Raw genomic sequence first — 112436 nt, forward strand, 5'->3', positions numbered from 1 at the left:
CCCAGCAGCTGCATGTGGAGGAGCGGAGACACGAACCCGGTTCCCCAGATTAGGAGTCTACCGCTCTTAACCACTACACCACACTGGCTCTCAAGGAGTATAAGACATCCCCTGAAAATAAGCCATAGTGTGTGTGTGTATTTAGGAAAAATAAGTATAAGACAGTGTCTTATTTCCGGAGAGACACGGTATATGAGTAGGGGAGGAACTGAAGGGCTAAAAAAATATTATAATAAGGATTGGACATGCTCAATGGCTGCAGAATGGTATGTGCACTGTGTGGGGATGGGTGGAAAACTTAGGGAAAAGAAGATGGAATGGAGTAGCCTGAAAAGCTGGCTGGTTCCCTGAACCAAACCACAATCTACAGTGGCCAAGTAGATGCCTTCGGGACCATAGAAGCATCCTGTGTTGCCTTGTCCCCTAGCAACAGGTGCAGTTATACTAGTAAGCAACTGGTATGCTGTAAATACTGGTCTGCTACATCAGAACACAGAAGCTCTATTTAACAATTATGCTTAACAGCCATTGAGAGACCTGTCCTAATAATGATATCTTCCTCAGTATGTGGAAAACAGGGAATGCTAAGCCGGATCATAGGTGGGGAAAACTCGCAGGATGGAGAATGGCCTTGGCAGGTCAGCATAAGGTTGGATGGAGCATACCACTGCGGAGGGTCTCTCATCACTGATCAGTGGGTCATCACAGCCTCACATTGTTTTAAACTGTAAGTACTGTATGCCTTCCCAATCCCATCCATTCCTCAAGTATCACTGAAATTAGATGTCACACACATTTTACAAATACCAATGACAAACTCAGTTGGTCTCTAAGGTGCTACTGGAAGGAATTTTTTTTTATTGTGTTCCGACATTTTACAAAGTCAGCTTTCAATGCTGAATGTTGAAATATTCATTTTTAAAGGCCTCTCTTCATGCTCACGGATTTCTCAGGACAATAATGTTAATCGTAACTGGGCTAATTCAGTTGGGGTTTTTTTGTCTACGGCGGCTTCACTGCATCGCTTTCAGCAAAAGCTGTGCGAAAATAGATGTGGAACAGCATAGCAGGAAGCCAAGAATGAACCTTCAGATCATGGCTTGTTTGGAACAAAATGAAGAACTTAAGCTACTTGCACTGGTCAATGGCTTGTGCACAGACAGCACTGGTGGACAGCACTGAGTCCCAAAATGCCCATTGATTCCAGTACTAGCTATAAATTTCTAACTTGGGTTGGGCCAGCCTAGTGCTTTACAGCAGGGATGGTGAACCAGTCTGAGGGTCTCATACTCTCATGGACAACCTCCTGTGGTGGGACACATGTCAGCAGGGAGAGGAGCAGAGGCAAAAGTATGCAAGGCAAAGGCTGTGATTCTTACCGTTATACACTAGGCACACTGAAGATGGAGGCTTATATGCATATAGACACATCTCCCTGTTGTTCATCCAGGTAAGTGAGAGTTTCATGATTCAAGGGCACATTCCAGCCATGCAAAAGCACTGAAGGAAAGCCAGTGAAAGTAGGGCCCCCTCCCCCCGGGCAAAGCCCGAGGTTCCCTGTGCCTACTTTATGCACCATTTTACACATTGGTGGTGTTTTTTTCTCTCTCCAAATCTCTAAACCCAACAGTAATTGAAGGGACTTGAAGGAGGTTGCAACGAAAAGAACTGAAGTGCTACATCCTTCCATTGGAATCTGCCTATACTCCAAGACGAGTCTCAGACACCCTTCACTGGGTGTCCCCACCCTCAGAACGTTGGTGGATGGTGATTGGAAAAGGGGCCTTTTCAATGGTGGCTCCCTGGTTCTAGAATATGCCTCCCTGGGCTGCTTGCCTGGCAACGAGCTTGAAAAGCTTTCAGCACCAGGCTAAAACTTTCTTATTTAAATAGTTTTTGAATAGATTTTAGCTGATTTTTACATTATTTTAAATCATTATTTTAAAATAACAGCATTGTTTGGACTGTTTACTTAATAGTTTTATTTATCTAGATATCTAGAGATCATCCTGAATTTTTCAGTTGATAAAAATCAAATTGTTTTTTTTAATGTTTAAAATCCACTTTATTTCTTATTAAAACATTCACAAATCATAATAAACAGACATAATCACAAATCGTAACAGGCACACACATTCATAAGTACTAATAGACAAACATTCATAAATCATAATAAACCTAGTAAATCATAATGAGCATAGCAAATCATGATAAACCAACTCATAATAGATAGTAAACCAACACATACACTTACATACCAAAACCGACAAAACATACAAATCATAAGAAAGAAAGAAAAAGAAAAAAAGAATACAAAAAATAATAATAAAAAGACAACATAGCAACAAGAGGGAGAAAAAAAACACAAAAAAGAAAGAAAGAAAAAGAAACTTCCCATCATTTCAATATCGCTTCCCTAAGTTAGTATATTATATTATTATGCTTCTTCCTCGATGCATTCTCTGCAGTTTATCATTATAGTTTATAATTACAATTACAATTGAATTCTTGTGGATCTTAGTCTAAGCAAATCACCAGTTTTGTATTAATACCTTCCTTTTGTAAGTACTCGTCCACATACCTCCATTCCTCTTTAAGTTTTTGTTTTGAGGTACCCCTTATCGCCACCGTCATTCTTGCTAAGTTCATAAATTCGGCCAACTTAACATGCCACTCCTGTATTGATGTATAAATACAGGATAAAAATCAAATTGATCGTTTTTAAAATTGGGGGTGCGAATTAAAAATGGGAAATATTGGGATTTGTCTCACACAAACCCACTCCTTATCCTGTTCCATCCACGTAACCCTAAGGATAAGAATTCTCTGGCATTCTCCCTGTCTCCTCAACCCCATCGTGTCTCTCTAGGCTCAGCACACCTTCCAACTTCACAGTGATGCTCGGAGCACTGAAACTCTCCAGTCCTGGTCCTCATTCCATCACCACAGCTGTGAAGCGCATCATCCCCAATCCTACATACGAGGGGGATCTGAAATCTGGAGACATTGCTCTGCTGCAGCTGGACAAGCCAGTGAATTTCTCTCAACGGATCGTCCCCATCTGTGTCCCTGATTCGGATGTCGTCTTCCCCCCAGGACACAAGTGCTGGGTCACGGGTTGGGGAGATGTGCAAGGCAGAGGTAGGTTCAAAAAGAGAGAGAGATAGAAGCTAATCTCTGGCAGACCAGCTCCCTCTGCTGAAACAAACAGGGTAGAACTCCTATCAGCCACCCCAGCATGGCCAATGGTGAGGAAATTATAGGATAACATCTGGAAGGTACCAGGTTGGAGAAGGCTGCATTAGAGGGGAATTTATGCTACACACTATAACAGCCATTCCCTCTTTCTTGGGAGTCCTGGGAATTGTAATTCTGGGTGTGGGAGGAGTTAAGAATCTTGAACATAGAATCATCACCAAACTCCGGTTCCCAAGATCTTCTGGAATAAAGTCAGGCAGTTCTAGTGTTATGAAACAGATATATACTTTATTGTACTGGTGTGCCCTTAGGCAGCGAGAGACTTTAGCTACGTATGCACACCTGAGTCTATAACGCTCCAGCTTCTCTCTCTCTCTCTCTGATTTCTCCAGTTAATCCCTAACAATAGCAGTTCACAGACACAAGGCAGCAGGACTAGTCTGGAGCTTGTAATTTTTGGCTACTGTGTCTCTAACACCTTTGTGACAGGCAGAAGTCCTGCAAGTGAAGAAATCCAGCTGTAACAGCATCCGCAGGTCAGGAAATACTCTACTTGCTGGATTTCTGTTTATTTATACAGCTCTTAAAGGCAAATTAAGTTGTGCCCAGGGGTAGAGGCAAGGAGAGAAGTTGTCAAGCTATTTAAAAAGTTTGGTTGGTAGCTACCATTTTTTTTCCCTCCTGAATGCCTGGTTCCAAAGCCAGTGGGGAGAGGAGCACACAATTATGCATACCTGCCAAGTCCTGGACTGCAGAATCCGGGACCGGCAGCCGCGTGACACTGGACGTTGCATAGGTGCAACTTCCGGTGTCGCTTTGCCCATCTATGGGCACCAAAAATGGCTGCCGACAACACCAGAAGTCGCATCTACGCACTTCCGGACATGCGTAGACACGACTTTCGGCGCCGGCCATTTTCAGTGCCCATAGATGGGCAAAGCAGGGGGGGAAATGGCCGCCCGCAGGAGAATGTAAGGGAGAATAACGGGAGATGAAGTAATACAGGGGACCGCCGGGAAAAGGTAAGAAAAAACGGGGGTTTCCCGGGGAAAACGGGGTACTTGGCAGCTATGCAATTATGGCTGCCACACAAGTGGGCTTTCATTTATGCAACATAGTGCAAAGGCTTCCCCCAAATAAGAGAAAGCCAAACAGGGAAACAAACTAGAGATAATTCCAGCTTAGTTCACAAGAGCATTCTATAATCAAAAAAATATTCTATATCACCTATAAAATGTTTGTAATTTTTATCATTGCTAGGTAGCAATGTGATTTTATGCAGAATTTTATACTATTGGTTTTTGTATCATACCTATTTATCTTATATGTGAATGGCCTATGGCCCAAGCATTAATAAACTACCACTACTACTGTTTTTTATTATTGTTACTATTAATACCACTATTGTGTAATGGGAATAGCAACTTACAAAAGATGAATTGTAAGATAATATAGATACAAAACAGAAATCCATTAGGGGAAAAGCCAGGGGAGGTACAGTAATCTCTACCCTAATGGCCTAACTCCCAACAACAGAATATAAGTTCTCATTAAAAACAGTGAACCAAATGGCACCTTAAACATTAACAATGCAATGAGTCTGTTCAGAAGGGAAAAAATCATGTAGCTTAATGTGACATGCCCTGGCAAGTGTGCAAATAGGATTCCATCTTAGCACAGCTATGGGGCCAGAAGCTTTCATGTGCCTTCTTCATCATATGCATGGTGTAGGACCCTCAAGGTGTGAATGGATAGATGATAAATAGATAGATAGATAGATAGATAGATAGATAGATAGATAGATAGATAGATGATTAGATAGATAAGATGATAGATGATAGATAGATAGATAGATAGATAGATAGATAGATAGATAGATAGATAGACAGACAGATACAGTGGTACCTCGACTTATGAATGCTGCGACTTCCAAAGGTTTCGACTTATGAAGTCCACAAACCCGGAAGTATTTTTGCCCCGCACGCGTTCTGTGCATGTGCAAAGCGCAAAATCGTGCTTTGAGCATGCGCAAAATGGACGCTTCGACTTACAAAGGATTCGACATCCGAAGAGCGCCGTGGAACGGATCGCCTTCGTAAGTCGAGGTACCACTGTAGATAGATAAATAGATAGATAGATAGATAGATAGATAGATAGATAGATAGATAGATAGATAGATAGATAGATAGATAGATGAGTGAGTGTTGGAATATCTTTAGAAAGTGAGGCCCGAAAGCTAAGCAATGTAAGAGACAGGTGTGCCACAATCGTATGCCAAGAAGAAATGAAAATGAGATCCCATCAAAAGAGGAAAAAGAGTGGGTGTGACATGCTCCCAACTGGTGATGAATTGGCCGAGCAAGATGAATAATGTACATTAACGCCTAAACAGAGACAATTACCTTTTGTGGTGAGTGAGCCACTCCTAATCCCCTATTGACTCCAAAGTCTGCTAGTGAGATCTGCAAATAAATTGCAGCTAACAATGGAGTCTCTTTTTTGAAATCTTTTTGGTGATATGTGACAACTTGTAAGCCAATTATACAAACAGGGATATATGTCTGTTCCTAGAACCTGTCACTCACATAATTTTAGCCATAATTCCATTTTGTAATTGAATTTGTTTTATGAAATCCTCTCAAAAAATGGATTTAAAGTGTATCTTCTCTCAAAATACATATTCAAGTGGAATAGGCTTTTGAAACTTAAATCTGTGAACTGCATAGCTCTAAATTTCTGATAAATGCAGTGACCATTCTGTGGCATGCAAAATCTGGTAGGTAGCTAAGACCTGATCCATGCATTAGGCCAAGAGCTATTGATCAAGTTCTTTTACACAGGGATTTGCAAGAATGCAGTCTGCAATCATTCCCAGCCTGTTCCAATAACTCCAGGGAGACAGAAACGAAATCCTTTTGGTTGCAGAGCATTATCATTTTTAATGTTTCATTATACAATACCACTGATTCTCTTATCTTGCTCCTGTTTCAGATAAACAACGAACCTCTGATATACTCCAAAAGCTAGAGGTCCCCATAATCAGCACAAACACATGCAATGCCCTCTATCAGCAAGACTCCGGAGAGCTCAGACTCACGCGGGACATTAAAAATGACATGATATGTGCTGGCTTTGCTGCTGGACATCGGGATGCCTGCCAGGTGAGACCCGGATCAGTTTTAGTCCATTATTAGTACATCCAGATCTTTGGTCCATCTAGTTCAATCTCGCCTACACTGAGAGGCAGCAGCTCGCCAGTGTTTCAGATAAGACTCCCTCCCAGTCCTACCTGAATCTGCTAGACCAGGCGTGTCCAACAGGTAGATCTTGATCTACCGGTAGATCACTGGATGTCTGTGGTAGATCCCTGGTAGATTGCTGGCTCCCCCAAAGAAGCTCAATAAGTTTTGTCCCTCCCCCCCCCAAAAAAAGCTCTACAACTTTTATCCGGAACCCCCCAAAACAGGGCTTTCCTTCCTTAAAAAAGCTCAACAACTTTAACCAAAAAAAGGGGGTAGGTCACTGCCAGTTTTTAACTTTGTGAGTAGATCGCAGTCTCTTGGGAGTTGGCCACCACTGTGCTAGACATTAAACTTGGGACCTGCGAATGCAAAGCAGATGTTCTGCTACTGAGCTACTGCCCTTGCCATAGCTCTTGGGCATCAGCTCCCCTCCCTGTGCCCAGGGGCGGAGGAAGGGGGATGCGGTGGGGGTGGAGGTGGTCCGCCCCAGGTGTCACCACTGAGGGGGTGACAAAATGTATGGTGGCACTCACCGTGAGACCTGCAGCGCACCCGAGCCATGCGTCTTTCCTGGGAGTGACATGGTGGCTTGGGCCCCCGCAGGCTCCGCACAACCCCAAATGGTCTGCTGCCGCCTCTGCCTCAGCTGTAGAGCAGGAGTGGGAGGAGGCAGGCAGACTCCTCAGAGGCCCCAAGGAGAGTCCTGCCCCAGCTTGCCCTGCCCCGCGGGCAGCTGGCCCCGCCCCTGGGCCTGCATTTCCCATAATCCATTTGGGTTTTCTCTGCACAGGGTGATTCAGGAGGACCACTAGCTTGCCGAATGGGGGACTCCTGGCTCCTCGCAGGTGTGGTGAGCTGGGGAGAAGGGTGTGCACAGAAGAATCGCCCTGGCGTTTATGCCCGTGTCACATCCTATCAGTCGTGGATCCACAGCCTAATACCAGAGCTGACATTCACAAGCGTGGAAACCAAGGGCCATGGGTCAACGGTGAACAACAGAAGCACCATCAGTGGAGCATCAGCTGGAAGTTTTAGCTTCATCTCCATCATCATAGCCACTGTTGTTTTGCTACTATCTTCTGAGTAGACTCTCTGGAAAAGGAGGGCTGCTCCTTTTTCCTGGAGAGACCTTTGTGCCAATCCTGCAGGCTTAGTTTGGAAGAGGATGGAGATCATCAGAACTGCCAGTAAGGCCATCAAGGAGACTTCTTGCTCTGCTGTTGTACAGTTTCAAGAAGTGACTGTCGGCTAAAGCAGTCCTTCTTGGCCTTTCTGATATAGAAATTTGTGGACATTCAGAAATTAAGGGGATATCCCATCCCCATTACCACTTCTGAAATTTATTTTGCGTTTGTTCTTCATGGACTCAGTCCTCCCTCCAGGAACAAGTTTTGCTGCAGGAGATTGGAGCAGAAAGATTTAACACCTGGATATATTCTTTTTTTCTCGGCCACTGAGCATGCCTACCGATAGCACTCAGTTGGCATCCTCAGCCATATCCATGCTAAAACATGTTGTGGCCCTGTTGGTCCTCCTTCAACCCAGGCTCAGGCTTACAAAACAGCTATCCGGTGGCTGGGAAGCTGCTGGTTTAAACTGCCTATAGTGCCTATGGAGTGGTGCTCTATTGGGACAATGTGGGTAGTTACAATTGTGGTCCACCCACCACAGATCACACTACTCCTGCTGCCCTCCACTACTAAGCTTGTTGCCGGGTTAATGTCAGGGGGCCCATCAGAAGGCACTTTGCCTGGGAACCCCTCAAATCTGGAAGTGGCTCTGGTCTTGTGGCTATCAGAGGCCTCTCTCCTTAAAATGTGAGGATATGCAGGCAGAATTCCAGTTCCCAAGAATGGTTCTTTTGATCTTCTTCTGCTGAACTAGGTGGGCCATTAGCCTAATATAGCTGACTATTCTTATGTTCATATCCATGCTCAGTTCTGTCTTAAGCTCCAGGAAAAGGTCATAGGGTTGCTGTCATTTAGCAGGTCAGTGCAAGAAGTGGCTTTATACCAAGTCAGATCATAGCTGCCAAGTTTTCCCTTTTCTCACGAGGAAGCCTATTCAGCATAAGGGAAAATCCCGTAAAAAAAGGGATAACTTGGCCGCTATGAGTCAGATCCATCTATTTCATTACTGACTGGCTGGCAGCAGCTCTCCAGGATTTCAGGTGGGAACATTCCCAATCTCTACCAATAAATTTCAGGTGTCAAACCAGGGACCTTCTGCATGCATGTGTTATATCTCACTGAGCAAACCAGGGTTCATCACCTCTAGCAGCTAGCAAGCTGGCTGAAATCAGCAGGTGGGCCTTCCTCCTAGCATAGAAGAGATGCAATGGACAGAAAATCACCTATTGTTGATTTCATAGAATCATAAATGGTAGAGCTTGAAGTGACCCTACGGGTCATCTAGTCCAAATCATGCAATGAAGTAATCTCAACTAGAGAATCCATGACAGATGGATTCCAACCTCTGCTTAAAAACCTCCAAGGAAGGAAAGTCCACCACCTTTGAGAAAGTCTGTTCCACTGTCAAACAGCTCTTACTGTCAGAAAGTTCTTCCAGATATTTAGTTGGAATCTCCTTTCTTGTAACCTGAAGGCATTGATCCATGCCCCACCCTCCAGATCAGGAGAAAACAAGCTCCATCTTCTATGTGACAGCCCTTGAGATATTTAAAGATGGCTATCATATCTCAGTCTCCTGTTTTCCAGGCTAAACATACCCAACTCCCTCAGCTGTTCCTCATAAGGCTTGGTTTCCAAATCCTTGATCATCTTGGTTGTCCTCCTCTAGACACGTTCTAGCTTGTCAATATCCTTCTTAAACTGTGGGAGTCAGAACTGGACACAGTATTCCAGTTGTGGTCTGATCAAGACAGAATAGAGTGGGTCGACTTCTTCCCTTGATCTGGACACTACACTTCTGTTGATGCAGCCTAGAATAGGATTAGCCTTTTTTGCTGCTGCATCACATGGTTGGTTCATGTCAACCGTGTGATGTAGCAGCAAAAAAAAAAAAGCCAGTGACTCATGTCAACCATGTGATCTCTGCCTGTCTCACAGCTACTAAAGCAGGGATGGGCAACCTTTTGCTGTTGCAGGTTGCATTCCCTTGGGGTAATCTTTCAACGCCTTCAGGCTCAGAGTCAAAGGGGTGCAGTGAGTCACAGCCAAACACAGATGGGACTACACACACTCTAGGCTTACCTTTTCCTCTGCTCTTTCCAGGCACAGTCTGTGATTTAAAATTGAGCACCATTTTATGCTCCTGAGCTTTCCCTGTGAAAACCCACTCTTTCCCTGTGAAAACCCTGTGAAAACCCACTCTTTAAAGCTCAATCAGAGCAAGCGTCAATCCACAGAAAACCCAAATTGATGTTTGCTCTCATTCAGCTTTAAGGGGTGGGTTTTCATGGGGAAAGCTTGCCGGGTAGGCAAGAGTTGCTTGAACACAGAGTGTTGTATAGAGCAGACCTCTTCCTGGAAAGAGCAGGGAACATGGAGAGGAGGAAAGGTTGCCCCTTATCTCTCCCGTGGCTGTGATCCAATTTAGGGGGGCTCTGAAGTTGCTGTAACTTTGAGAACCACAGAAATTAGACAGATCTCTTAACAACATGTGCGGTTTGATCCTCTGTGTCTTAAAAGATGGGAGTGGGTAGTCAAAAGCCCAAAATTGTTTCCTCCTCTGGGAATTATACTGCCTAAAGACGTAGCAGAGGAGGAAAGCTAGCCTCACACTCAGGATAAACTGGTTCTTTCTTGCTACTAAATAAAAAGTCTGTTATGACATACAACCACACCATACCTTTCAAACACTCTTATACCAGTCATTGAGAATCCTGGGAACTGTAGTTTCTTAAGGGTGCTGGGAACTGTAGGTCTGTGGGCTCAGGACACTTAATAAACTACAGTTCCCAGGATTCTTTGCGGGGGGAGCCATGATGACTGTTAAAGGGATAGAAGAGTGCTTCAAATTTATGGAGTGGGTGTTCAGGGGTGCACGGGATTCTTGAGTTTTTATTATTAATATTAATTGAATTTATATACCGTCCAGTACCCAAGGGCCTTTTCTTCCTTTCAACAACATATACATCGGATACACCAAACCTACCATTCGCTACCTCTGTTCATGGGGTTTTGCTATTCTCACCAATGCAAAATCTCAGCTGCTATAGACATTCTGGCCTGGTTTATTTCATGATATGAAGTTGACTTACTAGCATGGTGCCAAGTGTATATATTTATGACTTTATTTATTGTTTATACTGTGTATCATGTGACATATTTTTGTAACACGCACGTAACTCCGTGATGAAATCTTCTTCCCTGCCCATCATATGAGTAAAGGAGCCTCATCTGGTATGTGGGCTCCCGCATTTCCTTGTCTATCTCTTTCCTTCCCTTCACAATAAACTCTTTGAACCTTGACACCTGGATTGAGAAATACTTCTCTCTGACCTGAGGTGACTCTTAAATTGAGAGGAATTTGAGCAATGTTGCTCTGCTAGCCTTTATTAGGTGATAGCATCAAATGCAGAGGGGGAGGGGGTTAGGAGAGAAATAGTCTTGTGACACCCTCTTAGGAAATGTTATAAATATACAATTCTGCTCTTGAATACACAAAGCAGCCATTCACCTCTATCACCAGGTTCTTGACACCCCATAGGCAAGTATTTGTGTGAAAGAGTGTACAATTGCTAATACCATGTACAGCTCAACTATTTCCACCAGGCTAAGTCAGTGGGAGAAATGGGAAGTAGGACTTAGGGCTCATTCATACTTCCACTCATCCCGTGCCTAGAAAGCACTGTTATGAGCATTTTTCCCTTTGATCCACACTTTCAGGGTATGGATCCGAGCAGTTTTCCACTTATCCTGCTCCTTTCCCAGGGGAAACCCACTCTCTCTAGTGCTAAATTGGAGCAAATGGTCAATCCGGAGAAAACTATAATGGCTGTTTGCTCCAATAGGGCACCCTCTCCCTCTACTGCCACCCAGTGGTAGCCTTTCCATCAGGCTGCCTAAGTGGGAGAAATGAGAAGCAGGCCTCATTCCAGCAGCTTTGCTGAAAGAACAACTCTGTCGCGCACCTCCTTCCCCTGAACTATTCCTATGCCATCTGATCATTAGATGAGCTGCTGTTTAGGAATTGGCACCTGGGTTTGCTTTTTTCCTCTTCCCTCTCTGTCCCTTTTCCCTTGTATGTCTTTAAAGGGGTGGGGAGGGTTGTTCTAATGGGTGGGATATAAACCACTCAGAAAGCCTTTTTGGCTGAAGAGCTTAGTACAAAATCTCTAAAGAAATAAGGGTACACAGACAGTACACTAATTGAATGATACAGTGGTACCTCAGTTTAAGTACACAATTGGTTCCGGAAGTCTGTACTTAACCTGAAGCGAACTTTCCCACGGAAAGTAATAGAAAGTGGATTAATCAGTTCCAGACGGTCCGCGGAGTACTTAAACTGAAGCGTACTTAATCTGAAGCAAACTTTCCCATTGAAAGTAATGGAAAGTGGATTAGTCCGTTCCAGACGGGTCCGCAGAGTACTCAACCTGAAGCGTACTTAACCCGAGGTATGACTGTAATTGGTTCTGGAAGTGTACTTAACCTGAAGAGTACTTAACCTGAAGCGAACTTTCCCATTGAAAGTAATGGAAAGTGGATTAATCCGTTCCAGATGGTCCATGGAGTACTTAACCTGAAGCGTACTTAACCTGAAGTGAACTTTTCCACTGAAAGTAATGGAAAGTGGATTAGTCCGTTCCAGACAGGTCCGCGGAGTACTTAAACTGAAAATACTCAAACCGAGGCGTACTTAAACCAAGGTATGACTGTACATGCAAATAACCTACAGGTGCACAGTCCCACAAACTGACAAACGCAGGAAAGGAAAGGTTTAAGTTAGCCCTTCAGGCCACACAGCCCCTTGTCCAGCAGCCTCCACTTCTTCCTTCTTCTCAAACAGGAAAACTTGCACAACAACTTTAGTTTTACAAGCACACATGCTGGGAGTCATCTCACATCTCTCAGGCAATGCCTAGTTTGGGTGGCGGGCAAGAAGGTATCAGGTGCTTCAAAGAGACAATTCTCAGTACCTGAGCCAAACTACAGTTTTCAGAGAAGCCCCCCTCAAATGATATCAATATCAAACCAATATTTGTAGTGTAACATACTCTCTGTGGTATGGAAATCAAAATACATTTGGCCTGTTATCAAATCAAATCCACTGCAAAAACTCCCTCTTTCACTTGTAGATTTCATAGTTGGGGGCTGGGATGTGGAAGTTGTTGTTGCTGATGCAGCAGCAGGAGGAGGAGGAGGGCGGGTTACAACAATTAAAGCACAATATTTAAAAATAACTTAAAACAACTTACAATCACAGAATTAAGGTGTGTCCTAAAAACGTACAACTCAGGTGTCAAAAGGCAGGTGTGTTTTCAGTAACCACCAGAACTCCAACAAATTCCTGTCATACTTTAAACTGGGAAGAATGGTTGGAAACAACAAAGTGCCATGAGTCAGCTGTCAACCGCTATACATCTGTACTACCCAATGAGCAACAAACATCTTTTGCCGTGTGTTTCAGTGGGAAAGCAGCAATGCCTCTGCAATTGTGGAGAAATCACCTTTTACAATATTGTGCATTTGGGGGTCATGTGAACAGATAAGTTTAAAATGCTAAGTATCCATTGGTGGCCGGCGGTTGCTTAGGGCTTATCCACACTTCCTCTTCCCCCACCCCCACCCCCACCCCCAGGGAAAACTGCTCTTTAGTGCTTAGTCAGAGCAAACCGGGAATTCAGGTTTTCTCAAGATTGACATTTGCTCCAATTTAGCACTAAAGAGCGGGTTTTCCTTGATTGGCTTGAAGTCCTTGGTCACTCATTGGATGGGAAAAGTAGTCAGGTGATGGGAGAGAATTATGTGCCTCTGGATGAACTGTAGTGGGGCTGGAACATAAATAGGCTAGTTTTAACACTTCACAAAGAATCATTGTCTGAGACTGTGTTTGCCCTCCAGAAACTGAAACACTGGCTTAAACCAAAGATTAGCAGAGAGGCTTCTGAAGCTGACCAGAGAGAGAAGTGCCTGCATGCCTGGTTCATAGGAAACCAGCAGAAATCCTATCTGCCTGGCAATGGTGAGAGGAGAGACTAACTGGCATACAAATTTAATAGGAACTATGCATTACAAAATAGGGACGCGGGTGGCGCTGTGGATTAAACCACTGTGCCGCTTGGGCTTACCAATCGAAAGGTTGGCAGTTCGAATCCCCATGACGGGGTGAGCTCCCGTTGTTCGGTCCCAACTCCTGCCAACCTAGCAGTTCGAAAGCATGCAGTGCAAGTAGATAAATAGGTACCACTCCAGCAGGAAGGTAAACAGTGTTTCCGTGCGCTGCTCTGGTTTCACCAGAAGTGGCTTAGTCATGCTGGCCACATGGCCTGGAAAAACTGTCTGCGGAAGTGGACAAACGCCGGCTCTCTCGGCCTGTAAAGCGAGATGAGTGCCGCAGCCCCAGAATCGTTCACGACTGGACTTAATTGTCAGGGGTCCCTTTACCTTTACATGCATTACAAATTAATCATAAGTAAGTTTCTGTATTTGAAAGCAGCTGCCATTTGTAACAGTAAAGGTACCCCTGACCATTAGGTCCAATCACGGACAACTCTGGGGTTGCAGCGCTCATCTCACTCTATAGGCCAATGGAGCCGGCGTTTGTCCACAGACAGCTTCCAGGTCATGTGGCCAGCATGACTAAGCCGCTTCTGGCAAACCAGAGCAGTGCACGGAAATGTCGTTTACCTTCCCACTGGAGTGGTACCTATTTATCTACTTGCACTTGGATATGCTTTCAAACTGCTAGGTGGGCAGGAGCAGGGACCGAGCAACTGGAGCTCCCCCGTCACGGGGATTCGAACCGCTGACCTTCTGATCGGCAAGCCCTAGGCCAGGCATCCCCAAACTTCAGCGCTCCAGATGTTTTGGCCTACAACTCCCATGATCCCTTGCTAACAGGACCAGTGGTTGGGGAAGATGGGAATTGTAGTCCAAAACATCTGGAGGGCCGAAGTTTGGGGATGCCTGCCCTAGGCACAGTGGTTTAGACCACAGCGCCATCTGCATCCCTTTTATTTGTAACAGTAGTACCCTTATAAAAGAAAACACAAGTCTCAGAGAAACAGTAACCAATTTAGGTATAGTATTTGCCTTATTTTTATAGGCAAATTTTTATAGTTTACTTTTATAGTTCATAATAAATAAAGAACATCTTGTTATTTGTATTTAATAATAATAAAGTTGTTTGCTTGGATCACATCTAAAGTACCACAGCCACTGGATAATAGTGAAAGTTTTGGTAAACAGCATATTACAGATATAAGGTGGCAGTGGGTAACAGGTTTGAAAGATACATACCATGGTGGGAGCAAAATAGGAATCCCTCCACACACTTGGTCAATCAGCAGTGGGTGATCATTTTCTGGTTCCCCACAAATAAGAAGAGGTCATGCTACACAGCAATGCCCAGCTAAAAGCCGAACAATATGGTGCTGGTGGCAAGAAGCATCAATGCACCATGGGGACTAGCCTCTTTGGTCTGAATTACAAAGAAGGCTTTGTAATTGCCTTCTTGTTTAAATTCCTTCTTGTAAATATGCCATGTAAGGAAGTAGGGGTGGGTGTGTTTCTCCCTCGACTTTTAGGCACAAGTTGCAAAATGCTAAAATGACACCCTTCCCCACCCATCCCCAACTCTTCACACACCACAAAGCAGTGAATTCCGGAAGGAAGGAAGGAAGGAAGGAAGGAAGGAAGGAAGGAAGGAAGGAAGGAAGGAAGGAAGGAAGGAAGGAAGGAAGGAAGGAAGGAAGGGGGTAGCAAGGTGGTGTGCTGCTGAGTTTTGGACTCTGAGGCCTGCTTTGCCCTGGCCTGGAAAATGTAGGGAGGAGGGAGAGAGGCCAAACTAATCAAATGAGGCGGTTGTCATCTCTGTCCCTCACCACACCACACACCCTTGTACAAAGCTACCTTCCAGTCACTCCCCTGATTAGGACCACTTTATGGGGGTTCACATGATTCCCTCCACGTGTCAAAGGAAGGTGTGGTGGGGACTCAAAGGCTGTGCTGACAAGCCCTGCATACTCTACACAGCACCACCACACACCCTTAGCATCCATGCGCTCAAACTACAATAGGAGGAATGCTGTTTGTGTAGTGGTGCATGTGCATTTGGTTCTTCTATGTGAGGAGAGGCCCTGGCCCAATCAAGGCCCCTTTTGACAGAGAGGATCACTTTGGCCACATTCACGCCATACATTTTAAGCAGTATGATACCCTTTAAAACAGCCATGGCTTCCCCCTCCCAATGAATCCTGGGATCTGTAGTTTGTTAACGGTGCTGAGATTTGTTAGGAGACCCCTATTCCCCTCACAGAGGTAGACTGTTTAAAGTGGTATCCTATTGTTTCAAATTTATGGCGTGTCTTTTTATCACTATATGAATAAAACGTTTGATTAAGACGCAAAAATCAGGGAGCATGGAGGTGGCAGTGAGAGGTGTTCTGCTCATACAGCCCCACAACGTCCTCCTTTTAATGCATGGGCCACAGCTGAGTTCAATAGGAGAATTCAAATTCTACTCCATGAAGTAAGAAATGTTGTGCTCTGCATAGACTGTGCAAATGTGCATATGTATATTCAACAGTTCACATAAGTAGCACCTTTTAGGGCAGGATGCAAGAACCCCTGTTCCAATGTAAGGGATATTTTAAGCAGCGGGGAGGGGGAGAGCTTAGAGGGCAGTGTTCCAAGTGAAGAAGTCCTGCTCCCTCACCAGAAAATATCGCTCCCCACACCTCCAATGTTCTATAAGTCCATAAAGTCTGACATTGTTCCTCTTGTTGTTCTCTTCATCAAAACATGGAACTTTCCAGAACATTCCAGAATCCGTCCACTCAGAACTGCAGTCCTGATACATTCCCGAGGTATATGATAGAACAGCAGAAGCTACTGCGCTACCAGTAATCTTCAGACACATTTTTTTTTTGTGAAAATAACCTGGGTTTTTGTTTGTTTGTTTTCTATAACACTTCATTTGAGTGAGGGAAACATTGGGACACAATCATATCCCTCTATGTCAGAAGGATGGCAGTGAGGCAGGAGGCAGTGAGCAGTAGCAGGAACTCTTTGAGGACAAGGCTGGAGGCCAATGCAGATGAAGAGTCTCGGTAGTAAGTGACATTCACAAGGCCGAACTTAGCTCCAGCGTAGTGCCTCTTTATCCAGTCCTCGTAGAAGCCAACACGGGTGTAGACGCCTGGACGGTTGGCGATGGCACACATTTCACCCCAGCTCACAATGCCCACCACAAACCAAGCACCATCCGCTTGACAGACCAAGGGACCTCCGGAGTCACCCTAAGTTAAGGAAAGCAGATGGTGAGAGTCTGTAACATGCTCCTTGTTCCAGACCTTATCTGTTTTACGTTGAGCCTGGTGCTACAAGCCAACCACTGCCAGGACGTTCCATTTACACACATAACCATCTCCCTGGGTAAGATCTCTCTCACCTATGTCTTGAGCCTACTAAAGGTATAACTGGAATAAAAAGTCCTTTTTCCAGGCTGCCTCTGAGCATGGATAGAACACCCTCTCCTCCACTCTAGGAAGCAACAACAAGGCTTAACCTACCTTGGGAGTTAGGCTAAAGGACTTCCAGGTAGGTGTCACTAAAGCTGAGCTACTGGAACTTTATCCAGCAAATTTTAGGGAGGAGCAAAAGTTTCCCCAAATATCCCCCTACACACACAACTTTTTCGCTACTGGTCCCATGTGTTTTGTAGTTGTGACAACAACAGCAACAAAACTCAGTGGAGTCACAACAGTCAGTAACAGCATTTCCCTCCCCAGCGATTGAGATCTGGTTCCTCATATTTCTTCAGAATGTATGGAGGGAAATCCTATTTATTTGAATCAGGTTTTAATGAGCATTGTGTAATGTGTACAGTACATTTGTCGTGTAATATACATTGTAATCAGTTCTCTTTTTTTCTGGGTGTGCTCAAGGGTATGCAGTACTAGCACCTTTTTTTTCTAGAAGCAAAGCACTGATTGTAATGTATTTGAGGTGGGAAGTTTTCTGTCTGGTATGGCCAAAGTCAGTTTAACTGCCAACAGGAGCCTTAACTGACAACTGTGAGGAAAGGCTAGTGTTAGAATTCTCGGTATGCAAAAGAAGTATAGAATGCCTGCACATTTTGATTGGTGGGTGCAGGTTTAGAATTTTCAGTTGGACACTCTGATTGGCTGGGACTGGACTAGAGGGCCCAGAAGAAGTGTATATAAACCATGTGTTGGTCAGCAGAGGGACAGTTGGAGTTGTTGGTGCTTGGTGTTCAGCCAGAAGAAGACAGCAGAGGATGAGGATCATGGAATAAGAAAGCAGACCTAAGATGGAGGTAGAGCAGTTTGGTGGCCAAATACTTGTTGGGCTGAGTGAATTGCTTGGCTTAGGCTGAAGAGGCAAGGGGAGAATTGTCGGAAGGGGGAAAATGAGAAGCAACCTGGAATGTTGGTTTCTGATTAGTAGTAGGAATTCCAGAGGCGAAATTTCCAAGTAGTTCAGCAAGACAAACCTACACTTTGATAAGTCAGCAAGGGATTGGGAGAAGAGGTTTCCAACACAGTCCTCAAGTACAGTCGTACCTTGGAAGTCGAACGGAATCTGTTCCAGAAGTCCATTTGACTTCCAAAATGTTTGAAAACCAAAGCACGGCTTCTGATTGGCTGCAGGAAGATCCTACAGCCAATCAGAAGCCGCAGAAGCCACACCGGACTTTCGGGTTTAAAAAATAGTTTGCAACCAGAACAGTCACTTCCGGGTTTGGGGCGTTTGGGAGCCAAAACGTTCAGGAACTAAGCTGTTCGACTTCCAAGGTATGACTGTTGGTGAGACTTAACTGGGGTGCAGGGAGGGGGGGGAGGCAACTGCATTCTTAAAGGTGTCTCAGTTTAACATTAATGGATGGATACAATGTGTTGATATTTAAAGTGACAGTAACAAGCTAACAAAGTTTATACTCACTTAAAGATACAGTACTATTTTAAACCAGATAAGGTTGTTCACTTTCTAATCTTGATATAAATAAATGTAATCACTTTTGTTAAATATAATATCTTATTTGATTGGCTTTGTGCCACAGCTGTGGGCCACAGTTACAGGGTTATTAGTAAGTGGAGGGTGCAGAGGGAATAAGTGAGAGGGACTGGGTTTAGGAGAAATCCAACCACATCTGGAAGGACACAGTTTCCTCATCCTTGCCCTATGCCCTCACTGCTGCTCTGCCATTTGCATATCCACTGGTACTCCTTTCTTACCAAACATGCATCTTTCTCTCCTTTGACGAAGCCAGCGCAGATCATGTCATCCTGGATCTGTCGGATACTTGGGGGGATACCAGTGCCAATGTGGTACATGGCATCACAGGGTCCTGTGTCTATCAAGGGCAGCTGGAGCTGTTGCAGCGTCTTGGGAGCCCGGAGGGTAGCTTGAAGCAAACATAAGATGGCAAGGATGGAAGAAGAGGAGGAATGAGAAATCAAGCAATTCAGAATAAATTAAATACTGCAAGAGGAAAGGGATGCAAATCCACCTCAAAAACAACAGTGGGTGTTTCAAAAATATACCGGCAAATTCAGGTCACACGATATAGTTGATTGCAGGTCTTACACAACAAATCCACTTACCCAAAAGATCTGACTTGTTGTGATGTGGAAAGTGATAGGAAAATGCTCTGGAAAATGTGGGACACTTGCTTCTAACCTTGCCACAGATGAGAGATGGAGGATAACATCTAAAGGGCCACAAGTTGCCCATCTCTGATCTAACCAAGTAGCAATAGAATTTCAAATGTCTTCCCTCTAATTTCACCTTTTCTTTTCACCTCAGTCATGGCTAAGTACTCTGGTCTAAGCTGCTCTCTCTATCCCAGTCTTTGCCAACCTGATGTCCAGATGTTTTGGATTTTGCTGAAACAGCAGGGGCTGATGAGAGTTGTAGTCCAAAAACATCTAGATGGAACCATATTGGCACCCAGCTAAAGGTATCCCTCATGAAGTAATTCACATCTCAGTTCCCCTTGATTTGCACCTTCTAAGTATCCAGACCCTATCAAGCCCCTTCCTTATCTGCCCTTTTAACCACGTGAACTCCAATTTATTTGTTATTATTAACAATAATAATTTCTTTTGCATTTTTTTAATATCGCACCCTCAGAGACACAAATCTGGATTATTCCAAGCAGCTATATCTCACAACATCATACTTCTAGTCAAGTAGTAATATTGGTTACAGTGGCTATCTGCCCCCTTAAATCCCCAAGCTTTCTGTACCATGTGTTCTCTGTGCTCCTATTTATTTATTATTTATTCTAGACATTTCTATAATGCCCTTCAGTAGAAGGTTGCAGCGTGGTTTACGTACAAAGGGGTGGGGGAGAAAGACTATTAAAATACAGGTTAAAAGCAAACATGAACCTCACTGAGCACCTTAAACCACATCCATTCTAAAACTGCCATGCAGCTGAACCATTTTAGCCCACTTTGGAAAACATGCCCTACAGTGAGTCATACTAAACTTCAGCTCAGCACTAACCATCAGCAAGTCTTCAGGGTTTAGGTAAGGATCTTTGCCAGGGATTAAAACTGGAACCCTCTGCAATCAAAGCAGCTGCTCTGCCAATGAGCTACAGCACCTCACCTCCATATTGTGGAGCTCCCCATCCCGTCACCCAACAAAGAGTGCCATTTGGGATCTGGACCTTGGCATCTGGGAGACAGGCTGGGAGGATGCTTTGGGTGAAGCGTACGGGATGTTCTAACTGAACCAGAGCTATATCTCCACTGGTCCCATCTCCAGCATACTGCTTGTTCACGAACACTTGCGAGAGTTTCAACCACTTAGCATTGGGTTCTGGGTTCAAGAGCTGGTAGTTCCCCAAGTTTGCTTGGTAGTTAGATAGTTTTGATGTCCTGTTAGGAAAAACAAACAAGAGTCAGGACAAGGGGTGGGGTAGTTTCTGAATTAAATAGAGGGTGTATTGTATCATTTTCTCCACGTGTGGGGAAACTGTGGCCTCCAGATGTTTATGAACTAAAATCCCCGTCATCCCTAGACATTGACCATGCTTGATGGGGCTTATGGGAGTTGTAGCTCAGCAACATCTGGAAGCCAAAGGTTCCTCTGCCAGCTTTACTCAAATTATCAGTTACAACTGCTTTGAGTATTATCACAGTGCTTTAAATTTAAATTTAAATTTTCATTTCCTTAGGGTCTTGCGAAAGAACAAAGTTGGACAGCAACTGATTATTTCCTTCTATCGGTCCACGATAGAAAGTGTTCTCTCATACTGCATTACGGTGTGGTATTCTGGTTTGACAGCCATGGACAGAGAGTCCCTACGGAGGGTGGTGAAGACAGCACACGATATCGTAGGCTGTCCCCTGAATCCGCTAGATGTTATCGCAGGAGACCATTGCCTCAGAAGAGCGAGGAACATTCTTAGGGATGACTCACACCCTAGCCAGCACCCTTTAATCTCCTGCCTTCGAGCAGGAGATAGAGAAGCATGATCAGCCACACCAACAGGTTAAAGAGCAGTTTCTACCCATGTTCTACCCATGAGGCTGCTGAATGGAAGACAGCAACACTGTAGCTGACGTTCAGGGTTGGTGGTCATCCGACTCTACACAGAGTGTAACAAGGACTGAGAGATTGAGGGAGGGAGGGGGGCTCGTTTAATCTCATTGTAAACAGGTGGTACAGTGACAATAAAGTATTTCTATTTCTATGGATAGTGTGAATGTAGGGGACGCTGGTGGCGCTGTGGTCTAAATCACTGAGCCTCTTGGGTTTGCCAATCAGAAAGTCAGAGGTTCGAATCCCCACGACAGGGTTGCTCTGTTCCAGCTCCTGCCAACCTAGCAGTTCGAAAGCACGCCAGTCCAAGTAGATAAATAGGTTCCGCTGTGGCGGGAAGGAAAACGGCATTTCCATGCACTCTGGCTTCCATCGTGGTGTTCTGTTGCACCAGAAGTGGTTTAGTCATGCTGGCCACATGACCCAGAAAGCTGTCTGCGGACAAATGCCGGTTCCCTTGGCCTGAAAGCGAGATGAGCATCACAACCCTGTAGTCGCCTTTTTACCTAGTGAGAATGTGACCACAGTTGGTCACTTGCATGCACAAGTGAATACCTGGGCATAGGATTCAAATACACATTGTGAGCCTCCATGTGGGGGGAGAATCCCCATTTCAGAAGCAGCAGCCAAACACAAGAGCAGAACCGTGATAGAGGCAGAGTCCCTCCCCACAGCCCTGTTCTGTTTCACAGCAGTAACACATGAGGTATCGTATACGCAAACAGAGAGTTAGTCACCATGTTTGTTTACCTGAGGCAGCTACTTTGGTTTGCATTGTGCATGAACAATATCATACACACATCACTTTGCAATGTAGGGTGGGATAGAAATTTAATTAATGACGATGACAGACACTGCAACAAGAAGTACAAGAGAAAGCTTTGGGGGGATTATGTGTTTGGGGTGGGAGGGGGAATGGGGTAGAAGTTCAGCTGGCCTGACATATCAGGTAGGCTGTCTCTTGAAGCTCCTGGGTTTTCTTAAGGGGGAGAACAGAGAAAGACAAGATTGAAGACTTGTGAATAGGGATATCTGATGATTCCAACGGAAATTACATAATTTATGTAATTATGTAAATTAAATAATTTTGCCACAATGGGCAGAGGGACAAATAGCCTAGTTTTGAGTAAAGACGAACTGCAGTGCTTTTTGTTACAAATAAAGGGCAGAATGGAAAACATTGTTTTTTTACATCTGCACTTGTGAGCAGGCCTTTCTCCCCACAAAGTCTGCCTCGCACAGCTCCTTTTCGTGTGCTCTTCTAAAGTTGCTGAGGGCAAACTTTGTGGGGAGAGGACCTAACATGGCAGTGGATCCTTGACAAACAGCCAGAGTATAATTCCAGAGGCCTAATATTTTCAAATATCTGTTACTACATAGAGAACAAAGAGGGTGAATTCTTTGAAAATGCTAGGTCAGATCTTTAGCCTACTCGTTTTTCCCATTACACACTCAAAGGCCAGTTTCCCTGTTACTCACTTGGGGAAGCAGTGGGCTGCTGTCAACACCCAGTCAGCACTGATGAGGGTCCCTCCACAGGCATGCTGGCCATTATATTGGAGGCTGATTTGCCACGGCCAAGCCCCACGAGAAGCATCTCTTCCCCCCACAATACGGTTTTGGGGCATAATCCGGCCACACACTGGCAAAACAGAGAAAAAGAAAGTTGACAAAACATCTCGAGTTTGACCTCTTCCCCAAGATGTCCAGGCAAAGGGGGGAACTCCCAGGATGAAGGACAGAAGCCAAGGGCCAGGACCCTGTGATTTTCAGTGAGAGAACCTGTTTTTGCTGATCTCTTACCTGTCTGAGTGCCATTTTCCACAGCTCCTAAAAATTAATGAGGAAGAGAGGAAACAGGAGGTGTGAGTCTTCAGTAAAGAATAAGCAATATTTAAAAGCAAAACCAGTGACGAACAAAATAGTGAGCAAACAAGTACCCTATCTCGTTATTTTAGGTTGGAGGCTTCAACATTTGATTTTAAAAATGTAGATGCTGATTTCAAGCACTGAAAAATCAAGCAAGATTTGTTTTCTTGCTAATCTTTTTAATTAATTCTAGTACAACTGTGCAAGAATAAAATGAAGAGAAAATATGAGTAGCACAGTTGCATTAGGAAGAGTGAGGAATAAACAGATAGAAAATAAGATTAATATAAATGAGTTATAAGGAGCTATATTGTGTGCTAATTTGTCATTCCAGAATTCTCTAAGTGTAGACTGTATTTCAATGAAGTTGTTTTGATAATTATTATAAAGTGTTCTTCTATTATATATTTGCTTTATCGGCAGTATTATTTCCCAAGTGTTATTCAGCCATTCTGTAACAGTTGGGGTGGCGGTACATTTGCAAGTTTGGCAATCTACAGTACATGGTTTTGATATGGTCAGTAGAGTTTGTATTAATTGATGATCAATATCCTCAAAGGATTTTTTTAGAATTTGGGGACAAAGCATATCCTGCCATTTCCTGTATTGTGTCAAATATCATAGACCAGACTCTTTTTACAGTTCTTTGCTACAATTCCAGAAAATACATATGAAATCTGCTTTCATTCATTTACATCTCCAGCAGTACATGTTTGTTCTATTGTGAAAAGTTTGCTCCATTCAGAGGACAAATCTAAGTGTGATTTCTATGTGGCAGAAATGGTTCCCTCTGTAGCAACTACCACATTGAGGTGGAAGTTAGACCCCTTCATATAAGCACACAGAAAATCTAGTGTTCAATTATGAGTCTTCAAGCACACAGAAAATCAATTTTCTTTAATTAACACAACTTAATTGAGCACTACAGGAAATAAGATAAATGAAGTTAATATCATGAGAAACTTCGTAAAGTGCTAGCATTACAATTCTAAAATATAGATTACTGACGCAGAGCTGAGAAACCCAAATTAAATCATAGTTTCCTGAATCAGCAAGGCTGAAATTGGGCAGCAAGCAAAAGGTCATACGGATCTCCCAAAATGAAAAGCAGTGAGAAATGTTCAAATGAAGCAATACTTTTTACCCAATTTTTCTTTTGAATGTGATAAATTTTCCTACTCTTTCTCAATTATCAAAGAAAAACAAGACTGTGTTCCACAAAACCCCCAGCTTTAGGAAAGAATTTGATAAATCATATACCCTAAGTGCATACACTGCAACAATTTTGATGGCACATAGCTTATGGTGTGTACACACAGCCTTTACCTTAACCCCTGCCGTTACAACAACAGCAATGTTAAGAATTCTGCAGGGGAGAGGGGAGAACATTTCCTTGTAGATTATAGGATTACTGCCCGAGCGCACACATTGCTTAACATACCTATTGCACGGTTCAAAGTGAATACATTTGCACATGGTCCAGCTGAAAGAGATACTCACCGCTTTGAGTTTCATGTTTCAGGACACCTGATTGAAAAATGATTAAATGACATCATCAGAGGCAAAGCTTGGGAACCAGATTGTTTAGGTATAAACAAGAACCAGGAAGAGGAAACCAAATAAAATCATACCGTAACATTGAAAAAAGAAAAAGGTAAACAGATAGTGCCCTTGAAGGAACAAACCCAGGTGACAACTTGGGGCACGAGGTTTATGGGGGCATCTGTGGTCGTCCCTACCATAAGACAGCTCTGCCTCAGGTGGCTAGTCATCCGAAACGCATTGGAATGGAGTAGAACCCTGCAGTACCTGAAGAGAAGAAATGCCGTGGTGCAGCTGCAGCAGCACAACCAGACACCTTCATCTGCCCCAGCTACAACAAAACATGTCTCTCCCGCTTTGGTTTCTACAGCCACAGCAGGCGCTGTAACCTCCCAACAGTTTGACTTCACCCCCAAAGTTGCACCGTTTGTCTCCTGAGACAAATGGAAGCCAACCATATTTACTCCCATATTCACACACACACACACACACACACGGTTGTAATATTGTTGCCCACCCATCCAAAAACAACATAGAAGTGAGTGAGCTCTTTGACTGAGGTTGAAATCAAAGATGAGACTTAAAACTATGGAAGGTCTTGCTGCCTAGGAGTGTGTTGCTGAACTGAGCGACAAATCCCCTTCCCAAATCAACTGCTCCCGGTTTGGGGCTCAGCAGCCATTTCTGATATTTCGACTCATGATGAGTTTGTATTCAATTGCATTAGTTGCCTAATGAATTTGTCCTTTTGCCTTATTTATATGTTGTTGTGTTTTATATGCTGTTGTGTTTTTTATCATTCTATTTCCTTTCTTTTTTCAGTCATTACCTTTGCAGCAGCAATAAGGTTTGTTGTTGTTTAGTCGTTTAGTCGTGTCCGACTCTTCGTGACCCCATGGACCATAGCACGCCAGGCACTCCTGTCTTGCACTGCCTCCCGCAGTTTGGTCAAACTCATGTTCGTAGCTTCGAGAACACTGTCCAACCATCTCGTCCTCTGTCGTCCCCTTCTCCTAGTGCCCTCCATCTTTCCCAACATCAGGGTCTTTTCCAAGCAATAAGGTTACTTATTTAGTAACCTTACTTACTTAGGATCATTTTCTGACATAACATCTTTTTTAAAATCAAGTAAAAGTACCTCAGGTCCCAGAGGTATAGAGCATCCTAACTCTTCCAATATTGTTGTCTGTACAGGTATTCAACAAGTTTATATTTGAGGACAATTCCAGAAGTTAAGTATAAAATCTGCTTTATACATCTCCAACCATTATCAAATCCAAGTCTATGTATTAGGTTTAGCTTGCAGGGGATTAAATAGGGGGGGGGTAAAGAATCTTACGATACTTTTCCTTCAAATTTGCTGGTATTGATATGTTTCTGATATGGTTACAGTCAATGTAATTTTTACTAATTTTTAATTCTCTAGTTAGTATCATGAGCAGCTTTGAGCGTAACATGGTTGGAAAAGTGGAATGCTAATAGGACATCAAATCAAATCAAAATCAAGTAATGTCCTGCAAAAGTATATCTTTCTCTTTGGTGAGGTATGCCTTGAGATTCTTGGACCCAGGTGGCGCTGTGGGCTAAGCCACTGAGCCTAGGGCTTGCTGATCAGAAGGTCGGCGGTTCGAATCCCTGTGACGGGGTGAGCTCCCGTTGCTTGGTCCCAGCTCCTGCCAACCTAGCAGTTCGAAGGCACGTCAAAAAAAATGCAAGTAGATAAATAGGAACCGCTACAGCGGGAAGGTAAACGGCGTTTCCGTGTGCTGCTCTGGTTTGCCAGAAGCGGCTTTGTCATGCTGGCCACATGACCTGGAAGCTATACGCCGGCTCCCTCGGCCAATAATGCGAGATGAGCGCACAACCCCAGAGTCAGTCACGACTGGACCTAATAGTCAGGGGTCCCTTTACCTTTACCTTTTAATAGGACATCAAATCAAATCAAAATCAAGTAATGTCCTGCAAAAGTATATCTTTCTCTTTGGTGAGGTATGCCTTGAGATTCTTAGAACTGGCTGCGGCAGTATGGCAGGGGGGGGGGAGCTGAAAAATGATAACCATTGTGTAATACACTGATTGTTTTGTTTTCCCACACACACCCTGCCATTTTTTGGAGCCCAGGGGGAGCCTGGTAGTTGTTTGAGCATTCCAAGCCACAGCTTTTTATGGGCACAGCTTCTTAAAACACATAATTCCAACAGAACTCGCTTCAGTTATGAATGCTTGTTGTGTACTTAACATCTGCCCCACATAGGCTCTTGCAATTGCGGTTTCCTTATCTTAGGCCTCGTCCCCACAAACAGTGAGAGCATTCTTTCCGAATGGAAATAATAATAAAAAATGGTTTGCAAGGCTCCTGTTGAAATTGTTATTTAATTGCAGTTTCCTTCTTTCAGAGCTTTCTCTCCATTTTCCACCTCAGGCTGCTGTGGAGCCGAAGGCTGGCCAGCAAAAGATGTGTTTCAAATGTGCTTTAATGGTATAATAATAATAATAATAATAATAATAATAATAATAATAATAATAATAATAATTTATTATTTATACCCCGCCCATCTGGCTGGGTTTCCCCAGCCACTCTGGGCGGCTTCCAACAGATAAATGAAATAAAATAATCTATTAAACATTAAAAGCCTCCCTAAACAGGGCTGCCTTCAGATGTCTTCTAAAAATCTGGTAGTTGTTGTTCTCTTTGACATCCGATGGGAGGGCGTTCCACAGGGCGGGCGCCACTACTGAGAAGGCCCTCTGTCTGGTTCCCTGTAACCTCACTTCTCACAATGAGGGAACCGCCAGAAGGCCCTTGGTGCTGGATCTCAGTGTCCGGGCTGAATGATGGGGGTGGAGACGCTCCTTCAGGTATACTGGACCGAGGCCGTTTAGGGCTTTAAAGGTCAGCACCAACACTTTGAACTGTGCTTGGAAACGTACTGGGAGCTAATGTAGATCTTTCAAGACTGGTGTTATGTGTTCTCGGCAGCCACTCCCAGTCACCAGTCTAGCTGCCGCATTCTGGATTAGTTGTAGTTTCCAGGTCACCTTCAAAGGTAGCCCCACGTAGAGCGCATTGCAGTAGTCCAAGCGGGAGATAACTAGAGCATGCACCACTCTGGCTAGACAGTCTGCAGGCAGGTAGGGTCTAAGCTGCCCTGGACACAGAATTGACCTGCGCCTCCATGGACAGCTGTGAGTCCAAAATGATTCCCAGGCTGCGCACCTGGTCCTTCAGGGACACAGTTACCCCATTCAGGACCAGGGAGTCCTCCACACCTGCCCGTCTCCTGTCCCCCACAAACAGTACTTCTGTCTTGTCAGGATTCAACCTCAATCTGTTAGCCACCATCCATCCTCCAACGGCCTCCAGACACTCACACAGGACCTTCACCGCCTTCACAGGTTCTGATTTGAAAGAGAGGGAGATGTATTGCAGGAGTGCGATGACCAGGTTCTTCAGAAAGTGGAGTGTACTTCACAGAGACTACTTCTGATATGACTGAAGTAGTGGCACTGGGAGAGGGGCACATAGCATACACATTGTTACTCAATTGCCCCTGGAAAAAGGCGGCTGTATTTGTCTATCCTTCTAGGGATCCATTTGGAATTGGTGGGAGCCATTTAGATCATGACGATGACACAGTATAGAAAGGGTTAAACATCCCCTCCCTCTGTGCTGGTTCCCCAATCAAACAGCATGCAACTGCTTTGTCCTTTAAAAAAGTGAGTCTGGTTAGTTCCTGACTCATTGAACCTTCCAAGGAAACCAAGAATACCAGAGGAAAGTGCTTATGTATGCGACCACAGCTGACCGGATTTTGCTAGCTCATAGATGGAAAGAAGATCCAATCCCGACCAAGGAAGAGTGGCAGATAAAACTAATGATCTACCGGTATGGTGAAATGGCAAAACTTACAGGAAGAACCAGGAACCAGGAAGAATCAAATTATAATAAGTAATTGGTAAAGTATATAACGTATTTGAAAAACTATTGTAAACAAACAGTAGTAGGATTGACAGAAATCTTGTAGTAAAAATTGAATTATGGATTGATTAAGGCTTTATAATAATTGGATTTATTGAGAAGATGCAGAAGGAAAATAATAACATAACGGTCCACAAAAGGGGAGAGGGAAGTCAAAGGGGATACAGTCATACCTCAGTTTAAGTACGCCTCGGTTTGAGTATTTTCAGTTTAAGTACTCCGCAGACCTGTCTGGAATGGATTAATCCACTTTCCATTACTTTCAATGGGAAAGTTTGCTTCAGGTTAAGAACGCTTCAGGTTAAGTACAGACTTCTGAAACCAATTACACTCATACCTTGGGTTAAGTACGCTTCAGGTTGAGTACTCCGCAGACCTATCTGGAACAGATTAACCCACTTTCCATTACTTTCAATGGGAAAGTTCGCTTCAGGTTAAGTACACTTCAGGTTAAGTACAGACCTCCAGAACCAATTGTGTTTGTAAACCGAGGTACCACTGTACATTGTTTGTATTCTGTTTCATTTTATTTCTTTTTTGTTACTGTTTGTAAAACCGAAAATGCATTAAATATATATATGGGGTTTTTTCTCTCTCTCTCTCTCTCTCCCCTTTTTATATATGTAAACAAAAGGCTTTCCTCCACTTCAAGCAGGAACTTGGCTGCTCTTTGGAGCCTGCCCACGTTCCTGGAACAGAATGTCGCTAAGAATGATGCAATGTCATGACATACAAATTGTGCCCAGGGGCATTGTGGGGGGTGGGGTGGGGAGAGTCTGCCCATATGGCTCACTAGAACAGAACAATCTTCAAATATTGGCGGGACACTGGAAAAGTGGAATACAACATCTCCACATATTGGATGCCACCAGCAGGAAGACCTTTTCATGCACATGGCGCCTTCCAAGTGCACACACACTTCCAAAAAATTTCCAGGTGAACTTTCTTCTGTGCATCGTACCTGCATGTACAATGCAGGCATGTTGAAAATTGTTTTTGAATTAACGAATTAACCAACAAGCAGGGGAAGAAGCCAGAACTGGAAACAAACAAAACAAGAAAGCTTTTCTCTTTTTAGAGCTTCCCACTTGCAATCTGGCAGCCAGCCCAGATGCCTGACAAGCCAGCCAGGAAATGCTCAATTGGAAGCCATACTCATCTGCTCTTATGCAAACTGCACTCTAGTCTGCTTCCAGAAAGTTCTGGTTGCCCACCCCCAAGCCAGGAGTGCTGGCTTCTTGACAGCATCCCCCTTGCAAAGCTAGGGAATGAAACCAGGAATCCTGATCCTCTTCCCTAATTCCATATTTTTCCACATACACAAGCACACATCTCTATGCATTCCAGAAATGTTAACTTCACACAGACAAGGAGCCAGGTAACTGGGGGACGTGACCCACAGTCACTCACACACAAGTGAGAAGCCTGTGCAGGACTGTGCCCTGTAATAGTGCTGAAATGCCACCTCTTTTAGGGACACGGGTGGCACTGTGGGTTAAACCACAGAGCCTAAGGCTTGCCGATCAGAAGGTCGGTGGTTCGAATCCCCATGGCAGGGTGAGCTCCCGTTGTTCGGTCCCAGCTCCTGCCCACCTAGCAGTTCAAAAGCATGTCAAAGTGTAAGTAGATAAATAGGTACCGCTCCGGCGGGAAGGTAAACGGTGTTTCCGTGCACTGCTCTGATTCACCAGAAGCGGCTTAGTCATGCTGGCCATCTGACCCGGAAGCTGTCTGTGGACAAATGCCGGCTCCCTCAGCCTATAGAGCGAGATAAGCGCCGCAACCCCAGAGTCGTCCGCAACTGGACCTAAAGGTTAGGGGTACCATTACCTTTAGACCTGCTTTATCTCTACCACATAACAACTACATCAAGCATTCCCAAACTGCGTCCCTCCAGATGTTTGTAGTCCCTCCCATGATCCCTAGCTAACAGGACCAGTGGTCAGGGATGATGGGAATTGTAGCCCAAAACATCTGGAGGGCTGAAGTTTGGGGACTACATGAAGTCTGGAGAAGGAAACACACTTGCATTCAATTACATCAAACATCCATACAGCCTCCCACTCCCATTCCACCACTGGAGATGGTCCTGGGGGGAGCCCCCAATTTCCCCACCCATCTGCCCAAATCACTAGGCCCTACTCCCTCCCAAGAAGGTTAGCAATGGGAGCAATTAGCGAACAACACTGAGAGTGTGGAAGCAGTGGTTTAAAACAGCAGCAGAAGTTAGAGTAGAGCAGGAGTGGAAGGACATGGGGAAATGGCAGTTTTAAACAACACCAGAGGTTTGAATAAAGTAGGGATGGAGGAAACCGTGTGGGGAATTCATAGTTTCAAACAGTGGTCGAGAATTGAATAGAGTGAGCAGAGGGTGACACTGAGGTAGGGAGAGTGGCAGTTTAAAACTGCCTCTGAGTACAGAGGAAAGAGTTGGCAACAGCTCTGTGAGGTTAGCTTCTGTGTTGTTGTCCTAGCCCTCACTGAAGAATTCAAACTTAGGCTTCTGTTTCTCCCAAAATCTTTAATGAGGCAGGGCAATACAAGTTAAAGGGCACAGCAGGCAAATTACATGGCTGAGCAAAAGCTGAGATGCCGATCCAAGAAGCGGCACACCTTCTGTCTCGTCCAATTGAAGAGTGGAGTGGACACAACCCTCAGTGTGGCAAACAATAGCTCAAGTTTAGGAGATGCCTGAATAGAAGTGCTCAGTGACACAGGGTCAGAACACCTCTCTGTCAACCTGCTTGGACCCTCCCCAAGATTCAGCTCCTGACTCTCTTCATCCCTAGTCCCCTCCTCTGGCTCAGAGAGTTCTTGGGACCCCGATTTCACCACCACCTGCTTGGACCCTTCCCTATGTCATCTAGCTCCAAACCCTTGATCTCCTCCCACTCCTCAGGAACTAACCATCCCCTCCATGACATATCTACATCTCTTTACATAGTACACATCTCTGCTACTTCTCTTTGTTAAAACTGGGATTTTTTATTTTAAAAAAACCCTCTGTGTTACTCCATCCTTGTTTTAGTTAAACCTCTGCCATTGTTTAAAACCACAATTTTCATCTCAGATGGTCTCCACCACCATCCCCCTCACACTTCTGCCATTGTTTGAGTACAGTGAGAAGGAAAAGACGAGGAACAAAAACTAGCCCTTCCTCAGCTGCTTCATGTGACAGAATAAAGGATGAATAGCCCTCAAAAGTTTCACACAATGTATTTCACTCCTGATACCATGTGTTGTCTTCAACATGCCATTCCAGATTCAGTGTAGTAATTTCAAAGACATATTTTATTAACAAGAGGAAAAAAATGTTGGCATCTGTCTGTCTCAGGAGACAATGGAGGAATGAGCCTTTGGGGGTGAAGTCAAAGTAGACACCCATAGATAGATCCATAGGTAGGTAGGTAGGTAGGTAGGTAGGTAGGTAGGTAGGTAGGATGAATCAGAGGGGATTCTAAACCCAATAAATTAATAAATGTCAGAACCTTGTTAGTATTAAGATTCCAGGCCAGTGGAAAAATACAGGTTAAGCTTCCTTTCCAAGCCAACGCCTCACCAGGGACAGAGGTGTTAACATGACAAAAGGGGTTGATGGCCCATCTAGGAGGAATCATTGGGCCTGAGCAGACAGAGGTTGGCAATGTGACAGGGTGTGCATGTGAGGTGACAGGAAAAGAGTGCCTTTAGCAAGGTGTGCTGGGAATGAGAAGGGGGAAACAAAGACAGAGATCCATCTCTGGCAGGCTGGCTGAAGGGAGGCTGGGGGAGATGCAGGGAACAAGCCATTCTTGAGATGACCATCCTGTAAAACCTGAACTCCCTCCAAGCAAACACAGGTGTAAATATGTGAATAATATTTCCTAAAGCTACGACAGTCTCTTCCACTTCTTTATTCTCAAAGGAACACAGATCCCGGGTGAGCGTCTGGAACCCTCCTAGAATCTTGACACAGTTGAATAGAAATTGGGGGTGGCGCAACTTTTGTAGCGATAGATAGACAGACACAACATTGATCAACAGAATTTAGCCTTCTCTAGCAGAATAAGCCAACGTACTTGCTCTTAAGAACCTACAGTAACATATATCCACGTAAAGTGTTGGCATAAAAGAGGCTGCAGAATGGGGAAGATGAGGAGGCATGCAAATGGGGTTGATCTGTGTACAAGGGAGAGCTGAGAAAAGTAGGGAGAGTGGAAGAGAAAATGGAAAGTGCCTAGGGGGTTGCAAAAAAGGAGAGAGAAGGATGGCATGGAAATGGGGTTGAAACGGAATGCCAGGGCATGAAAGGGTCTAAAGAATAGGAGCTGGTGGTGGCTTCATAGTTGGACAAAAAATGAAAAGGGTGTTCAGTATTTGCAATGCGGGAGAGGTAGAAGATGCAGGAGATTAACCTGCAAGTGGATTGTGTGCTGGTGGGGTTGCACAAAAGAAAGAGGAAGATATGGATATGGGGTGAAGGTGAAAACGGGGTGCAAAGTGGGGCTGTAGAATAGAAGGGAGAAGTGGCTTGGGAATTGAGGCTGGGAAGTTCAAGAGCATGGGGTGTGAAGGGGAAGCTCTACGGGGTGAATCTGGAGGAATGACAAGGGGCTGGTTAGCGGAGTCAGCAAGGGCGCAGTATCTAGCATGGAACATCATTTGCACAGGGACATGATTCCACAGAATGGAAAACACAGTCCTATACAATCACTTGTCTTCAAAGCAGATGTGGGGGAGGAAAATTATCTACTTTCTAACCAACAAAGTCCTAGTCTCACCTCCTTTCTTATATTCTGAAGGAAAACTCTGGAGTAGTAGCTTCCCTGTTATCACCTATGTCTCTTCCCAAATAGCCCAGATACCCCAATGGAAACTACCATCCACATTAGTTTTTTCCAGAGAAAGAGAATCTTAGATACATTCGTGCGCACGCGCGCACACACACACACACACTAAATGGCTTACCGTGTATCAGGGGTAGCATAGAGAGGCAGAAAAGGGAGAGGAAGATTCTCATAGTGCAGAAAGGCCCTGCCTCACCTCCAGGGGAGCAGGGCAATCTGAAACCTACAGCCCTCCAGGTTTGCTTCTGCCTCTGCGAGAACTTAGGTGTGCACGAAACAGGCAGGCACTTCCTGGCAGCCTCCTGGGAGAATGTGACCCAACCTGTCTGCCCACCCACTACGCTTTCTGTCCCCTCCAGGTAACCACGCCTTACTGGCCTTTTGCCCCCTCCCAGCTTGGTCAGGTTTTGCTGTGATATTCATATGAGTTTGGTCAACTTAGATTCCTAGATATGAGGCCCTCTTCCAAGAAACAAGGTGCTTCTCCAAGCAGAGTGGCAGGGGCGAAGGCGAGGGAGGGAGGGAGGGAGAAATCCATCTTGTGCTATGTTGTCCTGAATAAACAAAACAGGATACCTGTTAGCGAGCCTTTTTCTGGATACAAGCTTGGTGCCAGTTCTTTGTGGAATAAATGAAAAACCTCAGCAACTTACATTGCGAGGAAATTCCATTTTCTCAATGGTAGAACTGCTAAACGGTGTTGTTGTGAACCAAGGAAGGCCTCCTCAAGAGGGAGCATGCAGGCCCTGATTCACAGGGGCAAATTTGCCAGAATTTAGGGCAAAACGACCCTCCAGGTGACCTTTTAATTGTGCATATTGTGCATTATATTCATGCCTGCCTAAGTGATCATGCTTTCAATAATATTTGCTCCTGCAAAACTTTTTTGGGGGGAAGGGGGACATTCTACTGTTTCATTTCCAATCAAGGTATATCCTGTAATTACCTGCTGAAATCCTGCAACATTTTGTAACATACATGTTCTCTGATGGGGGGGGTGAGTATTCCATTTTTGTTGCGCGATAGCACCACCAGGCAGCAATAATGTGGTAGCTTTGGGGAAGCATCCCAGAACTAATAAAGCAGAATAAATCTGCCATGAATGCACTTGTGTCAAGAACATGTTTTATTGCAGGTGCATTGCCTGCAATAAAGCCACAGCCACAGCCCTGCTCAGACCTGCTCTGCACCATCCTCAGGTGCTTTCTTTTGCCTGGTAGAGCATGAGACTCTTAATCTCAGGGTTTTGTGGGTTCAAGCCCCACAAAAGATTGGGCAAAAAGATTCCTGCATTGCTGGTGGTCGGACCAGATGACCCTCTGTGTCAAGGGGAACACACACTGCTTTCAGCCCCCTCGCAAAGATAAGGTGAAAGCTCAATCCCAAACTCACTGAAATATTAAGTAATTTGAAAGCAACCTGTGATGAGGCAAATAAACAGAGGCCTTTATTGCAACAAAGAAATATTTCCAAAAATTGGGTGACAGATTTCAGCGCAGTGTTAACACATATACACACAAACTTTCCATTATCCCTTCCGCTCCCCCCCCCCCCAAAAAAAGAAAACTTAGCTCTTTGGATTTCAAACCTCACAAGGAGAGGGTGGCAAGTGTGGCAGGAAGATTCAAGGACAATCAAAATTATGTTTTGAGAATGATTCCTGTTCCATTGGAAGATGCCCAGAGTGGTTGGGGCAACCCAGTCACATGAGCGGGGTACAAGTGATTTATTATTGTTATTATTATTCATTGTTTTGCATTTTCTGGATGTCCCATGATTATATTCTAAAGTAGTTGTGTTCTATGTTATAAATCAAGCACTGCTAGAAGTTGTCTTTTTTTGTTTTCCAATGTATTGCTTATCAATTTAAAAAATGGTGTGACATGAGAAAAATTTTATTCTGAAAGTGTGGCCCAGAGAAAAAAAGTTTGAGAACCACTAGCTTATCCAGACCAGCATTCTTTTACTCACAATAGCTAACCAGAAGCCCATGCAAGACCCACAAACAGGGGGTGAGTCCCCTTCCTGGCTTCTGAGATTTCCCCTGGGATAGTTTATCAATGACTTGGATGATGGGCTTGAGGGAATCCTGAGCAAGTTTACAGATGACACCAAATTGGGAGGGGTGGCTAACACTCCAGAGGACAGGATCACACTTCAGAATGACCTTAACAGATTAGACAACTGGGCCAAACTGGGCCCAGCAACTGGGCCAAAGCAAACAAGATGAATTTTAACAAGGAGAAATGTAAAGTACTACACTTGGGCAAAAAAATGAAAGGCACAAATACAGGATGGGAGACACCTGGCTTGAGAGCAGTACATGTGAAAAGGATCTAGGAGTTTTGGTTGACCACAAACTTGACATGAGTCAGCAGTGTGATGCAGCAGCTAAAAAAGCCAATGCAGTTCTGGGCTGCATCAATAGGAGTATAGCATCTAGATCAAGGGAAGTAATAGTACCACTGTATTCTGCTCTGGTCAGACCTCACCTGGAGTATTGTGTCCAGTTCTGGGCACCACAGTTCAAGAAGGATACTGATAAGCTGGAACGTGTCCAGAAGAGGGCAACCAAAATGGTCAAAGGCCTGGAAACGATGCCTTATGAGGAACGGCTTAGGGAGCTGGGTATGTTTAGCCTGGAGAAGAGAAGGTTAAGGGGTGATATGATAACCATGTTCAAATACATAAAAGGATGTCATATAAAGGAGGGAGAAAGGTTGTTTTCTGCTGCTCCAGAGAAGCGGACACGGAGCAACGGATTCAAACTACAAGAAAGAAAATTCCACCTAAACATTAGGAAGAACTTCCTGACAGTAAGAGCTGTTCGGCAGTGGAATTTGCTGCCAAGGAGTGTGGTGGAGTCTCCTTCTTTGGAGGTCTTTAAGCAGAGGCTTGACAGCCATCTGTCAGGAATGCTTTGATGGTGTTTCCTGCTTGGCAGGGGGTTGGACTGGATGGCCCTTGTGGTCTCTTCCAACTCTATGATTCTATGATTCTATTCTATGATTCTATGATTCTATGATAGACAACACATGCTTTCACATTTGTCTTCACTGCTATTTGGACTAGAAACCTGATTATATTATTACTTTTCAAATGAGAGGATCTTGTCACAATGCCAGAAGGCGGAAGGCGAAGAATTCTAGGGCGCTTTGGTAATCTCTTGTCCAGGAACCAGAAGAATTATGGCACCTACCCTTCACTTACTGTGGGACAGAAATGCTTTGCCCTTCTGATCTTCAAACTGCAACCCAAATCACCCTTCAAGCAGGAAACCAGGTGTGGGAAACATTTGGCCCTCCAGGTGCTACTGAACTACAACTCCCATCAGTCACAGTGAGTATGGCCAGCGGGAGTCATAATTCAGCAACATCTTTAGGCCCAAAGGTTCCCCACCACCTGGGGCTGCCTACAATGTGCCCAAATTCAGCACTGATTCTACAGCGGCAAGCTGGCAATGAACTCCTCACCTCAAAATTCCCACTGCAAGAAAGGCAGGAGGAGGGAAAGAGAGGAAGTGACAAGAGGAGTGGAAGTGAAAAGTCCGAAAGGGTTCCCTCCCCCCTCCAGAGCGATGGGCACAATTCCAAACTGCAGGCCAGGAATGTAACGCTGCAGCCAATCGCCATAGGACGTGACTCTGGTGTAGACACCGGGGCGGTACGGGAGTGCACAACCTTGTCCCCAGCTCACGATGCCAACCAGGAACCAGGAGTCATTTTGGGCACAGACCAAGGGCCCCCCGGAATCACCCTGGAAAGAAACAAGCAGAAGCAGGGAATAATAATGCCCCCGCGAAATCTGTCCCTAGGCAACCAGTATCTCAGTGCCTGCGCCTTGACCACATAGAGACCTTGTTGAGCATCTGTCTCTGAGAAATAGGCCAGGAACATCAGAAAACATCGAGAAACCATTCAATACAACTGTCAAATTGCTCACCTGGCAAGCATCCTTTCCTCCTTCTTTATATCCAGCGCAAATCATGTCGTCTGTGACAGGATTGGACCCAGTTGGGGGCACATTGAACATCTTGTTGCATCTGTCAACATCTATGAGGGAGACCTGGACTTGTTGCAGCGTCTGAGGGGATGGAAGTGGTTCTAAGAATGCAAAGGAGAAGAAAAGTGATTTGCTTTCAGGCACGGTGGGTGAATGAACTGTGCAACCCTGCCTCAAGACTGCCCTCTTCCTTTCTTCCTGTGGCCAAGGAGAAACTCTGCTGCAGGCCTGAATTAAGAACCTCTGTGTGACTCTGCTTAACAAACCTGTTGCACTATAAAGATCTGCAAGGTGACTGAATCAGTAGTCAAGGGTCAACAGGCAACACAAAAGGGATAAGCCTTACTGGAACATGGTGGTCTGGCTACTTTCTGGAGCCAGCCACAGGGAGAATACAATTCCAGTTTTCAAATGTCCTTACCAGCTACCTCCAAATAGTTATGGGGGCTAAGTTAAAGTATTTATGTTGACCTTTAAAGCTGTAAACAGCTTAGGACGCGAGTATCTAATCAGCATATCTTCCCATCCAAACCTTTCCCCCTCTGAAGAAGGCTTCTTCCAGGTACCATCATTCACAACAACTAAATTCACATCAGTTAGAGCAGGGCCTTATCAGTGGTGGCCACCAGGAGGGGGAGAGGAAAGGTGTGGGAAGGCTGACATTGCACAAACACCAGCAGATCCATTCCCTGCCACCTCAGTCTTCCTCCTCTCCCTACCAGTAAGCAACCGCTCTATCAAGAAGCTAAAATAGCCACGTGTGCTATCCGGTGAGCCACTTCTGGCTCAAGGGATCCCCATGACTAAAGGATAAACCCTCCCAAAACAATGCCACTCTTTCAGAATTCATTTCAGGTTGACCTCCAACCCCATGTTCGCACCAGGCTCTCACCATCAAATCCAATGTATCCCCATCCAGTCACAAAGCACGCCATGCCCTCAGGGAACACAGCCGAAGGAAATGGCACACACACAGGGAGGATGTATGGGGTATATTTCATGGGTCTTTGGAGCCTCAATAAGGCAATATCCCCTCTTGTCCCAGTCCCATCAAATGCTATGTTACGGATTACTTGGGCGACAGGAACGCTCTGGGATTTGGAGCTTCGATTTGCAAGTTGATGTGCTCCCAAGGTCACAGTGATGTCTGAGAAAAGATTCTGTCTGAGAAACAGAAATGAAACCAAGAAGAAAATGCATTGGGGTTTGATAATGCAGCAAGGGATGGAGTCACTGATTAACAGTCAAATAGCATTTAAAAAATGGGTTTCCCAGGGTCCAGCAACCTCCAGGCTGTGATTCAAAACCAACAGTGGTCCATGCTAGCCATGACACCTTCACACTACAGTGGTACCTCAGGTTAAGAACTTAATTCATTCTGGAGGTCCATTCTTAACCTGAAACTGTTCTTAACCTGAGGTACCACTTTAGCTAATGGGGCCTCCCGCTGCCGCTGCGCCGCCACTGCAAGATTTCTGTTCTCATCTTGAAGCAAAGTTCTTAACCCGAGGTACTATTTCTGGGTTAGCAGAGTCTGTAACCTGAAGCGTCTGTAACCTGAAGCGTCTGTAACCCGAGGTACCACTGTATTAGCCTTTGCACTGAATAAGCACCTTTTTAGCCTTATTAGCGGGTGTGAAGGGCCTGATTCAGACTGGGATGTCAGCAGGGGTTCAAAGGGTTAAACGCCAAAGAGTTAAATGCCACACACACCACCACCACCACCACCACCACCACCAGAGTCACAGTTCAAATCAGGGGACCCACCAGCTTTTCATTCTCACATGGTATTGATGCAACTGCTTGTGTTCCCATGCCTAGCTGGCCCCATCACGCAGAAGGACTGAAACATTTCTGGAGCACACCGGTGAAATGTGACTACAGTACCTCCTTGCTGGTACTTACGTGAAGCAGTGAGCGGCTGACACAACCCACTGTTGTGCCACGAGGGACCCACTGCAATAATGCCTCCCCTTCCAACCGACACTGACCTGCCATGGCCAGGCTCCAATCTGCGAGGCTTGGCCGCCCACAATTCGGTCAGACAACACTGGTTGACCACAGACTTGAAGAGGAAAGAAGAACACGGAAATGCAAAGATCACAACACAGCTGGATAAGTGCACTTTGATTGTTTCCTTGCCAAGGGTTGGTGATATTTTAGCTTCTGGGAGCTAAAGCAAACATGGCCAGATTATCTTATTTTCCTTTACTTCTTTGCTTAATAATACCAATGGGAGGCGCCATGTGTTTTAGCATCCTTTTTCATTTTCTAAACCTCCCTTCCTCCATCTCTCTCTCCCTCCCTCTCTCTCTCTCTCTCTCTCTCTCTCTCTCTCTCTCTCTCTCTCACACACACACACACACACACACACACACACACACACTGAAATTGCTCTTAGGTTTGATCCCAATGCCATTGCTCCTGTCAAAATCAGGGCTCCCCACACCAGCTTTAAAGGAGAGGATTGAGGAAAGCCAATCACAGATCTCCCACATCACATCTCTTTGGGTTCTAACTGCCTGAAAGTACTAGGTCACCCTACCTTTCTATGCTAGGATGCCCAACCTCTACTTTAGGAATTTGAGCCTGTGGTCCTCCAGATATTGTGGCAGGGATGAGTGTGAATATGTCAGTTTCAGTTTCTCTGTTTCCGAAATGGATGTTCACTTCTCCACATTTACACATCAGTTTGCAATTTAACAGAAAGAGGAAAGCACTCATGAAAATTCATCAGGCTTATAGTGCAAATGCCTCCTAATATATATGCTCATATGCAGTTTTGCATAATGCACACATTTTTGCAAACCAGTTTCCCGTAATCTGATACAGACACTTTACCCGCATGTATGTATTTTTTGCCCACATTGCACCACACTGCAAAATTTAGAGAAGTGCAAATGTTGAAAGATTCCTCTGCATATATTTTTGGAAAATGTGAATTGGGTAGGTTCTCCTTTAAATGAGAAATGAGTTGAATTTCTACCCAGTCCATAAGCTATTAGACTATAGTTCTCATCATCCTTGACCATTGGCCATGCAGACTTAGGTTGAGGGGAACTGAGGGCCAACAACATCCTGAGGGCCACATATCGCTGTATTAGAGGTACAGGTACAGATTTGGGACAGTCACTAGCTCACAGTCTAAGTCATCTAGTAGACATTGATAGCTGAGTCAAGATTTGAGAAGCTTTGTCTCCCTGGTCCAAGTCCAACAACATCCTAGCAGTAGATGCACCATGTGGTAACAGCATGTGGTGTTTCTGAGAAAGATCTCTAAAGCAAGCATGTGTATGAGAAATACTGACCTACCTTCCAGTCAGGATTACTGAGATAATATGGCAAAGCACTTTGCTTGGGCTTTGTCGCTGTCAAAAGCTCGCCACAGTTACGGCCCACTTCTCTCTGGAGCAGGGGTCAGCAAACTTTCTTTAGGAGGGGGCTGGTTCACTACCCCTCAGACCTTGTGGTGGGCTGGACTGCATGTGCACGCACACGCGGTAGAGGGGGGCTTCTCTCTCCCACCCTCTCCCCCCCAGCCCCTCCCTTCCCCCTGCTTTCCTACATCCTTCTCCGCTCTGCCTGCGGTTGGGAGCCGCTGCCGGCGCCTCTCCTTTCCGGGCCAGCTTATCAGGGTGCTAGGCGTGGGGCCAGCAGGCGGGACAAGCAACAGGCCCATCACGATGCCCACAGCGCAGCCATGGACGGAAAGCCCAGCAGCATAGCTGTCAAGTTCTCCCTTTTTTAAGGGAAATCCCCTTATGCTGAATAGGCTTCCTCGCGAGAAAAGGGAAAACTTGACAGCTATGCCCAGCAGGCGGGTGGTGAGTCTGGGCCTCAGCACATGGGCAGTGAGGCTTCAGATTGGCTGGCACCAATCAAAGCCCAGCTCCCTTCCTCCACAGGGTGGGGAGAAGCCAGGAGAAGGGAGGGAGGAGGCGCCGCCACGGTGGGGGGGGGGAATGGAGCCCTCCAAAAAAAATGCAAAAAAAATATGGTGCAGCCCGAACAATTATGCTGATCCAAACGGCGATTCCAGGACTGTCCACGGGCCAGATCCAGAGGACAATTGGGCCTGATCCGGCCCGTGGGCCTTAGTTTGCCAACCCATGCTCTGGAGAATCCACAGATCATAATTCCCTGGGCACCCCCCCCCCACCTTGCTTCCCCTCCAGTCAAACTGAGGAACCCACTGTGAAGCTGAACCTGAGGACAGAGCCCAGGTGGCTAGTTTGCTTTGTATTGCACAGGTGACATTCTTACCTGAAAACAATTCATCTGCCCCTGGGGAAAGAATTCAGGAAAGGGGGATGGAGGGAGAAAGAAGTAAATTATTATTAGCATTGGGAAGAGGATGTATCTTTTTATTTTTCAAAAATCCTCCAAACTCTGAGGCTGCAGTCCTGTGCACACTTGCATGGGTTGGGGAGTAAGCATAAATGAAGGCAGGGGGGTCCTGGAAACTGTAGCTTGCCCTTCACAGAGCTACAGTTCCCAGCACCCTTATCAAACTGCAGTCCCCATGATTCTTGGGAGGTGGGAAAGTGCTTTAAATGTATGGCGTGTGCATAGACTCAATGAGACCTGCATCTAAGTAAGCATGTATCCGATTGCACCGGAAGGCTTCAAAGGTCACCACTGCAACAAGCTGCTTCTGCTGGCTGTCTTATTTATGTGGCTTATAGCAATCCTGTCCACTTACTTGCTTGCCATTTGCTCGTGCCATTTCTGTGATGTCATGTAATACCTTTGCACTCTGTTTTGGGGAGCCTTGCACACACCCCTCAAAAAAAAAGTAGCATTAAAATGTAACGTCACCATAACACCCGTAACGCTCGTGGTGGCTACTGCAAATATCTCTTAAATTCTCCTTTCATAATGTTTAGATAATGAATTTGCATCCTAAAGTCACTGTGTTTGGAAAGAGGCTGTGAGAGGGGAAGGTGAGCTTTCGGGTCTGCCACACCCAGGCTCCGGCATGCAAACTATCCATCGGGGGGCAGCGCTGAACCAAATCTCATTCTTTCTCTCTCCAACTGCTTCATATACAGTCATACCTCGGTTTAAGTACGCTTTGGTTTGAGTACTTTCAGTTTAAGTACTCCGAGGACCCGTCTGGAATGGATTAATCCACTTTCCATTACTTTCAATGGGAAAGTTCGCTTCAGGTTAAGTACGCTTCAGGTTAAGTATGGACTTCCAGAACCAATTACACTCATACTTCGGGTTAAGTACGCTTCAGGTTGAGTACTCCGCAGACCCGTCTGCAACGGATTAATCCACTTTCCAGTACTTTCAATGGGAAAGTTCGCTTCAGGTTAAGTACCAGGGCGGGCTCGTCGTAGCCCCCCGGTGGCGCAGGGCACCATGGCGCCGTCCCGCCAGGAGGGCGGTGCGAGCTGCGCCCGCCCGCTGGCCGGCCGGTCCGCCGGTCCACTGCACGCGGCGCCCACCTGCCCACCGCGCTGGGAAACGGGGCGGGAGGGCGCCGGAGAGATCGCGCTGTGCCTGCCCGCCCGCCGCGCAGCAGCACCGTGCCCACCCGCCCACCGCGCCGGGAAACGGGGCGGAAGGGCGCCGGAGACATCCGGCGCACCACAGCGACAGGGGCGCCATAGGGCGCTGGAGAGATCCGGCGCACCATGGCGACAGGGGCGCTTAAGACGGCGCTGTTAAGTACGCTTCAGTTTAAGTACTCGTGGACCCGTCTGGAACGGATTAATCCACTTTCCATTACTTTCAATGGGAAAGTTCGCTTCAGGATAAGTACGCTTCAGGTTAAGTACAGACTTCTGGAACCAATTGTGTACTTAAACCGAGGTACCACTGTATTAACTGCAACTGCAGCTATCTTGTACAAACAAAGGTGATACTGTATTCTGTTTCATTTTCAAGAGTCCTGCCAGTAGAATTTTGAATGATATTTTTATGGGCCTGGACAATAATTTATTCCAGAAGGAGTCAGTTCTTATGCTTCCAGTCACTTCAAAACTGCAATATTAATATCTGCAAATAATCATCCAATGCAGTATCTAAGACAGCATCGGAAACATCGAAACAGAAAGTCTCTCACATGTACATCCATACAGAGTTTGCCATAATCAGTGCCAGGGATTTAGCAGAGCCGTCAGAAAGACAACTGTTCTCCTGACAACATGCAAAGTGCCTTTTCCTCACCACAGAGCAGCTGCCACCGAATTGCAGGCATAGCGACATTCAAGGAAATGGCATTTCAGCTCTGAGAGTGTAGCTTCCAGGCCATTTTTAGGCTTCAGCATCCTGCTTTAAAAAGAAAATCTGAACTCTTCATCCATGCATGGGTGCCCACAAAGAAGGGGAGGGAGCAGTTTCCTTCTCCCCCACCCCCATAAATATAACCCCAGATTCCAGCTTTCGTTTAAAAGAAAAAGAATAAAATTTCTAATGTTTATAGAACCAAGATATGAAACAAAATGTACCGGAGCTATTCTTTTTTCCAATTTTCTGGGAGATTGGCCTGCTCTCCTATTTCAGTGTTTCACTTCACCATGTACTCCCCACTCCACTGGAGGGGGGGGGAATCCTGCAGATGTACATGTATCTATTCATGGTCTCCTAATCACACAACACTCCTTCAATCACAACCGGGATTTGGGAAAACATAATGGCTGTAGATGCTGAAAAAGCTTTTGACAGGGTCTCCTGGAAATTTATAAAAGAACTAATGTATTATATGGAATTTGGAGAACAATATAACAACAATATTAAAGCAATATATACAAAGCAAACAGCCAAAATCATATTAAACGGAAGGGTGACACAAAATTGCGAAATTAATAAGGGAGTGAGGCAGGGGTGCCCACTATCTCCACTAATCTTTATATTAGCCCTGGAAGTACTATGCCAAAAAATAAGAAATGAAGAAGAAGTTAAAGGAGTACAATTAGGAAAGAACAAATACAAAATAAAATCGTTCGCAGACGATATCATAATCACCACCGAACAGCCAAAAGAAAGCTTACACAAGGTATTAGAAGTAATGAAAGAATATGGGAAAGTCTCGGGATTCAAATTAAATTTAGAAAAAACAAAGCTATTAGTTAAAAATTTATCAAAAGAAGAACAATTGGATATAGAAAAAGCAACAAATTTAAAAATACACTCGAAAATAAAATATCTTGGGATCTGGATCACTCCAAAAAACCTAGATTTATTTGAAAACAATTATCGAAAAATTTGGGGGAAAATCAAAAAAGATTTAGAATTGTGGAACAGACTTCACCTATCCTTTCTGGGGCGTATCTCAGCAATTAAATTAAATGTACTACCAAAATTACTTTTTTTATTTCAAACAATTCCAATCATACGAAAATTACAATGTATAGATAATTGGCAAAAAGAACTATCAAAATTTATTTGGGCAGGGAAAAGGCCCAGAGTAAAACACAAAGTATTAATTGATAACAAAGAAAAAGGGGGGTTTGGTCTTCCTGATTTAAAAATATATTTTGAGGCGGCTTGCTTTGTTTGGTTAAAAGAGTGGTTCACATTAAACAATCCAGAACTTTTAGATTTAGAAGGGCATGACACCCGATTCGGGTGGCATGCCTATTTGAATTATGAGAAACAAAAGGCCCACACAGCATTCAACAATCATATAATAAGATATCCGCTATTAAAAACATGGGGGAAATATAGGAGATATTTGGAACCAAAAACTCCAAAATGGATATCCCCAATAGAAGCAACAACGGTTAAGAAAAGGAACATGGACAGATGTTGGACACCATATAATAAGATATTAATGGAAAAAAATGGACAAACAACAATTAAGAAATATGAAGAAGTTAAAAAATATTTTACAACATGGTTGGAGTATCATCAAATTTATGATTTGTTTATTAAAGATAAGAAATTAGGATTTGAGAAAGACCCATCGAAATTAGAAATAAATTTGATAAATAATAATAACAAAATCCTATCAAAAATGTATAAATTACTCCTTGAATACCATGTAATGGAGGAGGCCGTGAAAAATTATATGATAAAATGGGCGCAAGACTTTGGGCGAACCATCATGCTAGCAGATTGGGAACAATTATGGAAGGTCAATATGAATTTCACGGCGAGTTATACTATCAGGGAAAATATGTATAAAATCCAACATCGGTGGTATTTAACACCCTATAGATTATCAAAAATATATATAAATGCATCGGGCGCTTGTTGGAGATGTGGGGCAAATAAGGGCGATCTCCTCCATATGTGGTGGAATTGCCAAAAAATTAAAATATTCTGGAACCAAATTTATGAAGAAATGAAGAAAATGTTAGGAATAACCTTTGCAAAGAAGCCGGAAGCACTTTTATTAAGTATGATTGGAAGTGAGATACCAACTGTAATGAAAGAAATTTTTCTATATGCTACTGCTGCTGCAAGGCTACTAATTGCGAAAAAGTGGAAGGAGGCTGAAGCCCCTACTTTAATAGAATGGCAAAATAAATTACAGGAATTGGCAGAAATGGCCCTATTAACCAACAACCTGAAAGGCAAATCGCAAAAAAACTTCTCGGAAAATTGGCAAAAATATAAATTATATATTCAAAAATATACTAAAGGTGCACTGGATTTGGTAATAATCGACTAAAAAATAAAGAAGGGGGAAAGAAAAAAGTAAATGTATACATAAGGTTTTGATGCAGGAAGACAAAGGGACGTATTAGATGTGTATAATAGAGAAATATACTGGGTGTAGTACGTTCGCATATGTTTAAAAAATATATTAGTGATTGGCAGGAAGGAGAACACGAAAGAAAAAGGGAAAACACATACAAACCCTTTGTTTTTCCTATAATATTTTTAGTTTTAATGATTTCTACTGAATGCTCTCCTTAAGCTCCAGAGTTGCTATATATAATAGATATATATAATGTACAATAGGAAAAAAGGAATGATGGTGACGGGAGGGAGGGAGAGGAGACGGTAGGGAAAATAGTAGGAAAGGAAAAGGGAAGGGGGGGAACAGGGAGGATGGGAGGGGGGAGGGGGTTCTTATTTATATAGATATAGGAAATGAGTATGACTTGCAAAATTGGAAATATTTGAGTTGTACCATTACTATATGTGCTTTTGTTTTATGTAAAGTTTTAAATTGATTAATAAACTTGTTTTTAAAACTCAAAAAAAAAAAAGTTTTCCACTGCAGCCTAGCTGTGCCCCCATGTACCATCCCACAACCCTGGTTAAAAACATCACTCCCCTGTTCTCATGGGGAAATGCTAGAGGCATGTCCCAGCACACGGAATGCCCTTTCAGTAGGATCATATTTGCTCGTTCATTGCTTAATCACTGCACAGTCCAGTGACCAGGGGCGGAGCAAGGGGGTGCAGTAGGTGCAGGCCGCCCCGGGTGTCACCACTGAGGGGGGTGATATAATACCGGGCGGCACTCACTGCGGGGCCTGCAGCGCATCCCGAGACACACTTCTCTCCTGGGTGGCTTGGGCGCCCACAGGCTCCACGCTGCCCAAACGGTCTGCCCGCTGCCTTCCCCCCCCCCCCAGCTGTAGGGCGGCTGAGTGGGAGGAGGTAGGCAGACTCCAGAGGCCCCACGGTGCGCCCCACCCCGCCCCTATGGAGGGCTTGCCCCACCTTCGTCCTCCCCTCACCCCACCCCTATGGGCTGCTCGGCTCGCCCCTCCCATTTGCTAATTAATTCATCCCTGAACCACCACCAGAGACAGGACTTTCATACCACCAAGTGTCACCTCATACGCAACAGTACATAACCGAATTAGGTTATATTTTCCAATTGGTACAACAGTATTTTAAAAGAGATAACACAAAACTTTAGGCTAAAGCATGGAAACCATTGCCGGTGTGTTTCAGTGATAATTTACCTTCTCTGGTGTTTAATTTGTACTAAGTGAGCGGTTTCCCTACACAACACACACATAATGTGTGTGTATATATAAAGATAAATTTTTAAAAAGTTCTGAATTGATGGTATTTTAACTCCTTACAATCTAGGTGCATGTTTATTTGCTTAATTTTTTTTTAAAAAAAATGGTCCCTTCCCCCCCGATCCTGAGAAAAATCCCTGTCCTGATGGCTCTGTAGGTGATATTCCACCACCACAGTTGGGCTTCTGCCAAATCATATTGTTCCTCAGCCAGCTGATCTTCACTACCAAACTGTGCCCGAAATATTTCCTTTCTGTTGACTTTATGAAGAGGGTATAGTATTTCGATATTTATTTGCACAAGAGATCTTCTCTACTGTAAATGTTGTTCTTAATAGTTATAACTATTTCTTTGGTTATAAATATTTACTTTAAAAAATAAATGGGATAGGTTTGAAATGTGTCCTACGCTTCTGTGCCACAATGGTTTTGTTCACCTATGCATTCAATATATTCAGATGCGCTGGACAAGAATTATGTGCATAGCTGAAAAACAAATACTGAATAAAATGTTAACAAACTCTTTTACCAAGGAGGATTCCACACACATATATAAACCGTTCTGAAAGTGCTTTTTTTTTATTAAAAAAAAGTTTTTCAAAAATACATTGAATTCTCCATAAGGCTCCCCATCACCATCTAGTGTCACATTGTATATTGCAATTAAAACACACTTTAAAAGTTTTATTTGCAGCTGTATAGCTCCAGAAAGGATATAACACCCTTGTCTTCTGGCAGGCATTTGGGTGACGTGGTGTGTTTCCCTAGGGTCTCATTTTCTTCTGACTTTTCTGTAATTGGGGTAATTTTGATTGTACTGCTTTGTTTTAAACGTCTTCATTATTTTGTCTTTAAAAAATGTTTACCTATTGACCACTTTTTGATGTGTTACAAATGCGGTCTACAAATATTTCATATTAATAAATGTATTTTCTTTAAATCCTACTGCATCCAGTTTGGCTTCATGTAAATAAAGTCAGAATGGGGATGAAGATGTGTGCAATAAACAAGCATACCTGCATAGAGAAAGGCAGGAACTATTTCTTATACTCACTGTTCATCAGGGGCAGCATCAGAAGAAACAAGAACCCCATTGTTTTTGTGGCCATGATGTAGACCTTGTCCCTCTTGTCTGGCGACCTCAATGTAGGGAAGGACAGGACGAGCAGATATCTCCAGGCAGACAATCAGGTTTACGAAGGAGCCTAAGAAGCTGTTATACGCAACAGAAAGGGAACTAATGTTCACAAAAAAACAACAACAGGAAGAACCCAGGAGTCCAACCAAGGGTAGAAAACTCCAGAGTATCAGCAAATTCACTCTTTCTGTTGCTTCTCCCTAAAAAACATGGCGAACCAGCTTGGAATATAGAGAGTCTAAAGTCCACTGGACAACATTGTTTTAACTCACTTGTGATCCCACCACAGATCTATGAAATTTTATGAGCTAAATCTCCTTCTGAGAATTCAGGCACGCTGGCTCTTAGCTTTTACAAACACTAGGCATCCGGGGGTCCTGCTGCAATCTAACCCACTAGAGGTCCCCTTCTAGGACTGGCTGCAGAACCAAATTCCCACTGTAACTGAGTGATAGCTGGAGAAAAAAGAACCCAGAAGTCCCGCCTGTTACCCAAAGCCCTCTAGATCCCACCCACATTGTACACCACATAACCACCACACGTGTTCTGCTCCCTAGACCTCTCCTCCACCTGTCATTCAGCCATATAAATATTGCAGTGGGGAACAGAACGAGAAGAGGTAACAATGAGTTTACAGAAGAAGAGCCTTGTCGCCACCTGGATTAGACTTAATAGCGGGGAGAATGATTCGGCGGCTCAAGAGGGAAAGTACACTTGAAAAGCCTGGGGGTTTGGGTGGATTCCCGTTGGCAGAATTATGAGTGGGGATTTGTGGGTGGCAGGGGGTGAGATGGTCTAAATATGAACCATGGGTGTGCTTGTTTTTATGGGCCTACATTGCTGTGCTCTGTGCCAGGGGCGGTGTGTACAATGATCCTTGCATCTCACATCAGGAGCCAGTTCTCACCAGTCTAAGCCCCCTCCTTGTATAAACATTAAACAATTCAGCGTCAGGATAAATGCTAACCTTTCTTCTGCTTAGCAGTCATTAAAAAGTTATTAGGTAAAGGAAAGGAACATCAACTAGCTGTTTCCACCTACTGCAGATTTCAGGGCTCGGGATACTCAATTTGATCAGGACCAGAAAGGGCAAAGGATTAAAGCAGCCCTCCCTGACTAGGAACTCTCCAAATGCCATGGACCACAATTCCCATTGGCTCCTGACACAATGACCAATGGTCAGAGATGATGGCAGCTCTAGTCGAAAACATCTGACGGGCACCAAGTTAAAGGCATAGCTGCCAAGTTATCCCTTTTTTTAAGGGAAATTCCCTTATGCTGAATAGGCTTCCTCATGAGAAAAGGGAAAACTTGGCAGCTATGGTTAAAGGTTGGATGAAAAGCTTCCCACACCACAGTCTCCATCCTGCTCAGACATACTCTGTCTTGTGACCCAAAGTTAATGTCTCTTTAAAATTGCCCAGTGCCTCTCATCCTCCACTCTGCCCAAGCTGGCCAACTTCTGGCCAACTTCCTACTGCACACTCTTTGTTAAGTTGTGGGTAAGCATAGCAGACGACACAGCAATCTCTCCAAAGCAGCTCTTTATTTGGAAGCTAGAACAGAACTGAACTGCATTGCCGAGCTAGCCTGCTTTTATAGAGGCTGGCTCAAACAATGTATCAAACATAATTCAAAGTTCCCTCCTAAAGTTCCCTCCTAAAACAACTGTCAAGGACCTGAGGACTTGAGGACCTGAGGGAAAACTATATACACTAATACATAACACCCCTCCCCACCGAGAAAAGGCATTAGTTACATTCGTAATGGTTTCAATTAGGTACAAGAGCATAACAGTTTCAAGGTACATAGCTTCTATTTACAATGCAACGTTTCAAATGCAGTTACTGACATAGTCCCATAAGTAGGATGGCCGCTTGGTGACCCTGGTGGAACGCCGAGGGCCAGTACCAGTGTCCAGGGGGTTGGCCGATTCCTGCTGAGACTGTGGCGCCACCGATGTTGGTGGTGAGTCCAAGTTTCCTGTCTCCGTAACTGCTGAAGGAACCGCCATGTGCGGACTGGGCGGATGGTCAGGCACAGCAGTGGCACTAGACTCTGGGGGGCCCTGCTGAACCTCTGACGTGGCTTGGCTAGGATCCACATCCGCCGCTTGTGAGGGTGGTGTAGATTGAACCTCGCCTTCTGTTAGAACTGGCTTCTTAGTGGAGTGTGGGCTGCTGGCCTTGCGGATCTCCTGGGCGGAGAGTTCAGCAGCTTCTGCAGCTGCGGCTGCGGCCTCCTCCATGGCCTTCTGTAGCGTGAGGTCCGGCTTGGCGAGGAGGCGCTGCTGCAGACGGATGTTCCGGATTCCGCAGACGACTCGATCCATCAGGGCGTCGTCAAGGTCCCGGAACTCACAATGTAGGGCGGCCTTCCTGAGAGCAGCGAGGTAATTGCTGATGGACTCCCTCTCGGCCTGGTTCCTGTGGTAGAAGGCATGGCGGGCAGCAATTTTAGACAGCTTGGGCGCGTAGTGGGTACGGAGCTTCTCTTGGAGCGTGTCCCATGGCGCTGCCTCAACGGCTAGAGGTGCAAATTCCTCCATAGCCAGAGACAGGAGGGGAGGGAGATAAGGTTCCTGCAACAGTAAGAGTAACAAATGTGTTACAAGATAAGGGAATCGTGAGAGCTGTGTGCAACGGGTGTATAATCTTGCTTATGCATGCATTTTGCTATAGCACTGATATATATGTTGTTTGTCACAATCTATAAAAAGGAGCGCCTGCCTATATTTGGGGCTCAGTCTTTGAGAAATATCTCACTGAAGCCGCAGCACAGCTTAATAAGCAAGACCTTCCTCAAAGAACTCATGTCTGTCTTCATTGACTAGAAGAAACTTGCAACAGGTATATTGGGCAAAATTGCATATAAACATGTATTTTAAGAGAAATTCTTACAAAAATGCTGGTGAATTTTCCTGAGGGCATTTTTTAAAAAAATGCAAGCTGATGTAAAAAATGTGGAGAACTGAACTTAATACTGGAAAAGTGAGAAACTGACAGAAACCAAAATGTACAGATTTGCCCAAACCTAGAGGACAAGGAAACTGGAGGTAAGTTCAATAAATTCCTTGAATTGGCCTCATTAAGGTGAGCGCGAGAAAGATGCTGCAGGTTTCTGAAAAACTGTCTCAACCAGAAGTTCCCAGGCATGACTTCTTTAAAAAAAATGAGTCACACCAGCGAGTGACACATCATGTTGTCACAATTTTTTAAAAAATAAAATAAAATACATATATCGCCTATTGAAGGGTTTTTTAAAAAAATAATAATACTGTACTCTTATTATCTTGACTCTACAGTAAGGCTCCTTACAACTGACTAAGAGGTAATACCATAAAAAGTAGGTCAGTGAAAATGAGGAGATTACAGGCACACCAGTTTAATCTCTGTGCTGGTATGTTTTATCAGCTGAACTGTACTAGCCATCGCACTTGACAATTTCAGTATTAAATTTCCATTAAACTATTCTTAAAGCACATTTAAGACATATGGCTTCCGTCAAAGAATTCTGGGACCTATCGTTTACTGCTCACAGAGCAACAATTCCCAGCTCCCATGATCCTTTGCAGGAGCTCCATGCTTTAAAAGTACAGTGTGGGCATGAGCTATGTGCCCCATATTTTCCATTTCTTTTGCCTGCAATTCCCTTGCAGTTGAGCCATACAGTGCTATCATAGGAGTCCCCCAAAAAGTGGGACTCTTAATAGAGGTTGGATTTTGGTTGGTTTTTTATTGGTGGTGGTTGTTGTTGTTATTGTTGTTGTTTTCCATTATCACTATTAAAAAAAGAAGAAGAACTCTCTGTACCAGGTCTCTTTGCTAATCCCCTCCAAATATTTCCAACTTTTAACTATCAGCATTTGTGCTGCAGCTAGAAGGTGTTGGACCAGAGTATTGTCGCAGCAGTCTTTATTCAGTCCGTCCCAGCCACCCCACAGAAAAGACTCACTGTTTTGTAATTAAATTAATTTCAGAAAAATCAGGTCCCAAAATTTGGCCCACCATAACTGGTAGTATAGGCTTTTCCTGGATCTACAGCACAAACATTGAGAAGAGAGATTCAGGATAAAACAGGAAATCTCAGTCGTGGTAAGGTGACCTTTAAACAGTGTTTGTAGTTTAATTATTTCACAACATTTATATTGCCCTTGGCTATAATAAACCCAAGGGCTACAAAAGGATTTACAAAAATAAAATAAAAATTAAGAAGTGTTTTTTTTTAATGGTTTCCTGTATATGAGCTTAGATAAAACAGAGAGAAGAATTTACCACATATTATTCCATCTGGCTAAATCATGCTTGGTATGTAGATCAACCTCCCAGCTTGTTTCCATCCTGACAAAGTCTCTGTCTAAGGCTATTAATTTTTTTATATTACTGTGACACCCGGACCCTTGCTATGTTCAAAGGCTGACAAGGACCTAACAGCTTGTTGTTTGATTGTATCTTTAGTTATACAGTCATACCTCAGTTTAAGTACGCCTCGGCTTGAGTACTTTCAGTTTAAGTACTCCGTGGACCCGTCTGGAACGGATTAATCCACTTTCCATTACTTTCAATGGGAAAGTTCGCTTCAGGTTAAGTACAGACTTCTGGAACCAATTGTGTACTTAAACCGAGGTACCACTGTACAGTAAAAGCCTCCCAAATCTCTTGGGCTTTTACGTTGGGTTTTGTTGTTGTTGTTGTTGTTGTTGTTGTTGTTGTTAAAAAGCATTAAGGCAAATATGGAATTTTCTACCTCTGGTGCTAAAATAATTTGACCAGCTCTGGGCACTATGCACATTGATGTGGGGCAGCCGTTAACCCATCTATGTTTGCCTCTTAATTGAATGATTGTAAGTCAATAAGCACAACTGAGAACTTTGAGAACCTCAAGCAATAAAAACTGTAGAAAATCTGCTGATTTCTTTTCATATGAAGACTTAGGAACCTCTGGCCTTCATTACCCCTAGCTTCAATGGAGAGTATGTCAATCTATTTCAGCCAGAGCAGGAACAAAATAATAAGGAATAATGTTTGTTTATAAAATATCCCAATACATATTTTACGAAATAGAGTATTTTCCCATATTAGTATTTATAGAAACTGTTCAATTTGGGGTTTTGTTGGGGTAAACAGTATTGAATCTAGCAGGTTAGTACTAGATGCATTATATAACATGCATTATTACTCAGAATAGGCAGGAAATTTGATTCCGTTCACATTTAAAATCTACATTCTGTAGACACCATTCAACTCTCAGGTGGTTATTTAACCTACTTTTGGGGCTCTTTTTTTAAAAAGTCTTTTCCTTCAGGGAAGGGAGGCATGGTGTATACACAGAGGCATTCCGCCTTAGTTTCTCTTCTTCTTTTTCAAATCCTACCTTCGCAAAAACATCACTCTGTGCAAGTTGAGTCACAGCCTTCACAGACAGCTGTTTTAAACAATTTAAAAATCAAAAGATGGTATCGAACCTTTGATGAAACCAGGAAGCTAATGTGTTTATTTTGAGTGATTAAGACATAATGCTATCTCACAGAAAGAATGCACTGGGGAGATTTGTGTAGAGGATTTTTTTTCTCTTTAAAAGCAGGAGCAAATTGTCAAATACACGGCTCTTATTGAACGGACCCAGAAAGAACCAGGTAGGAACAGCAATGGATGCTTGTATATTTGAAGATGAGAGATGGGTAGAGCTCTGAGATGGTACCAAGGGCCAAAGTAAGAGTTGTTCCGCAGCTGAGCTGACAGAGGAACAGACTCCCTCAGAAGGCGGTGTACTCTCCTGCATTTGAGGTTTTTAAGCAGAGGTTGGATGGCCCTCTTACGCTGAGATTCCTGCAATGGAGGAGGTTGGACTGGATGACGCTTGGGGCGCCTTGCAACTCTACAATTCTATGATTCTAATATTACATGGGAGGTCTATGCTTGGATCTCCCCACATCATTTTCTTCTTCTAAAAGCAGTTGCTGCATGGGTGGGAAGGTGGAGCCCAACCGTTTCCCCCTCCACCAGTTCTAGAACAGGTGCCCAGAGGAGAACAACGAGGATAGTGAGATGTTTGGAAACCAAATCCTGAGGAATGGTTGACAGTGCTTGGTATGTTTAGCCTGGAGAAGAGAAGATTCAGGGGAGCCATGGTGGTGTTCTTCAAATGTCTGAAGGGTTATCGTGCAGAAGTTGGACCAGATTTGTTCTCTGCTGAGGAGGAGGACAAGCCTAGAACCAATGGGTGGAAATTGCAACTTCTTAAGAGTAAGATCTGTTCTACAGTGGAGCAGAATTCCTCGGGAGGGATCGGGCTCCTCTTTGCTGGAGGTTTCATACAGGAATGAGTGACAGCCTTTATGCTTTGGAGTAGGGGGTTAGACTACATGACCATCACGGTCCCTTCCGACACTAACATTCTGTGGTACCCCTTTGTAAATCACTCCTCCCTTCCTAAGCTGCTCTTAGCTGGAGAGGGTCAAATGTATCTCTGCTATATAGATTTATTAAATATACACAAGGGTATCCAATCCCATGTTTCCCAGGTAATGTCTGCTTAGGTCCTAGAACAGGAGTTGAGAGTCTTTGGCCCTCCAGATGTTGCTGAACTACAACTCCCATCAGTCAATGGCCAGGGATGGTGGAAGTTGTTATTCAGCATCATCTGGTTGGCCAAAGCTTCAGCACTCCTGCCCTAGCAGGACATTCAGAGGAATGGGAGGGTAGTCTAAGAGGTTCCAACAGGGTTGTGCTTAACAGATGTGTGCACTAATTCCAGAATCAACTCCTACCACTTCAAAGCGTGAGCCAAAAAACTATTTGTATAAAGGTGAAACAACATCTTCGGATTGTGTATTAAACCACAGACTTGCTCCACAGCCAAGAAAGGGGTTGTAAAGCAGTTCCATAGAGCTTTATTGCTCTTATGGTCAGAGGAGTGTTAAGATATGGATCATGGGCTCTACTGCAGCTGGGGGGGGGGAGGAGTATCTTCTGCTTTAAGCAAAGGGCTGGCAACTCTCTTTCCTTGTATCTACCCTTGAAAAAACAGTGCCTCTAGCTTTTGCCTTTGGGGATATTAACAGTTTTATAGTGAGTTGCTAGCTTTGTAATCTTTGAGTGTTCACGTTCCTCCCCAGGTAAACTCACTTTCAGAGGCAACCTGTTTATTTGAGCATTCATCCTGATATATCTGAACAAAGTTTGTGAGGAGGAGATTAAATGACACCTGCTACTTATTAAGCATGCATTCTAAATTTGTTTCTGGGGAGGTTAGACAATGTTGCATTCCCAGGGCATTTCTATCCTGTTACTTTCTTTATCACCAGGAAAATGTTATCCCATTGCATTCCTTACTGCAAAAAGGCTCAGTTTTGGGAAGGAAGTGACTCTTTGTACAAGGCCTCCAAATCCACTTTAATTGCACAACTTAAATTTGCCAGCATAAAATTGAATGCCACCCTGTAGGTTCCATGGGGTAGAAACATGCCGCCTTGCACTTTGTAAAATTGTCGTGCATATTGATAACACTAAATAAGTATTATCATAATCAACCATAACTGGAACAATGTCGTCAACATCATCATCCTGCTGTGCTGTCACCTGAGCTATACCAGCAAGTCTAGCAACACAACATCTGGTGAAGATAGAAGATCCCGGATACAAGGGGAGATCAAGGATTTGCCATCCTGCTGATATCAAGAGGATGCAGGGGAAATACTTTTTTTGCCATTGATATTACATTTTGCCATTGATATTACATTAATATTACAGATAACAAAAGAATTGAGACAGAAGCAGAGGATTTGTTGCTTGGATTTGGAGCAGAACCACTCAGGGTCCACTTCAGAGCAGGATTACAGAAGCAGCGACCGCCGTGTCAATGGTGCCCTTCTCGTTAGCTGTGTGGCTGCTTCTACTGCCTGTGCTGCTACAAGGTGAGTGATGGCATGGGGCAGGGGTGCCAACTTGAAAATATTGGGGACCCGGGTAAGCCCCGCCCTGCATAATCAATCACAAGACTCAGTGCACAGACACCATTTGAATGGCAATGCCCCTCAACTTGGGAAGCGAGGTGGCCCCCTCAATATTTTATGGGGGGGCTGAAGGGACCCCAATCCCTAGGATGTGGAGAGACAATGGAGGGAAGGTAATTGAGGATGAGAGAATCAGTTGCTTCTCAGGGGAGTTAAAATGGGAGTGGGAGATCCATTAAGCTAAAAAAGGAGGTGCATGGTTTATAAGTGCAAACAAAGGAGCTTCTCACACACTGGGCTTTCAAGTGGAACTCATATTCCTTTCCGCTAAGGAGACAAATGTATGGCAGCAGATAGTGGCCTTGTTCTCGTGTAATGTTAAAGGTAAATGTAAAGGCACCCCTGACCGTTAGGTCCAGTTGCGGACGACTCTGGGGTTGTGGCGTTCATCTTGCTTTACTGGCCGAGGGAACCAGAGCAGCGCATGGAAATGCCGTTTACCTTCCCGCCAGAGCAGAACCTATTTATCTACTTGCACTTTGAGGTGCTTTTGAACTGCTAGGTTGGCAGGAGCAGGGAGCGAGCCACGGGAGCTCACCCAGTCACAGGGATTCGAACCTTCTGATCGGCAAGCTCTAGGCTCTGTGTTTTAACCCACAGCGCCACCTGCGTCCCCATGTAATGTTAAACTATGGTTTACTAACTATGGTTTGTTAGCAAATTGTGGTTTGTTGTTGGCTTAACTCGTTTCGCATTACTTGTGAACCTGGATAGCGATTCTTGGTTGAAAAATGACAGGATTGCTTAACCAAAGCTGGTCCTCACTCCCCCACCTCCTTCTACTCTAAGGTGTGCTCATTTGCCTTGCCTCTTTGACAAATTGGACTAACAGGATTTGAAATCCAATTCTCTGTTTTCATTAATGTTCTAGTTGTTCTGGCCCATCTTTCACTGTGTTAAAGCTGAATTGATGTATATATGTGTGTGGAAGGGGGGTTTTTTTGGCTCATAGTAGTACTTGGCAACAGACAATTAGCCTTCACTGGGCCAAGGTTGGCCCAAGACATGTAACCACCTGAGGCAAAGAACAAGATGGTGCCCCCTCCTTATTCCACATAAAGAAACCAACTGAAGTGGCAACTAAATTTTATTTCAACATTGGCCATAGGATCACATCCTTCCACTGTATCTGAGGAAGCAGATCAGATTTAGTCCTGTGGCACAGAGGAAAATGGTGGGCTGGGAGGTGGGACCTCAGGTAAATGAGTTGAGGGCTATTGACCCCTAGTATGTACCACACGAGGCTGACATTTGATAACTATTCAAAACACTTACTTACTTACTTACTTACTTACTTACTTACTTACTTACTTACTTATATAAAATACTTCAGGATAGAGTCTTGGTATTAGAAGCATGCTCCAGAGCTAAAGTCCCGATAAGTCTCTGTTCAAATTAAGCCCTGCAATAAGCTCTACCAGTCTAGCTAGGAAAATATACTCATAGCATATGTGTCACAATACAGAGCTGTATTCTTTTTATTAAAAAAAACATTAGTAAGAGATTGTAACCTGAGCCTCTTCCTCTTTCTCTTACATAGGCACCTATTTTTCAGTATTTGTGCTTCAGTGTCTCTGATATGAAAAACTGAAATGTTTTCCCTTCATTTTTGTTTTCTACAGATGCTGCCAGTTCTGAAGCAGGTAGGAACCCCTGTATATTTTGACCTTCCTACTCAAAATTTCAGGCTCATGGATGGGCTGAACCAAAGGGGAGTCTCATCAAATTATAGGGCTGCTACAAACCTAATGATCATGCAGACCTATTGTTAAACAGGAGCCTCCAGGCAGATTTAAAAGTATACTTAATAAATAAATAAACTGAATATTGCTTCAATTGCTTCAATATATGGTGAGCCAGCCTAGCTGCAGTTAGAGGCATTATGGCTCTAAATTTGATTGGCTGGAAACCATTATCAATAACTAGAAATGTTCTTTAAAAGATCACATACAAATATTTGTTTTTTTTTGTTTCAGACAAGGCTTTTTTATGTTTGATTGTTTCTGGGTGTGCTTCAGTGCTGGTGTTATTGCGACCTATCTTTTTAAACCTTCTTTCCTTCTTCCACAGTTTGTGAAGCGCAAGCTCAACGAATTATTGGGGGCCGACCAGCTCCCTCTGATGGGTTGTCATGGCCCTGGCAAGTCAGCATTTTCTATCAGGGCAAACATATTTGTGGAGGCGCCCTCATAGCCGAGAAGTGGGTCCTGTCTGCAGCTCACTGCTTCCCTAAGTAAGTTTCTGGTGTACTTGGCTGTGAAGGCATCGTTCAGTTTCATCCTAGAGGCAGCTGCAAGGCCAAACTAATATTTTATGCCTAACACAGAAGGCATCAATGTGACACCCACAGGCACCAGTGTCCCTGCCAGTACGCCCTATGGCATCCACAAAAGGTATCAGCAAATAGCATCTCTTACAGATGTGGCAGCCATTTTGTTTTGTACCTCACAGCCCAGAGCAGCCATTTTGTGACTAGCACCTAAACACTTTCTCAACATTCCCAATGTGCCCATTGGCTCAGAATGACTGCCCATGGCTGGCCTAACAGCAACTCAGTGCCTTGGCCTTGCCAAAGCAGAGCCTGGCAGAGCAATGAATAATAAAGTTAAAGGAAGCAGATAGCTGGCAGAAGTTATAGAGTAGGGCTGGGTGGATCTTTTTCAGCCTGGAAGTGGTTGGGGCCAGAGACAAATGTCAGTGGAGCAACAGCAGCAGCTCTCACCTTTGTACAATAGGCTACTTTCAAGCCATGCAGCTCTGGATGTGTACTGCATATTTTAAAACATGCAAATGGAGACAGGCATGCACAGAGTAGTTCTGTCTATGCCTGAGCAGTAAATTGTTCAAACTCCAGAGCCAGACTCAAATCACAAACTTTATAGGCTCAAGTTGAATGCCATTAAAGGTAAAAGGTAAAATCCAGTCAAATTCGACTATGGGGTGTGGCGCTCATCTCCACTTTTGTACTATTGTGTCACCTGATGTCTGCTGACCACCTGCTTTGGGAGGGGACTGAAATAACAAAACACATCAGAAATGGTGCCAGTAGCTCCCTCTTGGTGGTAAAGAGAGCAAGGTGACTTGCCAATGGTCAGGGATGTAAACCAACGGCCCTGCAGATATTGCTGGCTTCCTACTCCCATCAGCCCCATCCCATGTGCTCTGTGACCAGAGACGTTGTGAGTTTAAGTCCAGCATCTGGAGGGCCAAAGGTCCTCCATCCCTACCCTATAAGCTAGTTGCAAGAAATGGCAAGAACTTGTGCTTATGCACAATTTATAAAAAAAAAAAACCAGAGGGAAAGCAAAAATGAATGGGTGCCAATAACTTGTCTGGAGACATGGAAGGGCCAACCTGGGATCTTCTGCTTGGAAAGAGATATGGCATTTTCTCCACTGGGTTGCTATGGCCCTAGTCTCCCCTTTAAACTAGACATGTTGACATGAGACTGAATTACAAGGTCTAAGGGCACTCACCTCTTGGAAACCACTTTGGCAAAGATCTTGTTGCATTTTGCTCATGTTTTTTCACTTACAGCTTTAAGATGCAAACTAAGCATTATGTTGTGGTGCTGGGTGCCTATCAGCTCCTGAACACTTCAAGTAACACAGTAACATCTGATATCCAACGGATTATCCTCCATCCCAGCTATGACAGCTATGACACCCCCCCCCCCCAGAGGGGATATTGCTTTAGTAGAGCTGAAGTCCCCTGTGAGTTTCACTGCCTACATTCGCCCCATCTGCTTGCCAGAGGCCTCTGTACAGTTCTCAATGGAAGAAAGCTGTGTTGTGACTGGATGGGGAGAGATTCAACCTGGAGGTGAGGAGATGGAGAGGTGCTTTTGGGGGTTCTCCTTCAGGCTCTGTTTACTTTCATGCCAGCAATGTACACTGCACTTTTATAGGGCAAGCTGCCTCAGGTGGAAGATGCTGGATGATGTGGTTGAAATGCTGGAGGGTGGAGGTGGGTATGATTTGCAGCCAGGCGGGTATGGTTTGCAGCTAGGAATTGTGCACTGTAATTCCCATCATCCTTGACCATTGACAATAATGTCTTGGGCTGATGGGAGTTATATTCCCCAACATCTGGAGGGATTCACAACCTCCAATCAGCCCAGTGTTGAGCCCTAATGGATCTTAGATGGTGAAGTATTGCAGAGACATGGGGCCACTGTGAAAAGATCCTACCCCAAGGGTTATAAATACAGTCATACCTCGGTTTAAGTACGCTTTGGTTTGCATACTTTCAGTTTAAGTACTCCGCGGACCGTCTGGAACGGATTAATCCACTTTCCATTACTTTCAATGGGAAAGTTTGCTTCAGGTTAAGTACCGACTTCCGGAACCAATTGTGTATTTAAACCGAGGTACCACTGTACCTGCAAACCATGAATAGTTAGGGCCTCAGGCTGGGTATGAGGAGAGAGAGATCAAAAGCAAGACAAGACCATGGATTACTTTGATGATGAAGACAAAGAGTTTGTGCTGGACCTGACCTGAGAGTGAACAGGAAGGCAGTAAAGGGAGCTAAGCAGAGAATGCAACTCACACCGACCACCGCTATGTTATCTGGTGCAGTCATTACATACCCAACAAGTGTCCTGGGAAAAACCAGTACTTCCTGTTTTTTCCTGCGAGAGCACATTTTGGGTGCCGTAATCTTGCACGATTTCGCGCCATGATCTCTCCATGAAAGAAGTGCTTTTTCAGGTCCATGATATCATGCAGTGCCCCAAAACATGCATTTTGGGCTGTCAGGCTATTGTGTGACAGTACAGCCCTTTATAAAACATGTCTTTTGGGCTCTGTGATCTCACACAGGTCACGTGACTCGCACAGGAGCACATCTGGGAAGACACGTATCCCAGTTTTAGGACTCAACATGTGGGAGGGTATGGCATTGCAGCAGTGGGGTGGTATCTACAGGCCTGAATTTGAGCCAGGCCAGGCCAGAGCTCAACTTCTGGGCTGCCTTGTAATGGTAGAAAAATGGCCTTCAGAGCCATGCATTAGAAAGAATGTCTGTGAGACAGAGTGCCTTTTGATAGTGTAATCATGTTACTTTGTTGCAACACACACACACACACACACACAGAGAGAGAGAGAGAGAGAGAGAGAGAGAGAGAGAGAGAGAGAGAGAGAGAGAGAGAGAGAAGTACTGTACAGCACTTTGAAAACTAGCAAATATATTTATGACATAAGCTTTTGTGGAATTGTCCACAGAAGCTTATGCCACAACTAGTGTATTTCAGCCCGTTCAATAACGGGCGCTAGAACATCCTGGGGTTTGGAGAAGCGCTTGCGCAGCGCTTCTCCGAACCCTGGGACCTGTCCTTGCTGTCGGCGGCAGGGGGACAGGAACGGAGGAGGAGAAAGCGCTGCTTTCTCCTCCTCCGTTCCTCTCTCCCAGCCGCCGACAGCAAGGAGACATCCTGGGGTTTGGAGAAGCGCTTGCGCAGCGCTTCTCCGAACCCTGGGACCTGTCCTTACTGTCGGCGGCAGGGGGACAGGAACGGAGGAGGAGAAAGCGCTGCTTTCTCCTCCTCCGTTCCTCTCTCCCAGCCGCCGACAGCAAGGAGACATCCTGGGGTTCGGAGAAGCGCTTGTGCAGCGCTTCTCCGAACCCTGGGACCTGTCCTTGCTGTCGGCGGCAGGGGGACAGGAACGGAGGAGGAGAAAGCGCTGCTTTCTCCTCCTCCGTTCCTCTCTCCCAGCCGCCGACAGCAAGGAGACATCCTGGGGTTCGGAGAAGCGCTTGTGCAGCGCTTCTCCGAACCCTGGGACCTGTCCTTGCTGTCGGCGGCAGGGGGACAGGAACGGAGGAGGAGAAAGCGCTGCTTTCTCCTCCTCCGTTCCTCTCTCCCAGCCGCCGACAGCAAGGAGACATCCTGGGGTTCGGAGAAGCGCTTGCGCAGCGCTTCTCCGAACCCTGGGACCTGTCCTTACTGTCGGCGGCAGGAGGACAGGAATGAAGAAGGAGAAAGCGCTGCTTTCTTCTCCTCCGTTCCTCTCCCGCAGCCGCCGACAGCAAGGAGACATCCCAGGGTTCGGAGAAGCGCTTGCGCAGCGCTTCTCCGAACCCTGGGACCTGTCCTTGTTGTCGCCGGCAGGACAGGAACGAAGGAGGAGAAAGCGCTGCTTTCTCCTCCTTCCTTCCTCTCCCGCAGCCGCCGACAGGAAGGACGCGGGACACAAACCCCTACTTCGTCGCCGCTGCTTCATGGCCTCCTGCCGCTCCTCTCACGGGCCAGGGAGGGTTGTGAGGAGGAGGTCTCCGCCGGCCTCCACCCTCGCTTCCCTGACGTTCTGGCCAGGAGCGGCGGTTGGAGGAGGCAGGGGGGGGGAGAGAGTGCGCGCGTGCAGTCTCTGCTGTCCAATCCCTGTGTCGCTGGGGCACATGCGCAGTGACCCAGGGACACACGGGACAGCTTGGACGCAGGGACAACTTGCAAATTATTATATAGGATAAATGTGCTTCAAGACTCATTGCTGCTTTTATTAACCACAAAGTAACTACAGCTGAATAATAGGACAGATGAGGAGGCAAGGTCTGAAATCCAAGCATGTAACTTTCCAGCACACCTTCTCCCCTTGGAAAACAGATGGAGCCAAGGGTAAGGGATGGTGGAAGTTATAGTTGAACAACTTCCAGAGGGTCACAAGTTCCTCGTTCTCCAAGTTAGAGTTTCACAACAGTCTGGAAGCTAACAGTGCTGCCGCTTTTCTCACCAGTAGATGGTGAAAGTGAACCCTCTTATACAATTCTATAAGCAGAGAGGAAGGAAAAGGCAATCAGCTGGCCACTTAATCATATCTTATTATTGTCCCTGGTTTTTTATCAGGAATTGATGTTAAAATGCAGGTTTCTTTCTCTTAATGCTGTAAAGTTTCGCACATGTCTGGGCAGTGCTTTGTGAAATCTCAGAAACCAGTGGTCAGGGGAGATGGACACAGTCACTATTTGCTTTTGCCTTCCTCTTGCAGAATGGACAATGTAAAATAGGCAGCTATTAGAGTATACATTGGGGTAAGAGATATAATTGGGATGGGTGGCTATCCACCTGATCACATCCCTAATGATACATTTGCTTCCTCTTACAGTGGCATTGCCACCCCCACTAACCCTCCAGGAAGTGAAAGTGCCACTCATAGACCGAGAAAAATGCAATTCTCTCTTCAATGCTGCCCAACGTGAACCACCACTCTATAATCCAGTCGGCCCTGGTATGATCTGTGCTGGCTACCAAGAAGGTGGCAAAGATTCCTGCCAGGTAGGATGCTCCATAATTGTGGTTGGCTGTGGTGGACAGCAGCACCCCAGTAAAGGAGGGGACGGGCTCCAAAGGTCTAGCTCAGGTATGGAGAACCTGTGGCCCTCCAGACATTGTCATCCCCCCCGATCATTGGCTCTGCTGGCTGGGGCTGATGGGAGTTGGAGTCCAACAACAGCTGGGAGGCCACAGATTTTTCCATCCTTTGTCTTGGTTTTATTCACAGGGCCAGCAGTTCAGAAACGTAGCCTTCTCAGAAGATGAGTACAGGCCTACTCACTCTTAAATAGACATGACATAAAAATGAAATGTTTTAGCAGTGGGGTGGTAGACATACAGGGCCGTCTCAAGCATGTCGGGCGCCCTGGCGCCGTGGTGCGGAGATTGCTCCGGTGCCCCCGCCCCGCTCCGTTTCTTGCTGTGGCTGGTGGGTGGCCGTAGCTTGCAGCACGGTTCCCGTGCCGCTCCGCCGTGCGGCGCCCCCCTACCAGGCCGGCGCCCCACACCACCCAGACTACCCCTAGAGCCGGCCCTCTAGACATAGGTGGCAAGGCATTACATGCAAGCTAGTGAGCAGGCTGGCAGAGGAGAGACAGGGTGCTCCATCTCTAATCTATGTCCACCATAGAAGCCAAGAGGTCTGCTGGAGGAGGCAATCTCCATGCTCCAGGCCCTGCATTAAAATGCAGTGGGCTGCTGCGATAAGGACTGAGCTGTTTGTCTCTCCTCTCCTGGCCCGCAGCAAGCATACATTTTTGCAAGCCCACAGCAAGCTAACATACATTTTTGCAGGCCAGTAACATTTGAAGACTTCTTTACAAGGCTGCATTATATATTCATTAAACTGAAACTGAAAGTCTGGACCAGGGATAGAAGGATCTGTCGATTTCAGCTTTCAACATTTTAATGTGAATTTCTCCCAATAAGCGCAATTTCATATGCAGCTTTGACTAATATACATGCCTGTGCAAGCAATATTTTAATAATATATGCATCTTTGTTAACATTGTTTAGTTGGAGAACTGAATCACAAAATTCAGATATGTGTGGATTTCAACAGATAGCTGGGTTTCAGTTCCCATATTGTTTTGGAAAATTCATATTTGGTCGTTTCAGCCTTATGCATAGTTTCTCCTCCATACCTTAGCCATTTCTTCACTACCTTAATCTAGCTGAACTATACATGAGGACAGGACCAGATCTGTAAAGGAAATAAGCATAATCTGTTTTGAAACCAGTCTCCCAAACCTGCTTCCTGTAACCATGGACTGACTCCTATCTCTCTTTCCACAGGGTGACTCTGGGGGACCCTTGGCTTGCCCATATGATGGACATTGGGTCCTGGCTGGGGTCGTGAGCTGGGGGATAGGCTGTGGCCGCCCTGGTCTCCCTGGTGTCTATTCTTCAGTCCCTTTTTATGCCACTTGGATCTCCCAGCATATACCCAGTATGACCTTTGCGATGCGTGGGAATGGTGGGGTGAATGGCAGAGAACAGAATTCCCCTGCTGTGATACTTCTCCTAGTGTTTTTTGCTTTGACCCTTCTATGAGATGCTCCTCTCTCTGCCTCCAGGCTATCTACTAACGATGTGGAATTTGGGTACAGCTGCATTTAAATTGCTTTACTGATCAGTAGTGATTTAAGTCCTATATGCTCTGACAACTTATTCAACCACGGGGTCTGGTTTGGGGGCATAACAGGAACACAGGCCACCCTCGCCTTATAGCAAAGCAGACTATCAGTTCATCTAGTTTAGGATTTTATACCCTGCCTGGCAGTAGCTCTCCAAGGTTCTAACAGGAGCCTTTCCCAGCCCTACGGGGAGATGCTGGGAATTGAACCCAGCGGTGGAGCAAGCCAATCGGGCGACTGGGGTGGCACGTGTGCCCTGCAGGGCCAGCCACCCGTGGGGGTTGGGGTCAGCCGCCCACGGGGCAGGGCCAGCCAGGACAGCATGCTCCATGGGGCCTCCGAGGAGTCTGCCTGCCTCCTCCCCCTCAGCTGCCCTACAGCCGAGAGGGAGGAGGCGGGCATACTGTTTGGGGCAGCACAGAGCCTGTGGGCATCCAAGCCACCGTGTCACTCCCAGGAGAGACATGCGGCTCGGGCATGCTGCAGGCCCTGTGTTGATTGCCCCCTGGCATTTTATCACACAAAAAAAACCAGTGGTGACACCCAGGGCGGCCCACCCCCACCACACACCCCTTCTGCTGCCCCTGATTGAACCTAAGACCTTTTAGATGCAAAGCTCAATATTCTTTAAATCTGTTGAAAGAGTTAAGCGATGTGGTAAGAAGCCACCAATAAATATGGCGCCCGGAATAGCCAGGTTGTAATTTATCTTCAGTTCAACGTTATAATGTTAATTCAGATAATTTTATACTTCTGCTTGTTTGTACTTGATCAAAGAATTGTTATATGGTATTCATAAATATTTGTGAATGTTTTCTTGCTATTGCTCTGTATATACAGTTGCTGTATATTTTGCTTTGCTGAACATGTTGAAAGAAGTACCCAGAAATACCCGGGATTATTAAAATGAGCAATTGGACCAACTTTCTGTGGTGGGGGGTGCGCACACATATCTTTGAGGAAGTACCTTCTTTTGGCACTTTCTACATCATACCCTAGAGAGCATTCAAAATATCTCATAGCCCACTTTTGGTCCACAGGCCACAGTTTGGGAATCCACAGTTTAGGAGAATGTGGAACATCACCTTAAGGAGTAAACTGACACTTTTAAGATGCCTGTCTAAAAAGAAGACTGTTAAATTCATTGGGAAATGGACATTGAGTAGTTTTCTGGGCACATCCACACCACATGTTTGAGACACTCTTATACCACTTTAACAGATATGGGTTCTTCCTCAAGTACAGAGAGAACTGTAGTTTATTAACGTTGCTGACATCACAAAACTACATTCCCCAGTCCCCTTACCAAGCTATGGTTCCCAGGATTCTCCATTACAGTGATACCTTGGGTTAAGTACACAATTGGTTCCGGAAGTCTGTACTTAACCTGAAGCGAACTTTCCCATTGAAAGTAATGGAAAGTGGAATAATCCGTTCCAGACAGGTCTGTGGAGTACTTAAGCTGAAAGTACTCAAACCGAAGCGTACTTAAACCAAGGTATGACTGTACTGTTAAAATGGCGGAAGAGTGCTTTAAATGCATAGAGTGAGTGTGACTGTTTCAAAATAAGGATATCCTTGGGATTTCTTCTCAGTGTTACTTGTAAGCATAGCGCCTCCTTGTTGAGGTTTTATTGTAAAAATTACACATTAATGTAAATAAAAAGAAAAAGGAAGCATATTTGTATTTTACTATTTCCTATACATTGTATATTACACATCAAATCCATTCCTGTGTGATTGATCTCAGTTGTTTGTGGCATACTCCTTTATGTTGGGCTGGCAAGTGGGCATATTACCAGCCCTTGCAATAAAGCTGAGTATCAATTGTTAGAGAGAGAAATACCAAAAGAAGGAAAGGAGAATGTGAAAGAAAGTAACTGGCTGTTTTGCTTTGGGGTGGAATATAAAGGTAAAGGTAAAGGTACCCCTGACCATTAGGTCCAGTCGCAGATGACTCTGGGGTTGCGCGCTCATCTCACTCTATAGGCTGAGGGAGCTGGCGTTTGTCTGCAGACAGCTTCCGGTTCATGTAGCCAGCATGACTAAGCCACTTCTGGCGAACCAGAGCAGCACGCGGAAACACCGTTTACCTTCCCACCGGAGCGGTACCTATTTATCTACTTGCACTGCATGCTTTTGAACTGCGAGGTGGGCATGACCTGGGACCAAACAACGGGAGCTCACCCCGTCATGGGGATTCAAACCGCCGACCTTCCGATCTGCAAGCCCTAGGCTCTGTGGTTTAGACTGCAGCGCCACCCACGTCCCTTGGGGTGGAGTATACTGCCTTTTTATTTTCATATGCATACAATTATCTGCTTAGTGGGGGATTCTCGGAGGTATGTAAAAATCCCTACTTTGTCTGTGGTTAGTCTATTTCACTGATAGTCTTGATGCCACCAAGTTCACAATTTGCACATACAATTCATACACTAAAGATGTACCTCTTTGCCCTGGCCTCTGATACCTAAATATATTTTCAGGACCCACCTTGTTCTTCTGATTGTTAATAGCTTTAACTGACTTTAATATTGTATCTCTGTATTGTTGTTGTAAGCCATCGTGGGACCTTTCCATGAAGGGTCCGATCAATCAATATATTTCTGCACTCTTGAGGAATCCTCTAATTATTGATTGATTTGTTAAATTTTGATTGCTGCCCTTTAATTGAGTTACTGATTTGGATACTCCCGTAGAAAAGTAGGGTTCAGTCATGCACTGAAGTGAACCATAAGTGCAGCATTATCCTCCTTTCAATTTCTTTGCTCTACCAAACAGAGACTAGATTAATTTTTCTTCCTGTTTGCCATACTGAGTATACAGTACAAAAGTATCAATAAAGCTTTTGTCCGGTGTTGCTGAAGCTGATTATTTATTTATACATATTTACTCACTCAAAAAACCTATGCAAATACGGCTAATGGTCGAAGAAAGGCTATTAGTTGTTCTGCAGAGTGTAAGCTGTGTGCATGTGTATTCTTTTTCTTGGTTGAATAACACTGCAATCCTACTTTGACTTATCTGGGAATAAGTACTCATGGCAGAGTAAGATGGGTGTGGGGTGGCTAGAGCTCAGTGGATGCTGGTCCTTTAGGCCAAATGGGCCATTGCCCCACCAACCTCAATCTGCCCTCAGGAAGCCCACATATGCCTATCATTTTGCTTCCAACCAGTCCATGGGGTGTCACTGGCTCTCAGCTTCCTCTTCCTCCTATAGAACTCAGCAGAGAGCAGAGGACAACTTTAGAATTAGTTGGCTCTGTTAGTCATTGACTCAGGCTCCACAGACTGTTTGGGCTCCCTGCCTCCTATCTCATTAGTCCCCAGCCCCCACTGCTGCGCATGCTTAATCTTCTGTCCTACCCTGTGCTATTTTTCTAGAAAAAGAGGTGCTGAAACTCACCATGAACTCCTCCCTTGAGAGGTGGTGGAACTGAGTTATTGTGAGTTTCAGCTGCAAAAAAAAAAAGCCCTGGTGCTTTTTTGTGAGTGCTGTGGGTTAAACCACTGAGCCTAGGGCTTGCCAATCAGACGGTCGGTGGTTCGAATCCCCGCGACGTTGTTCAGTCCCAGCTCCTGCCAACCTAGCAGTTCGAAAGCACGTCAAAGTGCAAGTAGATAAATAGGTATCGCTACAGCGGGAAGGTAAACTGTGTTTTCGTGTGCTGCTCTGGTTCGCCAGAAGCGGCTTTGGCATGCTGGCCACATGACCCGGAAGCTGTACGCTGGCTCCCTCGGCCAATAATGCGAGATGAGTGCCACAACCCCAGAGTCGGTCACGACTAGACCTAATAGTCAGGGGTCCCTTTACCTTTACCTTTATTCACTGGTATTGTGAACCATTCCAGCCAGATGGGTGGGGTGTAAATATATTATTATTATTATTATTATTATTATTATTATTATTATTATTCCCTTTCCTTCCTGCCTGCCCATGGCAGCCATTTTGTGCTGGCAGCCTGTCTTGCTGAAGGCAAGGTGGTTCTTTTAAAATGAGATTCAGAAGCAATACAAAATTCACAAGTGAGTGAGAAGATTAAAGATTTTATTCTAAAACAGCAAGCAATGTACCAAGCAAGCACTTCCACCTGCCACTTGGAAGCCCTCAAGAAGCGGCAAAGCGACTCCCCCAGGTAGCCTCGGTTTGCACGGCCCTGCAGCCGATCAGTCCGTGCATGAGCTTCAAAGAAACTGCCCAAGCTGGGCTTCCGGTCCGTCGCGCTGGTGAAGTAGGATGCAGGGACTTCGCGCTCCGAAGTCCCTGGATTCGTGGAAGGGGGGGAAGTCCGCAGAGCGAGCGGACTCCCCGAAAAAACACCGGGTAGAGAGTCCCGGTGACATAGCACCCAGCTGCCTGCTCCAAACGCGATTCCTCCGCTGCCCGAGAGCTCCGTAGAGCAATCGAGAGCCAGCGGAGTGGAGTCACGGGAGCCATTTTTGGGTCTCATCTTACCTCCTTGAAGTGAAGCTCCGAGTCCTCAGCCTGCAAGCGGCGGATTCTTCCAAGAAAATAAAAGACGTTTACAAAGTAAGTCAAATTTTTATTTGGACTTTAAAAATTTCAATTTTGAAGATAGGAAGAGATTTCAAAACAACGGAAGCCGATCTCTTCCAAATGGTCAATCGGGAGGCGCATTAAATATCCTCAAGCCGAAGGGAGAAAAGTTTTTTCTAGATTGTGGACCCGAGAGAAAGAAAGACTTTTCAAAACCTTCCCAGCCCCCGGTGTCGATACCCCTTGAGGTTCAGCAGTAACAAGGGGGAAGACGTTTTGACAGCTGTCAAAAGCTGTCAAATTGCTAAAAGGATTAAGAAAATCGATTTTATTGTTGTGGATTATAAAAACCGATTGAAGAGGATTCAGAAGTAATTTAATGGGAATTTAAATTTGAACTGTGATGAAGCTAGACAAAGGAGAAGATCAGCCAAGATGGAGCCGACAACGTGGTAGAGAGGAACTTTCCAGTACCCTTTGGCCCTTATCTCTGGTCTGCCTGTGGTTAAGTGAAGTATGAAAACAAAGTTTTCTCGAGCCTTCCAGGAGGCTGTGCTGAACTATCTACAAATATGGGAAGATATTTACAAGGAACGGCAATGTTTGAATCCAACAGCAATGGAGAATGAGGTGCAACATCAAGATTTAGAGGACAATTTTGAGACTGAGACTGTGTGTGAGGAGCAACAATTTGATAATTTGGAGACTGATTGGGACCAAAAAAAATGTGTTGGATGATGAAAAACAAAGATTTGAACAAGGAGACGAGGCCGACAAGGAGAAGCAAAGTGAAGAGAAGATTGATGGAAATGAAAATCCTGGAGGGATTGAAATGTGGAGTGGAGTTAGTGAGGGGGGGGATAGGCAGGAAGAGGGGGGAGCAAAGGCCTGGAAGTGGAAGTGGGAAAGAACTGGTGTGGGGTGAAAACTTTAGTTTAAGGTTACTTTTCTGGTGGATGAATGACGGTTTCTGATCTTGGCCTGCTAAAGGATATGCTGATCCAATTGGGGGAAGGGACATTGGGAGGGGGGAAGGAGAGAGTTTTAAAAGTTTAGGGTTAAGAGTTTTCTGGAGGGAGCAGAAGAATGGCTGAGGAAATATGTTAGAGTTTGTTTTTAATATTCTTGGTGACCAGACAGATGTTTGGGTAGAGAACTGCCTGGCTCCCTCTTTTTACTCTTTGCACCCAGTGGCAGGGGGTGTTTTGAGGGGAGAGGGAGGGGTGGAAGGAAACCCAGACACAAAAATGGAACCTTTTGACTGCTGAACCCCTCGGGTTACCCTAGTGGCAGGAGGGGACTCGGAGGGGGGCAGCATGAAGAAGGAGGAGGATTAAGTTAATATGATAAGAATAAGATTTTGAATTAGAATAGAAAACCCACCATAATCAATTGAAGAAGTTAGGAAATCCAGGAGGAAGAGAATCGGGGAAGCCGCAAACAAACTGTTATGAGAATAAGATACGGAATTTATATTTTTTCCTTTTCCTTTTTCTTTTTTCTTGTTTTTTTTCTTTTTTTTCCTATCTGTTGTTTTGTTGTTAAGTAAAGTGATACATTGAAGAATTAGCTGGGGGATAAACCAAACCTCAGAGATCCTCCGCCTCTGTCCTCTCAGTGGCAGGGAGGGATGAGGGGGGAGGAGGGAGGGGGGAGGTCAAACCCAGCTTAAAATGGACCCCTTTGTTTCCCAATGCCCATGGGTATCACTGGTGGCAGAAGTGGTCTTGTGGGTGGAGGGAAAATGAAGGGACTGAGCTTATTTTGTATGTTTTGTATGTTTTGTCTTTACAAAAATTAATAAAAATTATTATTAAAAAAAAAGAAACTGCCCAAGCTGTCCGATTTTATAGATAGCCTGTGTGGCTTCCAAGACTAGTGACATGCAAATCATCCCTTAGCCACCCCCTCCCAGTGCCTCACTTTCTCAAAACATGTCAAACATGTAAGAAGGTACCCAGCACTTGTTAGGTATACATTCTTTAAAGAAACAGATAAGGTTCCTTTAAAGTTTCTTCAATGTGTGGGAGTGCCATCTTAATTGGAGTCAGCTGAAGATGAAGTTAAAAGGAGGAGCTATGAGTTTGCAATTTGAGGCGCGAAGAAAGCACACACACTTTATACTGTGCTGAAGAGATATGGAAAGCATGTAAATAGTTTGTATATATTTATAATAGAAATGCTTGTGCAACCTGTCAAGCAATAAAGAAGCTCTTGACTATGACTACTGTTCTTGTTGTCTGCCACCAGGGAAATATTCTGCTATAAACAGTAAGATGAGGTTTTGCTGAGGTGCCACCACACAAGCAGAAGGTGCAGCGGAAGTGGGTGGGTGGTAACCTCCAATAGCACTATCCTCCACAACTGATAAGGCAGCTGTGGGGGGCTGGGGAGGACTTCACCTCCTCCCAATATTCGCAAAACATTTAAGACTGTTCTCAAAACATTCATACAGTCATTTCTTGTTGTTGTTGTTTAGTCGATTAGTCGTTTAGTCGTGTCCGACTCTTCGTGACCCCATGGACCAGAGCACACCAGGCACTCCTGTCTTCCACTGCCTCCCGCATTTTGGTCAAACTCATGTTCGTAGCTTCGAGAACACTGTCCAACCATCTCGTCCTCTGTCGTCCCCTTCTCCTTGTGCCCTCCATCTTTCCCAACATCAGGGTCTTTTCCAGGGAGTCTTCTCTTCTCATGAGGTGGCCAAAGTATTGGAGCCTCAGCTTCACGATCTGTCCTTCCAGTGAGCACTCAGGGCTGATTTCCTTCAAAATGGATAGGTTTGATCTTCTTCCATGGGACTCTCAAGAGTCTCCTCCAGCACCATAATTCAATTCTTCAGCGATCAGCCATCTTTATGGTACAGCTCTCACTTCCATACATACAGTCATACCTCGGTTTAAGTACGTATCGGTTTGAGTACTTTCAGTTTAAGTACTCCACAGACCTGTCTGGAACTGATTAATCCACTTTCCATTACTTTCAATGGGAAAGTTTGCTTCAGGTTAAGTACGCTTCAGGTTAAGTACGGACTTCCAGAACCAATTACACTCATACTTCGGGTTAAGTAGACAGGGCGGCGGTCTACCAGCTCCCATCTGGTACACAGGCTGAGACCCTACCTGCCCACAGACTGTCTCACCAGAGTGGTGCATGCTCTAGTTATCTCCCGCTTGGACTACTGCAATGCGCTCTACGTGGGGCTACCTTTGAAGGTGACCCGGAAACTGCAATTAATCCAGAATGCGGCAGCTAGACTGGTGACTGGGAGCGGCCGCCGAGACCACATAACACCGGTCCTAAGAGACCTACATTGGCTCCCAGTACATTTCCGAGCACAATTCAAAGTGTTGGTGCTGACCTTTAAAGCCCTAAATGGCCTCGGTCCTATATATCTGAAGGAGCGTCTCCACCCCCATTGTTCAGCCCGGACACTGAGATCCAGTGCCGAGGGCCTTCTGGCGGTTCCCTCATTGCGAGAAGCAAAGCTACAGGGAACCAGGCAGAGGGCCTTCTTGGTGGTGGTGCCCGCCCTGTGGAACGCCCTCCCATCGGAGGTCAATGAGATAAAAAAACTACCTGACATTTAGAAAACACCTAAAGGCAGCCCTGTTTAGGGAGGTTTTTAATCTGTGATATTTTAATGTACTGTATTTTGGTATTTGTTGGAAGCTGCCCAGAGTGGCGGGGGAAACCCAGCCAGATGGGTGGGGTATAAAAGAAGACGAAGACGAAGACGAAGACGAAGAAGAAGAAGAAGAAGAAGAAGAAGAAGAAGAAGAAGAAGAAGAAGAAGAAGAAGAAGAAGAAGGCTTCAGGTTGAGTACTCCACGGACCCGTCTGGAACGGATTAATCCAATTTCCATTACTTTCATTGGGAAAGTTCGCTTCAGGTTAAGTACAGACTTCCAGAACCAATTGTGTACTTAAACCGAGGTACCACTGTAATGGCATTCCATAGAGGGGTGGGGGAGGAACAGAGGCAGAAAGGGCTCCATGTCAGACCAATAATTCCTCAGTACATTTTGTCTTCCAGGTGCATTTCCCATTCGCAGCCATGACACTTTTATCAATCAAGCACTGCCTAAACCTCATAAGCTAGCCTGCTGCCCTTGTAAAAAGTCAAGGATACTTCCCCATCACCATTATTGAGTAAGATTCAAGTGTCTGTCCAGTTAGTTTCTGCCCATGGGATAAGGTACCATCTTCTCCTTTCCCTCACGCTGCAATATGTCCCGGGCCAGTCCTGGTATTGAAAGCCACCAAAGAAGTCCAGGAGAACAAGCAGGGTCTCGTTTTCAGACCTTTTTGTGATTTCAATGGATTCACATTGAGTAATGATTAACAGTCGACCACACCTGATATTCAGCCCAGTTATGGCCTGTATGGATTGCTTGAGACATTTCCTTCTCTATGGTCTGTCTCTGCTCTCTTGGAATTGACTCTACTGTTGCAACCTTCTCACTTTGCATACAAAGTCACACCCTTTATGGCATGTGTGTGACAAAGAAAGTGGGGGGAACCAGGAAACTAATATGTTTGTTCTGAATGACGGAACATAGTGCTACTTCATATGAAGAATGCACTTGGTGCCTTTATAAAGGGCGATCTCTCCTCCCCTCTAAAACTAACTGCTTCTGCTAGAAGTACAGAGTCTTTTCTGGCCAGCTCTGAAAAAGCTAGGTAAGAATGATAAATACTAGGAAAGGATGTTTGTATATTTGAAACGCAATGGCAGAGTCATGTGAGAGGGCCAAACTAGATGCTACGCAGGAGATCTATGACTCCATGCATAATTTCCTCCCAAACTGATTCCCCAGATCAAATCCACAGTGCATTGAAGTTGCAATTACCTACAGAGAGTGAACATAGGAACACAATTTGGGTTAAATGGCAAGATCCAGTACTGGCTGGCTGAAATATATTGTTCCTGGCAATCATGAAATTAAGAGCTGTGGTTATATGCATTTGTCTTTTAAATGTTTTAGACCTTTATTCGTTGTTTTTAGATCCTTTAAAATGTTTTACATTGTTATTAAAATTTTAAATATATATTTACTTTATTTTTTTATTTGTATTGTATTTTCATTATACTGTATTAACATTGTTGTTACATTTGGCTGTTTGCTGCCCTGGTCCCTTTTAAAAGAACTAATAAAAGCATGCATAGATAGAAACTTTATTTTCATTAGCCACTAGCCACAGCAATGAGAAAAAATATACTGGGGATAGAACTAAATAGTTAGGTATACAAAATACATCCTGGAGGTCTACATCAATACAAATGACAGAACTGATACATGATCTTTTGATACCCACAGATAAAACATGTGAACCAATAGGCTTTCTTTTGATTTTTTTTCCCCTAAGCTGAGGAATGTTAGAAAGTTAATCAAATAATAGATCTTATTCTAATTGCCCCTGCTAAAAAAAATTGCAGTTTTTGCTGTCGCCTGGTTATCTTGATCTACCAGGAGAAAGACACAGTAGCAGTGCTTGAGCGACCTGGTTTGGGTAGTAGTAGAGGGGTAATAACCTCACTCCTCAAATCTTTATAGAGAGTACAATCTAGCAGTAATAAATACATAAGCAGATTGTTGGCACCTGTCTGTCTCCAGAGACAATGAAGTGCGCCTCCAGGCCTGAAGTCAAGCCACTGCAATAGCAGCACCAAAGTGACCTCCCTGGGGCGCAAGCCTTGGCCGTGTGGATAGGGGCCCTGGGCTGTCTCTCAAGACAGATGGAGGCCAACAGCTACACTGTTCTAGTTACAGGTAGGTAGCCGTGTTGGTCTGCCGTAGTCAAAACAAAATTTTAAAAAATCCTTCCAGTAGCACCTTAGAGAAAAACTTTTGTCATTAGTATGAGCTTTCGTGTGCATGCACACTTCTTCAAATACACTGTTGTTATTTTGCAGGCTGGATTCAATTGCATAAGCAGCAAATTCAGGTTGTACATAATAAACCCGCTTCCCCCCAAACTGGATGTTTTTGTGATAAGGAGAATGAAAGGAAAACGTGGGGTGACATTTGCTTCTCACAATGCCGTCTAACCTCCCAGCCAAAAGAATTAGGATTATTTCTCCACAAACAGGTTGTCTGTAAGTGACCATAGCTGGGGGCAAGTATGAAGAAGAAGGTCTCCACCTTCATTTCCATGTTTGTGGACTTAATGTGCAAGATAAAAGGTGGATGGGGGCTTCTGGGGAGTCTCATCTTCTCTCCTCTTCTCCCTATTCCCTACAAGCGGGGGGTGGGGGGCTGGTTCAGATGTGGATATCAATGGGGAAAGTGTATGCATGCCTTGCCTCCACCTATGAGCAACCAGCACACCTGTGGGCGTTCTCAGGGTGTTGGCAGAGGTTTGGGATGCTGCGGCTTCTGAGATCCAGTGATTGCAAGGACTTCTCTAGACTCAGCAACAGACAGTCCAATGACAGGAGCATTGCCTTTTCATTGTTGATATTGTGTTTCAATAGTACGGCTCCTAGAGGACATTCAGATTGAAATAAAACATCTGTTGTCTGGAATTGACTGGAGCTGAACCACTCAGAGAAGACTTCAGAAGGACAGCAATGCCTATTGTTACTTCCGCACTGACCGTGTGGCTTCTGCAGCTGACCATGCTACAAGGTGACTGATGGAGTTGGGGAAGTGCTTGGAGAACAGTTACTTCAAGGTTTCATTTCTTTAAAAAATTAAAAGTTGCAAGGGATCCTGGGAAATCATACCTTCTCTGTGCCCATATTTTTCCAGGGACAGTCCCAGATTTACAGAAGCTGTACCTGTTTCTGATTTGATCCTGGAATGTTCCACTTTTCCTTAGGACGTCTGTTCTTCCCAACCTAGATAGTTCCAGGGTAAAGCCATAACATTAAAAGAACAAAAGTCCTGGTGAGCCCAGATTCAAATGTAGTTCTGAATACACCCTGAGAACCATGTTTCAAAATGAACTCCTGGCACAATTGTCAAAGGCAGTGGCGGAGCGTTTTGGGGGTGGGGTGCGCAGTGACGTGGCGCGCATTTGGGGGGCAGAGCGCATCATGCGCAATGACGTAGCAGCGCATTTTGGGGCGGGACGCGCCGTGCGCAGGGTGCACATTTTGGAGTGGGGTAGGCAGCGGCGATGGCGCCCCTGGGACGCACCGCCCCCACTGCCCCTATCTTCCTACCCCGCTGGTCAAAGGTGTTGATTTTTCAACCAATTGGGAAAAGATTGGCTGCATTCACAGACAATCATCTGTCAGGTTATTAAGCTGACATATGCACATGATGCCTTTTGCCCGCAACCACCCCACATAGCCTATTTCCTCCTCCCTTCACCACAAGCTGTGATTAAAGTAGGAAGCTTCTAAGGATGCTTCATGTTTCATGTTTTGTCCAAACCAGCAAACTGTGGTTACCAAATTCAGAACTAGCCAGGCAATTAAACCAATATCAACCCACTTTTTTATAAACTGGTTTGTTTAAAAGTGACTAAACATACTACCCTGGTTCTCAGAACATGGGATATTAGAGTTAACCAGAGGCTTCTTGCTTTGAGTATGGCATGCCCAAAGAGAGGAGTGAAGGGGCTCTGTTCACAAGCAAAGAATTTGTGCATACCTTGGCTTGTTAAATCGAGACATGTTTGTCTGAAGTGGGCCAGTGTAAACAGGTTCCCTTCCCCCTCGTTCATACATACAATCCTACACTGTGTCTTTCTTCTATAATGACTCTTACCTGGGGTATCTTCTTTCTTTGTTTCCCTCAGGTGCTACAAGCTCAAAAGCAGGTAAGAGTTGTTTGATACATTGGAAGGAGTTTTGCACAGGAATCTCTGTGGAGGAAGCTAAAGAAAAGGCCTCCTAAAAACCAGAGGTCTTCTAATCCAACATCCTCACCTTAGACAGGATACTCCTTGATATGCCACATTGATATGAGGAAGATAAACCCACATCAAGCTGATGTTGCCCCACCACAAGTAAAGAGTAGAGCAAACAAGGTGTCGCATTCTAGATGTGGTTGCATGGTCTTCAGTAAGAATTGATTTTAGGTGTCCAACTTCCTTAAGCCATGGTGCCAAGCTGCACGCTGTAATGCCAGGGTGAAGGAAATATTCAGTCCTCAAGATTCTCCTCAGTTCATGCTCCCTCCAAAGGCTCCACTCCTTTCCCAGTGTCACCCACCCCCACCAGCCAGCCATTCATATTGCCCTTGGGCTCTTCTGCCTGCTTGGAATGTGTCCTTCAACTGTGCTGCTACCTTTTTCTTATCTGGATGGAGAGATGTCAGTGCAGGGATGCAGAAGCCTCTGGACTTTTGCGTGGCTGGAATGTGCTCTACTTTACAAAAGTTAACAGTCTCAATTCCTTTGCCCACTAAGCTGTGGAAGAAAGGCCCACCCATCAAGCATCTCATATAAAGAATCTTGAAATGACTCTTGTCATCTTAATCTCTGACCCATGGAAACCAAACACCCCAAGGTTTTACATGGTTCTACTTCTAGCTGTGGTGATGGAAGACGTATGGGAGAAAGGGATGCCCAAACTGAGAGCTAGGAGTCCAGGACTCAAGGATTCCACTACCACATATACTGTATGAGTAAGGATGGGTGAGAATTTAAATTTGGTTCACATTTAAAGGTAATTAAAGGCACTTTCTGAAGCAGCATATGTAAAGCAAAATACAGCCATCCTTCAAACTTCACCCTTTTCCTAATTTTGCACAGCAGAAATAAAACTGCTATAAATGTGCTAAGAAATAAAAAAAAGTCAATTTCACTTACCAGATGAAATGCAAATTAAACCCAGGAGAATCAATGACAATAAATATGGTTTTAAAATCTGCAAAAAAAAACCACCCTACTTGTAAACGAATTCAAATTTAGACATTTTGTTTCCTCGTGTTCTCCACCTCTTCTGCTACATTACTTCCGTTATGTGTATGCTGCAAACCGTAATGGCAAACCCTCTTATTTCCTCTTCCACAGAGAGTGGGCAGCCGATAAATGCTCCACGAATAGTTGGGGGACAACCAGCCTCTGATGGGTCATGGCCCTGGCAAGTCAGCATTTCACTGTTTTCTTATCCTATTTGTGGGGGCTCCCTCATAGCTGAGCAGTGGGTCCTGACAGCAGCTCACTGCTTCTTCTTTGGGTGAGTATCATTCAGTATGTATTGCTTTGAAGCCATTATAAAGCTTCACCTTACAAGACCAGACTAATTTCAGCTGCCTACCAGCCAGCTTCCTGTTGTCTTAGGCCTCAGCTGCACCATACATTTAAAACACTATCATACCACTTTAAACAGCCATGGCTTCCCCCGCAGAAACCTGGGGGCTGGAATAATAATAATAATAATAATAATAATAATAATTTATTTATACCCCCCCCCCATCTGGCTGGGTTTCCCCAGCCACTCTGGGCGGCTTCCAGAAGGATATTAAAATACAATAATCTATTAAACATTAAAAGCTTCCCTAAACAGGGCTGCCTTCAGATGTCTTCTAAAAGTCTGGTAGTTGTTGTTCTCTTTGACATCTGGTGAGAAGGTGTTCCACAGGGCGGGTGCCACTACCGAGAAGGCCCTCTTGCCTGGTTCCCTGTAACTTGGCTTCTCGCAGCGAGTGAACCACCAGAAGGCCCTCGGCACTGGATCTCAGTGTCCGGGCAGAATGATGGGGGTGGAGACGCTCCTTCAGGTAGTTTGCTGAGAGCTGTTAAGAAAGTCCTATTCCTCACACAGAACTACAGTTCTCAGAGTGGTTTCAAAATCCATCCTTCTTCCCAGGGAATTGAACTCTTGGAATTGTAGCTCTTTGTGGGGTATACAGTTAGCATGAGCCACAGGAAATCAAACGTCAGCCAAATCTTTTGCCCTTGTATTCACAGAGTCGGGCCCATGTTCCAATACGATGTCCTCCTAGGTGCCCATCAGCTCTCAAACCTCTCTGATAATGCTGTAGCATCTGCCGCGGAACAGATTATCCTCCATCCTGGCTACAATGGCAGCATTGACCACACAGCAGATATTGCTTTAATCAAGCTGAAGTCGCCTGTGAACTTCACTGACTACATCCTCCCCATCCGCCTGCCAGGGTCCTCTACAAGCTTCTCTTCAGGAGAATACTGCTGGGTAACTGGATGGGGAGATATTCAAACTGGAGGTGAGGGGTTTTCTTTGTAGCACTTTTTCAGACTCTGTGACTCATCCAAATGAACAGTTCTGGGATGTGGCAGTGGGGGGGGGCGTGTCCACAGGGGCGATTGCCCTGGGCGCAAAACTGTTAAGGACACAACATTTCAACATCCAGTGCTGCCTCAATACACCTGTGCACTTCCATCACTGGGCTCTGTTGAAAACGGTTTCTCCATGCAAACCAGGAAGTGACCTCTCCAGACAACAGAACGACTCTTCTTTTCTTATCTCTGTTGCTGTGATCACCTGGGCGACGCGGATGCCATTAAGTGGTTGAATGCACGTGCGTACTCCATCCATTTCCCTCACGGAAGTAACATAGAAAAAATGCATACCAAAATGAAATTTGCACAAAAATGCTGGTGAATTTTCATGAGGATTTTTAATAAATAATTGCAAAATGAACATTTCCCCTCCCCCCCAAGGCCAATCCTACCACTAGGCAGAGTGGTACAGGTGACTCAGGTGCTGAACTGTACTCAGAACTGTAGGTGTCATGTGATCTGCCTTGCGCTCTCAAACTAGCCCGGTGCCCTCAAGTACAGTGGAAGCTTCTGTCCCACTGCCTGTGTTAAAGAAAACACCAGTATTGTTCATGGAATCTCAGGGGGAGGGAATTTTGTATTTTGCCTCAGACAGCAAAATGTATTGGGCTGTTAGGTTTCCCTAGAAATAAATACGGGAGGAGATGTTGTCCCAAAGTGTGGCAGCTACATATCTACAGTGTGCTCAGTGAAAATTATGTCCTACTGAATGCCTCTGCATTCCATGAATACTTTCCCTTTCTCTCTCTTCTAGTGCCTTTACCTGCCCCACAGACTCTCCAGCAAGTGAAGGTGCCGCTCATAAGCCGAGAAGTATGCAATGCTCTCTTTAACAGTGTCTCAGCGCAGGGCTCAAGGAAGGATCCTGTCAAGCAGGATATGATCTGTGCTGGTTACCCAGAAGGTGGGAAAGATTCTTGCCAGGTAGGTTGCTCCATGACCTGTCCTTCATACAGCCACCAGAGAACGTAGACAAAGGCAGACACTGGCATGATCGCATTGTAAAAAGAAAAATACCGCATATCTTTAGGAAGAAAATTTTGCAAGAAAAGAGATTCTGCCTGAACACCAGGAAAAACTTCCTGGTGGTAAGAGCTGTTCAACAGTGGAACAGACCCCCTTTGAAAGTGGTGGGCTCTCCTTCCTCTGAGGTTTTTAAGCAGAGGTTGGGTGGCCATCTGCCAAGAAGGCTTTAGCGGAGATTCCTGCATTGCTGCGGATTGGACTAGATGACTCTTGGGGTCCCTTCCAACTCCACAATTCTATAAATCTACGATTCTATGAATGATTGCGTTGTGTGCGTTGTTCCTTCCTAAATTTGGTCTAGCTAATTTTGTTCTACCATTGGGAGATGGCACCTTGCAGCTTTTCAGATTCACCTATTTCCCCAAGAGTTCTTGTTGTTTTGTTTAAAAAATATTTCTGTGCTGCTTGTTTTAGCAACAAAACCTAAAAATATAAAAGTTTCATATAAAAAAGTTTCCCATACATACCAACTCAGAAACAAGTCCTCTTCTGTTTGGTGGGGTTCATCTCAGGTCCCTGACCATGGGTCATGCTGGCTGTAATTGTTAGGATGTAGAGACCAACAACATCAGGTTCCCCATCTCTTATTATAAACCTTATTTCAGCCCCCCTCGGCTGATCAGTATTTGGAATCTGTTGCTAGAGTTTTCCACCATGGATTCCATGTTTTCTCCCATCTCTTTCTCCACAGGGTGATTCTGAAGGACCCGTTGTTTGCCCCAATGAGTCCTGTTCACTTCAACGAGACTTAGTTCCAGGTCAATGGGTATAGGGTTGCAACCTTGGTCATTTAAGTGTATGGCTTGGGACTCAAATGTTGAAACTCAGTACAATCCACATACATTTGTATCTGAGATTAAAGCCATCCGTTCTAAAAGGAAGAAAGTCTATTTATATTGTTTTTGAAAGATGGACACCACACATATCATCACAGATTACGCTTTCCCCCCTTCTCTCACACACAGGCCTGAATGCCTCTTTTAAGATGGCCCATGTCATCTACAATTGTTAGAATTAGTTGTGTTGTTGCTGTTGTTGTTTAACGGAATACAGTCATACCTCGGTTTAAGTACGCTTCGGTTTGAGTACTTTCGGTTTAAGTACTCCGCGGACCCGTCTGGAACGGATTAATCCACTTTCCATTACTTTCAATGGGAAAGTTCGCTTCAGGTTAAGTACGCTTCAGGTTAAGTACAGACTTCCGGAACCAATTATGTACTTAAACTGAGGTACCACCGTAATACTTATTAATTTTTTCAACAGTCTTTCGAACCCTACAAAGTAGAGCAATACTTTTACCCCTGGTATTGCAGGTGCAGTGGAAGGGGGGGGCTGAGGCTGACAGGATCACTATCCTGTCAGTACCTGCCGGAGGTAAATGAAGATTAAATCAGATGCTGGAAACTTGTTGTCCTCCAGATTTTGCTGGAAAACAACTCCCACCGTCCCTGACCATGAGCCATGGTGGCTGAAGCTGTTGGCAGGTGGAGTTCAGAGTCATCTAGAGGGCCACAAGTTCCCCACCCCTGGTTATAAGCCTCATTCCAGCTCCCTCATCTAATCGGTATTCCTAATCAGAGTGCTCACCGCCGTGTTCACCACAGATCCTGTACTATCTCCCATCTCTTTTTCCACAGGGCGACTCCGGGGGACCCTTAGTTTGCCATCTCAAAGAAGGTTGGATGCAGGCTGGGGTTGTGAGCTGGGGAAGGGGCTGTGGCCAACCCTTCCGCCCAGGTGTCTACATTTCAGTGCCTTTCTATGCCAACTGGATCCATGAGAGAATGCAGGGTAGAAATGGGGGTGGTGGGGAAATTGGTGGGCTACCCAGTGTTGTGACGTTCACCTCAGTGGCGTTTGTACTGGCCCATTTGTGAGAAACCAATCTGTCGGCTTCCAGTCTGCCCACCAATTGTATGGAATATCTTTTTCTTTTTTAAAATTTATACTTTTCAAATTTATACATTTCATTAGTTTTACAATCAATTTAACATTTCAAAATTTGACTTCCTTCCCCCTCCTTCTGCGGTTCCTTAAATTTATTTTTTTAATGTCTTCTGCATATCCAAATTCATTTAACTTGCTCAATTAATTATCTATTATAAATATATACTCTTATATAACTGCAGGTTATTACAATACTCCTGCTATTGTTTTTATCTGTTTGCAATTTATCTGTAAATAGTCAATAAACCATTTCCATTCTTTTATAAAAAGTTTGTTATCTTGATTTCTTTTTCTTTCGGTAAGTGTCAACTTTTTGCAAATTCCATAAGTTTTTGAATCCATCCTTCCTTTGCTGGGACTTCTGCTTCTTTCCACTTTGGAGCATGTAGCATTCTTGCTGCTTTAGTAGCATCCTATATAATAAAGTCCCTGTGTCTCTGCGTCCAGTCCCTGTGTCCGCGCTACTGCGCATGTGCCCCACGGACACAGGGACTGAACGCACACAGAGCCCCATCCCCGCGCACTCCCCGTCCCCGCACACTCACTCACGCCCTCGAGCCGGGGGTGGAATGCGGTTCTCTCTCCCTCAACGGCTTCCCCTCCAAACCGCCATTCCACGCCTCGCCTCCCGACTAACGGCGCGAGGGGAAGAGGGAAAGGGACCGTGAGGGATTGTGACGCGAGCGCGCGATGGAGCGCGTGCGTTTGCATCCCCGCCGCCCCCGTTCTCCACCCCCCACCCCATCGCCGTAAGCTGGAAGCTGTACATGTTCCAGCATGACCTGGAAGCTGTACACTGGCTCCCTCAGCCAATAATGCGAGATGAGCACCGCAACCCCAGAGTCGGTCATGACTGGACCTAATGGTCAGGGGTCCCTTTACCTTTTATGACAGAACAGCAATACCACCAAACAATTTTAAAAAATGGACACTGTACATTTTGAGTTGAAAAGTGTTGGGGTTTGTTTTAATATGATATGGCAAAAAAAAAGAACTATGTTCAGAAATTTTATTATTTCAGGAGTAGCCAACACTGCCTTCCAGATATTGTTGGAATAAAACTTCCATCAGCTTCAGCAGCAACATGAATAGTCACGCATGATGGAAATTACAGTCCAGTCACATCAGCCCTCCTGTCTTCTTGCAGATGACAGCCAGGAACCTTCTAAAGACAGAGGGTGGAAGAACTCAACCACAGACTGGGCCCTTTACATAAAGCAGTGGCAGATTGAGGTCGCACTGGACACAGAGCCTTGGAGGGTGCTGCAGGGAATGCTGTAACTGACGTAGAATGAAAGGCAAGAGGCAGGGGCCACCAAATGTTGGCATCACACAGGGTGCCACTAAAATATGAGAACCCAAGGTTCTCTGCATAAAGGGCAACATCGAAATTGTGATGGGGATATTTCTTGGTCATCAGGCACTCTGTACACCACAATCTGAAAACACAGGGTCCGTCTTTATCTTAACCTCCTGCCTGAAAGAGCAGCTGTCAAAACACTAGAATCCCATCCCTTGAGCTGCAAATTTCCAGCAGAGATCAGGAGGTCTCGGAATTTCCTCAGCTGCTGAACTATATTGAATTACGTCAGCAGCAACTATTTGAGAAGTGCAATTTCAAGAACCAAAGACATTCATCAGAGTCTGGAAGCGGCATGCTGCTTACCTGGTAGGTATGGTCCTGTACCACAGCCAAAAGCAAACAGTCCCTGCCCATAGATTTGTCATCTTGCCAGAAGCTCAACACAAAGGAAGAGGGGGTGACGAACAGGAAATACACAATATGTGGGATTCTGGAGGTGATATGGGGGATTCAAAGAGGTGCCCTCCATATGCTATTAAACTACAGCCTGTCTGGCTATTGGCTGCCCCACATCAGGGCTGAAGACCAAAAGCTTCTAATGGGCACCATGTTAGCTCCTCCTGTAATGTTGCTTTAGGGCGGCTGTCAGTACAGCACTGGCTGTACTGAGGAGGAGGGACGTGGGTGGCGCTGTAATCTAAACCAGTGGTCCTCAACCTTGGGCCTCCAGATGTTTTGAGACTACAATTCCCATCATCCCTGACCACTGGTCCTGCTAGCTGGGGATCATGGGAGTTGTAGGCCAAAAACATCTGGAGGCCCAAGGTTGAGGACCACTGGTCTAAACCACTGAGCCTCATGGGCTTGCCGATCAGAAGGTCAGTGGTTCGAATCCCCGTGACGGGGTGAGCTCCCGTTGCTCAGTCCCAGCTCCTGCTAGCAGTTCGAAAGCACGCCCCAAAGTGCAAGTAGATAAATAGGTACCACTCCAGCAGGAAGGTAAATGGTGTTTCCGTGCGCTGCTCTGGTTTCGCCAGAAGTGGCTTAGTCATGCTGGCCACATGACCGGGAAAAACTGTCTGCAGACAAACGCTGGCTCCCTCGGCCTATAGAGCGAGATGAGCGTCGCAACCCCAGAGTCATCTGCAACTGGACTTAACTGTTAAGCACTGGCATACAGCACTGGCATACAGGACCCGTGCTCCAGATTCTTCTTCTTCTTCTTCTTCTTCTTCTTCTTCTTCTTCTTCTTCTTCTTCTTCTTCTTCTTCTTCTTCTTTTACTATTTATTAAGTTTGCATACCACTCTTCATCCGAAGATCCCAGAGCAAATCACAGCATAAAAATACAAAATAGATACACAAAGTGCTTAATAAAAAAACAAGAACAAAACCAAAGTAAACCCATAATTAAAAGGACATCGCATGTTAATCATCCCAAGGCCTGGTTGAAGGGGAATGTTTTCGCCTGGTGCCTCCACTGTGGGTAGTGGGTGTGAGTGGTTTGTGTCCATCCATTGCATTATTAACATTAAACCTGTTAAATAGAAGGCCTGACATGACTTACAATGCTGGATGACTGAGTGGGTACGGTTACCAACCACACTGGAACTTTATTTGTGTAGCCATCGGTGGCTACACATAGTGTTTTGAATACAACCAAAGCAAGTCTATAGTTGCCGTCGAATGATAGTATAACAATGGAATAAATGGAAGTAAAAGAACGAAAGCAAATGAAATAAATTCCTCCTATTGGTATTCATTGCAGTAGGTGTGGCAGCAATACTGACATGCACATTTTTATAGCTGGTGCTGGATTCTGTAAAACTATGTTGAGTTTTGGAATGAGGAAACAGCCCAGAGGGTTGATGCAACTGCCTCCTCACAAGTGCCCTCTCCTTCGAATAGGCTCAGGGAATAAATTTGGTTGAGTTTGCATTTTAATGCAAACTTACATAATTCACGCTTCCAAAACTACATGCAAATGAAAACACAGCTAATCCTCCTAATTTTGTGCTGCAGTTATCCAAAGAAATAATGCATAAAAGAACACATACATCAGGAGGAAGTGTGATTAAAACCTGGATATATTAGTGGAAATGACATACAAAAATATTCAGGTAGGTAGCCATGTTGGTCTGACACAGTCGAAATAAAAATAATAAAAATAAAAAATTGACCAGTAGCATCTTATAGACCAACTATATGGTCTATAAGGTGCTACTGGACAATTTTTTTATTTATTTTTATTTTTAATACAAAAATATGTTACATTACAATAAATAATAATAATAATAATAATAATAATAATAATATTTATACCCCACCCATCTTGCTGGGTTCCCCAGCCATTCTGAGCGGCTTGCAAACATGCATATTAAGTAGAATTGCATACAACATTACAAAAATGCACATTAAAATGCTATTTTTTGTGACTGCAGGGGATCTACTTTGAGCATGACTAACGTGATCACACCCAATATCCTGCCCATTTATGGCTTCTGTGGATTGCTCTAACCATTTCCTTCTCTATGGTCTGTTTTGCATCTCATGCTGCATGCAGAGTCACACCCTTTACAGTGTTTTTTTATTTATTTAAAAAAAATCAAAATATTTTGTTTATTGTTGTTCAAACCAGGAAACTAATGTGTTTGTTTGGAGTGACTACTACATAATGCTGCATGATAAAAAAAACCACATCATGTATATTTATAAAGGGTGATTTCTCCTTCCCTCTTTAACTAGCCACCATTCCTAGAGTACAGAGTATTTTCCGCCCGGCTATGAAGGAACCACGTAGAAATGGCAAGACTAGGACAGGATGTTTGTATGTTTGGAAAGCACAGGCGGTGTTGTTTGAGGGGGCCAAAGTGAATATTACATAGAAGATCTATGTACCTCCCTGTGGAATTTCCTTCTATGTTGATTCCTCAAATCCAAACCCCATCCACTTGCAGCTTCAATTAGCTGCAGAGGGCAAACGTAGAGGCACCATTTAGGTTGCATAGCAAGATCCCATCATGGATGGCTGAAAGATCTTGTCCCTGACAACCCTGAAATTATTAGTCATGAGGGCATGTGACTAGTAGCCATTTCAAGGTTGTCAGGGACAATGAATTTGTCCAGCCCTGTTTTAAAGCCACCCAGGTTGTTGGCCATCACTGTCTTCTGCAAGAGCAAGTTTCACGGTTTAACTATGAAGGAGCCCTTTCTTTTCTCTGTCCCAAACCATCCAACATTCAGCTTCACAGCGTTCTAGAGTGAGGGGGGAGATTATGGGCCTGAAGCACTCGGAACACTCTGGGGATATTTGAGGGGAGTGATCAAATCAAATCAATTTTTTTTAAACGGTCACAGACCAAATCGAGTCATACAACTATTCAACAAAGGATAACACAGAAATAAACAGAGGACAATTTCAATACAAATTAGGCCATAACAACACTTTAAAATTAAATGACATAATTAAAATTAAATATTCGCATTCGCCTGCGTATTGACATTGGAAAGCTCTTGTTTCCTGTGACTAATAGCAGATACACAGAATTTGGTGACATTGATCGTAATTTCAGGGACCTTGTCTTCTACCAAGGCTCTCAGACGTTGGGATTCTGGTTCATTTTTAAGCTTTTGTAAGGCTGGGGTGATAAAGGTCAGGTATAGATCCTCATAGAAACTGCAGTGCAGCAATACATGCAAATTTGTTTCCACTTCCGATGAGCCACATGGGCAAACGCGTGACTCATATGGTTTACCCTCATACCTGCCTAGCAACAGGGCGGAGGGCAACACATTAAATCTGACCAAGGTAAAGGAATGTCTATACTTGGGTATTTGCAGTTTTGCCAGGTAATTTGCGGGTGAGAACCCTCTCCCAAAATCTCTTATTGTGGCATCTTTGTCCATTTTGCCCATATGACACTGCAGCTCCACGTTCCTTATACGTTGGAGCACTTGACTTCTGGCTCTCTCGTATCCTGCCGCTATCAAGATCTGCGGAGGAAATCCCAAGCTTCTTATCTTTTCAAACAGGGAAACTTTCGAGTTAGAATGATAGGTGTCTAACAATGTTAAAGGTGCCAACCCAGCCGGGAAGAAGATAAGTTTTAACCAGTAGTGTATCTTTAGAATCCACAGCCGCATGTTCACGGGTAGTTGTCCAACGTCTAAGCAGACGGCTATATTAGATACACAAGGGGGGGGATCCCCAATAGACAGCGGTAGAATTCGTTTTGAAATGCCTCCACCGGCGTGAAATTTTTAAAACTGCAGACCTGGGATCCATAAGTGAGTTGCGGGAGTATTTTTGTAGCAAAGACCTGGGAGGCTGCCGGAACATATTGACCCCCTTTCCCGTTAAAAAAAATCTTGTTGGGGCTTTAGTAGCCCTTCCTGTGTTAGCAATGGCGTTTTTCATCTGATGATGCCATGAGCCCCTTTCCCAGATATTTAAATGTTGCTACCTATAATCATAGAATCATAGAGTTGGAAGAGACCACAAGGGCCATCCAGTCCAACCCCCTGCCAAGCAGGAAACACCATCAAAGCATTCTTGACATCAATTCTCCATTTGTGTTTGGTTTTTTTTAAAAAAAAACCATAATTTTAGATTTGTTGTAATTTATTGATAATTGTTCAGCTGGACAATAATTAGCAAGTGATCTCAGAAGTTTCCTTAAACCAACACAGGAAAAAGAAAGTAGGACTGCGTCATCCGCATATAAAAGTACTGGGAGGGGCATACCTGCCAACTTGGGGGGGGGGCATTTTCTTTCATCATATTTTAAAATAATAATCTACTTGCTGATCACAGCAGATAGCGACGCTGGATTTCCCTAGGGGGCGCTGTCCAATCTCATATCGGCCGAGAAGTGAGACTTGAGCCCAGGGCTCTCCTCGCTTGTGCTTTGGGTGAAGCACCCTTGCAGGATTGGGCAGGCCCCATACCACAACATGGAACAGAATTGTGGGTGGGTGGGTGTTGGAGAAGGCGAGGGGGATGTTTGAGGAAGGAATCGTTGCTTGCTAGGCTTTTATATATATATATATATACAACTTCAAAAGGAGGGGATGATCATGTGTCTGCTAAAAGTCTTCAAAGAATTAAAAGCAAACAAGGCGGCAGCATCCCTACACACAAATCACGCAACTTTAGCAATGATAGAGGGACTGCTAGAAGGAGTGGGGCCAGAGAATAGCATCTCCCCACCTCCAGTATCTAATTCAGCCTTCGTCAACTTGGCGCCCTCATAAGAACATCAGACGAGTCTTGCTGCCAAATACCCCAAGAAACCTAGGAATCTAGATAGACTGCCTCTTGACCTGAAGTTTCCATAAGAATGTAAGAAGAAACTGCTGGGTCAGGCAAAGGGCCCATTGTATCCAGCATGAATGTACTTACAGAAAAAAGGGGAGAACTCGATATCCAAATATATTCATACTAATCTCACCATATGAATACCCCTTACACGTCAGTGGAGAGAGGCATAGATAGGAAGAGTTATTATATTAACCAAAATCTTTGGAAAGACCTCAGTAGCAATTGATTGTATTCTTCATTGGTTTTTTTAAAAAATAATTTTTATTAAAGATTTTCATGAAATACAGAATAACATGCAGATAAGATAAGATGAATCTTTATTCGGCTATAAGCCCACACCACAAAAATAAATCAGACGTAAAAAACAGAGATACAAATTTCAAACATATAAATATAGTAGATCTGTGGGATTACACGACAGCATTTGGGGGGAAGAGCCTTGGATGAACTTTGGATGAATCATTTTGTATTTACATAGGACATATAGGAAACTATATTAGGGTATCAATAATCATGGAGCATTCCTGCTTGTTTCTCGTACGCGAGGACTGAGACCAAAAACCTTGCTACCAATAGGGTCCTGTACGGATCATTGTCTTGTAGCGTACATGCTAGGTGAGACTCGGATGGTTTATCGGCGATCTCCAGGATTAACAGCTTCAGAATATTGGACCGGGCTGCAATGTATAGGGGGCAATTAAAAATTATATGAGAAAGGGATTCTGTTGATCTGTTGTCGCGAGCACATAGAACAGAAATTAGGCCTTTGGAAAACCTATGGTTCAGTACATTTGATGGAAAAACATTAAACCTTGCTTTGATGAACGCAAATCTATGAGTCGCTGCGGAGAGGGCGGATAGATATGATGGAACCTGGTACATTGGGGTAATACCATGATTCAAGGGAGAACAAGCCCCACCACCAGTCATAAGATTATGTTGTAACTCATTGTCATCTAGTCTTTGTTTTATGAGTCTTTTGGCTGAGGCGAGGTCTAGATTTAATACGTCTGACGGAGAAATTCCATAAGACAAGAGTTTGGCATGGATTTTACTTGACCGTGGACTGTCAAACTCATCTCGTCATAGGCAATGCACCAGATAATGGCAAGATAGTCTATGCCAGAGGCTCAGCCAATAATTAAAGACTCGCCTCCATAAAGAAGAACTTAAGAATAACATGCAATGTCTCTCTTTTTTTGTTCAGATTATAAAGTCTTTGGTTAGATTCAGTGTAAGACAATATGGTATTCCTCATTGTTGGCAAACATAATAACATTGCACCAAACAGACAAATCTCTTTAATTTGACCCCTCAAGACCCTTCGCTTAATATGGTGATATTTCAAGAAGTGTCGTTTCCCAAACTTTCAAATAACAAAATGTAAGAGTAGCACCAGCAAAAAATTGCTTCCAGAACAAGGTTAGAGTTAGGTCAAGAAATGGTGGTTTTAAACAACAGCAGATGTTTGAGTAAAGCAGAGGTAGCAGTACACTGAGAAGAAAATGATGGTTTTATACAATAAAGGTTTGAGTAAAGCAGGGATGGAGTAACACTGAGGGGTTGTTATTTTGTTAAGGCAGTTTTAACAAATACAAATAGCAGAGATGAGCACAACACAAAAAGCTTCTACAACAAAGCCTTTCCAAGCTCTGGAAACGAGCTCTGGGTTCAAACCTTTTTTGAAACTGCCACTTCCCCCTGTGTGGCAGATACAACAGGGAAGAAGATTGAAATGTTGGAGGGCTGAACTATACTGCATTGCAGGAGGTTGGACTAGATGACTCATGGAGGCCCAGCTCTACAATTCTATACATGCCGCATAGCTTGCCCTTTGCCCCTTACACAAGCCTACTGCACTCAGGTGCCATCGAGGGCACTGTACTTTGTCAGTGTTGAAATAAGATTCAAAAGTCAGCCTGCCACTGTTCCTCCAATTCAAGCATCTGATTGTTCACCTCAGTCAGCAAAAATGCCTTGAGTCGGCCCTGCCTGACTTAAAGACACAGGAACCTGGCCAGAAAACCTGTCAACACCAGTAGCAGGATTGGGGAGATGACAGGTCTGGGGTTGTGGGAGAGTGTTAGGATTTGAGGTGTTGCAATGGGGCTTAGATAATTCAACAGACCTTCCAAGTGCCCCTATTTCCCAGGGACAGTCCTGGATTTACAAAAGCTGTCCTGGTTTCTTATTTGATCCCAACATGTCCCACTTTTCCTTAGGATGTCTCTATTTTCATCGGAGAAATCTTGGCAGGTATGGAGGCATGTGACCTCTGAGTCAAGGAGATAAGTAACAATATAATCTTTAGAAGACATCTGAAGGCAGCCCAGTATTTTTTAAATGTTTATTGTTTTATTCAGTGCTATTTAAAAGAAAAAGAAAAGAAAGAGGTGCTGGAACTCACCAGGAACACCTCCCTTGTTCTCTTAAAATGGCAATGGGGCCCACCTGAAAGGTGCCGGAACTAAGTTCCGGTGAGTTCTGGCTAGTGCTCATTTTCCTACTCATATTGAAATACTGCCCCTCAATGAGGCCAAATTTAGATTCACAAAATGTTTAGGGGTATGCGTACCCCCAGGGGAGAAAAGTGCTGGTTCTGGCTCAAAAAAGCCCTGGTTTCATTATGTTTTTCTATATGTTGGAAGCTGCCCAGAGTACAGTGGTACCTCGGTTTAAGTACTTAATTGGTTCCGGAAGTCCGTACTTAACCTGAAGCGTACTTAACCTGAAGCAAACTTTCCCATTGAAAGTAATGGAAAGTGGATTAATCTGTTCCAGATGGGTCCGCGGCGTACTTAACCTGAAGCGTACTTAACCTAAAGCAAACTTTCCCATTGAAAGTAATGGAAAGTGGATTAATCCATTCAGGGCCGGCTCTAGGTAGACCCCCGGTGGTGCAGGGCACCACGGCGCCGGCCCGCCAGGAGGGCGCCGCGAGCTGCGCCCACCCGCTGGCCAGCCGGTCCGCCGGTTCAAGGTGCAGCTGCGCCCACGGCAACCGCGCTGTGCCTGCCCGCCCGCCGCGCAGCTTCGCCCACCCACCCACCACGCTGGGAAACGGGGCGGGGGTGCGCCAGAGGGATCTGTCACTCTACTGCGCCAAGGGCACTTAAGACGGCCCTGAATCCATTCCAGACGGGTCCGCAGAGTACTCAACCCAAAGCGTACTTAACCCAAAGGATGACTGTAATTGGCTCCGGAAGGCCGTACTTAACCTGAAGCGAACCTTCCCATGGAAAGTAATGGAAAATGGATTAATCTGTTCCAGACGAGTCCGCGGAGTACTTAAACTGAAAGTACTCGAACCGAAGCGTACTTAAACCGAGGTATGACTGTATAAACAATAAAATTATTTTTATGGAAAAGGATGTCCCTATTTTCATCAGTGAAATGTTGGAGGGTATGTATTCAAAGAACTGAGATTTATATGTTGCATCCCCACTCCAGACATAGAGACTCTCGGGAACCCAAAGAGGAGGAAATTCACAGAAGGGCCACCCTTGCCCTTTGATATAGAACATCATATAGCACAGTTAATTGAGATCGAAGTTCAGCTTTTCCTGGCATTCGCTGGAAAAGAACCACGGTGGAAAAGATACTTCAGAGAAGGACTGCCGAGTCAGAAGCGAGTGGAGCATGTCGTTTAGCCCTCCTTACTGGTACTGCGGCTGCTGCAACTAATTGTGCTAAAAGATGATGGATTGGTGAGTGGGAATCAATCCCTCAAGTTTTCCCCACCTTTCAGGGGTGTAAAAAGGAGATGGGTTTAAAGAGTGACGGCTCTAGACTCACTATTTTGCGGGGCAGGGGGATTCCATGACATAACCAGCAAAATCAGGTTGTGCATAACAAACCCAGTTCCTAGCAAAATTAGATATTTTTGTGATGAGAGTGAAGAGAAAGGCACTAGGAAGTGTGGGAGAATACCCACTTAGCACAGTGACAGCAAACCTCCCTGCCAAAAAATTAGGGTGAATGCTCCATAAACAGGTTGCCTGTTTGTAGCAAGGGCTTAAAAAGAGGCATCCCTTCTCAAATGTATATCATGGAATGTTAATGGTCTGAATAGTAAATCTAAAATAGAACATAAATTTAAAAAGAAATGGGATATTATATGCCTCCAAGAAACCCATATAAAATAGGAAACACAGAAGAATTCTAATTAATAAAAGACTGGGTTCAGAATTTATTTAAGCAAGTTCAGAGAAGAAGAGGGGGGTTGTGATGTATGTTAACCCCAACCTAGAGCCAAAGTTACTGTACTGTTCAAAGATGAGGAAGGTAGAGTATTAGGGGCGGAAATAAAATATGGGAGAGAGAAATTAACTATTATCGGAATTTATGCCCCAAATAGTAAGAAATCAGAAATTCATAAGAATTTAGAAAGAAAAAAGTTGGAATCATAATAATGAAAATATAATTCTCGTAGGAGACTTTAATGGTGTGACCTCTGTAGACTTGGACTCTGTAGACTTGGACAGAACAGAAAGAGATAGGGTTATGAATGGTGAGAAGTTACCATCTTCCTTCTTCCAATTAGTAGAGAATCTTGATCTTTTCGACATATGGAGGATTAAACACCCAAATGGGAAAGATATTATACACTTCTCGGAATCCCAAAAATTGGGAGGTAGAATAGATAATATTTGGGTTTCCAATAAAATAGTATTAAGACCAAGTAAAGCAGAAATTTTGCCCACAGTAATGTCAGACCATAACCCAACAATGCTGGAAATAACACAGAAGAAGGAGTATATGAAAAGGTGAAGACTAAATGAGAGTATCCTGAATGATGAGATACAGTTTAAACAGCCAAAGATATGTTATAAGAATTTTTTTCAAATTAATAACCAACAAGGGACGGAGATTGATATAATTTGGGGTGCCAGTAAGGCATGTATGAGGGGGTTCTGCGTCCAACAATCTGCTATGAAAAAGAAAAACAGAGATCAAAACGTCCACCTAATGATTAAAGAAATAAGACAGAATGAAAAAGAAGTGGCAAAAAATCCTAAAGACGAGGAAGCCAAAGTGAGGATTAGGATATTACAAACACAAGTGGAGAATTTACTAAACAAAGAAGTTGTAAATAAAATTAAATGGCTCAAACAAAAAACTTTTGAGTCAGCAAACCGTTCGAAAACCGAGGTTCCACTGTATCCTTTCTAAAGCTATCTTAGCAGCTGGGTGGTGTGCTTCTGTGTGTGAAATTGGGAAATGGAAAAGTCAGCGTTTTTCTGTTAACCTAGTACTGCATTTCTCTCTCTCTCTAGTAGATTAAAAGAGGCAAGGGGGGAGTGCCCCTCTGTTTCTGAGGTTATTTGTTTGTTTATTTCTCCTCCCACCTTCCTCGGAGCTGGGGACTTCATGAACATGGTTTACTGGTGGTCTCCCTCCAAAACTGCTTAGCTTCTCCAGAGTTTCTGCAGGACAGTGCTTTGGTCAGGAAGCAAAGGTCCTGGCCCAGGTTCTGAGATTGGAAAAGGTGGCACGCCCAGCTCCCTCTGCCAAGCCAAGGAGCAGGTATGTGCATGCAGAAATGAAGAGAAGAAGCAGTTTTGGAGAGATGCAAAAGCAACAAGAGGGAGAGCTGGGAAGGCACGGTGCCAATATCTTCCTAAAGGGAGGCGGAAGATCTGCTGCAGGGAGGAAGTGTACTATGCTCAGCTTGTATATCTGTAAATAAACTAAAAAATTACAAAACAACAACAACAACAATATATTGTTATTGTTATTTTATTGTTTTTGGCATCCATCTGTCCCCCACCAGAGGTATTAAAGGTAAAGGGACCCCTGACCATTAGGTCCAGGCGTGACCGACTCTGGAGTTGCGGCGCTCATCTCGCGTTATTGGCCGAGGGAGCCGGCATACAGCTTCCGGGTCATGTGGCCAGCATGACAAAGCCGCTTCTGGCGAACCAGAGCAGCACACGGAAACGCCGTTTACCTTCCCGCTGTAGTGGTACCTATTTATCTACTTGCACTTTGACGTGCTTTCGAACTGCTTGGTTGGCAGGAGCTGGGACCGAGGAACGGGAGCTCACCCCGTCGTGGGGATTCGAACTGCCAACCTTCTGATCGACAAGCCCTAGGCTCAGTGGTTTAACCCACAGCGCCACCTGCGTCCCATACCAGAGGTATTACTCCTCCCCTAATACCCCATACACCCCAATCACTATTTTACACTGTTATTTAATGGGTAATTTGTTTATTTTTATTGATTTATTTTAAAACACTTACGTACTACTTTTTATCTAAGTCTTCCAAATCCATAATATCACTCAAGCAAGAAAGTTTGCCAACCATAGCCCAAGGCATGAAGGAGACAGGAGGTCTCAGGAGGTCAGCAGCGATTTGGGGTGCTGGTGCTGCTAGGATCCAGAGGATTGAGGGACTTGGGGGTTCTGTGCTGCATCTCCAGTGAAGGAAGCATTATCCTTTCACCCTTGTTATTGTATTTGATCCTAGAAGACATTCAGACCGAAATAAAACGTCTGTTATCCGGAACCGACTGGCGCTCAACCACTCAGAGGACACTTCAGAAGAGGGACATGGCAACTGTGTCTTTCATGCTGGCTGTGTGGCTTCTGCAGCTGACCATACTACAAGGTGACTTATAGCAGCGCCGTCTTAAGCGCCCCCGGAGCCGTGGTGCGCCGGATCACTCCGGCGCCCTCCCGCCCCGTTCCGGCGCCCTCCCACCCCATTTCCCAGCGCGGTGGGCGGGTGGGCGCCGCGCACAGCGCTGGTGCAACAGGCGCTGCTGCACGGCAGGCGGGCGGGCAGGCGCAGCTGCGCGGCAGACCGGCAGCCAGCGGGTGGGCGCAGCTCGCGGCGCCCTCCTGGCGGGCCGGCGCCATGGTGCCCTGCGCCACCGGGGGTCTACGATGAGCCGGCCCTGACTTATAGGGTTCGGGAAATGCAGAAATCCCCTCCATGCAGCCTGCATTTAGGGGATAGGAAGGGAATCTTGAGCTATAAACCTATTTTAAATAAAAAGCTCGGCGATCAGCCTTCTTTATGGTCCAGCTCTCACTTCCATACATCACTACTGGGAAAACCATAGCTTTTAACTATACGGACCTTTGTCGGCAAGGTGATGTCTCCCTTCATGGATCAATGCCTTGTCGTGGCGAAGGGGCTTGAATAACTCAGAGAAGCTATGAGCTATGCCATGCAGGGCCACCCAAGATGGATAGGTCATAGTGGAGAGTTTTGACTAAACGTGATCCACCTGGAGAAGGAACTGGCAAGCCACTCCAGTATCCCTGCCAAGAAAACTCCATGGACAAAGATCTCACATTAACGACATCTTAATCTCAGCAAGGTTGATGCATCTTGCACCTTTACGCCATGCAATGCAAAGGTGGGAAGCTGTCAAAACAGTATTTCTCCTTCACACAAAAACACAGGCAATTGTTGTTGCTTTGACGAGGAAAGGAAACCACATGCTCAGCATAACACAGAATACTTCTTTCTAAGAGCAAAGGATTTTGAGAGTCAAGTCTACCTGGCTTCATCATTAGGGTTGCCAGACTCAATAGAGGACAGGACTTCTGTGCCTTTAATTGCCCTGCTCTCTTTTGAGTCTGGAAACCTTGAAGAGGGTCTGCTGGTTTCTCTTTAAGGTTTCCAGACTCAAAAGAGAGCAGGGCACCTGTCCTCCTAGTGAGAGAGGGAGGGCAGGGTGCCCCCTGGGAAGGTAGACAGAAAAGTACAGGTGGGAAACGGCAGAAGTGGGAGGAAAGGATTTGGTGGAACCTGTGGGAAAGGGTGGGAGTGGGTTAATATATTTTAAATGTGGTTAGAGAGGGACGATTGAAATGGCCTGACACTGGTATGGACTTTCGCTACAATCTTCTGGAATACCTGGACCAGGGGGGGAGGGGGAGCAATGTTATAATGGTTTGTAACAATTTATGATTTAAGAATTAATATTAGAATGATGATTGGTTGTTAATAAAAATTATAGACAGAAGGGAAAAAGTTATAGAATGTAGAAAGGGACTTAGAAGTATAGGATTGGGGGTTAGAAATAAGAATAGAGATTTGAGAAAATAATATGTAAAATTGGCATAAGTACAATGAATACTGTCTAAATAATATTCAATTAGGGACCCAAGGGGGGGGAGGTAGAGGGAGTCCAAAAGGTGTTGATTAAGATATTGTTTCTTGATAATTTTTTGTTTTATATTTGTTTTTGTGCTTTTTGCATTTTTTTTCTTGCATTTTTTTCTCTTTTTTGTATTTTTTTTTCTTGTAATTTTTGTAATGGGTAAGTGTGTGTGTCTGTATGTTTTGTATTTCTGTATGTGTGTGTTGGAAAATCTTCAATAAATTAATTTTAAAAAAGAGAGAGAGCAGGGCAATTAAAGGCACAGAAATCCTGTCCTCTGTTGAGTCTGGCAACCCTATTCATCCTGTGCCCCTCATTCTAAACCAAAAGAGTGGAGGGGCAAACTTGCCCTCTACTGAACTTAGAGGGAAGAATTGTGCTAGGAGCTTTCTCTTGTACCCCTGCTGCTCCTAAGTAGCGGCATCTAAAAGCTCTGAGAGCCTTTGTTCTATTGTAGCCCTAGGGAACGCACCCCTGTTCACATTGCTTGCCAATACTGAATACCTGCCACACCTGACCTGCCCACATCCCCCCACAACTCCTTCAAGCCACACCCCATACTCACCTGCTCCTAGGAACCAAGGCACTTTCAGGGGGCATTTTTAGGGGGGTGGGCCCCCTCAATGTTTAGAGGGTGTTTAGAGCTCTGTTCCCTGGCTTCTCACAACACTGTGTGTGTGACATCAGGATATTACGTCAGGTCCCCACAAACCTCTTTAGAAGTTTGTGCCTCTGCCCCAGGATCTAAAAAAAAAGGGGGGGGTACTAAAGTTAATTGGGAGTTTCTTGCTTTGGTTATGGCTTGCATAAAGGGAGGAGTAACAGGTACCACATAAGCAGATACATGAATTCTTGAAATTGGCCCATGTGACCAGGTTCCTTCCCCTTGTTCCTACATGCAATCCTACACTGTATCTTTCTTCTACAATATTTCTTACCTGAAGAATCTGCCTTTTCATTTTCCTCAGGTGCTGCCAACTCAACAGCAGGTAAGAGCAATTCTATATATTGGAAGCATTTCTGTGCCGGAGTTTCACCCGGGGGGTGGAGATCAAAACCAAACGAGGACTGCTAAAAACAGAGGTCATGTTATCCAATCTCCTCACCTCAGATGAGATACTTCTTAATGTGCCACATTAATATGAAGACAGTATATCCAAATCAAGCTGGTTCCAGCACATTACAAGAATAGAGCAAGAGGTTTCTCCCATTCCAGGTGTTGTTGCGTGGTTTTCAGAAGCAATGTCTTCTAGATTACCAACTTCCTTAAGACATTGAGCCAGGCTTCCCCAAACTAAGGCCCGGGGGCCGGATGTGGCTTGCGAGGGTCTTTTATGCGGCCCCCGGCAACCCCCGCCGCCCGCTGCCACCTCCCGTTCTTAACAGCTTCCGGGTCGCCAGAGCATCGGAAATAGCTTGTACGCATGCACAAGTGCAATTTCCGGCACACTTCTGGGCCAGAGGAGGCCCATGTGCATGTGCACAAGCTATTTCCGGTGTTCCAGCGCCCCGGAAGTGTGCCAGAAATCACCTATGGGTGCGCACTCCTGCGCGCTCCAGCCCGCAGCATGATCAGCGCTGGCGGCACCGGCCCTTGGCGACGTAAGTTTGGGGACCCCTGCATTAAGCCAAGCCACAAACAGGGATGAGGAAGCTAGTCAGTCCTCAAGGCTCTCCCCATTTCATGTACCCTCCAAAGACCACACCTCTCTCCAGCCAGGCTCCTTGCCTTGATGGACAACAGAGAACTGTGAAGGGTAACCTCTCCCCCATGCAGAGGAGGGCCTGATCCTGATCATGGCTGTGGTGAGGCTAAATGGTTAAGGTTCCCAAATGCACACATCAAGGTTCCAATCCGGATCCAGGAGCCCACATTGGAAATCTGTGAACGACTCAATGGCAAACCACATAATTAACACCACGTGTTGCTGGGTCCTTGGTCTCATTGAAGAAAATGAGACTTACTTGTGATAAGCATGCACAGCATTGGGCCACATGTTCTGAGGAGAAACTATTGGGCAATAAATGTTGTGTTAAGAAACAGTAAGTCAGTTTTACTTACCAGATTAAATGCTCACTAAATCCAGTAGAATTGATAACTGGAAATCTTGTTTTGAAAATTGCAAACACTGACTACTGGCAAACCAATTCAAATTCAGAAATTTTGATTCCTCATGTCCTCATAATAACATACTGGAGATCCTGAGTCACCAGGTGGTTAGGCTGGCCTCAACCAGGACCAGGGCCTTCTCAGTACTAGCCCCGACCTGGTGGAACGCTCTCTCTCAGGAGACTAGGGCCCAACGGGAGTTGTTGTCTTTTCGTAGGGCCTGCAAGACAGAGCTGTTCCACTTGGCCTTTGGACTGACTCAGTCTGACCCCGATGTTACCCTCCCCTAAGGCTTTACCCTACATATATTTAAATGAGGTTGCACTTGTAGATTCCTAATTTTAAAATTGAATTTTAACATTGCATTTAATCTGCATTTTAATTAAATTGTTTCTTTTATGCTTGCTTTGATATTCTTGTTGTTAGCCGCCCTGACCCCGGTCTTAACTGGGAAGGGCGGGGTATAAATATTATTATTATTATTATTATTATTATTATTATTATTATCATCATCATGTTCTGCTCGAAGAGATCCAACATGGCTGTGCTGCAAACCATAATAGCAAGTCCTCTCATTTCTTCCTCATCCTTCACAGAGTGTGGGCAACCAATAAACTCTCCACGAATTGTTGGTGGCCAACCAGCCTCAAATGGGTCGTGGCCCTGGCAGGTCAGCATTTTACGGAACTCATATCCTATTTGTGGAGGCTCCCTCATAGCCAAGCAGTGGGTGCTCTCAGCAGCTCACTGCTTCTTCAACAGGTGAGTATCTGATAGGTATTGCTGTGAAGCCGTTACCAAGCGGGCTAATATCCTCTGCCTGCCTGTCAGCTACCTGGTGTCTCAGGTGTACAATACATTTAAAGCAGAACCATGTCACTTTAAACAGTCATGGCTTCCCCCCCCCCAAAAAAAGCATAGTATGTTACAGGTGCTCAGAGTTGTTAAGAGACTCCTGTTCCCCACACAGAGCTACAGTTCTCAGAATAGTTTCAAAATCCATCATTCTTCTAGGGAATTGAGCTCTTCAAATTGTAGTTCTCTGGGGGATACAGGGTTAGGGTGAGCAGCAGGAAGTCAAAGGTCAGCATTGCCAGATCCATTTATTTATTTGCTTGCTTACTTGCTTGCTTGCTTTGCCCTTCTATTCACAGAAACGGGTTCCAATACAATGTCCTTCTAGGTGCCAATCAGCTCTCACACCTCTCAGATAATGCAGTGATATCTGACGTGCAGCAGATTATCCTCCACCCTGACTACAATGGCCTGGATGCCTCCAGTGGAGATATTGCTTTAATTAAGCTGAAGTCCCCTGTGAAGTTCACCAGCCACATCCTCCCCATCTGCCTGCCAGAGTCCTCTGCACAGTTCCCTTTGAACGAATACTGCTGGGTGACCGGATGGGGAAATATTCAATCTGAAGGTGAGGGATGTTCTTCAAAAGGCTCATTCAGACTCTGGGGCTCGTCCTGATTCACCTGCATCAAGCTTAAATGGTGGTTAATATTACGGGCACCTCCAGACTGGTGTTTCTTTGAGGGTGCGTTCGGCAACATGTTGTTTGCGCTATAATAGTGCATTAGTGGTAGATTTATACAGGGCCATCCACACATGATTCGCCATTTTTCTGCAATGCTTCTCAAATGTCCTAGCATCCTTACTATCTGGTAGGGCACTTATACAGTTCACTATAGTGCAACAGAAGTAGGACACACACAAAAAGGCCCAGTACATTTGTGATATCAGAAGTTAAAGGATTTCAGCGGGAAGTTACAGAACATGGGAAACGAAGCAGTAGGTCCACCCCAAAACTTTTTCAGACGCAAGCAGTACTGAAAGTGGAATGCACAATAAAAACGATATCCAGAAGGCCCCAATTCTAGTCCTTCTTGAGCATTCAGTCTGATTTGGTTATGGGGCAGTTCCAAGGGTTTAGGTATAAGCAATTTTTGGGCATGCGCAGAACACCTGGAACAGAACCCCTGTGCAAGATGTGATCATACTGCACTTGGAAACCCAAAACTTCACATTCTGGTATATGCTTGAATCCCTCCCACAAAATGCTGACACTCTGGAGGCAAATTCAGTGCCAGAATTTTCATGCCATCATTTTCCACAGTGCTTTACAGTATGAATTGGTGGGAACAGCTCCCTATCCCAAGGACAACTCCAACATTTCCATGGGGAAAGGAGGAGGCATGATGGAATAGTGCAGAAGGGAGAGAAATTTGATTCCGTTTTCATTTAAAGACAAACCTACCTAAATTGCACTTTCTCCAAACCATGCTCAAACGAAAATAGGCAGAGCGAAGCAGGTGCCTCGGCTGGCAAACGCTGAGAGATGTGAAACAGGCATGTTATCTGCCTTTCATTCCAAAGCTAGCCTGGTGCTCTTAGATGTAGTGGAAGCCCAGCCAGCCCACCGATGAGGCAGGCTGCAGCAGCTGCCTCGGGTGGCGGAACACTAAGTGGTAGCACCTCTGCAAGTGCCCCACAGACTCCACCACTGACAGAGAAGCAGTGGCAGTGGCAGCTTTCAATGAGATCTGATGAGATCTCACCCAAACCTGCCATCGCTGCTGTTACCCAGGTAACAGAGGATTTGGCATTGGCACATTCCAGTTTTTCCCCAGGAGCCAAATTAGGACATGTCACCCCTGAGTGGAATATGGTGTCCCACTGCACATGTTAAAGAAAGCACCATGTCATGCTCTGCACATGTCATGCTCTGAGGTGTGGCGAGTCTTGGATGATGGGCTTGAGGGCATACTGAGCAAGTTTGCAGACGACACCAAATTGGGAGGGGTGGCTAATACCCCAGAGGACAGGATCACACTTCAAAATGACCTTAACAGATTAGACAACTGGGCCAAAACAAACAAGATGAATTTTAACAAGGATAAATGTAAGGTACTACACTTGGGCAAAAAAAAATGAAAGGCACAAATACAGGATGGGTGACACCTGGCTTGAGAGCAGTACATGTGAAAAGGACCTAGGAGTCTTGGTAGACCACAGACTTGACATGAGTCAGCAGTGTGATGCAGCAGCTAAAAAAGCCAATGCAATTCTGGGCTGCATCAAAAGGAGTATAGCGTCTAGATCAAGGGAAGTAATAGTACCACTGTATTCTGCTCTGGTCAGACCTCACCTGGAGTACTGTGTCCAGTTCTGGGCACCACAGTTCAAGAAGGATACTGACAAGCTGGAACGTGTCCAGAAGAGGGCAACCAAAATGGTCAAAGGCTTGGAAACAATGCCTTATGAGGAACGGCTTAGGGAGCTGTGTATGTTTAGCCTGGAGAAGAGAAGGTTAAGGGGTGATATGATAGCCATGTTCAAATATATGAAAGGATGTCATATGGAAGAGGGAGAAAGGTTGTTTTCTGCTGCTCCAGAGAAGCGGACACGGAGCAATGGATTCAAACTTCAAGAAAGAAGATTCCACCTAAACATTAGGAAGAGCTTCCTGACAGTAAGAGCTGTTCAGCAGTGGAATTTGCTACCAAGGAGTGTGGTGGAGTCTCCTTCTTTGGAGGTCTTTAAGCAGAGGCTTGACAGCCATATGTCAAGAATGCTTTGCTGGTGTTTCCTGCTTGGCAGGGGGTTGGACTGGATGGCCCTTGTGGTCTCTTCCAACTCTATGATTCTATGATTCTATGAGTCCACACCCGCCATGCACTCACTGCTAAAATTGTGTGTGTGTGAATGCGCTTGAATTATTCTGCCTCTGCCTTCCATGAGCGCTTTCCATTTCTCTCTCTCTCTCTCTCTTCCAGTGCCTTTGCCAGACCCACAAACCCTCCAGGAATTGAAGGTGCCACTCATAATTCGAGAAGTCTGCAATATTCTCTATAACAGTCGCCCAGTGCAAGGCCTGGGCAGGGATCCTGTCAAGCAGGATATGATCTGTGCTGGTTACCCAGAAGGTGGGAAAGATTCCTGCCAGGTAGGTTGTTCCATGACCTGTCCTTCATACAGCCATTGCAAGTGGTAGACAAAGGCAGGCTCTGGTGTGATGGCATTTTAAAATCCCTTATGTTATTATCGTATGAACTTACATTGTGTGATTATAGTACTTAGGCATTGCTTGCTTATTTGGCTCTAGCTAGGGAGATGGTACTTGACAATTTTTCAGCTTCTCCCATTTTTCAAAGTGTATTGCTTTTGTTTGATCTTAAATATTGTGATGCTTCTTCTTTGGGCAATACCCCAGAGGCTGGCAGAATGACTAGAACTATCTTGTCCATTCATGCCTGAGTGATAAGGATTTATTATTATTATTTATTCAATTTTACAATTAACATTTACATTCAAACCAAAATCGTAATCATAAACATATAGGATTCCCTGAATCCTTGGACTTCCCTCCATGGGTTCCATTGTTAATCTTTTTCAACTGCATCATATAATGTTCTCTATTTTTCCTTAAAATCTCATTCTTACCATAATTCTTGTTACATTACAAGTCTTGTTAAAATCCTCCCTTTACAGTATTCTCCCAGGTAACTTAAAAATTCCCCCCATTCTTTATTGAATTCATTGCCTTCTTGGTTTCTGATCTTCCCTGTCATTTTCGCCATTTCGGCAAATAAAGATGAAGATTTAAACCAGACCTTGGGAACTCATCCACACTTCTTCTTTTTTATAATAATTTTTATTAGTTTTATACAAACAAGACAAACAAAACATACATTATAACACTGTCCCTTCATTTTCCCTCCACCCACCAGTCCACTTCTGCCACCAGTGGTACCCGTGGGCGTTAAGAATCAAAGGGGTCCATTCTAAGTTGGGTTTGGCCTCCCCCCTCCCTCCTCCCCCCACATCCCCTCCCTGCCACTGAAAGGACAGGAATGGAGGAGCTCTGAGGTTTGGTTTCCCCCCAGCTCTTTCATAAACATAGTTAAACAAATACAAACAATACAACAACAATAGGGAAGAAATAAATTCCCAATTCTTATTATCTTAACATTATAATTGTGACTTCCTCGGTACTCTTCCTCCTGGTTTTCCTGACATTCTCTAATTAATTATGGCGGGTTTTCTATTCCAATTCAAAATCCTATTCTTATAATATTAACTTAATCCTCCTCCTTTTCCATGCTGTCCTCCCATAGGCCCCCTCCTGCCACAAGAGGAACCCGCAGGGCACAGCACTTCCAAGGTTCCATTATTGTGTCTGGGTTTCCTTCCACCCCCTCCTCACCCCTCTGAGCACCCCCTGCCACTGGGTGCCTCCGAGTAGAGAGAGGAGGATAGGCAGCTCTCTGCCCAGACACCTATCTGAACTCACAAAAATTTATATTGACCTAAAAATTTCCTCAGCCATTCTTCTAACTCCCTCCAGAAAACACAGTGGTTTTTTTTAACTATCATATCTCTAATCTAAGTCTTAACCCTATACTTTGTCGCACACACCTTCCCCTCTCCCTAAGTCTTTTCCCCCAATTGGATCAGCATTTCCGTTAACAAGCCAAGATTTCGAAAACCGTCTTTCAAAACCCAAAAAAAAACCCTTTTAACTAAAATTTTCACCCCACACCAGTTCTTTCCCAGTTCCGTCTCCAGGCCTTTGTCCCCCCCTGCCCCTGTCCTTCCCATCCCTGCATAACACCACTCCACATTTTAGCCCCTCCAGGGTTTTCAATTCCTTTGATCTTCATGTCCCATTGCTTCTCATTTTCTTGCTTTTCTTGTTTTTCTTCCTTTTGAAATCCATGCTTTGCTTCATCCCGAACATATTTTTTATAGTCCAAGTCCCCTTCAAAATTCTCATCAAGTTGTTTCTCCTCACACACAGTCTCAAAATCAACAGTTTCCAAATCCAAAGTGTCCTCTAAATCCTGAACTTGGACTTCAGCCTCAACTGATGATAAATTGGGATGTTGCCGTTCCTTGTAAATGTCCTCCCATGTTTGTAGATAGTTCAGCACAGCCTCCTGGAAGGCTCGAGAATACTTTGTTTTCATACTTCTCTTAACCGCAGACAAACAGGAGATAGGGAGCAAAGGGTGCTGGAAAATTCCTTCCTGTTAGACGATCGGCTTCATTTTGGCTGTTCTTTTCCTTTGTCTTTAACTCAATCACAAATCCAATCTTAATTCCAATTTAAATAGTTCTACCTCATTTTCAGTCAAATTTTTGCTATTCACAGCAATATGATAAGTCCACCCGGTCTTTTGACAGTTTGACAGCTTTTGACAGCTGTCAAAGCGCTCTTCCCCTTAACAATGCTGTACCTCAAGGGGTGCCGGACTCGGGAGCTGAGAAGATTCGGAAAAGTCTTTCTTTCTTTCGGGTCCACCAACCCTAAAACTTTTTCCTCTTTCGGCTTGAGTTTATTTAAAACGCCTCCCGATTTGCCACTAGAAAGAGATCGACTTCCGTTTCTTTAAGATCTCTCCTATTTTTCCAATTAATATTCTAAAGTCCAAATAAAGATTTCACTTACTTTATGGAAATCTTTTATTTTCTTTGGAAGAATCCGCCGCTTGCCGGGTCAGGACTCGGAGCTTCGCTTCTTGGAGGTAAGATGTTGCCCAAAATGGCTCCCGCGGTTCCACCCCGCTGGCTCTCGGTCGCTCTACTGAGCTCTCGGGTAGCGGGGGATCCGCGAAACGGAGCAGCCGCTGGGCGCGTAAGTCACCGGGACTCTCTACCCGGTGTTTTACGGGGAGTCCGCTCGCTCTGCGGACTTCCCCCCCCTCCGCGAGGCCAGGGACTTCGGCACGCGAAGTCCCTGCGTCCTTCTTCTCCGGCGCGACGGACCGGAAGCCGCAATCTTATGACTCATCCACACTTCTGCTTGTCCAAGAGGTTTTCCGCTTGTCCCATGATTTCTCGGCATGAGCGGTTTTTCGTCTGTCCTGCCATGTTCCCTGGGAAAACCCACTGTTTACCACTAACATCAATCCGCAGAAAAAAACCAATGGACGTCCATTCCAATTCAGTGGTAAACAGCAGGTTTTCCTGGGTGAGAGCGGTGGGACAAGCCTAGTTTGTGGACAAGCCTAGATATTGCTCAGCTACAATTCCCAACACCCCTTGCCATGGGCTGGTACTGTTGGGAGGTGGAGTCCCCCATCCGGATTATCGCACTGATTCCATCTGCTTCACCGAATCAGGATTCAGAATCTGATGTCAGAGTGTTCACTGTAGATCCTTTGCTACCTCCCATCTCTTTCTCCACAGGGGGACTCTGGAGGACCTTTGGTTTGCCAGCTCAAAGGAGTTTGGACCCAGGCTGGGGTTGTAAGTTGGGGAGTTGGCTGTGCTGAAAGCCACTACCCCGGTGTCTACACTTTAGTGCCTTCCTATGCCAACTGGATCCAAGACAAGATGAGTGCTGGAAATGGGAGTGGCGGCAAAAGCGACCAACTACGCAAGGCCCGTGTTGTGACATTCACTTTGCTGTCTCTTCTGCTAGCCCTTCTGTGAAAAACCAATCTATCGGCTTTCCGTCTTACCTATAATTGCCTGGAATATTCAGGCTGCTGGAGGACTCTGTTTAAATCACCACATGCACTAGATCCGGGAAAACCTACCCCCTACTTCTCTCTGATTAATACAGGCATTAGCCTTGCCACATTTCAATTCCTTTGTAACCATTTGATCATAGTTTAAGCATTGCGTGCCCAAGCGGAGACACACACACCCAACCCCAAGAGACCACCAGAAGGAATGATAACTCGGGACAACATACAGTATTATGGAATTAAAATGGACCGCAACTTTATTAAACCTTTCAGATGTTGGAAGACTTTAGCTTAGGCATTGGGCGTGTATCCCTCCCAGCCCCCCAGCCAGGGAACTGGGGCTCCTTAGGGTTAATGGCATAGGGGAGGACACACTGCAAAACACTTGCACATATCCGTGCAACACAGGGGAGTTCACTGACCACCTTTCAGTGTATGGCCAGTGACTCCCCTTTCACAAACCCCTTTAAGAGGGAACCCTGAAATCACCGCTGCGGTCCTCCAGATGTTTTGGCCTACAACTCCCATGATCTCTAGCTAACAGGACCAGTGGTCAGGGATGATGGGAATTGTAGTCCAAAATATCTGGAGGGCTGAAGTTTGAGGATGCCTGGACTAAAGGATTCTGCCCAAGGCCTTAAAACCACCAAAGTTGTGACAATTGCTACAGGAAAAACAATTCCTTCCCTACTCTTCAACAGCAACCATCAAAAGACCCTAGCAACGCCCGCTGAACAGGAAGGAAAATGGTTAACTTGCAATCAAGCATTAGACAAAGGGAGGGTTGGGGGAGTGAAGCTCCGGAGCCAACTGCATGCTTACTGCTGGCTCTGCCTCCCATTTATGCATCTCAAGTGGACCAATGGGAAGCCTGCCCATTCAAGGTCCCCTCGGCTCTCGCCACCTCCGAAGAAGCTGCTAAAAGGGGTTTGGTAGGAACCCCCAATGGCTGACGACAGGGAGGAGGGCCAGCCCAACCAGCTGGTGGGTCCCACATGGCTCGGGGGTGCTGCGCGCGCTCCCACAAAGGGAGGTGTGAACGCTCACCTTCCCTCCGTGATGCTGAAGATGACATTCATGGCTCTCCTCCTCCCCATTTTTATCCTCACAACAACCCTGTGAGGTAGGTTCAGCTGAAAGTGTATGACTGGCTCAAGGACACCCACAGGCTGACTGGAAATTTGAACCCTGGTCTCCTACGTCCTACACCTCATTGTTACACCCAAAGAACCCCGGGATTGTCACTTGGAGAAGAAGCTGAGAATTTTCCATCCATGGACATCAATTGGAAGCTATGATATTTCAGACTTTTACAGTGATGCTGAAAGTGATGCCTGTCGTTCTGCTCTTAAAAGAAAATTAACATTTTTAATTGACATTTTTAAATGACGTGGAAACAAGCGGTAGATAAATTCAGCACCTGGGACAAGACATAATAAGTTATGAACTTTTAAAATTTAATTTCTTCAGTCACTTGATCTTTAATTTGTGATGTTTCAGGGTTTTAAAATTATCAATAAATTATTATAAAATACTTGCAATAGTTTTATTGCTTTATTCTTTGTGTGATTATTTCTTCTTCTTTTCTCTCTTTTAAAAATATTTTTATTAAAGTTTTCTTGGTTTACAAAGGTATGCACAATGTCTCTTTTTTCAAGTTACATTTTCCATAGATCAGTTTCATTTGCTGAGACATTAGGGTTACATTAGGAAGAAAAAAGGGGGTGGGGGGAGACAATATTTCTATTTTGCTTAATGTATGTGTGGGTTTTTGTGTCAGCGTTGTTTGTGTTCTTCTTTCTCTTTTAATATTTTTGTGTATACACAAAGAGAGAATGCTTTTATGTACTATCTCTGTCTGCTTCAACTACCTCCATTTCTTTATGCATTGCTCAGCTTTTTCCTCTTCTTTCTGCATCCTGCATGTATGCATATACAGTGGTTCCTTGGTTCTTGAACTTTATCCATTCTGGGAGTCTGTTTGACTCCCAAAACCATTCGAAAACCAAGGCGCGGCTTCTGACTGGCTGCAGGAGCTTCCTGCACTCAATCGGAAGCCATGGAAGCCATATTGGACATTCGGCTTCCGGAAAACGTTTGCAAACTGGAACACTCACTTCCGGGTTTGTGGCATTCGGGAGCCAATTTGTTCAGGAGCTAAGCCGTTCAAGTACCAAGATACCACTGTACTGAGTTAGACCATTGGCCCAGATGTTGTGGGAAGGGGCAGAAGCTAACAGAATCACTAGAACTACCTCGCCAGTAAATGCTGGAAATACTAAAGATTTAAACCATACACTGGTATTATTATTATTATTATTATTATTATTATTATTATTATTATTATTTATACCCCAGCCACTCTGGGTGGCTCAACTGAATATTAAAAACAATACAGCAGGCATGGCCAACAGGTAGATCGGGATCTACCGGTAGATCCCCAGGACACTTCTGGTAGATCGCGGGTAGATTGTGGGTTCCTTAGTGATCGCCAACCTAAAAGAAAAGAAAGAGCTCTCCCCCTAAAAAAAAAACCTCAAGAACTCTTGTCTCTCCCCCACAAAAAAGCTCAATAAACATGAGCAATTGCAGGGAGAGCTCCTTCCCTCTTCCCAATACCATAGCTGCCAAGTTTTCCCTTTTCTCGCGAGGAAGCCTATTCAGCATAATGGAAAATCCCTTTTAAAAAGGGATAACTTGGCAGCTATGCAATACTGAGCTTACCAGTATGTGTGTGACTGTGTTAGTGTGTTGCACAGAATGGCTGGATTGCTCCCTGTCCCTCTTGCCTGCCTAGAGCTCCCCGGCTCCTCCTCCCTCATGCCGGCAGAGAGGGAGGTGTGTGTGTGAGTTTGCGTGCGTGGGAGGAAAGCGGGAGCCGCGACTCACAGAGGGATTTCCCCCCTGTCCCTGTCTCTTTGAGCCACTGGGAGCCAGAGAGAGGGGGGGGTGCATGGGTGGGTGGGTGGGTGCCCCTAGCTGAGGGGGTGGGGGGAGAAAGAGAGAGAGGGAGGTGGATGGGTGCCCCTAGCTGAGGGGGTGGGGGAGAAAGAGAGAGAGAGGTGCATGGGTGGCCCTAGCTGAGGGGGTGGGGGAGAAAGAGAGAGAGAGAGAGAGAGAGAGAGAGAGAGAGAGAGAGAGAGAGAGAGAGAGAGAGAGAGAGCAACGTTCAAACATGACAGATGAGCACCTTAAGGATTCCAAAATGGTGATGCAGGTGTCACACTAACAATGGATGAAGGCATGTATTTTTTAAGAAATCTTGATAGGTAGGTTAATGGAGTGGGTGAAGGAGTTTGTGCGGCGTACAGTTTTGTGAGTGCTTTTATGCAATTCTCTCGCAAGAAATCTCTAAAAGTTTCTGTTGTCCCCCGTAAGAAAAGTATTTGGGCAGTGCTCCCCCAAAAAAGGTTACCAAATCTGGTCACCCCTCTTTCCTTCTCCCTAAAAAAGCTCAACAACTTTGAGCCGAACCCCAAAAAATGGGGGTAGATCACTGCCAGATTTTAATTCTGAAAGTAGATCACAGTCTCTTGGGAGTTGGCCACCCCTGCAATACAGCATCAAACATTAAAAACTTCCCTAAACAGGCCGCCTTCAGTTTAGCATTCTGTTCCTACAGAGGGAAGCATTCACCACCCCAAATAGCCCTTCCTGGCTTGCTTTTATCAGCCAGGATGGAAAAGGATCAAGGAGGCACAAGACCCGATTAGTAGATCCCTCGAGGTTGGGTTCAATCTGGCCAATGGGGCGCAGTCCAAACGGATCGAGGGACCTATATATACCCATGCATGTGACCCAGAGCTTCCTCTTTCGGTGTGTGCATTTGGAACACCTGCCCACCTCTCCCTACTTTTAGGGCTTTGTTGCGCTTGACCTTGCTATGCTGTCATGTGTCATCTGTCGTTGGGACAGGAGCACGGCAGGAATTTTCTCCACTTGGCTGATTGGCTGTTGTCATTTGGGTTTCGCCTGCCACATAGCAAATCGTCACAACTTGTAAGGTCGTGGAGTGGCACTGATTCAGGTGATAGGGATGGGAGAACACTCTCACCAGCCCTATGTGAAAGGTATTCCGTTAAAGGAATCCAGGGACTCAAATGGTTTGGTCAACCCGTGAGGGGGTTGTGCCCATGCCTGAGTCCAGGGAACATCTGGGTGGTGGACATAGCCTGTTCCTGGCTTTCTGCCTATCCAGGTGTTCACCCTTGGCTGACCTATGCTGGTGCCCAGGGTCAGCGCTACCTGCAAGGGTGCAGGGAGCTAGTCGAACCAGAGCCTATGCAACCACTCACTTTCTGTAATCAATAAAGTTGTGGCCTAAATTCTGCCAAAACCAAACTAAAATTTGAGTCAAGTGTTAATTTATTTAGGGGGGAGGTCTCTGGGTCTGAACACGCACTAATAATACAGCGCAGTGTTCAGCTTTCTTATGTTGCTGCTAAACCAAATTGATCCCCTGAAAATTGCCCTTTAATTAAAAGATTAAAATAGAACAAGTGCAATTGTCTCCTCAGGCAATAGGAACTGAAGAACATCCTTCAATAAAACTTGGAACTCCATGAAAAGAGGGTGGCCTTGGAAAGAACAACTGGGAGGCAGAGTTCCCCGAGAAGAGGGGTTGATAGTTAAACCATTCTGGAAATTATAGCTCTATGAAAGGGTCTCTCAACAACGCTCTTAACACACTAGAGTTCTTTGAGAGAAGCCATGACTGTTAAAGCAGTGCAATAGTGTTTTCAGTGTATAGTGTGAATGTCGCCTGAAGCAAAGAACAAAATGGCAGCCCCCTTCATTCCAGCTGACTGGGCTGGAAGTTGGGTCTTCAGCCCTGGGGGCAGGAGAGTCCTCCATCTCACTTCAGAGCAGCATGATAGCCTAAGGGGCAGAGAGCTGGTTGTGTGGCACACGCAGCTATGTCCTCCAATAGAGGAGAATGGCTAGAGGGCCAGGAGGAAAGGCAGGAGAACTACCACCACTGCCCTACGCCAGGCATCTGCCACCCAAGGAAGCCACCTCAATCCATCTAATGGTAGGGACATCCTCTGCATTCA

The 112436-nt window shown here is 44.9% G+C and overlaps 5 protein-coding genes and 1 pseudogene across 9 annotated transcripts in view; 4 read left to right on the plus strand and 2 right to left on the minus strand.

The window, feature by feature from the left end:
• LOC118095478 (uncharacterized) overlaps positions 1-4030 on the plus strand; it is a 16125-nt gene extending 12095 nt beyond the window's left edge. Inside the window, exons 4-5 of the mRNA XM_088654725.1 lie at positions 565-727; positions 2870-4030. Of these exons, the coding sequence (XP_088510851.1) occupies positions 565-727; positions 2870-3167 (461 nt within the window). The 3' untranslated portion in view covers positions 3168-4030. The remainder of the gene's footprint in view (positions 1-564; positions 728-2869) is intronic.
• A 10611-nt stretch (positions 4031-14641) lies between these two features.
• On the minus strand, positions 14642-33731 carry LOC118094903 (serine protease 27-like). Of its 2 annotated transcripts, XM_035135673.3 has the most exons (7): positions 33483-33731; positions 24515-24541; positions 22949-22975; positions 22625-22787; positions 20207-20478; positions 18826-18995; positions 14642-16866 (listed from the first exon to the last, which is right to left on the minus strand). In XM_035135673.3, the coding sequence occupies exons 1-7, from the start codon at positions 33532-33534 to the stop codon at positions 16582-16584; spliced, it is 996 nt and encodes a 331-aa protein (XP_034991564.2). In that variant the 5' UTR covers positions 33535-33731; the 3' UTR covers positions 14642-16581. The 2 variants fall into 2 exon arrangements, with proteins under 2 accessions (XP_034991564.2, XP_088512430.1); XM_088656304.1 differs by lacking the exon at positions 24515-24541 and having other exon boundaries at positions 33483-33683.
• A 2322-nt stretch (positions 33732-36053) lies between these two features.
• LOC118095480 (serine protease 27-like) lies at positions 36054-48882 on the minus strand. Its single transcript, XM_088656305.1, has 6 exons — positions 48357-48882; positions 41627-41647; positions 39269-39428; positions 38256-38527; positions 37304-37464; positions 36054-37117 (listed from the first exon to the last, which is right to left on the minus strand). The coding sequence occupies exons 1-6, from the start codon at positions 48409-48411 to the stop codon at positions 36836-36838; spliced, it is 951 nt and encodes a 316-aa protein (XP_088512431.1). The 5' UTR covers positions 48412-48882; the 3' UTR covers positions 36054-36835.
• Positions 48883-51179: 2297 nt separating this feature from the next.
• Positions 51180-67090, plus strand: LOC118094905 (prostasin-like; annotated as a pseudogene). The gene is made up of 7 exons (XR_015946720.1): positions 51180-51289; positions 56192-56355; positions 58077-58097; positions 58525-58687; positions 59992-60276; positions 63558-63727; positions 65021-67090. The product of XR_015946720.1 is annotated as a prostasin-like (transcript).
• A 9222-nt stretch (positions 67091-76312) lies between these two features.
• Positions 76313-83322, plus strand: LOC118094910 (serine protease 27-like). Its single transcript, XM_035135690.3, has 6 exons — positions 76313-76491; positions 77612-77632; positions 78830-78995; positions 79730-80004; positions 80835-81004; positions 82744-83322. The coding sequence occupies exons 1-6, from the start codon at positions 76434-76436 to the stop codon at positions 82981-82983; spliced, it is 930 nt and encodes a 309-aa protein (XP_034991581.2). The 5' UTR covers positions 76313-76433; the 3' UTR covers positions 82984-83322.
• A 9639-nt stretch (positions 83323-92961) lies between these two features.
• LOC118094909 (serine protease 27-like) lies at positions 92962-108964 on the plus strand. Of its 3 annotated transcripts, XM_060281573.2 has the most exons (8): positions 92962-93382; positions 95695-95815; positions 96147-96287; positions 98763-98783; positions 100501-100666; positions 101059-101327; positions 103684-103853; positions 107099-108964. In XM_060281573.2, the coding sequence occupies exons 3-8, from the start codon at positions 96230-96232 to the stop codon at positions 107342-107344; spliced, it is 930 nt and encodes a 309-aa protein (XP_060137556.1). In that variant the 5' UTR covers positions 92962-93382; positions 95695-95815; positions 96147-96229; the 3' UTR covers positions 107345-108964. The 3 variants fall into 3 exon arrangements, with proteins under 3 accessions (XP_060137556.1, XP_060137557.1, XP_034991572.1); XM_060281574.2 differs by lacking the exon at positions 95695-95815 and having other exon boundaries at positions 96150-96287; XM_035135681.3 differs by lacking the exon at positions 95695-95815 and having other exon boundaries at positions 92963-93382.
• Positions 108965-112436: the final 3472 nt, after the last annotated feature.

The sequence above is a fragment of the Zootoca vivipara genome, chromosome 12 (genome assembly GCF_965207765.1).
Source record: "Zootoca vivipara chromosome 12, rZooViv2.hap1.1, whole genome shotgun sequence".
Classification (NCBI taxonomy): domain Eukaryota; kingdom Metazoa; phylum Chordata; class Lepidosauria; order Squamata; family Lacertidae; genus Zootoca; species Zootoca vivipara.

Bases quoted from the DNA above. Each gene is read 5' to 3' on its own strand.
- LOC118094903 (XM_035135673.3), bottom strand. From the start codon at position 33,534: ATGAGAATCTTCCTCTCCCTTTTCTGCCTCTCTATGCTACCCCTGATA. The intron at 22,788-22,948 runs GTAAGAGATCAG...CTGTTTTGCCAG, and splicing joins GGAAAATGGCACTCAGACAG to TGTGTGGCCGGATTATGCCC. The intron at 20,479-22,624 runs GTGAGTAACAGG...TTTTCCTAACAG, and splicing joins GCAGCCCACTGCTTCCCCAA to GACATCAAAACTATCTAACT.
- LOC118095480 (XM_088656305.1), bottom strand. From the start codon at position 48,411: ATGGCCACAAAAACAATGGGGTTCTTGTTTCTTCTGATGCTGCCCCTG. The intron at 37,465-38,255 runs GTGAGAGCCTGG...TTGCATTCTTAG, and splicing joins GGGATACATTGGATTTGATG to AACCACTTCCATCCCCTCAG. The intron at 37,118-37,303 runs GTGAGCAATTTG...GTTTCTTTCCAG, and splicing joins GAGGAAAGGATGCTTGCCAG to GGTGATTCCGGGGGGCCCTT.
- LOC118094910 (XM_035135690.3), top strand. From the start codon at position 76,434: ATGCCTATTGTTACTTCCGCACTGACCGTGTGGCTTCTGCAGCTGACC. The intron at 76,492-77,611 runs GTGACTGATGGA...TGTTTCCCTCAG, and splicing joins GCAGCTGACCATGCTACAAG to GTGCTACAAGCTCAAAAGCA. The intron at 77,633-78,829 runs GTAAGAGTTGTT...CCTCTTCCACAG, and splicing joins TGCTACAAGCTCAAAAGCAG to AGAGTGGGCAGCCGATAAAT.
- LOC118094909 (XM_060281573.2), top strand. From the start codon at position 96,230: ATGGCAACTGTGTCTTTCATGCTGGCTGTGTGGCTTCTGCAGCTGACC. The intron at 100,667-101,058 runs GTGAGTATCTGA...TTCTATTCACAG, and splicing joins GCTCACTGCTTCTTCAACAG to AAACGGGTTCCAATACAATG. The intron at 101,328-103,683 runs GTGAGGGATGTT...TCTCTCTTCCAG, and splicing joins GGGAAATATTCAATCTGAAG to TGCCTTTGCCAGACCCACAA.